The sequence below is a fragment of the Saccopteryx leptura genome, chromosome 9 (assembly GCF_036850995.1).
Source record: "Saccopteryx leptura isolate mSacLep1 chromosome 9, mSacLep1_pri_phased_curated, whole genome shotgun sequence".
NCBI lineage: Eukaryota > Metazoa > Chordata > Mammalia > Chiroptera > Emballonuridae > Saccopteryx > Saccopteryx leptura.
Window position 1 is genome coordinate 91,430,498 of NC_089511.1, and position 144,179 is coordinate 91,574,676.

A 144,179-nucleotide genomic window follows, 5' to 3' on the forward strand; every position below is an offset into this window, starting at 1 on the left:
TTTGTTATGTTTATTCCTAGATATTTTATTTTTTGTTGTTGCAATCGTGAAGGAGATTATTCTTTTGAGTTCGTTCTCAAATGTTTCATTGTTGGCATATAGAAAGGCTAAGGACTTCTGTATGTTAATTTTGTATCCTGAGAACTTAATATATTGGCTTATTGTTTCTAGTAGTCTTTTTGTGGATTCTTTGGGGTTTTCGATGTAGAGGATCATATCATCTGCAAAAAGTGATACCTTTACTTCTTCTTTTCTGATATGGATGCCTTTTATTTCTTTGTCTTGTCTGATTGCTCTGGCTAGAACCTCTAGTACCACATTAAATAAGAGTGGAGAGAGTGGACAACCCTGTCTTGTTCCTGATCTAAGGGGGAAAGCCTTCAGTTTTGTGCCATTTAATATGATGTTAGCTGATAGCTTATCATATATAGCCTTTATAATGTTGAGATATTTTCCTTCTATACCCATTTTGTTGAGAGTCTTAACATAAAATTGTGTTATATTTTATCAAAAGCCTTTTCTGCATCTATTGATAAGATCATGTGTTTTTTGTTCTTTGTTTTGTTGATATGGTGTATTACGTTAACCGTTTTACATATGTTGAACCATCCTTGAGATACTGGGATGAATCCCACTTGATCATGATGTATTATTTTTTTAATATGTTGTTGTATTCAATTTGCTAGTATTTTGTTTAGTATTTTAGCATCTGTATTCATTAGAGATATTGGTCTGTAGTTTTCTTTTTTTGTGCCATCCTTGCCTGGTTTTGGTATGAGGGTTATGTTGGCCTCATAAAATGTGTTTGGAAGTATTGCTTCTTCTTCAATTTTTTTGGAAGACTTTCAGTAGAATGGGAACCAAGTCTTCTTTGAATGTTTGATAAAATTCACTGGTATAGCCATCTTGGCCTGGACTTTTATTTTTGGGGAAGTTTTTAATGGTTTTTTCTATTTCTTCTCTACTAATAGGTCTGTTTAGGCTTTCTGCTTCTCCTTGACTCAGTCTAGGAAGGTTGTATTGTTCTAGGAATTTATCCATTTCTTCTAGGTTGTTGAATTTAGTGGCATAAAGTTTTTCATAGTATTCTACAATAATTCTTTGTATATCTATGGTGTCCATGGTGATTTCTCCTCTTTCATTTTGAATTTTGTTTATATGAGTTCTTTCTCTTTTTTCCCTGGTAAGTCTTGCCAAGGGTTTGTCAATTTTGTTGATCTTTTCAAAGAACCAGCTCCTTGTTCTATTAATTTTTTCTATAGTTTTTCTGTTCTCTATTTCATTTATTTCTGCTCTGATTTTTATTATCTCCTTACTTCGGCTGGTTTTGGGTTGTCTTTGTTCTTCTTTTTCTAGTTCCTTAAGGTGTGAAGTTAAGTGGTTCACTTGGGCTCTCTCTTGTTTGTTCATATATGCCTGAAATGGTATGAACTTCCCTCTTATCACTGCTTTTGCTGCATCCCATAGATTCTGATATGTCGTATTCTCATTTTCATTTGTCTGTATATATCTTTTGATCTCTGCACTTATTTCTTCTTTGACCCATTCATTTTTTAAATGTATGTTGTTTAGTTTGCACATTTTTGTGGGATTTTTTTCCTCTTTTTTGCAGTTGAATTCTAGTTTCAAGGCTTTATGATCAGAAAATATGCTTGGTACAACTTCGATTTTTCTGAATTTGCTGATGTTGTTTTGTGGCCCAACATATGGTCAATTCTCGAGAATGACCATGTACACTGGAGAAAAAAGTATACTCAGTCACTTTGGGATGAAATGTCCTGTAGATGTCTATCATATCCAGGTGCTCTAGTGTTTTGTTTAAGGCCGCTATATCTTTGTTGATTCTCTGTTTGGATGACCAATCTAGAGCCGTCAGCGGTGTATTGAGGTCTCCAAGTATGATTGTATTTTTGTCAGTTTTTGTTTTAAGGTCAATAAGTAGCTGTCTTATATATTTTGGTGCTCCTTGGTTTGGTGTATATATTAAGAATTGTTATGTCTTCTTGATTAGGTGTCTCCTTAGCCATTATGAAATGGCCATTTTTGTCTCTCAGTACTTTTGCTGTCTTGTAGTCAGCATTATCAGATATGAGTATTGCTACGCCTGCTTTTTTTTGGATGTTATTTGCTTGGAGTATTGTTTTCCAGCCTTTCACTTTGAATTTGTTTTTATCCTTGTTACTTAGATGAGTTTCCTGTAGGCAGCATACACTTGCATTTTCTTTTTTAATCCATTCTGCTACTCTGTGCCTTTTTATTGGTGAGTTTAATCTGTTTATATTTAGTGTAATTATTGACACTTGTGAGTTCCCTATTGCCATTTTATAGATTGCTTTCTGTTAGTTTTGTGTCTTGTTTGATCTTTCTCTTTCGTTTTTCTATCTTTTGTTTTTATTTGGTTGTATTCCATACATCTTTCCTCTGTTGCTATTTTTTTAAATCATGTGCTTCTGTGGTGGTTTTTTCAATGGTGGTTACCATTAAGTAATGAAAAGGGTTCCTACCCTGTTCATTGTAGTGCACTCTTTTGTGAGTACTTTTGCACTCCATCGTCCTTTACTACTGTTAATCTCCATCGTCTCCCCCCTTTCTTTTTGTTGTTGTCACAGTTTAAATTTGGTTTTGTTGTGTTCTTCTTGGAGCTTTTACTTGTGGCTTTGTTTTTTTCTTTGTTCTTTGTATCTGATTGAAGAACCCCCTTTAGAAATTCCTGGAGTGGGGGTTTTCTGATGATAAATTTCCTCATCTTTTCTGTATCTGTGAATGTTTTTTATTTCTCCTTCATATTTGAAGGATAGCTTTGATGGGTATAGTATTCATGGCTGAAAGTTCCTCTCTTTCAGGACTTTAAATATTGGGGTCCACTCTCTTCTAGCTTGTAGAGTTTCTGCTGAGAAATCTGATGATAATCTAATGGGCCTTCCTTTATATGTTGTATTCTTCTTTTCCCTGGCTGACTTGAGAATTTTTTCTTTGCTGTTGGTTTGTGCCAGTTTCATTATGATGTGCCTTGGAGTAGGTTTGTTGGGGTTAAGAATCCTCAGAGTTCTGTTTGCTTCTTGAATTTGAGGCTTTAGTTCTTTACACAGGCTTTGGAAGTTCTCATCTATTATTTATTTGAATATGTTCTCCATTCCATTTTCTCTCTCTTCTCCCTCTGATATACCTATTATTCTTATGTTATTCTTTTTGATGGAGTCAGATAATTCCTGTAGGGCTACCTCATTTTTTTTAATTTTTGAGTCTCTTTCTTCTTCTCTCTGTTGTGTCTCAAGTTGCTTGTCTTCTATTTCACTAATCCTACCTTCTATCTGGCTTGTTCTATTAGCTAAGCTTGTTACCTCGTTTTTCAGCTCGTGAATTGAGTTTTTCATCTCTGTTTGATTTGTTTTTATAGTTTCAATTTCCTTGGAAATATATTCTTTGTGTCATTGAGTTGTTTTCTGAGCTCCCTAAATTGCCTTTCTGTGTTTTCTTGTATATCTCTGAGTATTTTTAGGATTTCTATTTTAAATTCTCTGTCGTTCAACTCCAAGGTTTCCAATATATTAAATTTTTTCTCCATAGATTTTTCCTCATCTATCTGTGTTATCTCTCTTTCTTTTGTATCTATGATATTTAATTTTCTCTTCCTTAATGGTATCTGAGAGTGGTTTTGTTGATAGTATTAATGAGATTTAATAAAGAATAAACAGTTAAAAAAAATAAAAATAAAAAATTGAAGAGTTTTTTAAAATTAATAATTAAATAAAGAAAATAAAATAAAAATTTTTTAAAAAGGAAATTATTCCCCCCCCCTCCTTTTTTCCCCTCCTCTCCTCTACCCTCTTTCTTGAGAAAATCTTGTGGTGAACTGTGAATTATATTGTACTAAATAGAACAAACAATGCCTGTAATGAAGGGCCTGAATTGGGGAGAAGTAATAAAAAATCAAAAAAGGGGGGTATGAACCCACAAAAAGCAAATAAGGAAGAAATTTGGGTCAAGAATAAAATGATTTGCTTTTAGGTGTTGGTTGACTAAGAGATATGATGAGAGGAATAAGAGGGAAACAGGAAAATGGGGGGACAAATTAAAAAATTACTATTGTATTTAGTGGAACAAGAACTAGATAAAATGGAGAGCCAGGGATGGGAGCACTGCTAGTGAGTTAAAAAGGTGAAGTAAAAACCCGCCAAAATGCCACAAACATGAGTTTGATTCTCAGATAAGATAATTTGTTCGTTATTGAGGTTTGAATGAGAGGAGACGTAAAGGAGAAAGGAAGAAACTAATATAGAGGGAGAAAAGAAAGAGAGAGAGAAAAAAAGAGGGACCCACTAAATGAAGAAAAAAGAAAAAAGAGGAGAGAGAGAGAGAGTTAAGGGTTTTGGAGTGCAACCCTCATAGAGAGAAAGGAAGAGGAAGTAGAAGATAATGGGAGATGTAACACTTATGGGTAGTGTAGTTCAAGGAGAGGAGAGAATATGACTGGCAAAGAGTTAAATGACCAAATTGGAGGAGGAAAAAAAAAATCAAGAATGAAGATAAGAGAAACAAATGAACAAATATAATAAAATGGGATAGGTTATAAAGTCTGTGGATTATTCTTGATTTTGAGAGGTTATTTTCTTGCTTTTTCTTTTCTCTCCCTCTTCCTGCTCAGTGACTCTGTATCCTGGGTTCTGCCCCTGTGGCATGCTCAGATAGAGGTTTGCAGTTGATAAGTCTCTATGGCAATGTCATGTATTGGGCTTCAGTCTTGTTGGCAGTCGAGGCTCAATAGCATTTATAGGCTCTGACTGTGAGAGAGTCCGTGTTCCTGGAGCCTCTCTCCTGGTCTTTCCTTCCTCATTTAGTAGCCTGACAATCCAGCTACGGGGTTGCTGCTGCCTCTGCCTGGATAGTAAGAGGCTCAAAGAGCTGGCAACTCCCCACTCTATTCCCACTCAGCACAGGGCTCTGGGTCAGGCTCAGTCAGTCAGAGCTGCTAGCATAATCAGGCGGGGCTTCCGCCCACTCAAAGACCTCTGACTCTGCCACTTGTCCGGTAACACGGGCGGGTGCCCACTCCCAGGGCGCTTGGAGGAAATTCTCGCTCACTCTCCGTGCGCACAGACCTGGATATTAGGCCAGCCGCCTCACCCTCTGAGTGAAAACCTCGCCCACACAGAAAAGTTACAGCATTGGAATTGGCTCTCGCTCCCTCCCCGTGCGCAGCTTTATCAGGGCTCTGGGGCGGCCCAGAGATTCTGCTTTCGGCCCACACAAAGGCCTCTGACTCTGCCCCTCTGTGGGATAACACGGGCACCCACTCCCGGGGCTTTTGAAGGAATCTCACACCCACTATCTGCACACGCCGACCAGGAGATTGGGGCGAATGGCTGCCCTACTTGTCTTTCTTTGTCTGGGTTTGGCGCAAGTGTTAGCTTGTATTGCCTGGGTTGCCACAGTCAGAGTTTTTCCTCGGCTTGGATCTCCGTGCCAAAGCCTGGTTCGGCCGTTTGTGCCGCGGCCTGGATCTATTAACAGCCTTTGCCTGCCTTAGTTTCTATACTCTCAGTTCTCAGTGAAAGCAGCCCTATTTAGGTTAGTGAGGAAGGCAGAGCATTTCTTACTCCCTATTTCCCTCGGGGTTTGATTATATATTTAGCCAATTTTTCGCTCGACCATGTCTTTGGGTGTATTGTGAAACATCTGGAGGCTCCAAGGATAGGTTTTTCTGTTTCTGGTTGAAGATCTTGTTGAGTTTTGGGGAAGATTTATTGGTATCGCTTCCTACCGCACCATTACTCTGTGTCCAGACTTTTTTCACAGACCTCAGTAGGGTGTGGCCCCAGAAGTCCAGTGAGTCTGGCCTCTGAGACCCAGAGGTGTGGTTTGCCTGCAGTCTGGACTATTTCCACTGAGTCTCTCATGAGGTGGAAGCACCAGTCTTAGACTCAGGAGTGTGGTGGAAAGCTTTGGCCTCAAAACCAGAAAACTGAGTCACTAACATGCCCCCTGCTTCCTGGCCTCTCAGAAATGACCCTTTGTCATGACTGGGGCAGGAGAGACTCCCAAGGATGAAGTAGTTGCTTTTCCCCAGGCTGGTGCTGCTCAGGAGAGGACTGCTCCATCCACCCACGAAAGATGGCGATTGCAGTATTGGGGGAGTACTCAGCACAGGGGTTCTGGTGGCCATCCTTCACAATGTCTCTCCCTGAGCCTCCAACTTACCACTATCCTTATGCAACTCTAGTTCTCTCAGCTCTCCCTCCACTGGAGCCTGGGGTAAGTGGCTATGAATGAGATTTTCTATGTGGGCCCTTTAAAATAGAGCCCATGTCTTCAAGAGCTCCGTCTCTTTCTTGCAGAGAGAAATCTGGCTCTTTTCACCACCAAATGCTGTCTGGACTCCTCTTCTAGACCCTGGTGCTCTAGGCTGGGGCTCTGGACTGGGGCTGAGCACCCATAATTCTCAGGGCAACACTCCCCCCCCCACAGTGAGAGTCCCTTCAGACCCTCAGCCACTGCTAGCTCCTGGGAGCAGGGCAGCCCTTTCCATGTCTCTGCCCTTCCTACCAGTCTCAATGTGGCTTCTTCTATGATCCCGGATTATAGACTCCTCTCCGTTTAGTCCAAAGTTGGTTTTCCACAATGATTGTTCTTGAATTAAGTTGTAATCCAATTTGGTCCCGGGAGGTGGCAGTTGGAACATCCACCTACTCTGTCACCATCTTGGAATTTTCACAACAGAGACATTTTTTAACTTAAAGGGTTTTGTGTGCTGACCTGGATCCTCTGCTTTTGTCATCATCAAAAGAGTGGAATAAAGGTGGGGCTGACATCCATTCTGCAGCCCAGCACCTGAGTGCGGTGTCCTGGGGCTCCTGAGCCTGACATGCTCCCTGGGAACTGACACCAGGGAATCTGGGTTTTCAGGTTGGGGAAGGCCATGGAGACTTATCTGAGACCATGTCTGACACACAGTGGGCGCTGAACAACCTGGCTTTCTCACTCTACAGCCCCACCAGCTGGGAGAATTGAGCCCCTTCTCTTGGACCACCTGGATGACAACAAATACCAAACCAATTTTGTAGGTCAGAAGCAGGTCCTTGCTGAGAGAACAGTCCTCCATTCTGTGTCTGGGGTGTATCCCAGGACCTCACGCACTTCCACCATGAGACATGGCAATCTGCAGTGAGCTGAGCCCTCATCCTCAAAACAGAAGGGGAAAGCAGCACATGACACTGTGAAGAAATAAGACCCAGATGCTGAGAAATGCCATCATGTAGGCCCCTATGTCAGCCAGGGAGCTGGCCTTGCCCTTCTGGGGAAGTTTGAGGGATGCTGACCTGGGAGTCCTTTCAGGAAACAGATTCAGAGAGTAGAGAGAAGACCTGCTTTCACGGATGGTCCACAAGTATCATTTATAACGGAAAAACCAGGAAGCTATGTCAAGTTATTGTGACATATCTGCATGATACTATGTTATATGACCAAAAGAATTCTCCACATAGGCATGACTGGTGTAAGACACTAATGAAAAAAAAAAAATATATATATATATATATATATATATATATATATATATATATATATATATGTAAAATAGACTCTATTATGGAAAAACATTCAGAAGAAAGACTGGAAGGAAATACACCTGGAAGTTAATTATAGTTGTTCATGAGTAGTACGATTATTGATATTTTAATCAGTTCTCTATACTTTATGTAATTTCCAAATTTCCTTCAGGGAGACTGTGCTGTGTCTCTTTATTACCTCTGAAGTAAAATCTAGCTCCTTACCTGTCACTCCAGGCCTTGCGGGATGATCTCCAACCCACCAGCACCTTGTTCCAGCATGGCCTTCCCTGTTCTCTTCCCGGCATCCCTTCCTCCTCTGCCTGGCATGGTCCAGGCAACTCTCAGGAATGGCCTGGATAGCAGGAACCTTCCTGGGGACACTGCTTGGCCTGCAGTGGTGCCCCTCAGATAACCGTGGAATGGATCTGAGTAATGCCACCTTCCATGCCAGCATTCCTTGGATCCCTGTGAGAATCCCTCTGTCTGTCTCTTGCAATGTGTACCAGAGTGTGGGTTCATCCTGACCCTTGAGAGCTTATTGAGAGCCTGTCTCCTCAGGACTGGGTCTCCTTTGCCTGCTTGACCCTTAGAGAATGAATTAATGGTATAAGAAATATGACCCAAATGAAAGAGGGAGTGGGAAGGAGAGGAGGAGAAACAGGGAAGGAAAGGAAAGGATGAATTTGGGTAGGGACTTGCTAAATTCTCTCCAGAAACACAAAGTGATCTTCCTGTGCCACTTCAGTGCCTGCTGCTGGACACCCACCTGGTCTCCTTCAGAAGGAAGCCCCTGCGGCACAGGCGCCATCTCCCATCCCAGTCTCCGCACAGCCCCCAGGTCCCTTGGGAGAAAGCACTCCTGCCAGAAACCTTGGTGCAGCTGCCCCGACACCCACCAGCTGTGTGTGGTGAGGTAAGAGCTTGGGGAAGATACATATGAATGGGCCAAAGCCGGCTGTCCCTTCCCAGACACTCTCCCTGTGTCTTGACTGGAACCAGTGCAGACCAGCGAGCAGCCTCCCTCAGGCCCTGCTCACCCTGTGGACATGGGGGGCCCTGTTGTGAGCAGGGTGCTAGTGTGGATGGAGGAACTTGAACACATGGAGCTCAGCTCTTCAAAGCGTCCCGTGTTTGCCCACTGAGGACACGTTGAAGAGAAAGTGGGACTGGTCTACATACACTGCCAAAGACCTGGAAGAGCGGGATGCGGGCAGCATCCACGCCCCCTTGTCTCACCCTGGCACAGGGTTTGGGGACAGGAAGGGTAAGGCAGAGGGGCTGGGTCAGTGGAGGAGAAGTGACAGGTTCAGGGCTGGTATTCAGTGCCCGGAAAGTGGAGATTCTGGCCTCACTCTTCACTCCCCTTCCCCTTCTTCGGTTCTCCTCTTTCACCCCACTCACCCTCTACCTCCAGGCCTTCCCTGCAGGTTCCCGCCACCCCACTGGTAACCCCAGCCCCAGCCCCGAAGCAGTCCGGCTCACCCCTCCAGAAGCACTGCACCGTGTTGCCCATGAGGGCATGGGGTCCTTGGTCATCCCACTGGGTTTGGCCCCCTTCTGGAAAGGGTCCAACATGAAGCCAGGTGGACTTCAGCTAAGCTCCTCCATAGTGAACAAATATTCCTCCTACACCAGCTTCTACTTCTTCTGGACGGGGTCCAGGCCCAACAGCAGCAGGGCACAGATGGCCCAGTGCCCCTTGGTGAGCAGCTTCAAGGCAGCCTCTCCCTCGGCCCTGGAAAAGGGGGCCTGGGTCCTCCCCAGGGAGATGGTATCATAGAGACGGAGGGTGGTGATCAAGGGGTGAGGAGGGATCAGCAAAAGCCCCCTGGGAGGAAGGCCTCCTGAAGGGACACAGAGAGCATGCTCTGTGGCCTTGGGCTGCCTTGTATGTGGGCCTCAGTTTCCCCATCTGCAGGGAGCTCCTAGAACTCTTAAGGGTCCCAATGGATAGTCTGAGGCTGTGATTGGGGCACCAGAAAAGCACGGGCACCAGACATGAACTAGTTTGAAGGGATTCACATTGGACACCTCAGAAAGAAATCTAAGTATACAGGAAGCAAACCAGTACTTGGTGGGGCCTCTCCACATTTCAGATTAGTATTGGGGTATTTGAAATTAATGAGAAAGGAGCATTATAAGATATTCAGTTGGGGGTTCTAAAGGTCATTATGAACCCTGCCAACAAGCCACCACCTGTCTCCCTTCTTTCACTGGGCAGAGGTGGGGCTCCCACAGGACCCACCCCCAGATGTTCACTCCCAAAATGCTGCTGGGTGCCTTTCAGCTCAGGCTCAAGGCTGGACACCTGGCCCACCAGATCACCACAGTGTTCCCTGCCTTGGTTTCTCCATGAGCAACCAGAGATTCATACTCCTGTTGCTGACCTGCAAGGAGCAATAAACAAAGCGAGGGTGTGAGCCCACCTAGCCCGCCTGCTAGACAAGACGCAGCTATGACCAGCCCATGGTTCCCCTTTCAGAGTTCTGCCTGAACAAAATCAGAGATCGGTAAACCTGGTTGGCCCCTAATATTTTTAAAACCAGGAGCCTGAGGAAACTATTTTAGGGAAAACAGGTGAGCAAGGCTATGACCGAATCCTGTACTCGTTTGGTTTAGAACTTGATTAGGATTCAGAGAAACCTAACAACATGTTCTGTCCCTTGTGCAAACAGGTGCATTTTTTTATTTCAACTTTTTCATCTACCACAAGGAAAGATAACGTCCCCTCCCACGGCTTGCCTGTGGGATCAGTGATCAAAATCACTACATTCAACAGCTCGATGGGAGGACTAGTGCTGGGTGCCTCCTATCTAAGCTCATCACCTTCGGTGGGAAATCCCAGAATGGATGGTAGGCTCTGAGAGCTCCTCCCAACAGCCACCCCAGAGCCAGGAGGCCCCTGGAGGCCCCGATGGCTGAACTGACAATGCAGCCTCCTTCCTTTGGGATTCAACAGGAAAAGCCATTCTATGAAGTAATCAAGTCCAGTGGTTCAAAGATTTCATCATGGTGACAACCCTGTGGTCCTTTTTTTTAAATATTGAACTCATTCCACCTATTTCTCCCACTGGAGCTTAAGGGGCTGATGGGAGAGGGGCCTGTGGGGCCTCCTTCTGCAACTCAGCCCTCTGCTTTCATTGCCCGGGGCCGTCCCCACTTCTAGCAGGTGACTTTATCCAACCCTAGCTGATTAGAGTCCTCCTTCTCCCTGTCACTGCTCTTTATGCTGAGGAGTGATCCTCCCCAGACAGTCCTTCTCCTGGGCTCCAAGGATGCTGTGAAAATGCCTTGACATGTGTTGGGGTATCCCGGGACTGTCTCCCACCTTGAAACAGGTTCCCCTGGCATGACAGCTGTATGTGTTTGCAATTTTTCTTCAGCAGTAAATATCCACCGCATTTTAAATGTGCACTTAGTCTAGAAAAAAATGCAGCACACGATAGTGCCACCAAACCATTATTGGACCTTCCTTGCTCAGATACACAGTCAGTGGCAACAATTTTAAGACAAATGCCTGTATAGGTGCTTTCTGTGCACATAATTGTGAAGAATAGAAACCTAAACTTTGATTGCTGGGCCAAAGGGTGTGTTTGCTTTTCATTTAAATGGACACAGAAAACTTCTATTCAAAGAGCCACATCGGCTTACACTTTTCTCCACAGATGGTTAGTGTCCCCTTCCCACCTGGGGGACATTGTTCATTTTTTGTTATTTTTTTGCATGTCAGAGTTAACACGTGCAGATCCTTGGTGACTGTTGTGCCCTTTTGGTTCTGATCACTCCTGAGACTATATTTTTCATGATGCCTCCTAGCCGTGTGATCTGCACCATAAATTGCCTGCTAATCGATGTATTCCACTCCTCCATTGTCCTTTCTTTCCTTAGGGCTTTGTAAACAAATCTGTGTGTTCTAGATGTTGCGATATGTCCTCCAAGCTTGGTTTTTACCTTTGCTTATCATGTCTGTTGTGGCTCAAAAGTTTTCAATTGTTGAAGGAATCAAATTTATCAACCAGCCTGGCCGGTTGGTTCAGTGGTAGAGTGTCAGCCCTGTGTGTGGAAGTCCCGGGTTCAATTCCCAGTCAGGGCACACAGGAGAAGAGACCATCTGCTTCTCCCCACTCCTCCTGCCCCTTCTCTTTCTCTCTCTCTTCCTTTCCCAGCAAGTTGGCCCCAGGTCCTGAGGATGGCTCTGTGGGTTCTCAGCCTCAGGCACTAAAAATAGCTCAGTTGTGAGCATGGCCCTAGATGTGCAGAACATCAGCCCCAGACAAGGGTTGCCTCATGGATCCCTGTCAGGAAGCATGCAGGAGTCTGTCTATTTCCCTTCCTCTTACTTGAAACAGAAGAAAAAAATCCAAATTTTAGAATGAAGAAAATGATAAAATCATGTCCATTTGGGGAAATAAATAAAATTAAACCTTTACCTCACACCATGCATAAAAATCAATTCCATTGCATTAAGTACTTAAACAGCAAAAGTAACATTTTTAGTAAAAAATATAAGTAAATATTTTTCTGAATTTACAGTAGGAAAATATTTTTCAAACAGGACATAGTAGGCACTAACATTAAAATAAAAGATTGATAAATTTGACTATAAGAATTCGTGTTCATCAACAAACACCTCAAAGAAAGAGCAAAAACAAGCTGCAAACTGGGAGAAAATATTTGTAAAATGCATAACCCACACCATACCGGTATTAAGAATATGAAAAGGACAAAACAAACAAACTAAAAATGAACAGGGAAAAGACATGAAGAGGAAAGGAAACATATATGAAGAAATGTTTCAAGTCATGAGTGAATAAGACAAATCAAATTAAGATCAGGATGAGATTTTATACTCATATGATCTATAAGAATTAAGAAGCCAGTCAGCATCAGTATTGATATGAATCAGCAGACTTTCTTAAAGTATAAACAAAGTATGTTTGAAGAGGTAACTGATATTTGGTACAACTGGTACAATGCCATTTCTGGTTATATGCCCTATAAAAATAGTCTTACCACCGTATACCAGGATACATATATCAGACTGTTGATAGCTACTACCAAGTTTATAATATAAAGACTGAATGTCTTTTGTTGACTTCAAGAAGAATACACCTGCCAAAAAGGGCTACTCGTGGTTAATTGGATTCAAATCAATAACCAGAGACCAGCTCCCCTTGTTTGCAGAGGACCCTCACCAAAGCTGCATTCAGGGGAAGTCACAGGCTGGGCTGCCAAGCTTCCGGCACTGTGCCGCTACCCTTTGAGTCAACCCTTATAAAAGATGGCAAATCATCCAATGGGCTGAAGACCTACCCCAGCCAACTCACTCTGCTATATTCTTATTTGCATCTTCACCAACCAACCAGAATGACTGCATTTCAACCAACCAGAACAGTGCTCTTTAGACCAAACTGTGAGGATTTGGAGCTCGTATATGCATAAGAATCGACCAATCAGAAACCAGGGGTGGGAACTCTTCTATATAAGTCAGCCTCACTCCTCTCTCCACGGAGCATACTCTCAGTTTCCGTGGAAGACTGTGTTTCCCCAGCTGAAGCAGCTACATCAGAGCTAGAGCCATCTAGCTAGACAGCCAGAGTGGAGCAGAGCTGGAGCACAAAGGCTGGTTGGCAACCTGGCTGGGCTGCCTGGGCTGCCTAGCCAGGGCTGCCTCACAGCCACGACGCTCCACAACTGAGCTGTGTCACAACTGAGCTATTCCACAGCTGGGCTGTTTGCACTGAATAAAGTCTGTTTCCCTCTTCACCGCACTCCAGACTGGGATTCCAGTGGGCATGGAACTGATGGCAGTGACCTTCAGTTGACACCTTCAATAGTAGAACAGATAAACTGTGAATATTCACAAAATGGAGTATCATTCCACAGTGAAAGATAAAATACAGCTATGTGCAGTAGTATGGATGAAACACAGCAGTATCATATCAACTCTAAAGAACAAGTCCTAGAATATAATGTACTGCAAGATGCCCTTTTTATTAAGAACAGCTCAAAATAAGCGGTGTACTTTTATAAATACACAGAAACACAAGCAAGAGGATGAAAAGCTCAGGAACCAGTATAGTGGTTACTCAGTTGGGAAAGCAGGAAAGGGAGTAAGGGGCGAAATAATTAGGGAGACGTAAGCTATTGGAGGTGTCCTTTCTCTCATGTCGAGCAGGGCTCCCGTATGCTTATTCCTATATACAGTACATAGACATAACACAACAGGTCAGGACAAGATAATGATGGGCATCCTGAGCCAAGAATTCTCACTTATTCAATTCTGAGCACCTGAGACCCATTAGAAAGTTAATAACATAGTAATCAAAGAAATAATAGAGAGAATGACAAAATCTAAATGCTTTCTTTGAAAAGGTTCTTTGAATGGACTAATGAAAGAGACAACCCCCTAGCATGATATGAAGATAAAGAGGAAAGGCACAAAAACAACCTTAAAAATATTAAGGAACAATTACAGATACAATCAAAATTTAAATCACCATTTCAGAATAAGATAAATAACTTTATGCCAATAAATGTGAAAACCTGAATACAGTTAAACATCTACAGAAACAGAACTTAATAAAAGTAATAGGAGAAGGTATAAAGATGCAGAATAAATCATATCTATTTAAGTTGAATCAGTAGTTAAAATTCTTCCCACATATATAAACATAGTAATACAGGTGCATTTTTCCAAAATTTCAGGGAAAAAATAATCTTATGCAAATTTCTTCAAAGAGTTGAAAAGCAGGGTAGCTCTCTCTCCCAACATAACATATGTTTTATTTATTTATTTATTTATTTATTTATTTATTTATTTATTTATTTATTTATTTTATTCATTTTAGAGAGGAGAAAGAGAGAGACAGAGAGAGAGATGGGGGAGGAGCTGGAAGCATCAACTCCCATATGTGCCTTGACCAGGCAAGTCCAGGGTTTTGAACCGGCGACCTCAGCATTTCCAGGTTGACGCTTTATCCACTGCGCCACCACAGGTCAGGCAACATATGTTTTAAATGAGAAAAGTACACAAAAGGAAAACCATACACCAGGTTTACTTATGAGCACAGGTGCAATGACCCTACATCAAACAGTGGCAAATAGAATCTAACAGTGTATTTTAAAAAGTGACAGTAGAATTTATCACGGGAACTCAATGATAGCTCCACCTTAGACAACAGAGCAGTGTGTTCCATCATGTTAGAAGATTAAAGAAAGACATACAACCACAATCCCCTCAGTAGGCGTAGGGAGAGCATTTGATAACTTTCAACACCCATTCCTAGTAAAATCAGAGAAGTCTGATTTTAGTCTGATAAAGGCCAGCTATCAGAACCAAAAACAAACATCATACATAATAGTGAAATTTAGAAATCATCACCTTTAAAAAAAGGAATAGGAATTTTTTACAAAGGACACCTGGCCTGTGGTGGCACAGTAGATAGAGCGTCAACTTGGAATGCTAAGGTCACTGGTTTGAAACCCTGCACTTGCCCAGTCAGGGCACATACAACAAGCAATTAAAGAACTAAAGTGAAGCAACTATGAGTTGGTATTTCTTGCTCCCCTGTCCTCTCTCTGTAAAATCAATAAACAAAATCTTTAAAAAGAAAAAAAGAGCCTGACCAGGTGGTGGTGCAGTGGATAGAGCGTCGGACTGGGATGCAGAAGGACCCAGGTTTGAGACCCTGAGGTTGCCAGCTTGAGCGCAGGCTCATCTGGTTTGAGCAGAAAGCTCACCAGCTTGGACCCAAGGTTGCTGACTTGAGCAAGGGGTTACTCGGTCTGCAGAAGGCTCACGGTCAAGGCACATATGAGAAAGCAATCAATGAACAACTAAGGTGTCACAACGAAAAACTGATGATTGATGTTTCTCATCTCTCTCCGTTCCTGTCTGTCTGTCCCTATCTATCCCTCTCTCTGACTCTCTCTCTGTCCCTGAAAAAAAAAGAAAAAAAATGAATTTTTTACAAAGGAAAAGGCAAAAGAATCTATAGCTAAAACTAATGAATAGATTTCATAGAGGATTCAATCACCAATTGATAAATACACCATAAACCATTAGGAAATGTAATTTTTAGAAGGTATTAATCACAATAGGAATAAAATCTATAGCTATCATTGAATATATATATTATTAAAAATAATAATATAAAATATATATATATATTAATATGAGTGGAGGGGAGGCAGAGACAGACTCTCACTAGTGCCTGACTGGGATCTACCCAGCAAGCTCCCTACAGGGCAGTGCTCTGCGTATCTGGGTCATTGCTCCATTGCTCAGCAACTGGGCTATTCTTAGTGCCTGAGGCAGAGGCCATGGAGCCATACTCAGTGCCTGGGGCCAACGCACTCCAATCCAGCCATGGCTGAGGAAAGGGAAGAGAGAGAGAGAGAGAGAGAGAAGCGAGAGGGGGAGGGTAGGAGCAGATGGTTGCTTCTCTTGTGTGCCCTGACTGGGAATCGAACCCAGGACATCCATACACTGGGCTGATGTTCTACCACTGAGATAACCAGCCAGGGCCACAGAACTCCATAGCTTTTCATAGCTGATTAGTATTTCATTGTTTGGATATACTACATTGTTTTATCCATTCATCAGTAGATATTTCAGTTGCAGCCATCTTTTGGCTATTTTGAGTAGTGCTGCTATGAACATGGATGTACAAATATCTCTTTGAGACCTGGTTTCAGTTCTCATGGACATATATCCCAAAGTGGAATTGCTAAATCACAAGGTAATTTTATTTTTCTCACCAACAATGCCAAAGGTTTCAATTTTTCCACACCCTTGGTGACTAGAGCTTGATACTAGCTCTTCTAATGGGTGTGAGGTGATACTTCATTGTAATTTTGATTTGCATTTCCATAGTAATGTTAAGTATCTTTTCATGTGCTTATTGGTCATTTGTATATCCTCTTTGTGGAAAAATGTCTACTCAAGCTCTTCACCCATTTTTTAAAATTTTATTAAAGTTAATGCAGTGACATTGATAAATCAGGGTACATATGTTGAGAGAAAACATCTCTAGATTATTTTGACATTTGATTGTGCTGTATACCCCTCCCCTAAAGTTAAATTGTCCTCTGTCACCTTCTATCTGTTTTTTTTGTTTGTTTGGGGTTTTTTTTGTATTTTTCTGAAGCTAGAAACCGGGAGAGACAGTCAGACAGACTCCCACATGCGCCCGACCGGGATCCACCCAGCAAGCCCACCAGGGGGCAATGCTCTGCCCACCAGGGGGCGATGCTCTGCCCCTCCAGGGCATTGCTCTGCCGCAACCAGAGCCACTCTAGCGCCTGGGGCAGAGGCCAAGGAGCCATCCCCAGCGCCCTGGCCATCTTTGCTCCAATGGAGCTTCGGCTGCAGGAGGGTAAGAGAGAGACAGAGAGGAAGGAGAGGGGGAGGGGTGGAGAAGCAAACGGGCGCTTCTCCTGTGTGCCCTGGCTGGGAATCGAACCCAGGACTTCTGCACGCCAGGCCGACGCTCTACCACTGAGCCATCCGGCCAGGGCCTCTATCTGGTTTTCCTTGTGCCCCTCCCCTCCCCCAACCCCTCATTCCTTCTTCGCCCCATCCCCCCTCCCTTCACCCCCTACTCCTGTTGCCATCACATTCTTGTTCATGTCTCTTGTTAGATTCAGGGAGTACTGACATGCTGGGGCTGCCAAGAGTGTACAAGGTCCCTGTGACGCTGAGAACAAAGAGTTCAGCAACATCCTGCATTGAGTCAAAGACCCTTATCAGAAGTTTATGTTTGAAATTCTCCACTGAGTAATACCCCCCCCCCCCCGTAACTGCGCACGACCTCCCTAGCCAATGACTAACAGCCACATCAGCTTCTGTATGATGCTTGCTCATCCTAGATAGCCACCCTATAAAAAGGAGCCATTTTAGAAGCTCGGAGCTGCAGTCCCTGTGCAGGTTTGGGGGGCTGCAGTCCCTGCGCAATTTGTTGGCTGCGCAGGTTTGGTTGGCTGCAGTGCTCCAGTCTCTTTGGAGGCGTGGGTTGCCTGCAGTCCCTGTGCAGGTTTGGGGGGCTGCAGTGTTCCTCTGTGTGGGTTACCTGCATCCCCTGCGCAGGTTTGGGGGGCTGCAGTGCTCCCTTGCATGGGTTGCCTGCAGTCCCTGTGCAGGTCTGCAATAAAACTTATAAAATTTACTTTGCGTCTGTTGTAGCCTGTCTCCTAGGATGTAACAGATGGAGGCCCCCAGCGAGATAGACCGTGTAAGATCCCTCCTCACAGAGTGGGCTGCAGCAGACTTTGGTAGCTGGCCAGCCTCCGGCAGTTGCCGTTTGGAAACTGAATTTGGCTGATTTGAAACATTTGGAGTCTTGAGACTGTTTGGTAAATAAGCTTCCTCTTTGAATATTTGGAAACAGAGCTCTGGTTAGAAAAGGGTGTAGTGGAGCAGGCAGGACGCCACCTGATTTCTCCCCACCTGGTCAGTAGGAGAACGCAGGACGCTGCCTTCTCCCTTTGGTTTTGGTTTAGAAGTTTTGTTTGTTTTGTGTGCATATTTGGTTTGTTTGTCTGCTACTAGAATGGCCAAATTAAGAGCAGACTGGCCAAGCCAAGGATTGCTAGACCCATGGAAAACATAGAGAGTCTAGCGTACTATCACCAGCACCCACCTGCAGGCAGGTGGCACGGTCAGTATGCAGCCAGTATGGCAGCAGAGGTAGAGAAAGAAAAGGCAGCCAGGCTGCAGCTGGCTGCAGGAGAAGCGGCAGGCTCCCCTCACAGTTTCAGGCACTTGCCCCTCCCCCTTGGGCACTGGCTCAAGGGCTGAGCCACTGCTTAGTCAGGCAAAAGATAACAGTGCAGTAAGCTAGAGGTTATCTGTTGTTGTATTCCCAATTTTGCTCTCTTAGTCAAGCCCCTCAGTGAGATCTTCTGAGCACGGCTTTTAAGGTCTATAATGACCAAGGAAGTAACAGAAAAGGCAAATAAGGCCCAAAAGAAGTCAGGAAATACCAACTTTTGGCTCCAGCGCCCTAAGGGGCTTCATAGCTTTCATCAAGGCCCTGCTCCAGAGTGGAAAGAAAGGTCATTGAACTGAAGCCTGCCAGGCTTCCCGGTCCCACCGGTTGACACACCTGTGCTGTGGAAAGAGGGACATGAGAAGGTTACTCAGCAAACTGTTCAAAGACTGTCCAAGAGGCACTTCTAGCAGTACACCACCCAAGGACTGACTCCCACGTAGACGGGTCCAGACACCATGATCCTGACAACTCCCACTGCTGCCAAGGTAGAAGGCATACCCGCCTGGGTCCACCGCAGCCGGCTGAAGCTTGCAGTCCCAGCAGAAACACCTTTGTGGACAGCGAAGACTGACCCTGCCAACCCTTGTAAGCTGACCCTGAAAAGGACAGCATGCCCTGCTTCAGCCACAAACCAGAATTTAACTGGTCCACGCATGGAGACTTTGGGGAGGGAGGGAAACTAAGTTAAAGGAAAGCCAAGTAAGTCATCTTAAGGTTTGATGCATGCACTGCTATGAGTCATACAGAAAGGGAGTGTAAGTCCTTTGGCTGAGAGAGAAGCTATAAGGTAAATGAAAATTATATATATGCTCATAGTTACCACTATAGAATAACCTGTGAATATTGGTCATGTGTCCAATAGGCTACTTATGAAAAGGACACCTCCAAAAAGCAATCTTTAAAAGAGGATTACTTAGTACTAACTTAGTCTTTGCTGAAGGTTAAGGTTTTTAGGAATTAAGAGTTCTGATAAATTAGAAAGGAATTGTATGGTTTTGATAATAGAAGGTATAAGGTGTAGAGGTACTTTTGAAAAGGAAAGGAAAAAATAAGTTGTTATAAAGGCCAGTTATTCCTGAATAAGAAAGTGCATAAAAGTTGAAGGTTTATATAAATTGCAGAAGGTTTGTGTAAGTTGCAGAAGGTTTGTGTAAGTTGCAGAAGGTTTGTGTAAGTTGCAGAAGGTTTGTGCAAGTTGTAAGAAGTTAGTACAAAGAAGAAAAATGCAAGCAAAAAGGAAATTAGTCCGTAAAGCTTGTAGTAACTAAGGGCACTCTATCACGCGTGCCAGCACATACTAGGGAGGACCCCTGACCCCAATTAGCTTATAGCTACGCTAAAGTAGAAAATTCTCATGAGCCCCATCCCTTATCCCATTCTCCCACTGATGAAGAATCAAGGATTTGATTTATGTCCAAAAGAGATGGGGGATGTTAGATTCAGGGAAGTACTGACATGCTGGGGCTGCCAAGAGTGTACAAGGTCCCTGTGACGCTGAGAACAAGAGTTCAGCAACATCCCTGCATTGAGTCAGAGACCCTTATCAGAAGTTTAATGTTTGAAATTCTCCACTGAGTAATACCCCCCCCCCCCGTAACTGCGCACGACCTCCTAGCCAATGACTAACAGCACATCAGCTTCTGTATGATGCTTGCTCATCCTAGATAGCCACCCTATAAAAAGGAGCCATTTTAGAAGCTCGGAGCTGCAGTCCCTTGTGCAGGTTGGGGGGGCCTGCAGTCCCTGCGCAATTTGTTGGCTGCGCAGGTTTGGTTGGGCTGCAGTGCTCCAGTCTCTTAGGAGGCGTGGGTTGCCTGCTGTTCCCTGTGCAGGTTTGGGGGGGCGCAGTGTTCCTCTGTGTGGGTTACCTGCATCCCTGCGCAGGTTTGGGGGGCTGCAGTGCTCCCTTGCATGGGTTGCCTGCAGTCCCTGTGCAGGTCTGCAATAAAACTTATAAAATTTACTTTGCGTCTGCTGTGGCCTCTCTCGCTGGGATGTAACATCTATGAGTCTCATTTTTATGTCCTTTCTATGTATGGATTCATATAGTTCTTAGTTTTTTTTCTGATTTACTTATTTCACTCCGTATATTGTTATCAAGGTTATTGTAAATGATCCGATGTCATCATTTCTTATGGCTGAGTAGTATTCCATATTATATATGTACCAAAGCTTTTTAATCCACTCGTCCTCTGACGGACACTTGGGCTGTTTCCAGATCTTCGCTATTGTGAACAATGCTGCCACAAACATGGGGGTGCATTTCTCCTTTTGGAGCTGTTCTATGGTGTCCTTGGGGTATATTCCTAAAAGTGGGATAGCTGGGTCAAAAGGCAGTTCGATTTTCAGTTTTTTTGAGGAATCTCTATACTGTTTTCCACAGTGGCTGCACCAGTCTGCATTCCCACCAGCAGTGCAGGAGGGTTCCCTTTTCTCCACATCCTCGCCAGCACTTATTCTGTGTTGTTTTGTTGATGAGCGCTATTCTGGCTGGTGTGAGGTAATATCTCATTGTGGTTTTAATTTGCATTTCTCTAATGATTAGTGTTTTTGAGCATTTTTTCATATGCCTATTGGCCATCTGTATGTCCTCTTTGGAGAAGTGTCTATTCATCTCTTTTGCCCATTTTTGGATTGGATTGTTTGTCTTCCTGGTGTTGAGATTTACAAGTTCTTTATAAATTTTGGTTATTAACCCCTTATCAGACGTATTGTCAAATATGTTCTCCCATTGTGTAGTTTGTCTTTTTATTGTTCTTGTTGTCTTTAGCTGTGCAAAAGCTTTTTAGTTTGATATAGTCCCATTTGTTTATCCTGTCTTTTATTTCACATCCCCGTAGAGATAAATCAGCAAATATATTGCTCCAAGAGATGTCAGAGAGCTTACTGCCTATGTTTTCTTCTAAGATGCTTATGGTTTCATGGCCTACATTTAAGTCTTTTATCCATTTTGAGTTTATTTTTGTGAGTGGTGTAAGCTGGTGATCTAGTTTCATTTTTTTGCAGGTAGCTGCCCAATTTTCCCAACACCATTTGTTAAAGAGGCTGTCTTTACTCCATTGTATTTCCTTACCTCCTTTGTCAAATATCAGTTGTCCATAGAACTGTGGGTTTATTTCTGGGTTCTCCGTTCTGTTCCATTGATCTATATGCCTGTTCTTATGCCAGTACCATGCTGTTTTGAGTACAATGGCCTTGTAGTATAACTTGATATCAGGAAGTGTGATACCTCCCACTTTATTCTTCTTTTTTAAGATTGCTGAGGCTATTTCTGTTCTTTTTTGGTTCCATATAAATTTTTGGAATATGTGGTCTATATCTTTGAAGTATGTCATTGGTATTTTAATTGGTATTGCATTGAATTTATAAATTGCTTTGGGTAATATAGACATTTTAATGATGTTTATTCCTCCTAACCATGAGCACAGTATATGCTTCCACTTGTTTGTATCTTCCTTGATTTCTTTAATCAATGCTTTGTAATTTTCCGAGTACAAGTCTTTAGTCCCCTTGGTTAAGTTTACTCCTAGGTACTTTATTTTTTTGGTTGTAATTGTGAAGGGGATTGTTTCCTTAATTTCTTTTTCTGACTGTTCATTGTTGGTGTATAAAAATGTCTCTGATTTCTGAGTATTGATTTTATATCTTGCCACTTTGCTGAATTTATCAGGTCCAGTAGTTTTTTGACTGAGACTTTAGGGTTTTCTATATACAATATCATATCATCTGCAAATAATGATAGTTTTACTTCTTCTTTTCCAACTTGAATGCCTTTTATTTCTTCTTCTTGTCTGATTGCTGTGGCTAGGACTTCCAGGACTATGTTAAATAAGAGTGGGCTCTTCACCCATTTTTAAATTGTTTGGAGAGGGGTTTTTTTTCTCCCACTCTGTGTGTTGCTTTTTTACTGTTGGTAGCGTCCTTAAAGTATTTTTGAAATTTTCATGATATAATTTGTCCATTTTTTTTGTTGTTGCCTGTGCCTTTGGTGTTATATCCAGAAATCATTGCTAAATCCAATGTCATGAAACTTCAGTCCTGTCTTCCTCTGAGTTCTTTTTTATTTTTAGGTTATGCTTCTCTCCTTCTACATTAATAAGGTTTGTTTTACAGCCTAGTACACAGTCTATTGTGAAGAACGTTCCATGTGAACTGAGAAGGCATATTCTGTAATTGTTGGGTGGGGTGCTCTATAGGATGCCAGGCTCAGCTGGCTCATAGGTTGGTCAGATCTTCTGTTTCACTGTTTACCTTCCACCTGGTTGCTCTCTGCATTAATGAAGGTGGGGTACTGAGGTCTGTGACTATTGTTACTTTCTTCATTTCTGCCATTTTTGCTTCATGTGTTTTGGTGCTGTTATTTGGTGCATCTGTTTATAATCGTTCTATGTTCTCACTGGGTTGACCCTTTTTCCATTATAAAATTTCCCTGTTTATCTCTAGTAACTATTTTTAAGGTTTTGCAGTCTATTTTGTCTTATGTTAGTATAAGTGCTTCAGCCTTCCTATGGTTGCTACATGAAAACCCTTTTCCACTCTTCTTGAGTCTCTGACTTTAAAGTGTGTCCTCCTGCAGACAAGATCTTGTATACTTTTTTATTTTTAAATCCAATTTGACTTATGATTGCTTTGTTCATTCATTCACATTTACTACTGGTATAGTCGGGTTTCCATGTGCCCCTTTATTTTTGTTCTCCACATGTCTTTTTTTGTTCCTCGTTTCCTGTTTTCTTTTGTACTTAAGTTTCTAATGTAGTATTTTTACTAATAATTTTTTCACAATTTTTTGTTAGCTTTATACTAATTTAGCTAATAATGTATAGACACATTACTACTATATAGCGTTTTTGCCTTTTCCGTTCTCTGTAGCAGCATTGTGATACATATTGTGACAAACCCGATATTACATTGTTAGAATTATTACGTTACCATCTGTCACCATTTCATTAGCCTATTACAGGGTTGCTTGTGTCAACTCACTTCCTTGGTGCTGTTACGTTTCTGTATGTGATAGGCCCAGCAATGCTTATTTTTAAAATTGTTTTTTGAATCAGTGTAGAGAAAAACATGCATTTAGTGTTGTTTATATTGATATTTTTACTATAAAATCTTTTATTATAGTTTTTTATGTGGATTTGCATTACTATCTGAAGTCACCGGCTTTCAGCCTGAAGAACTTCCTTTAGTATTTGTTAGGCAGGTCTGCTAGTAACAAATTTTGTTTTTCTCTCAGAAAATGTATTTCACTTTAATTTTTGAATACCTTTGCTGGATACAGAATTGTTGGTTTATGGTTTCTTTCTTTGAGCACTTGAGTTTTATCCTTACCTTCTGGCCTCCATTTCTCTTCTGAGACATTAACTGTTAATCTTAATGTTCCCTTGTAAATGGTGCATAATTTTTCACCTTTTACTTTCAAGATTTTCTTTTTATCTTTGATCTCAGCATAATGATGATGTAGCTGTGGGTCACTTTGCATTTTTCCTGTTTGAAGTTAAGCTTCATGGATGTTTTTCAATAAACGTGGGCTGTTTTCAGCCATTATTTGAGGGGTTTTTTCTTCTCCTTTCTCAATTCTTCTGGCATCCCATTATGTGTACATTGGGGCACTAAGTGGTACAGGATATTTCTCTTGAGGTTTTGTATTTTTAAAAATTATTTTCCACTGTGCCCTTTGCATAACATCTTTGTTAACCTACCTACAAGTTGGCTGAATACCCTGCCATTTTAAATCTACTGCTGAGCCTGTCTAGTGGATTTTTAACTTGTTATACTTTTTAACTCCATGAATTTGGCCCCTGAACCTTGAAGCTGAAGAGGGTGAGATATGTGGGCAGGATGCTCCTTCCATTAAGATACCGTACCCCTTGATTGGGAACTGAGGGAGGAAACACAGCTTCTGTCATTACACTGAGATGCAGAGTGACAGGAGAAATAAATTGTGGCTCAAAATGACGGGCTCTTACTGTAGATTTCTTGATCAAGTGTTTGTTTGCAGTGTTCCCCTAGGACTGTTTCTGAAAACATTATTTGGGGGGGGGGGATGGCAGTGGTGTTTGTCTTCTGGAATTTTGTCCAAGTATAGCTGCTTTCTGGATAGTAATTCAATTTGGGTCCCTCACAATGCCATTCTCAAAGTGGCATTCTAAAAGATGCTTTAATGTTGGAAAATTTAAGTGTGTACTTTATGATACTAAGAGAGATTTTTTTTTTCTTTTTTTTTTTTTCTGACAGTCAGACAGACACCCGCATGCGCCCGACCGGGATCCACCCGGCACGCCCACCAGGGGCGACACTCTGCCCACCAGGGGGCGATGCTCCGCCCCTCCGGGGCATCACTCTGCCGCGACCAGAGCCACTCCAGCGCCCGGGGCAGAGGCCAAGGAGCCATCCTCAGTGCCCGGGCCATCCTTGCTCCAATGGAGCCCCGGCTGCAGGAGGGGAAGAGAGAGACAGAGAGGAAGGAGGGGGTGGGGGTGGAGAAGCAAATGGGCGCTTCCCCTATGTGCCCTGGCCGGGAATCGAACCCGGGTCCCCCACACGCCAGGCCGTCGCTCTACCGCTGAGCCAACCGGCCAGGGCCCTAAGAGATATTTTAAAGAGAAAATTTACACAATTAAATGAACAGATGTGGACAAATTATTTAATACATTCATTACTAGATTCTGGACCAGAAAGAGCACTTCCTTAACCTGATTAAGACAATCTTCTAAAAAACAACAGCAACTGTGTGTCAAATAGTAAAACATTAGATGCTTATTGTCAATCTCAGGCACAAGACAAGGATGCTAATCATTGTCATTCACATTCATTATCATATTGGAAATATATAAGTATTGGACTAGAAGAAATACAATTGTCATTATTTGCAGCTGACATAATTGTCACATACAGGACAATTTTTAGACTATTAGAATTAATAAAAGAGTTCATAAAGATGGGTAAATACCAATATGTCAAAGTCAACAGTAAAACTAGAAGACAATTTTTAAAATGTCACTTATTGCAGCAACCAAAACTATAGGATGATTAGGAATTAAGTGTAAGATGTGTACAACCTTATAAAAAAAATCAGTGAAAGACATGAGATTTGTCTTAATAAGTATGCATTATAAATGGAGTTATATCCTTATTTATAGGTGAGAAACTCACTATTGTTAAGCCTAATCCGGAGGGACCCGAAACATTGAAGACACGAACAAAGTCCGTCAATTACACACCAAAGTTTTATTGTCTAGCTTGGCCAAGCGGCAGCTCCTCCAAAAGTGGTCTGAGGGCGCGGCGTGCGCGCGGCCCTTTGTTCTACTTGGTTTTTATAGTTTTGTAAGTGGGAAGTACAGAAGCAAAAATTGTAATTAGGAGCCTTTTACCACTATTTGTTATAGTCATATGTCCTTTAACATGATAGGACCATGTTCCATTTGCAAGCCATACATCCTTTTGGAGAAAACAAAATTTACAAGTCAACAAAATGGCAGAAAGATATCTTTTTACATATTAAAAGGCATTCCCATATTATCTAGTGTTTATCTGCCATCTCTCTGTCCAAAGTCACACGTGTTAACTACACGCATTTACATAGGAGAGGTAGTTTCCGTGGGGACAAAGGCCCGCAAATGGCTCATAGTTATAAGAAAAGGTTTATTTTGGCTTTTCTCTCCCTGCACCTGGCTAGCCATTCACTCCTTTCCCCACAGGTGTGGTGGAATGTCTGGGGATCCATGTTTTCCTCCCCTTTGCATTTACAATACGATGCCAAGGGCCATCCTGGTTATGCCAATCACACAGTACAGAGACTACTCTCACAATTTCTCTGCACACCTTACCCAAATTAATAAAATGTTCTCCAAGCCTCTTAAAATATTAATATTAATTCTGTAGTTTTTGGTACCTTATAACACCTGCGGATGTAGTGGCTCAGTGGCTCCTCAACTATTACAAAACAATTTTCCCCAAGCAATCTGTACAGTTATTATAATTTCAAAAACAACAAAATCCAAATACAAGGCAGTCCCAAAGTCTATATGGAACAAACATCCAAGAATTAAGGCATTTTTAGAAGATGGCAGGAATCATTCTATCATATATGAGAGCCGATTATAAAGCTACAAGATTAAAATAGCAGGTTATTGGCAAAGTTAGATAAGTGGACCAATTAAACAGAACACAGAGCCCAGAAACATTTCTGTAATTACATGGAAATTAAATATAATGTAGAGGTGGCTTTATGAATTAGAAAGGATGAACTATTCTTTTAAGGGTATAGCAAAAATAACTATCCATATAGAGTTTACAAGAGAAATTATAAGAATGTAATTGTGACCTTAAGTTATTAAAAGGGTTCTTAGATAAGTAAACAAAACATGGAAAGACTGAATTTTACTATAAATTAAAATTTTCTGTATAATAAAAGACATCATGAACAAAGTGCATATATAGATGTTCCAATTCCTCACGTTTCTGTTAAACTAAAAAACTTCTCAGCCAAAACAAAAATACTATAATATACCTAGAAATAAATTTAATACAAAATGTGTAAGGCTTTCATGAATAAAGTTATTAAAATTTTATCCATGAATATAAAATATTTTAATAAAGAGGTCTATCATGATACTAATGGGAAAAAAATATATATTAATTATAAAAAAGTTTGTTATCCTCAAATTAATGCATAAACTAATGCAATTCCAATAAAAAGAGCAATCCAATTTTAGAAGAACTTCATACATTGATTCTAAGACCCCTAGAACAGAAATGCACCCAAAGTCGAACAAGTGAGGAGTGTGGCTGGTGGAATAAACAGCCAGATCCACAGTCCAGAAAAAGGTCACTTACCATATAATAAACTTGACCTTTCAAACAAGTGAAGAATATTCAATAATAGTTGGGACAATTGCCTTTTCATTTTTGCTGGGGGAGGGGGGGGGGAGGATGAGGAGGAACCCCAGAAGATAAATAACCAATAGTAAAACTAGACAAATATGACATGAACAGGCAACATAAAATTGCGTATATATAAAAAAAATTGAGTATCTATCTATAAATGACCAAAAGTAATCAGAGAAATTCAAGTTAAAGCAAGATTATTTTCAACCACAAGACTTAACAAACAAAAACAAAAACAAAAAAAACACCTCTGGAGACACCATTTTCTACTATTAGCAAGGGTGTAGATATGGGTCCTGTGAATTGAAGAACAGTTTTATTACAGTCATTAAAATTAAAAATATAAACAAATTTTAACCCAGCAATTCTATGAAAGTAGAACTGTAATTAAAGGGATGAAATGATGTCTTGCATACAATATTAAATGAAAAGTTAACTGTAAAAGAATAAGGATGGTATAATCCCATTTATGGAAATCACAATATAAAACAAAACTAGCTGCTATAATAAAGACTCCGAAGGACAGTCGTTTAAACAGGCGTTTATTTCGCTCCTAAGCAGCAGGTGGAAGGATACAGCTGAGACCAGCAGTCCTGTCTCCTCACCCTCAACACGTGACTCCTGTCGATCACCCGAGGTTCACTGTCCCACTGGCACCTCGGTCAGCAAGAACAGAGTGACAAGAGGAGTGCACACCCATTCCTTAAGTTCTGCTCATGTCCACCGCCTGGTCATGTGGCCACAATCACCTTCACAAGAGGCCAGGACAGTCCTTACCTGAGCAGACACACGTCAAGACAAAATGCGGGTACTTTACCAGTAAGAGAAGGAGGAAATGGACGTTACCGCAGTAGTCCCCACCATGCGTCTGTGAACAGTGTGAGAAAGTGCACACACCACACATAGTGCTCATCTTTGGAACAGGGACAAGAGTTGGGGGAGGCAGAGCAATTGCCTGAAAATTTTAAAACAGTATATTTACAGACTAAGGAATTTTTAAAATTTCACATTTTACAATCTTTCATTTGTACCTTGATACTGATCTAATATGTTAAAAGCATATAATCTATCTACAATGTACAAAGCTTTTAAAGTTCCCAAAATTAGATTTTATCTACACGAGTCAAGTTACTCTCTCATTAGAACCATTACATTTAAGAGCACATCCCACAAGCCTCTCACTCCAGGAAACATGACCAGACTTACAGGTCAGGGACACTGAGACATCCACCAGGCAGTGACCTACCCACGGTCCCCACACACCAGTGGTTGAGACAAGAGCTGCAGTGAGGACCGCCTTGCTCTCACTGCATCATCACTTCTGAAAGCATTTTCTACATGTTATGAAGGCTGCAACTTCTCCAACACAGTGTAGTTTAGATTTCAGATATGATGCCCAAACACTTCACACATTAACTGCAAACAGGAGTCTCAGAACAAGCCTATAATTCTCTTATAGGCTAACTGTTAGTGCCGGTGGCTGAGGGCAAGCAGGTTCACACTGGATTCGGATAGATGGAAAAGAACTGTGGAGCCAGAAAGTGTTAGGCCATTCCATTTAATAAAGTCTCACAACAGCGGACAAGCACACAAGCAGGGGAAACCGCCTCTCAGGCAAACAAACAGCAAAACGGCCCCTCACAGTGGCGGGCAGGCCACCCGCCATCAACAGTCCCCCATCTCTCATCTCTCTTGAGCGCAAGCACCCATATCTTTATGTAAGCTATGCACATGGGCCTCTGCCACGTGCTCACGCACTAATCAAGCAAAGAGCTTACAGCTGGTAAACCAGCTGCCCCACACTAATGATTACAAAAATAAAAATAAAAAAAGGACTTCTCAGAAAACAAATAGTGATGAGTCTGACTCCCTTCTGAGCCAAGTACTCAAGTTTAGGATTTATGGAGCTGTTGAAAAGTCTTTTCTATGGCTCCTAGGTAATGATGGCAAATAAGGAAAATGACAGAATCTTTCTTCTCTAATGCCTTCACTGGAAAGGCAGGAAAAAAGTGAACAAGTCAGAATTCCCCCTCCCCCTCAAAAAACCCAGCAGAAAATCCTCATAGTAATCAAATTTCTATAACATCTCCCCTCAAAGAGGAGGGGTTCTTGGCACCAGCTTTTTAAACAAAATCTCAGAATAGGAAAGTAAAACCAAAGTCTTCCAACTCAAGCTGCATGCCGCCTGCAGAGGCTCCCTCGACCCCCACTCCCAAAGCCCTCTGCCTGAAGGGCAGGGAGGGACACACAGAAGTCATGGACACAGCTGCTCACCTCCAGCAGGAGTATGAAGTAACAAAGTAGAATGGGAGGAAGGCAAGCGCACTATGGAAAGATCAGAGGACAAAGCGAGCCTGAGAAACAGACCCAAGAAACACGGAAGATGCACTTTTAACAGCTCTAGAAAAAAATTAAGGAATGCAACGAATTGAGAAAACAAGACTTCAGAGCTGAGATCATAACATAACAATGAGAGGAAATAAAGAAAAACAAAGCTAAGGAAACAAAATGAGGGTCAAAACGACACCGTCATAGAACTACAAACACATAAACAACATCTAGACACAGGCGCAACTGAAAATCAAGCCCCTTCAACAGGACAGTCATTGTGAACATGAAGGAGAAAGAGATGGGAACAACAGGACAGAAGGTGACTGTGGGGCAGCTGTGTGAGGCTTGCTCACGGGGTTACCAGCTGCAAGCCCCTTGCTTGATTAGCGTTGTGAGCACGTGGCAGAGGCACGTGTGCGTGGCTTACGTAAGAGAGGAGAGACTGGGGATTGCAGATGTCGGATGGCCTGCCCACCACTGTGAGGAGCCATTTTGCTGTCTGTTTGCCTTGAGAGACGGTTTCCCCTGCCTGTGTACTTGTCCGCTGTGGAGAGACTTTATCAAACGGAATGGCCCTAATGCTTTCTGGCTCTGCAGTTTCTCTACTGTCTGCCTGAATCCAATGTGAACCTGCCTGGCCTTGGAGACCAGCATTATAGTGACACACCAGAACCAAGCTGCTGCAGAGAAAGCAATTAGCACCATTAGCAAAACAGACAATGAATAATATAAAAACGTTCATCACCTCTCATCACGAAAGCAGAGACAGGGCGGGAATGGTCACTACCTGGTAGCAGCGGCCCACCTGGCTGTGGTCTGGAGTGATGTTTGTGTGCGTGTTGGTTGTGTTATCTGTACTTTTCACTCTACCTGTTTTTTTGTTTTTTAAGATAACATTTCATTTTTCTAAAACCAACAGTCATTGTAGGGACGATGCTTAAAGTCAAGCCAGCATAAAACTGAGTGTACTACAACCTCCTACAAACACGTCTTATTACCAAGCTATTTTATGCTTGACTAACAAAAACACCTGACAATTTAACACACCTTAAAACAAAGATTGTTTAAAGGCAATTAAAATGAATCAAAAGATAACAGATCTGATCTTTTGGGGAGTGGCAAATACTAAATTTAAACATTTAAAGAATCTAAGCAGCAAAAATAATGCTGTTACCAGATACTGATAAATTAATTTATTGAATAGGTCTGACTGAATATAGGTTTTTAGCACCAATAAAAAAAATTTGAGATTTCTCATTTACAGACTTATAAATAAGCAGTGACGTGCCCCTGAGAGCATCTTTTGGGGGGTAAATAACAAACATTTCCAAGGACTGTTAGGCTCTGATTTTACAGTCTGATTCATACTACTAACAAAAAATTAATCCAAGTATTCTTAAAACTTTTAAGTTTCAAAGAATTTCTTCTTCCTTAAAGTTTTAATTACGAGGTAGCTACCATTCAAAGTAAACATCAAATGCAGACAACCTCTGTTGATAAACATGATTACTAATCGTAATAGTTGGAAATTTCCATTTAAAAAGTCAATTATAAGTTTAGAAATTAATGTTAATTAGCAGTATTCTGGCTTTAGTTTCCAAATTCCTTCACCACCGGAAGTTCTATGAAAAGTGCAGAGGTTTCTCAGTAGTTCTCGGAAGACACAAGACTGTGAGACAGACAGCCTGGACTCGAACTCCTGCAGGATCTCCTGAGTGCTGGCCTGCCCGTCCACACGGGCCTGGAAGGCAATGAAGTTTCTCACGTCTACCAGAAGGTCATCATGCTCCGTGGCAGGGGGTGGGGCGGCGGCCTCTGGCAGGTGCAAGCTGTCACTTCCGAGGCGCTCGGGCAAAATCAGGTGGTTTCTAGCTCTCATTTTCGCCAGCAGTGAGGATGACGTGGGGACCCCGGCGGAGGGCTCTCCATCTTCTCCTTTTCCACTGAAATGCTCAGCAACATGGTCTTTTCCATCCTTTCTCATGATGCCACCCTGAAGAAAGAGACTACTGCATTAATACACTGAATTTCTAACTTATGGTTCCACCAATCTCCCCAGAGCCTCTGAGGGCCATAAATAACACCTGTGCCCAGGCAAGGGTGGTCAAGTTAGTTGAGAGAGTGAAACACCATCAACCACAGAGGGAGATGAGGTCAAACATCTGAATCCACCCACTAGTGTATTTCCTAAAAAACAAGCACCCCCGCAAACTACACTATTCACATCATCACCATCCTGAGTGACAAGAACGAAGGGAAGAGCAGAGCCTGAGGATGGGCTTTAGGAGACCGCCTTTAGGGAGGCACAAGACCCGTGGGATCCTCCTTACGCTTCCTGCCAAGTTTACCCTGATCTGACAACGAAGGATAAACAACAATATCACAGCCTCACTTCTTTTTCTTTGCTTTTACAGCAAGTTATTCTTTACTACTTCATGCCTCTTGTTCTTTGCTACTTATATATACTTTGTTTCCTTAAAACAACAAAAGTTCTCTATTCTTAACTGTGCTCATGTTAATCCAAAGTAAAAGTCTGAACCTGGGAGCTTCCAAATGTTACAGTAACATATCCCTTCACCAGAAAAGACCAGAGAGTGCTGAACAGCCTGGTCATTACTCTCAGCTAAGCACTCAGGGCATAAGGGAGCTACAAGACGGGATGAGACCCACATGGTGCTCGAGCAGCCAGGAAACTGCAGACAGTTCAAGGCAGCTTTCTAGAGCTTTACTCCAAAGGGTAAGTAAGGATCCGTGGAACGGGGACTGAGCCTCTGGGTGGGGCCGGCATATGGGCAGAACATTAACTCTCTCCCCCACGCCAAACTTATACCAACTTTCTAAGGAAAAAATAGATTGTGCCACAGATTCAGGGTTCAAGCCTTTCTATTTAGGAAGTCAGCTGTCACTTTTGGATTCAGGTGAAAGTGCTTCATAAGTCAGAGCACACAGCACAAATATTGAATATAAGGTGTCATGCTAGCGTTTTTTTCACAAAGGAATTGGGTTAAATTCTCCTGGCAATTCAATCAAGTATTTTCACACACGAAATGCAAACAGGCTGTCACATTACCTGGCACTTTTCCTTTGCAGATGCTGAAGAAGGACGCTGTATAGAGAAGCTTGAATTCCTTTTCTGACCAAATCTACTCCTAAATAAGGAAAAGAATCTTAGTAGATAAAATGCCTGCCTTTGTGGCTTATGAAAATGCCTTTTCAACAAGTAAACTCTTCTTGGGAAAATTTTCTTCTGTAGGACTCTCCTTTCATAGTCATGATTCTGATTCCTCTACTTTATTCTCCTGGGAAGTCACTGCTGCATCTCAAGTAAGAACCAATCAACATCCCTATTAACATGTAATTGAGACCACGTTCAATCCTACTTAGGAAAATCCTTCCAGGAGAGTACACTGAACAGCACAGCAACTGCTGACTACTGACAACTGGCTAATCATCTTAATAAGGTTTAATCATGACTCAGCATCTCGTACTATACTGCTCACAAAAATTAGGGGATATTTCAAAATGAATATGAAGTGATAAAAAAGATGCATTTGATTTTTTTTATTAAACAAGAACATCAGGAAAGCAAAAGACAAGTCAAAGAAAGTTGTTTGATTATGCAAATGAGATGCAAAAACAACTTTTATTTCATTGGTGAAAATGCACTATAGGAAAGGCTGAAAGTACTGGAGTATCTGCACATTCCCGGATCCCCTAATTTTTTTGTTTTTGTTTTTTACAGAGACAGAGAGAGAGTCAGAGAGAGGGATAGACAGGGACAGACAGACAGGAATGGAGAGAGATGAGAAGCATCAATCATTAGTTTTTCGTTGCAACACCTTAAGTTGTTCACTGATTGCTTTCTCATATGTGCCTTGACCATGGGGCTATAGCAGAATGAGTGACCCCTTGCTCGAGCCAGCAACCTCAGGTCCAAGCTGGTGAGCTTTGACTCAAACCAGATGAGCCCATGCTCAAGCTGACGACCTCGGGGTTGAACCTGGGTCCTCCGCATCCCAGTCCGAGGCTCTATCCACTGTGCCACCGCCTGGTCAGGTTTGGATCCCCTAATTTTTGTGAGCAGTATATTTTTATCAACATCATCCCTTAAACAGAGATTATTTCTCATCCCCAGAAAAACTCGCTTTGGAAAGCAGGAGAGGAGAGCGAGAAGAAGGTAAGACTATCAATGTGCTTCCCAAGTCACAAAAGTGGCTGACCCCGTCCCTCCCTGTGGGATCTCCACTCCTACAAATAAACAGGGCAGGGTCCACCCCGCCCTGACTATATCCAGAGCCTGGACAGATGGACCTGCTCACAGCATGGCGGCATTAAGCTCTTACTTCATTCCTGCTGGAGTACTGGAAGTGCCCCTGCATCCAGTCCAGGCGGGAACCCCAGACCCTGCTCCTAGACACCACCGGCGAGAGAGCCGCAGCGCTTTCAGGGCATCCTGTGCCACGCGGGTGGCCTCCGCCTCCACAAGCACATAGTCGGGGCTGGCTCCATCCACGATGGCATCGTGTTTCATGACACTGTGCACGCCAACTAACAAGCACAAAGGATACAGCAGCGTGTTATTTCAGGTTGTGAACAGTCCTAGCTCTTCCTCTGTACAGTCTAGCATGTTCTGGTGGAGAAAAACAATGAACGTTTTCAGTTGCTGTTTCCCAAGACCAGGAGCTGCACACGGCCGTGGCTGTCTGTCTGAACCTTCCCTGCCCTGTGAGGTGGAGACTACGACTAACCCTGCATTACAGGGAGCATAATGTTTGATCACAACTTCAACATATTCTCTTCCCACATACCGAGACAATTTGTAAATCTTCTATTAATAAATTCTTTATTAAAAGGAGCAATATAAATCAGAATTGTAGAATTTCTAAATGTAATGACCATGAAAACACTACATATCAGAATAATTCAAGGGTGTTATCAGTGGAAAATTCATAGCCTTAAATACTTACACATCAATAATAATAGAATAAAAAAAATTTTCTAAGTCAAATGATTTTATAAAAATTAAGTCAAGAAATACACCAAATCACAACAAAAACAAAAACACAAGAAAGAAATGAAAATAAAAGCAAAAATTAATGAGGTAGAGAATAATCATGGATCTAATTAAAAAAATCAAAATCTTGGTTTACTGAAAAAAAAAATATAGACAAACCACTACCTTAATGTAAGAAAAAAAATGGGGTGGGGGGAATATACAAAATTAGAAGTGACAAGGTGGGAATTATCTTGAAACACAAGCAATTTAAGAAATATCACAAGAGTCTTTTCTATGTCTCTATGCAGATGAACTTGAAAGCGAGACAAAACAGCAAACTTCCTAGGAAAGCAGACCAGTCTCTGCAGAAAAGTGTTAACAAGTTATAAGAGAGCACCAGGCCCAGGCAGTTTCCCTCTAGAATGCCACATGTGAACCTGCCTTCTTGAACAGAGAACTCTAACAGCAATCTTCACAGTCCAAGTTCACATCACACTGAACACAGTGACTGCCAAGGCCTGAGCACGATGACACCCCCAGGGATGGCTGTGCTGCGCAGAGCAGCCAACCCTCCAGGGCTCTGAGCAATCGCGGACTCTGCTCCCTGACTCTTCTTCCCTGCGGTTAGCTGTCAGCTTCTTGCTTCCAGAGCGCCTGCCTCTCGCCACACCCCACCCTCTCTGCCCCATGGAATCACTGACATCTGTGGGAAAATCAGATAAACACCGCATACAGAGACATCTCCTCTTAATGCTCAGTGAGAACAAAGCCACTGGAAGCACTGCACCGTCCCATGAGGCTATAAATACCACTGTTCTCCCAAGTGTCAAATTCTTCTTGGGCTTCATAAAAAAAGGTGAATATGATTTTCAAAAATGTTAAAATTCAAATCTCAATTTTAGAAGAAAAAACATTTCCAGTGGAGAGGCCACTGCACTTTTAGTGAGCGCTGCTCCTGCTGGAAACGGCCTTCTCACGGTCTATTCCCAGCAGCTGCGGCAAATGCAACAAAACGGGTTACCTGATTTTCGAAAGAGCTTCTCTAAAACGTAATCATCACTGCTCTGCTCCTGGGGCGCACTCCCACGCTCACTGCTATGCCTCTGGTACTGCCTCTTCTTCACCAGGTGTGGGACTCGAATGCCTTCGAACTTGGCGTCTCTTCGACACCTAGACTTCCTGGACTTTTCTTCCAGCCTCAGAAGTTTCTCCTGGGTCTCTTCTGCCACACTATGTTTTGTTTTTGACTTACACTTAAAAAAGATATTTTCCATTTGTTCACACTCCCAACGTGGTTCTGTTTCAACCTGGCAGTTCTGTCTTTTATCAGAAAGACCTTGCTTTTCATCGATGCTCTCCTCAGCAGATGTCTGGTACATTTTACTGGTTCTTAGAGAATGTGAACACTCCCCATTCCCACTCAACACAAATGAGTCCTGCAGTCTAGACACCACGCCTGTCTCCTCTCTAACCCCATCACTGCCAGTCACTTCCCCAGCTGTTTGAGGAGCTTCTCTCAGAGGAGCGTCTTCACTAGATGTCACTGCGTTTACATCAGCCTCTCTAGCTGCAGACTTCTCTTCACATGACGTGCCGTCATTAGCAGATGCACTAGAATCAGGAAACTTTTTGCATATTGGAACATGCTGGTCTGTCCCATACGCTAGTCCAGGTTTTCTTGTTAAATGGCGTTTGGTTGTCTGAACATCTGAACCAGTTCCTGTAAAAGGAAAAAACACACTAATATTACATTTCATAATTCTCACATAATTCACTCGTTTAAGTGAAGTGACTTTGTGTAATACCTGCGAAAATGGCACTGGTCTCAGTGCCCTGGGCCGCGTCGGGACTGGTCAGCGTGAACAGCTCATAAAGATCGTTGGACTTGAAAAAGCGCTGCTGCTTTGGGTCTTTGAGCACTCTGTTTGTCAGAAACTGCTTGAAGATTTGTCTAAAAGAGAAACATTAAACTGGTATATGACAATATTTAGCTCTACCTCAAAGTTCTGATTACAAAACAATATGAGATATGATTGTATGGATATCTTAAAAATCCCCAAAACTTTTTAGTTTAAAAAATTACAATCCAGCAAGTACATAACACATCAGGCAGCCTCCCATGTTTCACAGAATTTAAGAAATAAGAGCTTATTATTATTCATACCCAATGGGTGTTTGCAACTTCCAAGATTCATCATATTTTAAGCAATACCTTTTCCTACACATTTAGGTGACTCTCAGCCTCCCTAAGCTGAAAAGAGTCAGCCTCCTGACTTCTGGACTGAGGTTCTCCTGCCCTACCCTACGCAAGACCCTCCTGTGATGGGGCTCCGTAAGCTCTCAGATGAGCCTTACAAGGTCTCACTTAAGAGCTCTCTCAGCAGCTTCCACCCACCAGCCCACACTTGACGCTAGAGCACCACACTACTGTCACTCCTGCCCAGACATCTCCACAGAGCAGCCCCTCCTCGTCCCTTATTCTGAGGCTCAGGCATGCACTTCTAACAGAAAGCTCTCTCTCTCTCAAGACTCAACTCTCACATTTAGGCCCGGAATAACACAAACCACCCATGAGTGGCCCAACGCACAGGGGGAGCAGGGGCCTCCCTTTATGAGCTGGGATGTGGCTCAACAAAGTCTGCAGGAGGGGTGGGGGAGAAACTGGCAACATTTCCTCTCTACTGTAACAGTTACCCTTGCTTAATCCCCTACCCACTAGAGAGAGAAAGGTGGAGGGTGAAACAGGTGTCCTGGTCAACTTTTCTCGGTGGGTACCTGAACCAAGGCCACCAGAACCCCCACACTAATCACACCTACATGCTATGTGTCAATACCAGTATGTGAGCATTTTAGTTCTGCCACTTCTATAAAAAGAAGAAAAGAAATGATTAAAAAAATACCTTTTTTTGGGAAAAAAGATGGCACACTATAGTAGTAAGTAGGGACATTTCTCTTAAATAACAATATAAAATTTAAACATAAGCAGTCCTTGAAGTTTAATAAGTAGAAAAATGGACATGTTCAAAGACATTTTTTTAGAAACTCACAATAACTCATTTGGGTTTATTTTAATAAAAAATATATAAAAACAAAACAAAACTTTTAAATAAACCACATTATTCCTCAAGTTATAGCAACTATTGCTCCAAGATGGAAAGACTTGTTAAAACAATGCTTTTATTAAAAAAAAAAATTTCTGCTTGAAAGCTTGCCGGGGTCCTGGTACACCCTGCACAGGTTGCAGCCAGAGAGCAGATGCCAGTCAAGGCAGACGTCCGTACTGACCGGTGGTAAATCTTCTCCTCAATGGTGCCCGCAGTCAGGAGGCGGTACACTGTCACCTGCCTCTTCTGGCCGATCCGCCAGGCACGCTCACGGGCCTGCAACAGAGAAGAGACATGTCTCAGCAAGGCCCCAGGGACAAGCACTGACTAAAAGAAAGAAAGATCACTGGCTGCTTCCTTCTACTCACAAAGTTAAGAATTTTGCCTAATGAGACTAAATATACCTAAGGCCTATTAAGAAGATCAACAGGCAAGTGACAAAGGAAGACGGGTATCTCTACCTGAAAAATAATGAGTGTGTCTAATATCACATCCTCACATCTAATATTTCAGCTCAACCCTGGTGATGGATGCTGTGAACAAACTGCCGGAAGGCTTCCTTCAGTGGCTGGAGGGTGTCTTCCTTGTACTGATGTGAGGGAGAAGCTAACACGAACACTAGAGACACAGCCAAGTGCTAGCACTAAACTACAGTTGGCCTTGAGCCACATGCTGATCCCAGCATAAACATGTGCGTATAACTTCTGACTCAACCCCAAATTAACTAACAGCCTACTCTTGATGGGAAGCTTACTTACAACATAAATGGTTGATAAACACATAATCTGTACATTATATGTATTATATACTATATTCATACAATAAAGTAAGCTAGAAGAAATGTTACTAAGAAAATCATAAAGACATACATTTACTGTATTTATTGAAAGAAATTCACATATAAGTGTACCCACGCAGTTCAAACCTATGGTGTTCAAGGTTCAACTCTACGTCACCAATACACTCCTTTTAAAAAGAGACAGACCTGTGTGTCTGTGCTTGGGTTCCAGTCAGGGTCGTAGATGATGACTCTGTTGGCCCCCGTTAGGTTGACTCCAAGGCCACCCACTCGCGTGGTCAGAAGAAACACAAATACAGATGTGTCCTAGAGTAAGACATGCGACACTCAGTATGTACATGAGACCAGTCGGAACTCTCCACCTGCTTTCCCACATTCTACATATGGAACACATTCCTGATACCAGGAATGGGTTACTTCCTAAAGACCTTCGGCTGTCAAGGTGCCACCTCTCAACTCCTACTTTTAATATAAATATTAGTAATATGTAAAATTACATTTTCAAGAAAAAGTATACACATATTAATAATTTTAAATATACACATCAATACTCCAGAAATGCACAGAGTTAAAAGCAAAAGCATGCCTGTACCTGCTCCCCCACCCAGGAATCAGCACTGCTCAGGCAGGAGCTCGTCCTGCCCTCGACACACAGCAGCACTCTCTGACTTGACTGTCAAGAGTTACCTTATACCTCATTGTATCTCGTGATCAGTGGCTGTCGTGAAGCTATTGCAGTAGTTCCATCCATTTTGAGATAGGAATATTTCTGGGCTCTAAGGAATACTTCAATTATGTCCAACATCTGTTAGGGAGAGACAGTGGAAGATGAGTTTAAAAATCAAACACCCCCCCCAGCGAGTACTCCAACATTTGTACAAACAGTCACACCTTTCCACATGTCTTAAATTAAAAGGGTTTCTTGCTTTGAGGTAGACAAATGATTGCTACAAGGGTATTTCTGGTACTTTTCTGCTATTAATTCTTACAGGTTTTGTAAATAGCTGGGCATTTATTTGAAGTAGGCCCCAAACTTGCCCACACCCCAGAATCACATTGGTAACTAAGTCTTTTTAAAATACCAATTCTGGGCACCAAATCTAGAGGAAGACCTAAGCTCCCAGAGAGATCTGCAGGCTAACAGTATCGGAGGTAGGCCTGCATTTTGTAATTATTTTTGTGGACTGTATCCCATATTTTGAATCCTTGGTGATAAGCTATGAAGAACCACCGTGTTTCCCATAGAAGACAGGTGTGCTCACCTGTCTGGACTGAGAAAACAGCAGCACCCGCTGGCCCTGCTTGTGCCATATCTTCAGCAAGGACTCAACCACGATCATCTTCCCAGAACGTTTCCAGTATCCAAACTGGTCTTCCTCTCGCTCATCATGTGAAATGCCTCTGAGACTCTTTGGGCCTCCAGAAAAGAGATCAGGGTGGTTGCAGATTTTTCTCAGAGCAGTAAGTCCAGCAAAAATCTGTGACACAAAAGAATTATGTGCACCCAAGATTATTTCATGTAAACTCATATTCACTCAGGAAGAAAGGGGAGGAGGCTCCTCACTATGTAATGCAGACTAAGAAGTAATTCTTCACTAGTTTCTTAACTTCCTCCCTAATCAGAGCATCTCAGGAGCTGGAAGAAATCAACCTTCACTCTTCCTCTCCTGATAGGACAAGTTCTCTAGACAAAAAAAAATTCTATTGGGCCAGACATGTCTATAGGGGTCATAGTCAATTACTGGTGATTTATTTTCCCTCAAGAAAAAAAGGTATGCAGCTCACAGCATTAGAAAACCTTGATATAAAAAACTGATTCATCTTTTAAATATAAATAAAAAAGGTCATGCCCATCTAAATTTGAAATCAGTTATGTGACTTAGCAAATGCATTACAGTCCTAATTACCTCATTAAAAGTTCTATAACTTGACTCAGAGGTTGAAGTTTATTTTTTTTATTTTTTTAAATTTTTATTTATTTATTCATTTTAGAGAAGAGGGGCAGAGAGAGAGAGAGACAGAGAGAGACAGACAGAGAGGGGGGGAGGAGCAGGAAGCATCAACTCCCATATGTGCCTTGACCAGGCAAGCCCAGGGTTTTGAACCAGCGACCTCAGCATTTCCAGGTCGACGCTTTATCCACTGCGCCACCACAGGTCAGGCCACAGAGGTTGAAGTTTAGCTTACCTTTACGTTAGTATTATATCAGAAAATATATCTGCATGGAAAGTACAGAAACGGAAGATATGAAAGAGAGTTCGCTAGAAGGACCCAGACACAGGTGAGTGCCTGCCTGCCCCCCCAGCAGGGGGGGGTCTCTCACAGCTTCCGGAGTGACTCACATCAAACTTACCAGTGCAAGAGCCCAAGCAGAAAAAGATAAATCATAAATTAAGCCAGTAATTGGAGAGTATGAAGAGTTTGACCAGTAAATAACAGTTAAATAAAGACTCTATAAGAGATCTGAAATAATCAGGAACATTGCCAAAACTCCCCCAAAGAGACATCTTAACCCATATCCCTTCCATTGGCCTATGCTACCCAGAACAGCAGTCATAGATCCACGTCTGCTCTGCACATGCAGTGCAGCTTCTCTAAACTTAGATGTGCCACAAATGTAAGATACAGGTGACCCTTGAACAACACTGGTTTGCACTGAGCGGGTTTCTTATATGTGAACGTGTTTCAATACTTGTAGTCGGCCCTTGTACCCAGGGCTTTAACATCTGTGAATTAAACCAACCATGGACTGAACACGGTATTTTGATTTGAGGCTGGGAATCCACTTATGGGGAGGGCTGACTGTAAGCTCTGTTCTATGCCATTTTATATGAGGGACTTGGGCATTCTTGAATTCTGGTATCTGTGGGTAAAAATCTCCCTCAAATACTGAGAGACAACTATAGTTAAGTTTCTGAGGAATCAAAAGTTAAAAGCAGATTCTTTTTTTTTTTTTTTTTTTTTGTATTTTTCTGAAGCTGGAAATGGGGAGAGACAGTCAGACAGACTCCCGCATGCGTCCAACTGGGATCCACCCGGCACGCCCACCAGGGGCGATGCTCTGCCCCTCCAGGGCGTCGCTCTGCCGCGACCAGAGCCACTCTAGTGCCTGGGGCAGAGGCCAAGGAGCCATCCCCAGCGCCCGGGCCATCTTTGCTCCAATGGAGCCTTGGCTGCGGGAGGGGAAGAGAGAGACAGAGAGGAAGGGGGGGGGTGGAGAAGCAAATGGGCGCTTCTCCTATGTGCCCTGGCCAGGAATCGAACCCGGGTCCCCTGCATGCCAGGCCGATGCTCTACCGCTGAGCCAACCGGCCAGGGCCTAAAAGCAGATTTTTGACTGTGTGGGGTGCCAGTGCCCCAACCCACGCAGTTTTGAGAATTTACTACAAAATAAAAAAAAAAATACAGGCAGTCCCTGGGTTATGAATGAGATAAGTTCTGTCGGTTTGAAAATGTTTATTTCCAGGCACAGAAAGGTAAACATAAATACTATGTTAAGACAAACATCTAAGTTGTATTTAATAGGCAAATGTACCTGTTCCAACTTACATACAAATTCAACTTAAGAACAAACCCACAGAACCTGTCTTGTTCATTACCCAGGCACTGCCTGTACCTCAATAACTATTTTAAAATTTTGATTACCTATAAAAATGGATTTCACCATTTTTCTTTACCTTTTTTAATGTGACTACCAATTTTACATCACACGTATGGCTTGGGTTCTGTTTCTACTGAATAGTGCTGATCTATACCATCAAAGGCTTCATATCTTGGAAGCATATGAAGATAAGGGGAAATTTAGGAAAAATAAATAGATGCAAATAATTTTAAAACTTCCAATTAAAGACAAAATAATAAATTATAAACAATAGTTAAAAGAACTGCCAGGACTTAATCTGGAGGAAAAAGCATGTGGATGTTAGGGAACATAGGTAGCCATGCCACATGCATTCATCTCTGTTTCTTTTTCTAGAGAGAGATAGGGACAGACAGACAGGAGAGGAGAGAGATGAGAATCATTACCTCATAATCGTGGCATCTTAGTTGTTCACTGATAACTTTCTCATACGTCTTTGATCGGGGGGCTGCAGCCAAGCCAGTGACCCCTTGCTTAAGCCGGCGACCTTGGGATCATGTAGATTAGTGGTCGGCAAACTGTGGATCGCGAGCCACATGCGCCTCTTTGACCCCTTGAGTGTGGCTCAAAGGCTAGCTTAGGAGTACCCTAATTAAGTTAATAACAATGTACCTACCTATATAGTTTAAGGTTAAAAAATCTGGCTCTCAAAAGAAATTTCAATCGTTATACTGTTGATACTTGGCTCTGTTGATGAGTTTGCCGACCACTGAGATGATCCCAGCACAGGATCAGCAGTCCACTACAGATGCTGTCAGCCAGTGCTCCTCTTCCACTAGACCACACAGTGTTGGCCTCAAGTGAAATGTAACACTACTTCAGTGCAGACAGGAAGGAAGTGGGCTGGAATTTAACTGTGTGGTCTCCTACTTCTGTAAGGCTTCCAAATTAAGTGAAGGCTTACACCAAAATGCTCTCAAGAGAGTAATCATAAGCCCTGACCAGAGCTAGTTTCCTTCCTCCAATTTCTCTAACCCTGTCATGTGACTGACCTGCATCTCTCCATTGAGAATTCTGTAGACTTCTTTGGAGTCAATGAAATTCTGGTAGACTTTCTGCTGCTCATCGGTGAGACGGCAAAATAAGACCTATGGGGGGGGGGGGGGGGAGGCGGACAGAAACTATAATTTCCAAAAAATTTTAACAGGATAAAATAATTAAAATATCAACAACATTTCCTAATCAAAACAGCACAATGTATGCATTTTTAACAATGTATCTCTTGTTTAAAAAACAAAACAAAATAAAATAAAGGCACATCTCAGGAGCTAAAAAACAAGTACAGTTCTACAGTTCCCTCCTCTCACCAACCCCCATTTCTGTCATCTGTCCACATCTTGGTCCCCACCCCACTGCCCCGTAGGTCCCTGAAGACTGGCTTGCTGCTCACAGGAACGTCTGGGACTAGGTGCACAAGCCTCCCTCCACCTAGCCAACAGCTGCTCGACCGGCTCACCTGTGTCCCTCACCTGTACTCGCCAGGAAGCCTAGCCAGGGACTGAACCTCACCTGGAGTCCCCAGAGCAGGGCCCCAGGTTCACCCTGCCCTCCCAGCCCCACTGTGCCAACCACTCCAAGTCATCATGCTCCCTTGACTTGGCTTCTCACCCTTCTTTTCTACCTTCAAGTCCACCACCACCACCTCATAGCTGGACTTAATTCCTTGGCTGGTCATGTTCCCAGGGAATCTTCCTTAGTCACCCCTCAGCCACCTGCTGCATCCTCCCAGTAAACTCCCAATTCTCCTGCTTCTCTACTCCTTTCTCCTAAGTGCTGAGCACTGTGAGAGAATGCCCTCACCAGGGCAGCATCCTGCTGCTGTCGGCCCTGGTCCCCTGGGATCCTCTGTGCATTCTCTGCCCAACACCTTCTGCAAACCCAAAATGGCTGTGACAACACTCGCCACTCTCCCCAAGCCACCCATCTACCTTTGTCCTAACCTCTACTTAAAAACTAGTTTTCACGCCCTAAAATGTATCCACTTCTTCATTCACCTCAGTCTTTTCCCTTTATTCTCAGAGCAATAGGCTCCTGTTTGAAATCAAGAGCAACCCTTCAATCTTCTACCAGACCTAAACCTTCATCTTCCTCAGGAAAGAGTCCCACCCCTGAGCCTCTCCAAAAATTGAGGGGGAAACTCCTTCAAAGTGTCACGTACAATCACCATCTCCATGTCCTTGCTTTCTAGTCTCTCATGGACCCACACAACCCCAGAGGGCACTTCTGCTGACACCACTGAACCTATTATGGACGAGGTCGCTAATAACTTCCTAGTTGCCAAACACTCCAGGGTCCGTGACTCTGCTTTCCCTGGCCCGCCCCTTGCCTTTACATAGGCCTCCAGTCTTCCCAGTCTGCACATGACCGGTTGGCCCTGGTGAGCGGGTCAGCAATCTGACTACTTCCTCTGAGCCCTCTCCTTGCTCCTGCCCTCCAGCCACATCGGCCTCCTTGAACGTACTGACACTGCCCTACTTTCCATCCACCTAGAATGCTCTTCCTCCACAGTCTCCTATAACTCCCTCCTTCACCTTCTTTAGGCCCTGCTCACAGGGCAGTTTATCAGAGAAGTCTGCTCTGACCACCCTTAGAACCGTCTGCTTCCCCAGTCCTCGCCCTCATCAGCCCATCCCCCACACCCCACTCCATCTTCACCTCCACACTTACTACCACCAGCCATCTGATATACTTATTTATGACTGTCTCTCCTCAAGAAGGAATGTGAGTTCCGTGCGGGCGAGTGTTTGCTTCATTCACTGCCATCTCTCAGGCATGTGTGTCACCTAGCACACTCTGAAACGTGAATGAACTGGGGACTTGAGGAAAACAGAGAAGCTTAGAAAGAGTACTGTGGGATGTTAGTGAGAGACCTAAGCCTGTGGACAGAGAAGGAGCTCTGCCAGGGCAGGGCCGCAGCAGACGCACCTGCTGCACGCTGGTCTACACAGTGTATAAGCCTGCCCCACAGCTCCTGCTCCTCACCAACTCCGCACGTGGAAGGTGGGACGGAGGGACGGGTACTTTAGCAATGTTTTGGTGACCCCTGGATTTACAGACCTGTTCGTTTTTATCTGGTAAAGAGAGGCTCATTTTGACATCTGACTTCATTCTCCGCAGTAGGTATGGATTTATGGTGTCTCTTAAGACACACGCACACTTATAAGCAGTTTTAACCTTTAGTAAGATAGAAGAAGAAACAATTACTGCATGGTTAAAGGATGCATTTCTTCTTACCTCTCAATTGATTCCAACACTCAAAAAAAGAATTTTCAAAAGAATGAGCAATGATTATACAAAACTGATTGGAAATGACTGGAAAATGGTTTAGAAAAATCAGGATAAGTTAAACACGCTTCAGGAGGTGGGAAGCTTTCATAATAATATCAGTAAAAAAGAACTTAATAACCAAAATACACAAACAAAAGAACAATTAGCAATCTTTCACCCCATTCTTCTTCTATACTTTGCTTTAATTATTGTTGTAGAGTTAAACCCTAAAGTAGAGATTTATTTGGTTCTCAGCTACCCTTTAGGGATCAAACTGCTTTCAAACAAATCTGCACGTATAAGCCTGTACTCTGCAAAAACTAGAAGGGAGCTGCTACTCTGTGAGCTGAAATCAAACACTGCTACGAGGGAGCATGGCAGTATGAGCCGTCGATGCTCAGCAAAGACCACTGCCGCTGGAGACCCCAGAGAGTATGTGCAATAAAGCCCTGTGAGCCCAGAAATGAAAGGTCCCCACAGTCTGAAGGGAGCACCCGTTCTGTAATGCAGTGTGGCCACAGAAGGTGGGACTAACTGTGTTAGAAAACAGACCCTCACACAGAAAACTCTCTACAGTCCACTGCAAGGCAGACAAAGATTTCAGTAAATTACTGATATTAAAAAACAATCTAAATAGGTTTAACAACCTAGTAAATTACTCTTTAATGGAACAAGAAAAATTCCAACCAAAGTTTAAATTTAAGAAGAGTAGCTGCAAAATGAATGAGAGGTTGATCATAATAAATACAGAAGAACTCATGTTACATGGTAAGAAATAAAACATTTTAAAAGACAGTAAGAATACCTCAAGTGTATAAACGTGCACATGCATGCGTGTTTCTCTTAGGTGTGTATGAGTGTTAAACATAAACAATAGGTTTTACAAGGACTTGCAGACAACCATAAAGCTCAGTATCATTTAGACATTGATTAAAATTACCTTTAAGATGATGATCAGGTACCTAGTACTTATTATGGGTTGTAACACAGAGATAGTTAAATTTCAGAATTTAACATTACAATCCAACCAAGGAGGCAAGTACTTGTTCAAATTCTTCCTAAAATACACATATTGTGTGTTAAGACTACACCACCTTCACCCCTCACCTCAACTCACTTTGCTCTCCCCTCCCCAGGGGACTGAGTGAGCTCATGGGTGACGCTTGAGAACCAGGGCTGGGCTACTGAGTGGCCCTGTCACTCATTCTATGCACCTTGTCCCGCCTATTCACCCTTCTGGAGAGTCCCACAGCTCTGGACCACTGCAGTGAACCAACAAGGTCAGAGTCCAGAGTGGCTGGGGACAGATCTGGTCTGCCTGTCACACCCACTTATCCCTAGAGGAAGATCTTGTACTCCAGCCTGGGGTGAGGACGGGAGGGCAGGGAAGGCTGAGAGAACCAGTTTAGCCTTGATGTCAGCTGCATTCTCCAGACTGGTTTGAGGGAGCCTGAAGTTCAGGCAGTAAAGCTGACTGTACCTAACTCCCACCTGCCTCTTGTGTCTTTTCCTTTGTGAATGAGAACACAGGGAGGGGATCCACCTGTACCTCCCTGCCTCTCCCACTTCCCCAGCACTGCGGGAACACAACACGCTACTCTGACAGGGTGGAGTGATAATTATTACCCAGCTCTGCCTCTTCCAGAGCGAGGGGACCTCAAGTCAGTCACCAAGATGCTGAGCCTCAATAACCTTGAGCATGAAATGAGAGGTTCGACTAGATGATTCTGGGTTCTTTTCATTTCTAAAATCCTTTGCACAAGTTAAGAGTCCAATGCAAGAACAGTCCCTAGTTTTGGCAATTACTCTTCTTCCCCTCACTTTACCAGCCTTTTAGGTATCAGCAGTCACCTACCCCCAGAAAGCCTTTCTTGATTCCCACAAGCTTTGACACTGGATTCTCCTCTGATCACAGACCTATCACCCTGTACTATGATCCGTTTACCACATTCCTCCCTGCACCTCCACAATGGACTGGAAATGCTATTCAGAGGCAGGTCTTGGTTGCCAGCCACCTCACGTAATTTTAGCCCCAGCCAGACACAGTAAGTATCTTCCTGGGATTCCACAATACATGGACCTAAACAGAAATAGGCAAGTGAAAACAAACAAGAATGGTCAGTGCACAGACCTCTGAAACTAGACCTTCAAGGAGGACACAGACAATATAACATGGTCTCTAACTGCTCCCCCACAAATGACTTGTTAATTCCAAAGGAGAAGTGGTAACTTCAGAGTTTAGAAATCTGGCTAATACTACCTCACCCAAGTAATCAGACCACCACCTACTAATATCAGCAACAAAGGGACAGACCAGCAGCATGTGCCTCCAGACAGGCAGCACCGTGAAAGGCACGGGCACTTCTGTGATGTTCCTGCCAACACTGCACCACCTAACTCCAATTTGAATGAAAGAAAAGCCCAAAGTGATATTCTATAGAATACAGGCCTGTGGTCTTCTAAAATGTCAAGGACATCAAAAGGCCTAAGAAAAATTAGAGAAGCTGTACCAGGTTAAAGGAGACTAAAGAGGCCCTGCCCAGTTGGCTCAGCAGTAGAGCATCGGTCCAGAGTGTGGAGGTCCTGGGTTCAATTCCCAGTCAGGGCACACAGGAGAAGTACCCATCTGCTTCTCCACCCCTCCCACTTCTCACCCCCCCCCCCCCCAGGCATGGCTAGAATGGTTCCAGCAAAGTTGGCCCTAGACACTGAGGATAGCTCCATGGCCTCGCCTCAGGTACTAAAATAGCTCTGTTGTTGAGCAATGGAGCAGTAGCTCTAGATGGGCAGATAATTGCCCCCTAGTGGGCTTGCCACTGGAGGTGCATGCAGGAGTCTGTCTCTCTGTTTCCCCACCTCTCACGGAATGAATGAATGAATGGATGAATGAACGAATGAATAAAGGAGACTCAAAAGACACAGCTACTACCAGAAAAACTGGCAAAATGTGGATGACACATACTTTCAATAAAAAAAAAGAGACTGGAGACGGGAAACTCGGCATGGGGGAGACTGTTGGGGGGCCCGGTGACTCAGGTTCTGGTACGGCTGCTGTCGGTCCAGTCATCTCAGAGGCAGGGACGCGGCGGCTCAGCGAATTGCGGGTGATCGATCTGCGGGCGGAGCTGAAGAAGTGGAATCTGGACATAGGCGGCAACAAGAGTGTCCTAATGGAGCGACTCAAAAAGGCAGTTAAGGAAGAAGGACAGGATCCTGGTGAAATTGGTATCACATTGGACACCACAAACAAGAGGACAGTGAAGAGATGTGTTAAAGGACAGAAAACGGAAGAAGAAAACACAGAAGACAATGGGCTGGAAGAGGATTCCAGAGACAGGCAGGACGATGTGGAAGCAAGTTTTGAGTTTGCAGAATATTGATATGATGGATGTTAGTATGCTAGAAGAAGCTGAAGTCGAGAACAGCAGTGCCCCAGACTTTGGGGAGGATGGCACAGACAGCATTCTCAATTCCTTTTGTGATAGCAAAGAGTATGTGGCCACACAGCTGAGAGAGCTCCCAGCTCAGCTCACAGAACATGCTGTAGATGGGGAAGGCTTCGAGAGCACTTTGGATGCTTCATCATTGGACTTCAAAGTACCTTCAGATATTGAAGAACCACTTTTAGAGCCAGAAAATGAGAAAATACTCGACATTTTGGGGGAAACTTGTAAATCTGAGCCAGTAAAAGAAGAAGGTTCCGAGCTGGAGAAGCCATTTGCACAGGATACAAGTAGCGTGGGGCCAGACAGAAAGCTTGCGGAAGAAGAGAACCTTTTTGGCAGCGGCCATCCAGAGGAGGGTGATTTAGATGTGGCCAGTGAGTCAACAGCACAAGTTCAGTGGAGCAAGGCAGACACCCTGTTAGCAGTAGTGAAAAGGGAGCCCGTGGAGCAGACAGGCGGTGATGAGAGGACGGACTGTGAGCCTGTAGGGCTAGAGGAGCCAGTTGAGCAGAGTAGTAAAGCCTCAGAGTGCGCAGAAGCCTCTAGCAAGAAGGTCGTGGAAGCACCCCGGGAAGCCTCAAGCCCAGACTCCAGAGATAGCAAAGAAGACGTGAAGAAGTTTGCTTTTGAAGCTTGAATGAAGTCCCTCCGGCTCCTAAAGAGTCCTCAGCCAGTGAGGGCGCTGATTAGAAAATGAGTTCTTTTAAGGAAGAAAAAGATATAAAGCCAGTCATTAAAGATGAAAAAGGTCGTGTCAGCAGCAGTTCTGGTAGGAATCTGTGGGTCAGTGGGCTGTCCTCCACAACTCGAGCAACAGATCTGAAGAATCTTTTCAGCAAGTATGGCAAGGTTGTCGGAGCCAAAGTGGTGACCAATGCTCGCAGTCCTGGGGCTCCGTGCTATGGCTTTGTCACCATGTCGACATCCGATGAGGCCACAAAGTGTATTAGCCATCTCCACAGAACTGAACTGCATGGAAAAATGATCTCCGTAGAGAAGGCCAAAAATGAACCTGCTGGGAAAAAGCTCTCTAACAGAAAGGAGTGTGAAGTGAAGAAGGAAAAAGTATCCAGTGTTGACAGACATCATTCTGTGGAGATCAAAACTGAAAGAACCGTAATTAAGAAGGAAGTGAAGGTTAAGAGAAAGGAGGGGAAAAAGCCTGAAGACATTTAAAAGGAAGAAAAAGATGAAGACGAATTGAAACCAGGAACCACAAATCGGTCCAGAGTCAACAAATCAGGAAGCAGAGGAATGGAACGGACGGTCATGATGGATAAATCAAAAGGAGAGCCTGTCATTACTGTGAAAACCACAAGCAGATCAAAAGAAAGAAGCTCCAAGAGTCAGGATCGCAAATCAGAAAGCAAAGAGAAGAGAGACATTTTGTCGTTTGACAAAATCAAGGAGCAAAGAGAGCAAGAGCGCCAGAGGCAGTGGGAACGGGAAATCCGAGTCAGAAAGGCTGCGAGAGCGGGAGCAGCGGGAGCAGCGCCTGGAAGCCTGGAAGGAGAAGGCAGGGCTGCAGCGGGAGCGCACGGAACTTGAGTGTCAGCGGCATCTCCTGGAGCACGAGCGCATGGAGCGGGAACGCAGGAAGGAGCAGAAGCGCATCCACCGCGAGCAGGAGGAGCTGCGCTGCCAGCAGGAGCAGCTACGCTATGAGCAGGAGCGGCGGCAGGGGTTCCGGAGGCCCCATGATGATGGGCGGTGAGATGATGCCTATTGGCCAGAAGGAAAACGTGTGGCCCTAGAGGGCAGGTACCGCCCAGACTTCCCTCGGTATGATCACCGCTTCCATGATGTTGACCATCGAGACCGAGGCCAGTACCAAGACCATGCAGTCGAAAGGAGGGAAGGCTCAATCAAGGTCAGTGATGGGAGAACGAGATGGGCAGCACTACTCAGATGATCGCCATGGCCATGGAGGCCCACCAGAGCGCCACAGCCAGGACGGACTCTCGAGATGGCTGGGGGAGCTACAGCTCGGACAAGAGAATTAGCGAGGGCCGGGGACCACCACCTCCACCTAGGGGTGGACATGACTGGACGGAGCACAGTCAGAGGCTAGAAGAACACCAGGAGCGTGTATGGCCGGGCATGGTCAACACAGGCACGGCCGACCGGGAGCACGCCAGGTGGCTAGGCGAGGCGGCTTTGCACAAGGTGGGCATTCCCAGGGCCATGTGGTGCCCAGTGGAGGACTGGAAGGTGGAGGACTGCCCGGCCAGGACCCGGGCAGCAGAGTCCCACCCCCTCATACCCCCACTTCACTCGCTGCTACTAAACCCCACTCCTTCCACGTGTTCAGGTAGGCAGATGCACTGTTGAATCTCTTAGCCAGTTACCTTGAACTTGTGGAATCTTTTAAGAAACAAAAAACAAATCCTGCCACCATGTTGTAGCTCTGTAATATGTGAACTCACTTTTTAAAAAAAATAAATAAGCGTGTTCTTGTTCTGCCATTTTTGAAACAAGGTTTCTGTAACGAGGCATTCCATTTTCCATTAATAAAAGTTTACGGTTCAAAAAAAAAAAAAAAGAAATATACACACACACACACACATATATCTCAACATGAAATTTCCTCCTCATTCTGATGTGGCAAAATGTTAGCAAAATGCTAAGAATTGGTGAATCTGAGTGAAGAATACATAGGAGTTCTTTTTATGATTCATGCAATTTTCTGTTCAATTTGAAATTATTTTAAAATAAGAAGTGTAAAAGACAAAAAAAAAAAAAGCCTGACTAGGCGGTGGCACAGTGGATACAGCGTCAGACTGGGACACAGAGGACCCAGGTTTGAAACTCAGAGGTCGCCAGCTTGAGCATGGGCTCACCAGCTTTGAGCACGGGGTCACTGGCTTGAGCGTTGGATCATAGACATGACTCGATGGTCATTGGCTTGAACCCAAAGGTCACACTGGCTTGAAGCCCAAGGTTGCTAGTCTGAGCAAGGGGTCACTTGCTCTGCTATAGCCCCCACCTGAGTCAAGGCACATATGAGAAAGCAACCAATGAACAACTAAGGAGCCACAACAAAGAATTGATGTTTCTCATCCCTCTCCCTTCTAGTCTGTCTGTCCTTATCTGTCCCTCTCTCTGTCTCTGTCACACATACACACATATACTCACACACACAGAAGTGTAAAAGAGAACACCATAAATGAAGAACAACAGGGAGTCAGTAGAGGAAGAGAGCCCTTACAAGAGTTAATTAAAATCATTCAGTCTCAAATGCACAAGTTATTAATGTTGTTGACAATCCTCTCATTTCAAAGGTTTAAGATACTTTAACTGAGAATTTAAAACATGTGAACCTGTCTTCTGGTGAAAGGCTTTCCTGTGGCTGTGGTTCAGTCCATCCAGGCTGTGAGGGCCCTGCCCTCCCCTAGGCTGGGCCTGCCTTCTGGTCAGCACCTCGCCCTGGTGTTCCTGCCTGTGACAGCTCCAGTCTATGAGCCACCCAGGCCGACAATCTCTGGGGTCAGCTGCAATAACCTCACTACCACCCACCCTACTTCCTCTATCTTACCAGCCTCTACATCTTGTCATTCCGCCTGAAAAGTTGCCTCTGGAGGCCCCTTCTCTCCACCTTCTTCCTTAGGGCTACCACGCAGATCCTAGACATCACCATCCTCACCCTTAGTGACTCCTGCAGGTCCCTCAGTGCCAGCTTCCTGTCCTAAACCTGCAGCCAGAGCAGCCTCTGAGAACAGCCTTCCTGCAGCCTCCTCCGAAGACAGCCTCAGGGCTCTGTCCACTCTCTAGGCTCCCATTCCAGAGCCCAGTTTCCTGCTCCTTCCCACCAGCATCTCCAGTCGGATCAAGTAAGTCTCCTCACTGCCATGGACACATATTGTGTCGGCTGCCTTTATCTCTAACACCCTTGCTCTTCTTGGCCTGCTTCCCCTCATTAGGATGAGGGATGCCCATCTCAGTAAGTCTACCCTGAACAATTCTCTCCGGTTTCTCCCTTTCTAAGACTTTATACCACTACCCCAATTTGCAATAAATTATATGCTGTCCAGAATGGATTCACTCATTTCATTAATTTCTGACTGCTCTTGAATATTTCACATGATTTTTAACTCACCTGGAGAAATATGAGCAATCGAGCAAAAATAATTTTGTGATTTTTAAAAGATACCAATTTACAAGCTTGGCCATTTCTCTTATATTCTAAATGACTTGGCTACAAAGCATAATATTAAAGCGTTACCTGTACTGGGGAGGCATTTGAATACCCCCCCATAGTGATGGGGACTGAGAACTGCTCCATGAACACGGGCAACGTGCCCAACTTTCCTGGGAAGACGAAGTCAAAGAGCGACCACAGCTCCCGGAGGTTATTCTGCATCGGGGAGCCAGACAGGATGATGCGGTGAGGGGTGCGGAACTGCGGAGAGAACATGTGCTTAGCAAAGTCACCTTCTAAAAGACAATCGCCCCACCCCAAAACACACCCACTCAATCAAGGGGGTTACTTAACCCCTTTAGGTATCATTTTGGTTTTCTCCAAAACATAGAAGACATTTTATGTAATTTAATTCTTTGATTACATAAGGGAAAATTTTTTCTTATTGTTCAAGCTGAATACTATGGATTTGAGTTGGATTTGGTTTCATTCTAACTGATCCCTACAAGAGACATTAAGTAATATTAGGTAATATGAACAATTAGAATTTTAAAAAACATGAGTCAGAGCAAAAATAAAGAATTTCCTGCATTAAGGCAAAAATGTATATTTCAAATTCCTTATGCAAAAGCACACAGAAAGATTCAGTAAATGTGCCACTAAGATCAGGGAGTTTATTCTCAGTTAGATACTGTTTCCCGCCTGGAAACCATGTGTTCTAAAATGTCCTACCTGTTTGCAGGCAAGGGTGATCGCAGCATTCGGATTGCGGATTTTGTGTCCTTCGTCCAAGATCACGTAGTGCCAGTCGTGCCTACTAATACCATCTTGCATCAGCCGAATGTAGGAGTAGGAAGTGATCAAAATTCCGTGACAATGAGCAATATCTCGAATTAATTTCTCCTACAAGGATGATACAATGGTAAAGCCAGTTTTAAATAAGACATTAAATTAAATAAGCATGACTCTTAAAATGACAATCTTCTAACCATGATGTAATCTAAAGCACTTTATAAATATGTATACCAACATAATACATACAATTGTAACTATACATTATCAGCAATGGAAGATTACTGTATGTTTCATTCACTTGTATGCAGTAAATACTAACATAGCCACTGTTGGAGGGGGAAGCTCCGAAGAAGACCACAAAACACTATAACATACTAATGCTTACTCAATTTTTCTTTCTTTTTTTAAAATTATTTTTAGAATTTAATAATGTATCATTTTTGTTTTCTTGAATATTCAGAACATAGCTGCACATGTTTCATTTAAGACAAATTTGAAAAATGTTATGTATTGCATTGTACATGACAGTTTCATGGGGTGAACAAAATAGATATCATTACATATGATTTTTCAACCCAATAAATAAAAATTAAGAGAATACAACTATTTCAACCACGCTAAGTAAAAAACACCCTCTGTGTCAATCCTTGTTAAACTTAAAACAAGGTACATAAAAAGTGACTGATTTTAAAACAAAAGCAAGAAGATGAGAGAAAAGCCAAGGAGATAAGAAAAACAAATCCAGGAGCTCTATCACATGAATTCCAGAAAGATGGGGTAGAATGATATCAAACAAGTATTTTTAAAATGGCAGAAAAAAATTCTGAGGAGACACTTGGGTCTATAGAGCAAAATATCCCAGAAACACTGAAAAAAAGACTCAGACTTAGGCATATCCCTACGAGATGCCTGAATTCCAAAATTAAAGAATGAGTAGCTTCTACTAGAGAAAACAAGAAGATTCTCTTCAGAGGAAAGACTCTACCTGTGTTGAAAATCTCTGCAACATTAAAATTTCAGAACACAGAGGGAAAATCGTTCCATACTTCCAGGGGAAGCAGTGACTGGAATTCTGCACAGATCCAAATGAACGTCATGCACAAGGAAAAACGAATCCCAGCTTCAGGCAGGCCAGGAGGGAAAGCACACCAGCAAGTGCAGGGCTGGTCCAGCACTGCGTGCATCTGAGCAGGGCGGCAGCCCTGGGGGACACACGGGCCTGCAGACAGCAGCGTTCCCACCCGGCACAGCCACTACACATGTGCACTCAGTCCATACTGACAGGGCAGCTCTGTCACTAAACTCCATCTGAGAGGGCACGGTGGCTCGAGACAGTGAGTGACGTGTCAGGTCGCACAGCTGCTAAGTGGTGGAGTCAGGATTTAAATACAGGAAAGAAGCCAACTCTAAAGATAGTGTTAACTAAGTATTAGGAAACGCTGCTTCCTAATTTACTATAAAAGAAAAAATTTAAGGGAAAATTACATGTAATAGGCATACCAATTCTTAAAATAAATTATTAAAACAATAAATACATATTAAAACTTTTAAATACTAATGAAACTTATAAAATGACCTAAAATATAAAAAGGAATATATTTTTAAGCATTGTTACAATTCTGGTTTAGTTTAACAAAACCTAGAGTAAGAGTAGGGGAAAATAAAAGAGTACTAAAAATCCCACCTATTCCAAGGGTAGACAGGGGGGCATAGGTCACAGATGCTGTATAAGTCTTAAATGCAAGAGAAAAATAGGTTGACACACATTTGTAAACCCTTTATGACCACTTACTGATTAATAGTTGCTACTTCAGCATGAGTATGAAAAAAAGAAATAAATTATAGAACTAGCAAACCACTACTGGGAAGAAAGAACGAAACATGCCAGGGGTCACATGCACAGTGGGCTATTAGCAGCTGGATTTTCCACTGGGTAAGTGTTGCAAAAACACAGTCTTGTGTTTAAAAGACCCAAATGAGACTTGACTGAAAGATGAAATTATGGCAATTGTCAAAGATAGATCAAGGAAATGCAAACAAAAACAGGGCAGGATAAGAAATATAAATATCAGACAAAAAGAACCAAACAGGCCCTGGCCGGTTGGCTCAGCGGTAGAGCGTCGGCCTAGCGTGCAGAGGACCCGGGTTCGATTCCCGGCCAGGGCACACAGGAGAGGCGCCCATTTGCTTCTCCACCCCTCCACCGCGCCTTCCTCTCTGTCTCTCTCTTCCCCTCCCGCAGCCAAGGCTCCATTGGAGAAAAGATGGCCCGGGCGCTGGGGATGGCTCTGTGGCCTCTGCCTCAGGCGCTAGAGTGGCTCTGGTTGCAACATGGCGACGCCCAGGATGGGCAGAGCATCGCCCCTGGTGGGCGTGCCGGGTGGATCCCGGTTGGGCGCATGCGGGAGTCTGTCCGACTGTCTCTCCCTGTTTCCAGCTTCAGAAAAAAAAAAAAAAAAAAACCCAAACAGAAAAAAGAAGGATGTTTTATATTTTAAAGGAGACAACATAAAGAAGAGCCATGAACCTCTCACTAGGATAAAACTTGAAAGCATAGCCCTTCGAGCTCCCATGACAAAGCGCACATCCACAGCCTGCAAGGGACCCAACCACAGCCTCTCAGAGCTCCAGAGGCCAGAAGAGAGAAGATATCAAACAAAAACCTAGGTACAAAGGATCTGAGCACCATCATCAGTGAGCTCCTGTGCTTGGTACCAGCAGAGCTGCTGGCCACACACAGAATGCACCTTATTTACACTGTCAGAGGGCTGAAATCAAACTCAGCAGTCAACAGTCTGCTAAAGGAGGATACTGGGAGGATAAATAAGACAAAAACAAAAATTAGTGACTCTTAAAGAAAAAACCTGGTAGAAGTGATAAAGCAAAAACTAAACGATTCTTTGAAAAGACCAAAGAGAACTGACAAACCTCTACAGATTCAGCTGGAACACAGACTCAGCCACGCAGCCTGAGAAGTATGGAAGGCGTCTACAGCCATACCCTGAACTTGCCAATCTCGACTGATCTCGGAAGCTAAGCAGGATCGGGCCTGGTTAGTACTTAAATGGGAGAACTATGGCAGGAGTGACTGCAGAAACAGTGCAAACGTCAGCCATTCTGTGTGTATCTAATGCCAAAATCCCTGAACACCTGACAGAGGACAACTGTTAAAAAATAAACCACCAAAATGTACCCAAGAACAATGAGACAAAGCAACGCTACCAATACTGAAGAACTTGAAAAAGATGTTAAGTCCTTCTCACCAAAAGTTTTCAATAGTAAAGTAGGAATCAACTGTTATTTAAACTGTTCCAAAATACAGGAAAAAACAGAACACATTCCAAATCATTAATACAAAGCTAGCAAAATGCTGTTTTCAAAACTGAAAGATATAACACATTAGAGATTCATTACTTTATAAATAAAATTTAGCAATATATTAACATAATAAGGCTTATTACAGGAATAGATGAATAGGTAAATATCAGGAAACCTAATACAATAATTCATGTAATCACAATCATATAAATTTTATAAAATTCAACATCTTCAAAAATGATATCACAATAAACCAGGATCATAACATTTTTAAATTACATAGAGTACAACAGGGTTTAACAAGGGCTAACAAAATTTTGAAAGATGTAAGTCAACAGGAAGACTTGTCTTCTCACATGTCACAATACACCTCAGACCCCAGAGCTAGTGACTGCTCTAAAGAGTAACCACAGGGCCCGAGGCCCATGGAAGGTTCCGTGGAGGAGAGTCACATCACTGCTCTTTTCCCACCTTCCTACTCGCAGGTCTCAGGGCCTGCACAACACTGCATTACAGCCACACCAGATGTAACCATTTCCCGACTTTCCACCTCATGATGAAGGTATCAGTGAAGACTTTGGGACCCACAGCCTCACAACACACGTGCCAGCTCTCAGGACCTGCCTGACCCATTCCTCCCTGACCACTGTTTCCATGGCCACCGACTGCTATGGCTGTCAAAGCAGGCTGTCCAGAGGCACTGCTCCACCTCGAGCACCACACCCCACCCGTCCTGTCTAAATGTTCCACAGAGATTCTGGGTAGACAGCTGTCCCAACCCCACCCCATTTTCCCTGCTGCTAGAAGTCATGAAGCAGGTAGAGCAGAAGACAGACAACTGCAAACTGAAACCCAGAATGCTCCATGCCCCTTCACTGCAGGCACAGAGCTGTGTGTGCACAGCGCGAAAAGGGAGAGGGAAAACAACCACCTGGGGCCTGAAACACAGCAGAAGTTAAATGACCACTCTCATTTATAAAACTTCCACTGGATCACAGCCAGACCCTTCAAATGTGGACCTTTGCAAATGTCCCCATTGTAAAGATAATCTCTACTTAATTAATGCCTCTAGGTAAAAACACATCTAAGACTATTCGTTTTCACTCGATTCAATCACAGAACTCTGTAACTGCTTGCAGACTGGAGTTTCAATAATGGCGAATTGTTGAATATTATAGACGTCTCTATCCAAATACTTAAGACAAATTATCTCGGGTGGTTTCAAATTAAAAGCTTGTAAAATATGTAACCTCTCTCCTAGTTTTTGCAATTAATAGGGTATGTCTGCAATTAGCCTGACTCACTGAATGCAGTGCTGTTGTCATTAGAAGATGTGTGTGAAAGTGCTGCTGTTATTATGAAGGCTCAGGAGACCAATCGCTCCTAGAGAGCAAACAGTGAACTGGTAGGAAACAACAGCCATAAATCACACTGTCAGCAGTGGGGAGAGCGAAGGGGAGCACACAGGCACATGAAGGCCATTCATGGGAAACACGGCATGGCAGCTTTCCGGGCAGGACTGACTGCACCTGTAATTAATTAAAATTTCCTTCCAGCTAAATCTTTAATAAACAAGGATTTGTGCTGACAACAAAGGAAAAGGGGCTCCAGCGACATAATTTTACAATATACCTCACAAAACAAGCATAACATCTATCATTTTTTGTATCAGGTGAATATACTGTCTCTAAAGTTAATAGGAATTACATCACTTTGTGTAATAATTTGTGTACTTGGAATGGGTCTGAGATAGTTAGGATGCTTGAGGGACTGTGTGGCCCTTTTATTTATGTTTTTACGCCCTTCTAGCTTTTTACAAGGCCAAATCTTTTCCCTCTAGTGTTTCAGAAAACAGAAATGATAGTTTCATCAGATGCCCATGTTTTTGTGTGGTTTCTTCTTCAATCACTCCCAGTAGGTACCAAAAAGAATTTAACATTCTATTTCATTGTTTCCATCTGGGGCTCAGTGTGTCTGCACTTGAGGAAAAATGGTGTGTATGTGAATGACCATGAACATTTTTGTTATTTATATGGAATCAATCAAAAATGTCAGAGCATCTTTTCATTCTCAACTACTAATCTTCTTTTGTTTCTAACAGTAAAAATTACCTGAGCAAATTTAAGCTTTTCACACACAGATACTAATCCAACAAATCCTCATAAAATTACTAAAAATTCCCATGTTACAGAGCTAAAACTGGGTTCACAGAAGCTGAGTGACTTTTCCAGGGTCACACAGCTGTAACCTGACAGACTTGACTCAAACCCTGGTCTCGCACAAAACCTGGGCTCCAAACCTTTGTGCTGTCACGCATTTCTCTCTCTCAAGCCTCTAAGTGCCATTAATTGATCAAAATGAGATAAAACCCTCTGAATTATGTAAAATATTCCACAAATTTACTACATCCTACATATGAGAATAAGGTGGGAGAGACAAAGTGACAGTTGTTTCAAAAAATCAGCAAGAAACTTCTCATTACACATCTTCCAACAAATGGAAACTTAATAATTATATCAACTTCACAACAGAGTGGTAAGGACCCTGCCACCCATATAGCGTAAGTATCACAAAACTGTCTTATTATCTTTCATATATATATTTCCTCTCCCCAAGAAAATGGTTAGCTTTTCAGTCAGTTAAAACCAACACATTCATTTGTGGAGGCCAAACAGCCTGGAATATGATGTTTATTCAACAAATATTAATTGACTAACATTAAGTGTCTTTATATTAGAAAAATGGGATCATAAAACCTAATGAGAAAGGGAAAACCTTTGACTCCTGTTACATAAGATTTCAACTAACCATTAAAAAAGATTCAAAAGACTAAAAAGTCTTTACCTGACTGGGTCATTTGGTTGAAAATATTAGACAAATATTTTTTTGCATGGTCGGGTGTTTATTTAATAATTCTCAATTATGCTGTCAAAGAAAATATTAACAAAGATAAAGATAAGGTAAGACAAAATGGTGAGAAGGGGGGAAGCTAAGAGGGAAGCTATTTAGGGAAGAAGAATGATAGATGTGTCCCATTCAGAAATTGATCATTTAATATGTTCTCTAAAGGCAAAAATTTCAAAATGTTGCCATACTAGCTACAACAAATCATAAGAAAAATAATCTATTTGAATGATAAACAGACCAATTCTGGCATTATTACTCTTTTTAAGTCTTTTTTTTTTTTTTGACAGAGACAAAGAGAGGGACAGACAGAGACAGACAGACAGGAAGGGAGAGAGATGAAAAGCATCAATTCTTTTTTGCAGCACCTTAGTTGTTCATTGATTGCTTTCTCATATGTGCCTTGACTGGGGGGCTCCAGCTGCACCAGTGACCCCTTGCTTAAGCCAGTGATCTTGAGCTTCAAGCTAGCAAGCATGGGGTCATGTCTGAGCTCACCAGCTCAGGCTGGTGAGCCCATGATCTCAGAGTTTTGAACCTGGGTTCTCTGCATCCCAGTCCAATGCTCTATCCACTGTGCCACCGCCTGGTCAGGCCTTTTAAGTATTTTTTTTTTAAAAATCTCTTTTCTATTTTCCCCAGCACTGAATGTCCCTATGGCCAAATACCAATAGTTCATTTAGAAAGGACAGCCGATGGTGCACACAGAAAGCTTCCCCATGGACGGAAAGGTCAGACAACAGAGGCCAGGTTAAAGCCCAGGCTGGCACTGACAGAATATTTGAAATGTGATTAAGAAACATGAACTCTACTGCCATCTAACATACCTGTAAGATAACAGGTATGCATGAGGCAGCAAAGGCCATGCATACAAGTGTAAAAGAACGGGACAGGGGTCAACGCCACTTGGGTGCTGGCATCCAGAAGCCAGAGTTCTGATCTCGGAAGTGTTACCAACAAGGCCTGTGCAAGGAATTAACATATTTTTGACGTGCTGTCATCACAAAGAGTAAAATGATACTTGCATTAATAATAAATAATAAACTGATGGTGTTTCTAAGTCAAGAGTTTGGTTTGAAAGATGCAAAAAAAAAAAATCATTTTGATCTTTTGCTTGACAGCTCGTATCTTTAGAGATCTGATATATTTTGCAACGAAAAAGAAACAGGTGAAAGAGTTAAGGGTCAGAGTGAAAACAGAAGTCCACTGCTTTTCCTTAAAAGTTAAGTTAGAAACGTCAAGTCCTTGGTGAACTGTGAAACCCTGAAAAGTCATGCGCAACCACATGCATGCGTGTGTCTATGTCTGCAAAACAATCTCAGAAAAGGGAATCCCTGTAAACAGAATTGAAATATCTGTTCTTTAAGGTTTGCCTCTGAACAAGTTAAGGAAGCAAGCATTACCAAGAAACACTGACCAATGTCAATGCTATTTCCATTAATGAACCAAAGTATTTCATTTACATGAAGGTAGTTCTTCAGGTTATAATTACAGAGAAAATTCAGGGGAGCCATGATCTAGGTGAAGGTGTGAAATATATATACTTCACAAGCCCAAAAAATATAAAAAGATAAAGGAGAACTTATGAAAAAATTGTCTTTTAAAGAAAAACATCAACTAATGAATCCTTCCATTGAATTTTGCAATACAAAACTTAAGAATGTTTAAATAGACAATAGAAGTGAAAAAAGAAAAATGTTTCCAAGGGTGATGACAAGATGGTTACAATTTATTTTGAGTAGGAAAAAAAAAAAATCTGTTGTTTCCACGCTGCTAAAAAAAATAAAAATCACTTTTTTTATCACAGCATTATATTTTAATTCAGTTTGTTTTTCATTTACCATTTAAAATTCAAGACAAAGTCAGTTGGTTTTAACAACAGCTAGCATAAGGAAGATCCTGTCTCCCCAAACTTGACCTACCAAACTCTAGATAATCCCAATTCACTTGTATCAAAAGTTCTGCTTACTCATAATCACAAACAAGAAGGGAATTTGGAAGAAAGGGGTATTGACAAAATTGCAGAAGCACTGGTGTTTAGTGGCTCCCACGTGTCTCACTCAGCAAGGCCAACATTCACTAGCTCTTTATGGGGTACAAGAGCTCACTCAAGAGCTCTGAAGACTCGGGAAAGAAAAAACTCAATGAACTACTATTTCATGTCAATAAGACAACCTGCGCACCCCAGTGAAAATGTGCAATTATTACTTATCCAGCAAGGGAATAAGGAATAGGGAATTTGGAGTACAAAAATGAGGAGGACACGGTTCCTACTCTACAGAGCTTACCAACTAGATGATGAGAAAGACTAGAAAAAAAGCATAATACAACATATCTATGCTACCCACAGGAGCGCAAATAAACCTCCCTTTAAATAATGTGGCTAAAATTATGAATAAGTGAGAAAAATACAACTATTAAAGTACAGTGCTTATATTTATATGATGATCAAGGATTCAAAGAACAGCCTGACTAGGCTGTAGTAGATAAAGTGTCGGACTGAGATGCAGAGGACCCAGGTTCAAAACCCCAAGGTTGCCAGCTTGAGCGTGGGCTCATTTGGCTTAAGTGTGGGGTTGCTGGCTTGTAGCCCAAGGTCACTGACTTGAGCAAGGGGTCATTCGCTCTGCTGTAGCCCCTGGAGGCACATATGAGAAAGCAATTAATTAATGAATTGATGCTTCTCATCTCTCTCCCTTCCTGTCTGAAAAAAAAGAGGAAGGATTGAAAGAACTACAAAAAAAATAAACTAAAAAGCAACAATACAAATTGTAAAATTCTCAAAATGGCAGATTGCTCTTTCATTCATTAAAACCATGTTTTAAAAGCATATTAACAAATGTATTTACACCAATTAAGAGTTATTATATTACATTTTGTACCCACCTTCCTAAAACTGTTTCAAGTTAAGAGTGCTCCTCATCAGCTAGGTAACTGTCCCAGAGGCCCTGAGCCTTGGTCCCACTTGTGCTGCCCACCCTGTGCCCTGTCTGTGCCCAGCTGTTTCCCTGGATAACAACGTCTCAACACCACTAGGGACTATGAATGGGAAAGCCTACATTCGTAATTGTTTATAAATTACAGAGCTCTAAATTAAAAGTAACAAGTTTAAATGCATGAAGAGAAACAAACGTATTTCAGAAATACACAGATCAAAGAAAAAACAAGAATGAAAAACAGAGAGCTTTAAGACAAGACAAAAAGAAAAGTACAAAGTGCTGTCATGTTACCTTTTTGCGGGTATAGGAGCCGGTTTCATGCAGAATTGCTACTCTGAAGGGAGGCCACCACGTGTGAAATTCCTTCACCCACTGATGCATCACTGTCGTTGGACAGACAATAACAGTTGGACCCAAACCCTCAAACCTATACCCAAAAGGGCCAAGAAGAAAATACAACCATAAATGACAGCATATGGATGACAAACTGCCAAAAGCAAAAAGAAACAAAAGTTAACACTTCAGAAAAGAAAATCCTAGCTCAGTAAATTAATTGATATTCTTTTTAAAGAAAAAGCTATTGTGGTTAAAAGCCAGTAAATGAACTCTCTACAACCCCATTCAAGTAGTGAATGCAGGTATTTAAACACCAGCTAATACAGTAAAAAAAAAAAAAAAAAAAAAAAAAAAAAAAACATCTAAAGTAAAAGAAAATCCAACAAAAATTATACAATAAAAATACTTCACTTTCCTCCCCGATTCCAGACTAATGAAGGTATTATACGTCACATCTTAAACTAAGTGAACGTCAGAACATCTTCCGTTTACATGACTCTCTGTAGTCTACCAAAACTTTTCACCCACAGAATTTCAACCAATCTCAAAGCCCTGGAGAATAAGGGCAGAAATGCTCTGGCATTTGGAGGCTCTGAAGGTTGTTGTGTCCAAGGCAGTGTGGTTACCAGATGAGGCAGTGCCTACAGATCAGTCTTTTGAATGTTGAACCTGTTCTTTTACAACACGCTGCTGCTCGCTTCCCGTCATACAACACCAGAGGAGGAGCACCACAGTGACCGTCTCTAGTGGCAAGCCCACGTCCATCAGCTGTAACCTTCTCCATCCTCGTAGAAAACATAGCAAGAGCTTTAACAATAGCCCACGTTTGCCAGCAATCCCAAAGAGACATTTATGTACCAGAATATGCACTGCAGCATAATTATATTGTGGGAAAAGTAGGTCTTTTCCCTATATATTTCCTATTTCAACTTAAAACATCCACAAATAAGAGAAGCGTTGGCCCTTATTACAGAAAACGGCCAAGTATTATTAAAAAGCATTAAAAACTCCTGAAATAAATAGGTATACAATGTTCACTGTCAATTATTCCTGAGTACTTTATACTTTTTGTAGCTATTATGAATGGGATATTCCCATATGTTTTCCAACTGGTTACTGTGAGTACCTATACAGTAGTGCTATTGATTCTTGTATGCTCATCTTGAGAAGAAAGCTTTTAACATCAACTTGCAATATTTATCAAGAAATTTTTATTAAAGAAATATATTTGATATTCATTCTTGAGAGAGAGAGAGAGAGAGAGAGAGAGAGAAGGGTTGACCAGACCACCCCAGTCTTTAATACAGCAAACACTAGTTGTTAGCAGTGCCTGGTCTGAACCCCCAGCTCTGTACACACTAAGTCTGGGATCTTGGGCACAATTATTTAATCTTTCTGAAGCTCAGTTTCTCATCTGAAAGTAGGAATAATAAAACTGCTGTTCATACAGGGTTATATAAAGGTTAAATCAGTCAGTATCTGTGAAGTGCTTACAACAGTACTATGCAAAGGCCTAGTTAATTAAGACGGACCATCACATAACCATTACTGTTCTTTTTGAGGAATATTTTAAAACCTGGAAATATGTTCATAATAAGTCTTTTAGAAAAACAAAACTATGTATGGATTCACCCCAATTCAGTTCTACTATCTCAACATGACTTTCTCCTATCCCTCCTTCTTTGGAGAACCATGACTTTGTGCAGGCACCCACTCTTCCTTTCCAGACGTGGGCCGGAGGAGACTTTGACCTGTTGGGCTACAGTGAAGGGGGAGGAGCAGGAGTCCTGGCTCCTACAGCCCAGCACACAGCCTTCCCCTGGCAGCACTCACCAGAGAGCTGGGGCCCGAGAAGACCGTTTCGCTCAGAGTGAGGGAGGACGTCAAGGAGCCCTTACTCACCTGCAGTTTTGCTTTCCATGCTTTCAGTCTGAAAATACTAAATGCAAAATTCCAGAAATAAAAAATTTGTTGTTTTAAATTGCATGTTGTTCTGAATAGCATGAAGAACTCTCACAGGCTGACGTCATCCATGAGTCACCTCTTTTCCCAGCATGTCCATGCTGCATACACCCCTCACCCATCAGTCACTCGGTAGCTGCGGGGGGGGGGGGGGGGGGGCTACTGATCGACTGCCGTGGTATCACAGTCACCTTTATGTAGCCTGACGCCTCATCACAACACCCATATCACCTCATTCCATCTCATCATGTAGGCACTGCCCCACCTCACACCATCACAAGAAAAAGAAGGGTGAGTCCAATATAATCAGATATTTTAAGAAAGCAATCACATTCATATAACTTTTCTTATAGTATGTTACAATTATTTTATTAGTAGTTATTATTTTTCATTGTTTCTGTGCCTGATTTATAAATTAAACTTTATCATAGGCATATATGTATAGGAAAGCAGAGTATAAAGGGTTCGATGCTATCCAAGTTTCTGGCATCCACTAGAGGTCTTGCAACATCTCCTCCTCAGATAAGGAGAGGCGACTGCACCTTTTAGGGTGGAGGAGAGCTTTCTCTGTTGGGTCTCTCCTGCTGCATGTGAACAAGGGAACAGCTCAGTGGTCACCAAGCAGCTGGGCTACAGCACAAGGAGACCTTATGATGGACCACAAGGAGAACTGGTCTTAGGAGAAGACGCTTCCTATACCTGGTTCCTTGATGACTTCCCTAATCACTCTGTGTCCATACCCTACTCCTGTGGTTTCTAGGTATATCACACATGTTGTGAATGTTTAATCCAATTTGAGATAAGGTTTTATATACTTACAGTCAAAATGTCCTAATGCGTTTATATACCATCAGTACCTCACAGTCTACACATCCCGAGTGTCCCTTCTCTTGTCTGAGACCATCCCTGCTTTGCCTTGCTGGGAGCCCATGTCCCATCACAGCAACACTCTCATGACTGTAGCTGATTCATCAGCAGTCTTGGGTGCTAGTTAAGTGCATAAGATGAATATTAAGCAAGTCAAACTAACTATGGGAACCTCTTCAACACTATACTCACTCAGTTCATGCTATAAGAGGAAGGTATCTGGGAGCCTAGACTGGCTGAGGACACTACAGACCCCAACGGCCCACCTCTCCCTCATGGGGAGCAGTCACTGGCACTTTTTAAACTGTCTTTCTTCCCCTCACCTCATTTTTCTGCCCAACACGTGTTGAATAAGTTAGATGCACACTGCACTATTTTCCCTGCGTTATCTCATTAATTCCCATAGTTTCAATTACTTCCTCTACACTGAGATGCCAAGCCAAGGTCTCCAGCCCAGATCTCTTTCCTGAACTCCAAAGTACCACATGCTTGGAGGTCTAATTGCTGGCCTATATCTCCACTTAGACATCCCCATAGTGTAAGCCTCCCCTACATTTCCTAATCCAAAAGAAAGAACTGTCACCTATTCCCCAGCTGCTCAAATCAGAAATCCAGGCCTCTCTTTTTCTCCATATCCAACCCACAGAGTTCACATCACAAGTGCCTCCTAAATCCCTCTCAGAGTCACCCTGTCTCTCCATCTACAGTACTGCTGATACTCCAGTGATGGCCATTAATATCTCTTACCTGGGCAACTCTACTTTCTAGCATGATCATTTCTTTTTCTTTTTTCTTTTTTTTTATTCATTTGAGAGAGGAGAGGGAGAGACAGAAGAGAGACAGAGAGAAGGGGAGAGGAGCTGGAAGCATCAACTCCCATATGTGCCTTGACCAGGCAAGCCCAGGGTTTCGAACCGGCGACCTCAGCATTTCCAGGTTGACACTTTATCCACTGCGCCACCACAGGTCAGGCCTAGCATGATCATTTCAATAAAGCAAAATATGAATGCTTCATCCCTTTGCTTTAAAAGCCTTTTAATGTTTGTCCATTGTTCTTGGGAAAGTTTAAACACCTCCACGTGGCTTGTGAAACCACAAGGATCTGCAACATGCTCACCTCTGCAGCCTCACCTCTCCTGGCCTCCACCCCAACACCTGCCTCTGAGGCTCACCCTTCACCTGCCAGCACTGTCTTCAGTTCCTATAAAGAGCCTAACCCTGACCTCTCACCCTGTGCCTTGTCCCTTTTTACCCTTTTAGCCTAGCTACTGCCTACTACTGGTCCTTCAGACCTCAGCCTCTTCTACGCGTCTTCCTTATGTCCTTTTCTCTCCAGAAGGACTAAGGACCCTTCCAAGGTGCATCCACACTGATGAGAACCCCATACTAAATCCTGTCATGTCACCTATTGTAACCATGCATTAGAGCCTTCCTAAGTTCCCTAAAGGTACAGATAGCCTTTCTTCAAATGATCTCAATGCCCAAACCATAGGAGGTATAATTAATGAATATTGTCTTTATTAAAACATTTTTTTCAGGGTTAGGAAAAAATATATTGAAATGTTAAAAAAGGTAATTTCTGAGTTGGGGAATCATGGGTGATTTTTATGTTCTTACTACATACAGCTCAATAAATGATACCAAACCTTAAAAAAACTAAATTAGCATAAATCACACAGTGCTTGAAATAGTAAAAGCAATCTTCTACAAAACTGAAAAATACCTGTAGTTCTAAGACAATAATAAATAACAAGCCGTAACTTAACTGAGGCTTGCTCTCACTCCCAGGTGACAAAGCGTCTCCCTCTACTTCCCAGTCCTTTCTCCCTCCAGCTGCAGGCCAGTGGCAGCAAACCACTCATACACCCTGTGCAAGTCCCAAGAACCTCTGCTTCTCACGGGGACAGGGTCCCCGCAGGCTCCCTGGGGAGAGTGTAGCTCTGCCCTGGCCCCTTCCAAGACAACAGCCCTTTCTAAAAGGAGTAAATGCACCAGCTTATATCCTCCAAGAGTTTTGGAACAAAAGAGTTATCGTCAATATGTACTTAGCAGGGATCAGGAAACAACACATCAAAGCCTGTCTAAAGTAGTTAAAAACAAACTCACTTTTATATAAGCTTAAATACACACATATGCTTTTTAATTTTTTAAGGTTCTACATTTTTTCTCTGTTTATAACATTTTCTGTAAACTGCTACAATGACTCACATTTTGTCATTTAAGGCCAATACTTTATTCTGGCTAAACATCCACCTGGCACTCTTATGCCCTTTAATTTCTGCCATTCTCCCCTTACTAGAAGACTCCATTTTCAGGCTGAGTGGACAGCTAGGAGCAGACCTACACTGTCCTTGAACCACGGAAAGGGCAATCAATCCGTTAACAGTCACAGCAGCTATACCACCCTTTTCCAGCCCTCAATACTGGGGAAATGACCACTAAAAATGGCTGAATGTACTCAAGTGATTATCATCAATTACCAAACTGGCTACAGTTCCTTTCATCTTTGATTTTCATTGATGATCTAATGAATTTAGGACAAGCCAATAGTTCCAGGGTCAAATATTTCCACCTACAGGATGGAAATTGTTATTAATAGCTTAAAACTTACCAGAAATTACAAAGTAAAATATCAACCTTTGAAAGTTTATTAACTTTTTCAGGCCATTTATTTGTAATTGGAAATTTACTAAATGATACCCAAGACGTTAAAGTATTAACTGAAGTTTGAAAGATAAATTATATATCTCCTCTCCATCACAAAATCTGGAGGGGGTGTGTGTGTGGGGGGGTCTATCAGAATAGCAAAGTGAAATAAGATAGCATGTATATTATAAACTAGGAACACGAGACCAACCAGTACAAATTTAATATGCTTCTTTCTTCTTCTTCTTCTTCTTTTTTTTTTTTTTTAGGTGAGAGAAGGGGAAATAGTGAGGCAGATTGCTTCTCAAAAACAAACACACATACAAAATACATTTGGAAAAAAACCCCAAAACTTCTTTTACCATTACACATTTCTTCTTTCTATCCCAGAAACTTTTTAACAATCATGGACCTTAAAACTGACACACTAAGACCATCTCAAATTAGAGCCCAAAAATCTACAGCCTATAGGAATTGAGAGGAAACACACAACAAATGAAACAATGCCCACTTACAGCACTTGACAATTCAGTTTCATTTAAACTTATTTGACTATTCATCTGACTCTTTCTTTAGGACACAAACACAGAGGAAACTCTAACTTTACTCAGCTGCATAAGAGAATGTATTATAAACTGTCATACAATCTGCTCTGGCACACAGAAGTGGCGGGGTCCCTCGTACACTTCTATTCATGAAGAGCCAGCTGTTTTGATGATATACAACCACATTCTGGGGAGCTACATCTACTGATACTAAAATAATGAAGATGATCTGGGCTATAGTCCAACATGCCACACTATATCATTATGGAAAAATGGATATGAGCATCAATAGTTAACTGATTACAGCCGTTGTTCATTATTAGCCCTGACTTCACTCTAGTACCGTGATGGCGAACTTTATTATAAAAACCGCCCACTTTTGCAGTGCTGGTCAACCTGGTCCCTCCCGCCCACTAGTGGGCGGTCCAGCTTTCATGGTGGGCCAATCATGGAGCCGTTCCGTTGCTCCGCTACTGCCCACCATGAGAGCTGGGCCGCCCACTAGTGGGCGGGAGGGACCAGGTTGACCAGCACTGCAAAAGTGGGCGGTTTTTATAATAAAGTTCACTGTCACGGCTCTAGTAGAACTGTCACTACTCAAGAGAGCATGTTTTAATTTTTAGATCAAAATTACACTGCAGGGGCCCTGGCCGGTTGGCTCAGTGGTAGAGCGTCGGCCTGGCATGCGGGAGTCCCGGGTTCGATTCCCGGCCAGGGCACATAGGAGAAGCACCCATCTGCTTCTCCACCCCCTCCTCCTTCCTCTCTGTCTCTCTCTTCCCCTCCTGCAGCCGAGGCTCCATTGGAGCAAAAGATGGCCCGGGCGCTGGGGATGGCTCCTTGGCCTCTGCCCCAGGCGCTAGAGTGGCTCTGGTAGCGACAGAGCAACGCCCAGGATGGGCAGAGCATTGCCCCCTGGTGGGCATGCCGGGTGGATCCCAGTCGGGCGCATGCGGGCGTCTGTCTGCCTGCCTCCCGGTTTCCAGCTTCAGAAAAATACCAAAAAAAAAAAAAAAAAATTACACTGCAGGGATGACTTCAAATTTCCTAGACCTTGAGTACTAGATTCTACACAAGTTTCATGATAATAGGAAAGGAAGAAAAGACATAGGAAATAAGAAAATCCCAGAAATCATTTAAGGAAAGAAAGACAGTCCTAGAAAACTTTGGGGCTGCTAAGGGTATTCTAGTTATCAAAACAAAAGAACACAGCCCAACCAGAACTACAAAGCCAAACCATCCAAGTGCTTATCTATGTAGAACACAGAAAGCATTCATACAAATGCTAAACTAATGGCAGTCATAGAAAAGAAAACATTAATGTGCATCTCTTTAACTTTGACTTTTTACTTGGGTGGGAATGACTTCAGTTTTTCCAGGCAAAATGTAATAGAATTCTATTAAAGAAAAATCTCTGCTTCAGTGCAACTTTCTTATAATAACAAAATATTTAGTATTTTAAAATCTCCAAATGTTTTTTCCCTTTCCCACATTTATATGAAATTTATAAAATATTCTAAAACTTGACTCCTCATGACACGTGCTGATCAGCTAAATTAATAAAAGAGTTAAATACAAAGCACTAAACTCTAAAGACCAAAAATAAAGTTCTTCATTCAGTAGTTTACGGTTTGTATTCGGCTCTCTCCTGAACATTTATCTGCTGATGACCCAGAGAACAGCACAGGAACTTTCTGCAGTTGCTGATGTTGGGCAGACTGACACAATTTTAAAGGGATCTCCAAGCATATCTAGAGAGTGCCTAAGGTTTCTACAAAAAAACCATCTAGTCAATATCTTGTTGTTAACTCCTTAGACAAGTCTATTGGAATCTAAGAAGCTCTCAGACTAACTGGGTTCAAGATTAAATAACCCACATAACTTACTTAGCATTATTTTTACCAATACTAAGTTATATAAAGCAAATATACAGCTTAGATATCAAACAGCTATTGTACTGATTTCAAGATAAAGTACTGCAGTGCTATCACACCAAACAGTTTGAAATGCTTATTCTTTCAGGATACTAAAGCTTTCTCAGTTTATTTCAATTCCTAAAGGGAATAAAAACTAAAATCTGAACACAGTTTTCTAGCATTTTAGCATTTTAGATAGTCATTTAGGCTTTGGCCCTAGAATTTATATGAACTTCTGAAAGATGTAGACAGGAAGTAGAAAGCACAGAGAGGAGACAAGTAATGTCATTATAAAGTCACTTTCTCTACATGCTCTCATCCACACTGATGATTATAAAAGAAATTTCGGAGGATGGCTTCTCCAGAGCTCCAACTTTCCCCCTGAATAGACTTTGTACTTACAGTAATGCTCACCTGGTTTCCTGCCAAAACAGATATTTTAATATAAAGTTTAATAAATGGAACTAAAAGTACTGTCTCATTTAAAATTCCATATTGTGTAAACTATTGATATTAACATAATTGAGTTTGTAAACAATCCATTTGTAGAAGCTAACCTTAGACAACTGTATTGACCCAAAATATCTAGTGGGGCTCATCTGCAAAATGAAGCCTCAATGCCTGGAATTCATTAAAAGTGTTACATGTTTAATTTCTCCTGCCCTACAGCTCCACTGTCTCGTAAAAATTTTCCTTTGATGTCCCCCACTAAAAGAATTAAAGGAATATTGTAATTGAAATGTCATCAATAATTCACAAGACCCTCCTCCACAGCACATTCCATAAAATATTAATTGAGCTCCACAGACTGACAGTCTGCAGAGGAGCACTTGCCTGTAATTTGAGCCACGAGTCCTGATCTTGCTGTAGCTCAGACCTGCCAAGAAGGCAATTATCTGGATGGTCTTGCCCAATCCCATTTCGTCTCCCAGAATTCCTCCTGCCTGCTGGCAGTGCAATTCCCACAGCCACCTAACACCTGTCTGCTGGTACCTACAACAACAAACATCAATAAGAAAAAGAAAACAGCAAATGGTGGGTAATACAGACTGTTAACAGAAAGTACTCATGAATTAATCATTTCACTAAGTTCCAGCACCAGAGAAACATACTGGACGTGTGTTTTATATGAATGTTGTATTTAAAAGGTCATACATTTTGATTACCTAGGCATAAAATCACAAATTCTTCTCTACAGAACATTAACACATTTCTAATTAAACTGATGGGGTAATTAGAAACTATTTTATTTCTTTAACAACATTAAAAATAGCTTGGTAAACATAAATAAACTTAGTACCTTTTATTCAATATCATTTCTGAAAAAGAATCTCAAACATTTTTAATTTTTTTAAGTTGCAGTATTTTTTCTATTAAAAAAATAGGCATAAGCAGCATTAAAAAGCAGGACAGAGAATACAACACAGCTTATACTGTTGAAAAGTCACTTGGTAATCATATTCTTTTTATAAAAAAAATTAAATTATATTTTAAGGCCATAAATAAGTCTGAAGATTCCTCACAAAATAAATACATAACAGATAATTGTCATATTCTAGCAGATGCAAAAAAGAACAGTTGAAAGCCTCAAAAATACAAAAAGGCTTTTTAATATTTTAAAGTAGAACTTGATTCAGGGGCTTTTTCATATATACAAAACATCAGAGCTATTAAAATTTTAAATAAGGAATAGAGGTCAAAGAGTGCCATCTACATAGTCCCATCTACAAAGAAAGAAAAATAAAAAAGTTCGTATTTTCCTCTCTCAATGGAACGTTTAACCTATAATCTAAAAATGAAGTTTAAAAAATAATGCAGAAACAATTTTTGAGTAAAAGATTTAACATTGGAATGGTGTAAAGATTATATGCCAAGTTAAAAAAAAAACAAAACCTAAAGCAAAAAACACAAGTTAAAAGACAATGAAATCCAAAGAATTTTCTTTTCAAGGAAAATACGAAGACTAACAAGCCTCCCACTTTAAAAAAAATTTCATTGTTTTACTGTCAAGATGTCTGCTATATATTTGGTCCATGGTGCGTCTACTTAAAATCTCAATATGAACTTCAGTCCTTGTTGAACTAGTTCTATTTCACCTTCTCTCAGTATATGTGTCATAGTTAATTTTCCCCCAGTATTGCAAATCAATTCTAGAAGTCTGACTCTAGCTTCTGCCATTATCTATAAGGAAAGCTTTGAATGAGAATTGTGCTGCTTACTAAGTTTACTAATTATAATATACACTTTAAATATGCACCCTGGAATACAGAATTAAAAATCAAAACATAGTAAGTGCAGTATGAATAAAAGATCATTTAATTTGGCAAGAAGGACAAGTTCTACTAACATGTGGTATACAATCAGAAAATAATGGCAAGTACTTAAGGAGCCCAGAGCCTGCTGCAAGGAAGGCACCAGCCCAGGGCATTTGGAGATAGCCTCAAAACCATCCTGTCAGGAGATAGCAGTCCATTTTATAGTGAGGTAACGAAGACACAGAGAGGGTAAGCAACTTGCCAAAGGTCACACTGCTAGGGATAAAATGAGCAAGCCTGAACTGAAATTCAAAACCTCTGATTCCAAACCACTTTAGAGATCATTGTGACCAGTGGTTCTCAAAAGGCGGTTATTTTGCTCCCTCGGGGACATCTAGCACTACCTATAGACATTATTGGTTATTACAACTGTGGAAGTGCCGTTTGTTACCTAGTGGTAGATGCCAGAGATGCTGGTCAATGTCCTACAATGCAAAGAAATAGCCCAAAACACCAGCTGTGCTGGAGAGGCAAAGCCCAGCTCTAGAATAAAAGCTGGCTGTAAAGTGACTACAATGCACAAATCCCAGCTTCAGAAAAGATGTACTCCAAAACTCTCTGAACAACTGACAGGCAGTAGTCCCCCTTTAACCGTGGTGTCGCTTTCCATAGTTTCAATTACTTGCAGTCAATCACAGTCCCAAAATATCAAGTGGAAAATTCCAGAAATAAACAAACCATAGCTTAAATTTGCACACCATTCTGAGAAACATGATGAAACCTTGAGCCTTCTCCGTCCTGCCCAGGACATAAATTCATCCCTCTGCCCAGTGTATCAATGCGGTATATACGCTCCCCATGTATATACGCTCCCCATATATATATAGTCACTTAATAGCCTTCTGGGTTATCACACCACCTGTTGAGATATCACAGTGCTTCTGTTCAAGTAACCCTTATTTTACTCTATAATGGCCCTTAAGGACAAGAGTAGTGATGCTGCCAATTCAAACAGGCCTAGGAGAAGTGAAAAGGGAAATCTGGTACTATCCACTGTTTCAAGCATCCACTGGGGTTCTTTAGGGAAAAACTCCAACAAACTATTGTACAGCAGTAAAGAAATTACTATACTCTGCTTATCCCGTGAGATTAAAACATCACAAAATAATCACATATAATTGGTATATTCTGGCATTGTAGCATTTACTAGTGTAGCCAGAAGGTCAAGAGTGAAGTTTGTCATTCCATGCTAAATTATACAGATGAATGCATTTGCTGGGCAAACTTTCAAAACAGAACTTTAAAAATTGAACACTATCTTGCAGAAAATAGCACTTAAATGGATAAATGTACCTTCGGACTCCCTTGTGTGCAATACCCTGTTAATGTAATTCCACAGAGTGCAGTAAATACAGTAAAAATATATATCCACAGTTTAAAATTAAATTGGCCGACCTAAAATTCAATCATAAAGGAAAAACAAAGACTATCAATCCTATCACTTTTTTTCATATAGCAGAAGAAAAGGAACAGAAGTTTTATAACATTCATGAAATATTTAAAATTTTGTTTTTGAAAGATGGAAGACAGAAACAAAAGACCTTCCAGGGATGTGTAATTAAGATAATTCAACAAACAAATGTGCTACATTAACTACAATAAGGTTAATCGTCAATACACTGAATCCTATATACTCTTAGTAAGCAAAGTTGGGTTGTATTAACTATAAAAATTTTTTTCTAGAAAATCTCACATTTATAAAAACAATGCACATTCAATTCAAGTCTTGAGGATATTTGCCTGCCAAACCGCTTCCTATACATGTAGAATCATCTTGTCTTTGAGAAATCAGTTTAATCTGTAATTTGGGTATTCCATTTGCTAGTACAACACTGATATTGTTCGGCCTGTTACTTAATAAGCAGTCACTTGAGAGAAGATGAAAAGAGCTGACAATAAATGCTTTTATTTACATTCCCATAGTTAATTTTCACTTTGGAAAAATAGCAAAGTAGCCATCTCTCCAGGCTATAAAATACGTAAAAAAATTACTAGAGAGACTTGAATTTTAATTTCCTTACAGCCTTTCTGTTCAGTTATTGCAACTCAACCAACGTACTTCACCCCTTCAGGATTCTGATTTCCTGCATGTTTCATGGCATAAAATAACTCTCCCTGCCCTTGTTTTCTTCCCCACACTCCAAGAAAAATTAAAACTATAAATGAAAGCTCTTTGAGATGAAATATAAAAAGCATAATATTTTAAAATAGACATCTGGCAGAAATTTAAAGCATGGCTGACCGATAAATCTATGAGGATGAAACATAACCCTGAAGAAAGAAGTTCCATCCTGTACTCAACTACTCAGTGATGATACAAGACACACAAAGAAGACATTTAATGGTTTAACTTCCTATATGCATCTAAGAAGCCTTCCTGAAGTACCTTGTTAAGCAAGTCCCAAGAGTAATGAGATGGAAAATGTGCCCCGGAATGTACATGAGCCATGGGAGCCCTGCCCTGCCCTGCCCTGCCCTGCCGGTGCGTAGACTTTGGCGTCGCCTATCACACAGCATCCGGCTGTACGTAACCTGGGGCCACTCCACATACAAACCACGGTCAGTTTCAAACAGCAACTCATCCGGAAGGTGTTCATTTTTGTCATTAGAAAAACATCTAAATAAACTATTTAGACGCACATTTGGTCAGCTCAAAAAAATTACGCCCTTAGGTACAATATAGGGCACTCATAAAATAAACAGTTTTTATTTGCACACAGGAGTAAAAAACCTCCTCAATATTGATTTTAATATACAACTCTTCTTAATTAATCTGATTTAAGAAATTAGAGGTTTGGTTCCTTAAAATTCCTAAGAACAAGAAAATAATGTAGATGGCTTTTAAATGTGCTGCTTTTAGTGTGCTAAGACAGGTCCATATAGATTCATCAGTTTATAAACAGACCCAATACACACTTCAGCCAATTTATTATCATCTAATTTTAATGAACAGCATGTGCCTAAAATTTCATTTGAAAGTATCTGCACTTGCAATAAATTGCTACAAGTACCTAAGGGCCCGAGGTAACGACTGTGCAATTCCTAAAATATTAATCTGCACACCGGCCTGATGACAGACACAAAGGAAAGAACTAGGGCACATACTTAAAAAGCTTTCTGAACAGAAAACCTGGCACTTTAAAGCCTTCATCAAATTCGGCATCACTTTCCTCAGAACCATCTTCGGGCTTCGGACACTTCTCCTTGTCCTGTAGTCTCAGTTTGTTCCATCTCCTACCATGAAAATAAAAACCATGTTTCCATTATTTTGATTGTAAAACAGATTAAAATAGATCTAGATAATGCACAGGAAACACAGGCAAATTAGAATTATCTCTTAGCTTTTTGTTGCCATCATTACCCAACACATCAATATTTAAAGAAGAAAAACAACTAATTCTCTTCCTTCCCAATTCAATTCTTATTTGAATTATTACGGCTGCACTAGAAATGTTTTCATGAGGTCCCATTTCATTATCAAAACTACATGTTTCTCTTCTGGCACACCCTATGGGAAAATTTCTCTGCTAGTTCCTAAGATATATGAACTTAACTCTAGAAAAGATTCAATATAACTATCTCCAAAAATTTTGATGTAACTACCTCCAAAACAACAATATAACAAAAAAGATTTTATTTAAAATTCCTATTTCTGTGCTAAAAATATGCTAGTAATAGTATAAAACATCACAGGATCTTGATAAAGCAAATTTTTGGTCAAAATTATTATATATCAAGTTTAAATGTTGATTACTTAATTAGGGAGGCATCAGCAATATGAAAGCACCATTAATTACACCACTGAGAAGTATGTCCACTAAACAAGTTGTAAATTTAGTAATATGATGTTTCTCAAATATAAAGTAAAATAAGCATTTGTATTTCAGAAGGGTAACTAGTGGGTGATCAGAAGCTGCTCTCCAGGCACTAAAAGACCTATAAGTAAATCCTGTTACTGATTCCCATACAACAGTGAATGGGAGAGGCAGTATGTAGCTTCATATAAGGTTTAAAATGTGATGGGTCTCTTTACGTAAAAATTAATATCTTTTTGTGCTTAACTTCTAAAGGCAATCTCTTCCTCTCTTTTATTTGTGTTTTTTTTTTCCATAATAATCATTTCCACGCAATTGACAAAATGAAATACCATTAGGTGGCTCTAACAGTCTTTGCTCTTCTGAGTTCCACATTATTTATAAATTTAGTTACATGCAATGGCATACAGCAGTGGTTTTCAACCAGAGATAAATGACCATCTTCCATCACCCCCTTTGTCACCAGGGTAATCTGACAATGCCTGGAGATATATCTGGTTGTTACAACTGCTGGGGGAAGGCAGACACACTACTAGCATCTAGCTGGCTGAGGCCAGGGACGCTAAGCATCGTACAGTGTAGACAGGACAGTCCGCTACAACAAAATGTCATCTGGTCTCAAATGTCAACAGTGACAAGGCTGAGGAACCCTGGTATATAGGTATTCCTTATCAGTGGAACTTAAATGTTATACATTTTCCTGACATATATATGAATTCTTGTTGCTCACTACCTAAAATTTAGCAAGCAAGCAAACTCAGATGAGATATTCCACAGTACCCAAACTCTTACTATCAGAGCTCAGAACCAAACATCAGCATAACAAAATATATTTGTATTGAGCAAATTTGTGGATAATACAAAATTCGTGAGGGGAAAAGGTCACAAAAACTATCACAGCCACTTAAAAGAACTTCATTTTGCAAATGCTCTAAGATAATTTTATAAAAAGAAAAACACCAGAAGTTAGTGGCTTTAGAAGTTTAGCATAACAGGTCATTAAAGAGGATCACATATTAAACTTCATTGACAGATGATCACTATCACCTTTCCCACCACATCACTCTGTATTAATGGGTTCCAGCTTCTTCCTTCTGTCTCCCTCCCTCCTAAAATACAGGCATCATGTCACCACAAAACACACAGCCCTTAGAAACCACATAAGCCACTACAGAAATGACTGCATTCAACTTCACAGAGAAAGATAAGAAACATTTGTTCAGCGTGGCTAAAGGATGAGTCAAGGTGGTGGGGAAAATCATTACCACCTACCAACATTTGTGCCATTGTGAAGACAAATCACCACAGTAACATCATATACACATTATTAACAACAGGAAATCCAGTTATAAAACCACTTGCATGTGTGGCTCAGCAGTTCCTCATGTGGCTTGTAGCAAAAAAAAAGACCTAACCAACTAACTGGTGCCCACTGAAGCAGAACAGCACCAGGGTCTAGTTGACAAGAAGGACAAGGCATGCTAGAGGTGGAAGAGAGCGAGATTCTTCTGAATTCTGCAAGACACAAGTGCTTTTCCCATCCTAGAAGGCACCAACGGTCTTATGCTCTTTTTAGCGTGCTTAACCTGCTTCTCCTACAGCCTGGAAGGCTGAGTGACCTGTCTGGCCAGCAGATGTCAAAGAGAATTCTGTGCTATGAAAAAATTGGGTCAGACACATGCAGTAAGCACAGACCAAAAAACATAAAATCTAGACGCAGGCAGTCTAGAATCAAGTCCTGACTACCATGTATTAGCTCCTTAGGCCACAGGAGTCAGTGAGCCTCTGCAGCGTCCAAATTTCCCCCACAGTGAGATGAGGACAGTGGCATGCAGTTCACTGGGTGCGGAGAGGGTTAAGTGAGGTTTCACAGGTAAAGCACTTATTAGCATAAGTCTAAAATAAAATAAGTGCTAAATAAATTAATACACTATTACATGTAATGCTACCTATATGTGCAAAACCCTCACACCCTGAGACAGGAACTACTACTGTGCTCATTTACAGGGGAAACAAAGGCGACATACAGCACAACTCAATCACGTGTGAAAAGGCCAAAGCCCCACCAAGTTTGAGAGAACTCTCAGAACAAGTATATTTGAACTAAACAAAATGGTTTACCAAACGGATGCTATGTAAGTTATGAATAACATGACCACCATGAACAAATACGCCTATCAGAGGGTACCTGCTAAAATACTGCAATTTAAAATTCTGTAACAGATGTGTAAAGACTAAACTGTCATGAAGTATGGCCGTCTTTTAGATGACACAACAACAGAAAAGGCACAGGATGACTTAAAATTAGTTGGCATCAGGAAAGTAAGACCCAGGCCCACGTAATCTGAAATCTTAAAATTAGAAATGGCTCCAAAATGTCCAAATTCTGTTACATCAATAAGTACGCTAGATAACTGATTTAAAAGTGGAAGGATGTAGTAAGTAGTCTAATATTTACATTTTTGGAAAAGAAATAACTTTTTCCTGTTTTCTAGCCTCTCATTTTAAAAACTCCACACAAGCAATCGTCACAGCTGCAGCCACATAAAGCCACATAGGCATGGGGCTCCTTGGCAGCATCCTCCCTCCTCACATGCTGCCTGTCACCCGCTGCTTACTCCACTGGCACCCGCTTAGGAGAGAACCTGGTAATAAACATAAACTTCCATTCCAATCAGATGCAGGCAGAGAGAGCACTCCCCGCTTCCCTGTGTTCATGCAGGAATGAGAACCTGGCCCAAGCTGTGGGGCCTGTGGCTGATACTACAATAACACTCTATCAAAAGCAACTCGGACTCAGGGCCAGTCTGCTGGCAACAGCAGCAGCACATAACCAGTTGAACTGCACAAGAAATAATACCTCCTCCAGTCCTATCCTATGGGGGGCACCTTGTCAATGCAACCCTAACAATATACCTGAGAGCTAGCTGCCACCATTTAAAGTAAATTTACTTTCAAAAGAGAATTTTCAGCATGTTGAGGATGTTCAATACACACAAGCAGAAACACAGCCAGCTGGCACTGCTATACCTTGTGACTTCCTCATCTCTGGGTATCTGCATTCCCGTACTGCCCCAATCCCCCTCCCTCCTATACACACATTCACACACTCTGTGGGGCCTTTCGAACTCCGCTCAAGCAGTGCCTCCAGAGAAAACCTCCCCTGACCCAGCAGTCAGCACACTGTCCCCCGGGTGCTCTCCTAACCCCACAGAACCTTGGGAACCCTCAGTGTACCTACTACAATGCTCACCGGTTAGCATCTTCAGAAATCCATTATCTGTCTCCCCCTAAGACTGGAAGCCACTTGAGATTAGAGACTGTCTTAATCATTTTTATATCCCTCCTAGACACTAGTATAAGTGCCCACCTCACCACAGATCCTCAACGAATGCTGAATGAATGAATGAATGAATGAGGTTCAGAACTGGTATAAGGAGAAGGAAAACAGTAGGACTGAGAAATATGGCTTAAACATGGTCTATTTCCATTAGTAGAAAGTAACTCATGTTTTTGATGTGCCCACCTTCACCTTTTTCTTTACTCCATATGGGTAATAGTCACAGCTGCAAGCAAACAAAATGCATACATTATTCACCAAGGGAAGGCGGGTTCTAGTTGCCACGGCTCGCAGGCTCCAGGGGCAGCCACTAGAGGAGAACCCGGAACAAACACAGACCTAAAGGATCTGTCGAGTGAGCACCAGGTGTAACGGAGAGCTGCTTTATAGGGCTAGACTTTTGAAACATCAGGTAACAATCACTGCACTTGTCTCCTTGGCCACAAAATGAGCCAAATATTAGGTTCTTAAAGAACTAAATGAGATTACATATGTATTATACCCTTTGGAAACTTTTACATGCAACACCCATGTTACATGATGCTCTTATAACTACTGGCAGGAGATTACACACAAAAAAGGCAAAACTGAGAAATTTCAGTTAATTGTAGGTCAAATGCAAGTAAAAAATAAATGTCCAACACATACTGCAGTCTTGGGCAGGCAGGATAGTTAAGTGAAGCCCCCAAGTCTAAAGGCCACCATGCTATCGCATCCCTACCGTCAGCCAAGATCAAGATTATTACAATCCACTCTGGCATAACGACCTATACACATCTGAACAGCAAGAGCATGAAAACCAAGCCTTACAAGGCACAACAGAAAGACCTAGAACACTGACCTCAGAACAGAGAACTGTGAGGACCCAAAGCATAATATTGACCCATGGGCACTGAGAACCAATGAAGCTTGACTACTCCCTGGACAGATGTCTAGTGCACCCTAGTATGTTCAAAAGAGAAATAATTTTTTATTTTTCCCCAAACAACTGTTGATAATATAGTTATATTTGTAGATACTTTACCACTAAGTGGAGTCTTTATTATTTAATAAAAATGTATAAAAGGTAAGAAAAGCCTAACATCAGCAAAACTAAGTGTATAAAAGCTAATGGTTTGGCTATTAATAGTAACAGCAATTGTAAAAATGCCTTTTACTTTAGAAAGAAGTCACCTGTTCATATATCTCAATATTTATGATTCTCGTGGAGCCTCTTACAGGCTTGATGGGGTCTTTGCAGTAAATGTCTTACCTGGTAGGCATGCAAACAACAAGAAGGGCTAATATTTATGGAGTGCTCGACTTCGGCCAAATATCTTAGATGTATTATCATTTGTAATCCTTGTAATGAAGAAGGTACTGCTCTGATTCTTGGCTTATGGATGAGGAGATGCACAAAATCTCAGAGCTACTAGCTGAGACTTGGATTCTGATGTCATGGCCATGATATCTAACTCTCTGCCAAACATTACTCAACTTAATATCAGCTCATATTGTGTTTTTAAATTATATGTACGTACATACATATACATATTTATGCATAATATTTTTTAAATTTACAAATACTAATAACAATGACTTATAATACTAATGCTCACTGTGTGCTGAGCACTGTTTTAAGTATTTTACATGTACTAACTCATTTAATCCTTAAGCCCTATGAGGCAGATACTATTATTGATCTCTTATTCACAGTTAAAGAAAAGTAGGCAGGAAGAGATACAGTAGCCTGCCCAAGATCACCAACGTGAAGATTCAAACCCAGAACATGGAACTCCAGAATCTGTACTCTTAACTGTTATATAATCTGCCTCTCAAAGAGTATTCTTCAAAATTCCTAAAATCACCTCTTTTCTCATATTACCAGCCAAAGAGTCAATTACCACTTCTTTAATTGCTATACAATGAAAACAACTATACAAGAGCAGGCCAAATTCTAAAACTTCAAATTTGTCTCAAAAAATGTCAGTGCTTAAAAAAAACACCTTTTTTTAGGTGAAAGGAGGGGCGATAGTGATGCAGATTCCTGCATGAGCCTGACCGGGATCTACCTAGCAACACGTCTGAGGCCGATGCCCAATCAATAGAGCTATTTTTAGTGCCTGAGGCTGACACCCTCATACCAACCCAGCTATCTTCAGTGCCCGAGGCTACACTTGAACCAATCGAGCCACTGGCTGTGGGAAGGGAAGAGGGGGAAAAGGGGGAAATAGGGAGAGAAGCAGATGGTCGCTTCTCATGTGTGCCCTGACCGATAAAACCGGGATGGCCACACACCAAGCCAAGCCTCTATTCACTGAGCCACAGGCCAGGGTCTAAAAATTAAAGGAGGGGAAAATGGTCTTTATTTTTGTACAATAACATGATTTCTTCCCTACCTTGATCTGTGCAGTGAATGCAAACTCACTTTTCACTGCACACCTGTTACCTTTTCCAAGGAACAGTAAAATCAGTTTAGTTCTTTTAACTACAGATAATCTGTGATGAACAAATACATAAAATACATTTAAAGCAGACAAAACAATATACTCAACTGCCTATCCAGTGGTCAGCAAACTCAGTAGTCAACAGAGCCAAATATCACAGTACAACGACTGAAATTTCTTTTGAGAGCCAAATTTTTTAAACTTAAACTATATAGGTAGGTACACTGTTATTAACCTGCGTGCCACATGTGATATTTTGTGGAAGAGCCATACACAAGGGGCCAAAGAAGCTGCATGTGGCTCGCGAGCCATGGTTTGCCAACCACTGGCCCATACCAACCCACAAAAATATGCAAAATATACCTATTAATAGGAATTGTCAAGTATCAGTATTGATATTGAGCTAACATATTATTTAAAAGAACATGCCCTCTCCAAAATTTCAAGGAAGTCACATGTTGAGCTTCTTGATTCAAAACTTATCTGACTGCTCTCTCTTTCTATATTGCAAGTGCTGTCACACCTGGAGCAGATCTGTGCTGGCTGTGAGGAGAAGGCTCCTGTCACACAGTTAAAGCACTGCTAACACAGGGTGAGATTTCAGTCTGAGGAGCATTCCCCACTCACTGCAATGTCCATGAAAGAAAGTCTACAACAGAAGCACCATTTGATTTTTAAAAATATATTCGAGGCACCAACCAGGTTGGGTACCGAACACCTGCACTTCTGCAGTGCACCTGGTTTTCTATTTCGGGCAGCTAAGAGTCCCTCACAGATCACTCTAATTTGCTCAACTGAGATACTCGATGTTATACTTTCTTTACCTCCCTTTTATGGTCTACCTGGGCAGACTTAATTGGCACATCTCAGCAGATGAAACGCCCTCCGTGAGGAGTCCAGGTCACACTGAGTAAATTAAGACTGATGCAGATAATTATGCACAGAGCAGAGAAGGAGAGGTGTGTGCAGAGCACAGAGCAAAATTAGCCTTCACTTGTGTCCTAGCTTTGTCATTTACAGGAAGCCAAGACACACTCTTAAGAGAATTCCTCAAGGGAGTAACTTCTTCTTCCCTTTAAAACACAAATTCTTAGAAGAAAGCAAAGAAAGGAGAGTTTTGTTTCTTGAGAAAGAAATTAACTCTCAGAGACTTATTATATTTAGGTTTCTGGAACAAGTCCACCTAAAACTTTTTCTAAATTCAGATTTTTAGGAATCAAATGAGGTAGGTTTGTTTGTTTGTTTGAAGGTATATGCAAATCAAGCATTTACCATGTGCATAATGTGGCCTTTGTCTCCCTGCCACCTGCAGGTGCTGCCCAGGGCACACAGAGACCCAACTGAAAGACCAGCGTAATACCAACGCAGAGTGAGGGCTCTCTAGGCAAAAAAGAAAAAAGAAAAAAAGAAAGAGGCCCCTGAAAACAATAAAATGAAGACAGAGCCCCTGAGAGCAGGGTCCTAGGGACACGGCCTTCAGCAGCATTTCAGGTGAGGATGGGGCCTGCACAAAGTGTGCAGCTTGTCTACATCGAGGGACAGGAGAACCAGCTGCGGAAACAATGATTTCCTGTGTCCATCACTCAGATCACGCTGACAAATTGCTTCACCCGACCTAAACCAGTCAGACTCAAAATTATTCTAGCTTTTTAGGGCTAAGGTCCCCTATGGGGCTGTGAGGATTACACCAACGAACCACATGACATGAAGCTCTGCACAGCAATAAACATGCAACAAGGCCAGCTGTCACTGCTGTTACCGTACAACCTCCTCCCACCCCCCACTGATGCGACCCTTGCCCAGGTCAATGGGGCCTCCACATCTCCAAATCCATGACTTTTTCAACATTCATCCTTAATTTGACCCCTCTCAGCATCTGACAATGCGGAGTCTTCCACTTCTAGAATTATGCGTGTACACAGCCAAACCCTCTATACCAGAATCCAACTCACCCCTGGTCATAAAGCCCCAACGCTCAAGAGGGAGGACAGTGAAGACAGTGTTTTCCCAAATGACTACTAGATATTCTGTAAGATTTACATAATGAATGGAGTCATCGGTCCTTTTTAATTAAGTTATTCGTGTAAAATAAAGTAAAACAGGGCAAAAGAAAAGGAAAACCTTTAGATCAAAAATGTATTAAAAACTAGTTACATCAACAGGCATCATGACTATGGGTTCAGGTTATACGAGACCATGAGGTCAATTCTTTCTGTGTCCACCCCATGCTTGTCAGGTATACTTCCCTAGCAGTCTCCCCAAAATCCCTCTGAACTGGCTCTTTTGGCTCGGTTTCTGGTCAGGGAAATGTAGGCAGCTGTGTGCTGACTCTTGGCACCACCTTTTGGTCACATCTAGATATTGCACATCCCAAATAATTCACAAGAGGAAGGAAATCAGTGTTTACACAACACTGTGTCCTGCTTCCTAATCCCAGTTCTACCTCTTACCAGTGAGATCATGGGCAAGCTGATTAACTTAAAAGGGCCAAGAAAAAAGTGTTTGTACTGCCGATAACAATTACAGCAACTGAAAGACATGTATACATCAATTCAAAGACTGGAAAAAATGTAAAAAAGTTACAACAACAAGGTGTAGGCTGTCAGAATGGCTATCATCAATAAATCAACAAACGAGAACCATTGGCAGAAATGTGGAGAAAAGGGAACCCTCCTGCAGTGCTGGTGGGAATGCAGACTGGTACAGCCTCTGTGGAAAACAGTATGAAGATTCCTCAAAAGATTAAAAATGGAGCTGCCTTATGACCCAGTCATAAAAATTCTGAACATATATCCTAAGAATCCCAAAACACTAATTCGAAAGAATATATGCACCCGTGTCACTGCAGGATTATTTATACTAGTCAAGATCTGAAAAACAGCCTGACCAGGCAGTGGCACAGTGGATAGAGCGTCGGACTGGGATGCGGAGGACCCAGGTTCGAGACCCTGAGGTTGCCAGCTTGAGCGAGAGCTCATCTGGTTTGAGCAAAGCTCACCAGCTTGGACCCAAGGTCGCTGGCTCGAGCAAGGGGTTACTTAGTCTGCTGAAGGCCCGCGGTCAAGGCACATATGAGAAAGCAATCAATGAACAACTAAGGTGTCGCAACAAAAAACTGATGATTGATGCTTCTCATTTCTCTCCGTTCCTGTCTGTCTGTCCCTATCACTCTTTGACTCTGTCTCTGTAAAAAAAAAAAAAAAAAAAAAAAAGAACTGAGACTTCAAGTGAAGGCAGAATATGAACACAACCCAGAACCCCAGACAGAATGCAAGCAGGTTTTAAGAGAATAGGTGTGGACAAAGTAATTCCTGTGAACAAATTAATAAAGTTTCAGGACAATTTTGAATTTGTTCTGTGGTTCAAGAAGTTTTTTGATGCAAACTATGCTGGAAATGACTGACCTTTAGCTGACACACAAAGTCAAAGAACTGCAGTAGCTCTGTCCCTCACTGTTCCATCTCTGAACCACTGGCAGAAACCTCTCGCTCCAGCCGTGCAGCCTCACAGAGGCCCACTTCCACACACAGAAGCACTGCCACCCCCATGCTGACCCAGGCATGGTGACAAAGAATGTGGGCCTGGGGCGATGAAGCAGGGGACCTGATGCCACCAACCACCTCAACACAGTGAAACTGACTGTGGAACTTGGAGAGAGAGCAATTTCTACTCTGGAAAGCTAAAACACTGAAGTGACTTGCCAGGAGAACAAGGGGTAGAACAACCCTTAACTGTAGAGGACTAGGGACATACTCCGTGGCACAGAGGAAGGCTCTGTGACACCTGACGAAGGGCCACAAGGGGAAAAAGGAACAAGAAGAGTATTAATGGCCTGGATTCCCCCCCCCCCCCCAGCAACATCCGAAATCTTCACTCCAAGTCTGCACTGAACTGTAAAACCCTCTTTTAGTATTCTTAGAGGCCTTGTGCTTTCTCTCCAGCCCTGAGATGTTGAGTTGAATAGTCTGACTTCCACTGAGCATTTCTTAACAATTTTCCTAATTACGTATAACTGAAACTTCTAGTTCTTGTTTTTTGTTTCTTTTTTTTTTTAACTCTTGGATCTAAACAGGGGTTGTAGCCCATTTTATTGTCTTTTAAGTTTTCATTTAACACGTTTCTCTGCTTCCTCACCCACTGGGGACTCCTCTTTGGCTCTGCTGCTAGAGTAGAAGTTCAGCAGGCAGGTGACCATGCTACAAGTACATTCTGGATCGCTGATAAAGGGAGTGAGAATGAAGCCATTGCTACTTCAGGGTCTGCAAGGCTGGGCGTTTTGTACCTGCTGTCCACAGCTCTCCACTGTTACCAGAACACTCTGCCGGTGCACTAGTCTCTTTGGAGATAAAACTCATTAGCATGTTACTAATGTTAATTTTCCTTTGCAGAAAATATAGTACCATGTCTGAATTAACTATTAATATTTAAACTATTCCAACCCTAACACCCCTCATTTGCTTTGCCCACAGCCAGTTCAGTTCCTTGGTCAGGCAGATTCTGCAAAATGTGTGCCACCCACTGCTAAGACTATTCAGCCCCTGAAGTGTTTGTATGGATTAGTTTCTGGAAGTAGCTAGTCCTAAACTGTATGCAGAAAACAGGTACTTTATGATAAATAGTGCATGATTGGTGTGGAATTCAGAGAAAAACCCAGATTCAGTAATTAACAATGAAAAAAATGCAAGTCACTAGCCATTGTTCAAATAACAGTGGCACTATTTCTCTTTTACAGCCTTTCAGAGTTCTGTTGTACTAAAATTCCATTTCACTGGGATCCCATTTTCCACCTGGTCTCTCATGACAGGATTTTTTTTCTACATTAAGTAGTTTCCAAATAAAATTCTGTATTTCAAAAAATGGTCTAGCTTGGGTACATAGTACTAAATTCTAAGTGTTTAAAAAAACTCACTTTATATGTTGTAACTATATGGGGCTTTACTCTGATCATCCATCTTCCAAATATTGCTAAAATAAGATCCCTCTACTGGGAATATACCCCCAAAACTCGAAAACATTGGTACGTAAAGACACGTGCACCCCCATGTTCATCACAGCATTGTTCACAGTGGCCAAGACATGGAAACAACCAAAATGCCCTTCATTAGAGGATTGGATAAAGAAGATGTGGTACATATGTACTATGGAATACTACTCAGCCATAGGAAATGATGACATCGGATCATTTACAACAACATGGATGGACCTTGATGACATACTGACTTGATAAGGGAACACGTTCATCCTCCCTTTTATCTTGTATCTTACTTGCATCATATACCAACAAAGTTATGGGAATAAAAGTCAAAGTAAGTCTCTAGCAGAAAAAAATGTCAGTGAACAGGAAAGGTACGCTGTGCACACAAAGTACATCTCTGACACGACAGTGGTTCATGACTCTGTAGATAGTTTTTCAAGATAAGAAGGGAAGATTTAAGAAACCAAGTTTATTCTTTCACATGCTGAAGTTTAAATTGCAGCTCTTGATTGAAAGGCAAGTCCTCTAAAATTACTTTCCTGCTTCAAAAGAAAAACCAAACCATCCGGCAGCATATGCTGTGTCAGTGAACCTTTTCCTCCCTGACCCTGTCCCAGGGAACCACTTATGGTATGAAGGTATACAGCTCATGCTTCAGGCCTCCACGCCTCCTCCTGCCTACGTCTCCCCTAGGCTCATTTGCTTAGACTGAAGACCCAGAAGCAGAAGCATTGTGGATCATCTCCATCAAGGACTCAGGGGCTCTGATGGTTCTAGCAGGCTAACGAAGTCCAAACTTTGGATAAACGGGGGTCTAATATATTAAGCTGCATCTAGACCTCTCATTTATAAATAAACCTGCTGCCTAATATAAAGCAAACAGTACAACCTGTTTATAATACTCTCTGCAGACTGACCTTAGCCGCTGTTTATAATACTCTTCATCTCCATCGTCTCGACATCTCACTACTTTCCGAACTCCTCCTTTGGCGACTTCAGCTTCTTCCCCAACACTTGGGAAAGAGTCATCATCATCATCGGTCTCCTGCACTGTGACTCTCTTCTGCCATCTCAGGCGCTTGATCCCAGGCCCCACTTCCGAGTCAGTGTCTCCTGTGGAGGGGTCCCCTGCCGTCTCCTCTGGCTCCTCCTTTTCCTCCATGGGCAAATACTCAGACCCACCACCCTCAGAGTCTCCCTCAGCCTCTGGCCTCTCGTCAGACTCCCGGCGTTTCCCGCCCTTCAGCAACCCTACTTTCCCCTGCAACTGAAGAGCTCTCTTCTGGAGTTTCCTGATGTGCTTTTCCAAGCGCTTGTCTGTTTTCGAGAGCACTTTGTTTCTCCTGTTTGGTTTGTTTTCACTGAGCGCTGGGCTCAGCTCAGAAGTGACCGAGGCAGGCGTTTCTCTAGCTGCCCTTTTATTACAAGCATGCTTCTTCCTTTCAAAAGACAGTTTTGCTTGATCTGCCAAATACTTTTCAAAACCTGATGCTTCATTGAGCATTAGTTTCCTAGGCTTTTTCTCCTGTTTCTGAGGGATCTGGGTTCCGAAAGGTGTCATCTGGCCAGTGCGGATGAGCTCTTCCCAAGCAGTCTCCTGAACAGGCATAAGCATGCTGCCGAGACAGGATGGCCCCGCTTCTGAAAGAGGGACGACAGTGCAGTGGGCACTAGTGTAAACTTCCCAGGAGTACAAGAAATAGATTCACTTATTCAATAAATAGTAGGCACCTCCAAATAATGCATATTAAAAAATATATCATTAATGTACTCAAGCATATTATCTATGAATACAGTAAAATTCTTCATGCCAGTTTTAATACACTCCTGTTCAAAAAGTGATTTCTCAATAAGTTTTTCCAAAATATAGCGTTCTAAATATACTCTTGTGCATCCAAACACAGACCTAGGCATGTGTAACATAAAGATAGATAAATTTAGCTATGTATCCTTATCAGTTAAAGAGTAACCTGGCCCTGGCCGGTTGGCTCAGTGGTAGAGCATCGGCCCAGCCTGTGGAAGTCCCAGGTTCGATTCCCAGCCAGGGCACACAGGAGAAGTGCCCATCTGCTTCTCCACCCCTCCCCCTCTCCTTCCTCTCTGTCTCTCTCTTCCCCTCCCGCAGCCAAGGCTCCACTGGAGCAAAGTTGGCCCGGGCGCTGAGGATGGCTCCATGGCCTCTGCCTCAGGCGCTAGAATGGCTCTGGTGGCAACGGAGCAATGCCCCAGATGAGCAGAGCATCATCTTCTAGTGGGCTTGCTGAGTGGATCCTGGTTGGGTGCATGCAGGAGTCTGTCCTCTGCCTCCCTGCTTCTCACTTCAGAAAAATATGAAAAAAAAAGAGAGTAACCTGGGAGAAAGCAATCTCCCAAGTTTCCATGTCACTGCTATCATCAGCACTCAGGCAGACTTGATTTCAAGAGACAGTAAAACTAAGAACAGACATCTAAAGAATTATCGTGCTCCTAGAGAGGTAAAATATAAATATTAGATCTGCACTGCCCAATAGAAGAGTTAGCATGTGGCTATTATGCTAAGTGAAATGAGCCAGTCAGAGAAAGACAAGTACCTTATAACTCATATGTAGAATCTAAAGAACAAAATGAACTAACAAGCAAAATAGAGACAAACTCATATAGAGAGAACAGTTGACAGCTGTTGAAAGAGAGGGTTGGGTGAAGAGGTAGAGAGATTGAGCAAAAAAGGACAAAAAGAAAACGAAAGAAAAAACTCGTAGACACAGACAACAGCCTGGAGATTGCTACAGTTTAGGGGAGAGGTGGAGGGGAGTATAGGGAGTAAAGTGATGGACGAAGACTTGACTTGTGAACACACAACAATACTAGGTACAGAGATGTGATGTGTGGAGTACTGGGCAACTGAAACCTGTATTATTATGCTAACCAGAGTCATCCTAATAAATCCAATTTAAAAATAAATAGATTTAAGTTGAAAACTAAGTTTTTTCCTTAGTTGCACCTGCCATATTTCAAGTGTTCAACAACCACATGTGGCTCAACAGCACAGACAGACACTTCCATCACTGCAAAAGGACTACTGGACAGCACTGTGCTAGGTGTGTGAAGTTCACATTTCCATCACTGCAAAAGGAGTACTGGACAGCACTGTGCTAGGTGTGTGAAGTTCACATTTCCATCACTGCAAAGGGACTGCTGGACAGCACTGTGCTAGGTGTGTGAAGTTCACATTTCCATCACTGCAAAAGAACTACTGGACAGCACTGTGCTAGGTGTGTGAAGTTCACATTTCCATCACTGCAAAGGGACTACTGGACAGCACTGTGCTAGGTGTGTGAAGTTCACATTTCCATCACTGCAAAAGGACTACTGGACAGCACTGTGCTAGGTGTGTGAAGTTCACATTTCCATCACTGCAAAGGGACTACTGGACAGCACTGTGCTAGGTGTGTGAAGTTCACATTTCCATCACTGCAAAGGGACTACTGGACAGCACTGTGCTAGGTGTGTGAAGTTCACATTTCCATCACTGCAAAAGGACTACTGGACAGCACTGTGCTAGGTGTGTGAAGTTCACATTTCCATCACTGCAAAGGGACTACTGGACAGCACTGTGCTAGGTGTGTGAAGTTCACATTTCCATCACTGCAAAAGGACTACTGGACAGCACTGTGCTAGGTGTGTGAGGTTCACATTTCCATCACTGCAAAAGGACTACTGGACAGCACTGTGCTAGGTGTGTGAGGTTCACATTTCCATCACTGCAAAAGGACTGCTGGACAGCACTGTGCTAGGTGTGTGAGGTTCACATTTCCATCACTGCAAAAGGACTACTGGACAGCACTGTGCTAGGTGTGTGAAGTTCACATTTCCATCACTGCAAAAGGACTGCTGGACAGCACTGTGCTAGGTGTGTGAGGTTCACATTTCCATCACTGCAAAAGGACTACTGGACAGCACTGTGCTAGGTGTGTGAGGTTCACATTTCCATCACTGCAAAGGGACTGCTGGACAGCACTGTGCTAGGTGTGTGAAGTTCACATTTCTATCACTGCAAAGGGACTGCTGGACAGCACTGTGCTAGGTGTGTGAAGTTCACATTTCCATCACTGCAAAAGGAGTACTGGACAGCACTGTGCTAGGTGTGTGAGGTTCACATTTCCATCACTGCAAAAGGACTGCTGGACAGCACTGTGCTAGGTGTGTGAAGTTCACATTTCCATCACTGCAAAAGGACTACTGGACAGCACTGTGCTAGGTGTGTGAGGTTCACATTTCCATCACTGCAAAGGGACTGCTGGACAGCACTGTGCTAGGTGTGTGAGGTTCACTGGCTGAAGGGATGGACTGAAACTGGAAGCTATGCTATAACCCAGAAACATCTTTCTTTCATTGGTTGAAATTAATAATCTCTGGCAAGATTACTTCACCCATCATCACCAAAATACCAAAAGAAGTAAGGCTTAACAGGAAGAAATCCATATTTTAAACTATTTCTTGTACACTAATAATAACAGGGCCAGTTTCTCATTAAACCTGCACTAAAAAAGAAAAAAAAATCGCAAAAAGCATAAATCCTAAATGTACAACTCAATGAATTTTCAGAAAAAATATTCCCATATATCAGAATCCAGATCAAGAATTAGAAGTTACTGACACCCTAAGCCTCTACTCCACCCCGAGATAACGACCTAACTTATCAACAGTAAAGACAAGTTGTACCTGACTTTGAATTTTATGTAAATGGAAATGTTCATACTCGTGTCTGGCTGCTTCTGCTCAACATTACACTTGCAAGATTCACACTTGTTGCATACAGTTGCAGTTTGTTGATTCTCATCACTGTGAGTATTCAATTAACTATACAACAATCTTTCCATTCCACAATTAATGGACATTTGGGTAGCTTCCAGGTCTGGCTACTAGGAATGTTGCTATGACTACTCTGACACACATCCTTCGGTAACACTTCTTTATTCTTTGGGTATGTAAAGCTTTAGTAGACACTGCTAGTTTTCCAAAATGGCCTTCAATTTTAAGTTCCACCAACAGCTTTTGACAGTTTCAATTGGTTCACATTCTTGCCATTCTACTGTAGCTACTCTGTTAGGTAATAGTTTTACTTTACGGTATAATTTTTATTTCCCTGATAACTAATGAACTATGGTACCTTTTCATAGATTTACTGACCTTTTGAATAGCCTTTTTTAAAGAAAATGTTCCAGTCTTTTACACATTTTTCTCATACTTGGTCTGCCTTTAAAAAAAAAAAAAATTTCTAGTTCTTTATACATTCTGGATCCAAGTTCTCTGGTTGACACCCAGATCACAGTGTCTTCCCCTGTCCTGTCGCTTCTCAATCAATGCTGCCTTTACCATACAGAAATTCTCATTGTACTATAGTTCCTTCATCAGAACTTTTCCTTCACAGTGGGCATTTCTATCTCATTAAATCTCTGCCCCAAGGACATGAAAATGTTCTCCCACATTATACTGTGAAAGCTCTGTTTCACCACTCACAGTCAGAGCTACAATCCATTTGGAATTTATTTTTGTATATGGTGTAATAGGCCAAGATTCATTTTGCCTTCATACAGATTAACTCAGGACACTTTCTGAAAACATGACTCCTCTATAGCACTACACTTCCCCATCTATCATAATCAAGTGACCGTTGTGGCTGGGTCTGTCTGCTGGACCCTCTATTCTGTCTCATTTGTCTATCTATCTATCCTAGTGCCACCACTGCAGGGACTTAGTTTACTATTGCTTGATAACAGGTCTAGATATTTGGTTCTTTTTCAAGATGGTCTTAACTATTCTTGACCCAACAAATTTTTATATAAATTTTAGAGTCAGTTTGTCAATTCCTCCCACCCTGGTCCTATACTTCCCACCCCACTCCCCTCCTCAACCCCCGAGAACCACACTGGGGCTGCACTGAAGCTACGGGCAGCAGAACTGGCACCAATGCAATGCCAGTCGCCCAACCCATCCCCGCGGAGTGCCGCCCCACTGAGGTCTTCTCCAATCTCAGTAACATGTTCTAGCTTTTTACGTAGAAAGCACTGTAGGAAACTACATTTTTTTGTTAAGATTTATTTCTAGGTATTTGATTCTTCTTGCAATTAGCATCTTTATTAAATTTTATTTTTTGTTTTTGCTGGTATATAGAAATGACTGATTTTTATATATTGTCCTTATAGTCAATGATATTGCTAAGTTCACATATTAATTGCAATAGATTATCCATTCTTTTGGATTTTCTACATAAATAATATTTCTTCACTTCAATCCTTATGCTTTTTATTCCTTTTTTCCCATTACTACACTGTCCAGCACAACATTGAACAGACAGGAGACAGTGAGTGCCTCATCTCACCCAGAGAGGAGCAGAGCCTACCGCAGGAGAGGTTCTTTTATCAGGGAATCCTCACAACAACCTGAAATGGATTGCTATACAGAGAATGGGAAAGAACCCTCAGGGGAGTATGTGAGCAGAGAAATGAAGGCCTGCCATACTCACACCTGTCTGGTAAGCGCAGAACATGCTAGGGTGGGTGAGGAGCACAGCCACGGTCTCTGTTCAGGCAACGCAGAGCTGGGCACACGCCTCAGGTCCCAGACACTGTTTTACTGCCTCTCCACACTGAGCACAGGGCTCTAGGGATGGAGAAAGGGTAGAGGAGGGAAAGACTGAAGTGCTGGCTGGCGCCCAATGGAAAGGTAACAGAAACCAAGAGCTCAGAAAAAAGGCAAGGCCACAGGTCTATAAATTTTAAGATACTAGAACCTAGGTACCCACAAAAGCTGTGCAGAGTGGATGAGGTTATTTGAGGAGAGGTCCAACACGAAAACTCTGCAAAAAATCCTGAGAACAATCAACATTTAAGATAAGGCCAGAAAAGCTGGCCAAAAAGAACTAAACAGAAACGGTTAGAGGGCCAAAAGGAAACCGAGAAGAAAGACAGGGACCCAGAGGCAAAGTGCAAGTTGCTGAAACAGGCCAGTGGGGCAAAACTGAGAGAGGCTTTTGCGTTTGAGGAAGTAACTATTCATCTGGGGTAGTTTTACCAAAGAAACAAGGGAGGTGAAATAGCAGCGAGTTTTAGGCAGCCAGAGAAGAACAAAAATTTGATACTAATGAGAAATATGGTACCTCAGCAGCAAGAAGCATGAGCTTTAAAGGTACATCTCTCTAATATTTTTTCTATTGCCTCAATTAATTCTTCATAATTCTCTTGTCTTATTGAATAAATTTCTGGAGCTAGTAGAAAATATTTGCTTCAGGAGCTTAAATGCTAAGACGCCTTAATCTTTATTTCAAGTAATGAATGAACAGCTACCAACAATTTCTAAACACATACTGACTAAAGATATTTCATTTCAGAGCTAATACATTTTCTCAAAAGGTTTTCCAAAAGACACTCACCCAAGGCAGCAAGTGAACAAACAAGATCATGGCCATGGTATGACTGGAGTAAAGGTATCTTTCTTTAAACAACAGAACTGATGTTTGGAAAACCTGAAAACCTGTCAAATATATCTCAAAAAGATGCATGAAAGCAATTCTATGAATGCTGAATGATGATGTTGGGCTTACAAATGTAATTCATCAAGATGTTAGCTGTCTTTATTAAATTAACTATATAAGAATGTTAAATTTTCTAATTAACTATAAACATAATACTAATGATGTACATCAGCAGCAAACTGAGTTAAAATATTATTTTCATTCTCTAACTTAAAAGAGATTTGGTTCTGCAGCTTTAACAAATCAAATTTTCCCAAATCAGTTTTGACACAAGGCAAAGAAATCTATTTTTCTCAAAACCTAGGCCAGGAGTGACCGCAGGCATCAGGCATCAGTAACACAGTAGAACACAGAGGCACTGTCCTCAGAACCCTCACCTGCATCCTCCTCCTTCAGACTGGCATGATCCATTTCAATTTTTACCTCTACTCCTCCAAGGATGGCCTGAAGACGTTTTTGTTTTGCTGTGATCTTCTTTAGCTGTTGTTCCTTAAATGGTAAATACAGAATACAGAAAACAGCAATGAAGTGATTTATTGTCAAACACAAAAGACAATATCACAGAATTTAAAAACATTAATCAAGAGCAAAATAAAAATAAAACAGAAACTCCATATATTGTTATTACTTTAGGAAACCTCATTTGAGCCCCTGCCCCCTTTGTAGCAGAAAGTAGGCCTCGAAGCATGCCCACCAGGCAGGCATCCTTCCCCCACCCCCATCACTCTCCTGACATGGTTTTCTATGTACCGAGTACAGTGCTACATGTACTGACTCTCCGCTGACTTGGGAGGTAGGACTGCTCTATTTGGTTCCCCCATTATGACTGGGTAAATTGCCAAACTTCTGTTTCAGACCTTAACCACCCATGGGTTACGAGGTCAAATAGGCTAAAGGAGTAAGAAATACAAACATGACTGTTCAAAATTTGAAAAAGCCAGTCCCCTTTGATAACCTGTCATATTTATGATTGTCCTTTATAATATTCTACTCAATTACAAAATTTTAGAAGAAAAATATATTTTGATATACTTTCACCCTACTCACCCCAGATTCCTCTGTCTTGTCACCCTTTACATCACCGAAGCTCAGATATGGGGACATTCCTAAGGCCTCCTCAGTTAACTAGGCCTGTCTTCCCAATATCACCAATATCTAGATACCAAGTATGAGGTTCCGGCAAGCAGAAATGCTGAATATAAAGGCCAAGTTAAAATGTATTGTAATTTCTTTCCTCTTGCAGGTTTTCACAGCAAAATCTTATTTAAAACAGCCTTTCTCTTTAAGAGTCTATCTCTAAACATCAGAGAGCTGCTAAAGAAAGACAGGAATATATAACTGAGTTGGACTATTACCTAAAACAGCCTCAAGTTTGATCCTCTCCTCTCACTGAAACTCCAGCCCACCAGAAGCCCCAGGTCAGAGAAGGTCTCTGCACATTAATAGACATGCTCCCACAAGAGGCCAGATGCTCCCTCTCTGATTTGGGAAGGCCAAGAGCTGCAAGTCACTGCTAGCTGTGACTTTTGGGCTGCTAATTTGGGGAGAGAAGATGAGGTAAAGATAATGGACTGGTGAATGGAAAGCAAGGGAGGAACTGAATCTATACACTAGCAGAACTTAAAGAAAAGATGCACAGAATCTACTCATTGCAATGAATCAACTGCAAGCACAAGGATGTGTTAATCATTCTAGATGGCAGAAATAAAGTAATCAAAATGAGTTGTTCCTATCTTCTGCAATGTATTTTCATAAAGTGTAAAGAAATTCTAGCAAGTGCTTTGAATCTCATATAAACAATGTCACATGTAGGAGATACTCCCTACCCTTAGGTTCTACACTCTAAAGGCAGACCCAGTGTGGCCAGGGGATGACTGCGCCACCTCAGGCCAGCCTCTCAGAACAGTGAGCACAGTGTGTGAAGGAGGACGACCACACCAGCAGGAAATAATGTCAACAAGCAGGGCAAGCAGGAGCTGAGCAGAAAGAGAAAGTTCACAAACAACTAGGGCAGTGGTCCCTTTTTTGGGCCACGGACCAGTTTAATGTCAGAAAATATTTTCATGGACCGGCCTTTAGGGTGGGATGGATAAATGTATCACGTGACCGAGACAAGCGTCAAGAGTGAGTCTTAGACGGATGTAACAGAGGGAATCTGGTCATTTTTTAAAAATAAAACATCGTTCAGACTTAAATGTAAATAAAAACGGAGATAATGTAAGTTATTTATTCTTTCTCTGCAGACCGGTACCGGTCCGCGGCCCGGGGGTTGAGGACCACTGGACTAGGGGACTGGGCAGAGGCCGGCACACCAGACAGGAGCTGAGGCTGGGTGAGAGGTACTGTACAGTAAGGAAGTCTGAAAGTACACGAGTGAGGAGGCATGCAAGGCCTAGAAAAGAGCTTTCTCTCAAGTACGTATGTATACGTGTGAGTGTGTCTGTGTATTTTTAAAACTACTCTTTAACAGAGGATATTAAAGAGAAACATGCAGAAAAAAAATTAAACATGCAGAAAAAAAATCTCAAAATTTTCTGTTAAAATATTTGTTTCACAACTTAAAAGTACTATTCAGGCTATTTCCTAAATATTAAATAAGCCTAAATGATGACTTTTCCAAGTCTTATTTGAAATCACCTTATTATACTTTTGTCGTTTAACAGAATCTAGTTTCCTGTTGATGTCTCTGTTGGTGGCAGCTTGAGGGCTAAGTTGTTCAATAATTTTATTGATTTGCCTTAGGGATGTCGTGCATGACCTGAAAAATAAGATAAAATGTCTATTTTCCACCCTGGTAACATTTTTAATAGTATAATATAAAGAGAAAAATACTAAAATCATGTCCCTTTTACTTCTTATTAACTAAGATAAAAGAAATTAAACCAGAATGCATTCTTGTTGGTCACAGAGAGAATGTGGAGGACTATTAGAAGTTTAAGATGACCACTAGTGTTTTCTCTTATCTGGCTTATTTAAATTAGCTCATTCCGCTTTGTAAGCAGATTAATTTATTCTACAGGCATTTTAAATGTCTTTTTATTCAAGAGACTGTGCTAAAACAATATGCAATAAGTTGTCCTTTTATATGAAAAAATGCATACATGATTTCTTAAGACTATTTTAATAGCAGTGTTAGGTTCACAGCAAAACTGAAAGTTCACAGATTTCCCATATACCCTTGCCTCAAGCATGTGCAGCCTCCCACCATGATCAACAACTCCTATATGGGATTTAGAAGCCCATTATGGAAGTCTTCCAACATTTGGAAAAGTACTAAAAATGCTTAAAACACTTTCTTACATAAGTCAGATATCTGTGACAATATTTTCCTTTCATATAACTATATAGAAAATCTGTACTGCTCATAAAAATTAAGGGATATTTTATTGCTTCATATTCATTTTTAAATATCCCCTAATTTTTGTGAGCAGTATATTTGCTATAGTATTACCCTTTGTAGGGTGAAGGAAAAAAAATCAACTTATAATACACTGCTTCTAAAATAGACACCATAGAATTATAGCTCCCAATTTTCAAAACACAAATTCAATCTTGATGCTTATGTAATTTGCTGTTATATATATCCTTTATGGATTTCAGCATAAAAAGATGTTATCAATGCCAGTTACTGGCAGGCTAAGCACCACATGCCACCATCCACCTAGTGTTAACCTACCTCGTGACTGCAGCACTATGCTGTCACCTCTGTAAGCAGTGGACATATTTCTAAGATCAAACGTAAAAGGTGTGTTCATTACAAAAAGTTGAGGTCCTCATACCTGAAGGTCAGGCTACAACTATTTGAAAACACCTGTTAATCACAAGGCCAAAAAAGCACACCGGGAAACTTAATAGAAAACATGTCCTTAAGTGCCAACAGCCACCTGTATGACAGCCTTCCCCAGTGGGCAGCCAACAGCTCTGTGTTTCTCCTTCCCTTCCCCCAACAACCCCTATCTAAGACTGTTCCATCCCTCCACCCCATCCCCATTTCTTGCTTGCCTGACACTGCCTAGAACAGTGGAGGGAGAGTGAGCTCAACCCTCCAATGCCCCTCCTCCAGCCCAGGTGCAGTCTCCCCCTTCTCTACCAATGTGCTATGCTCAACAGAGCCCAAGCCTGTTTCTCCTCTAAAACACAAAACCTCCATGGGACTTCATCTTCGCCTACAATCAAAAGTAGGACTGAAGAAAGGAAAAGTAGAGAGATGTTTCTCATTATTTCTAGAAACGCAAAATCTGAAAAATTACCAAAAGACTGATACTCGGTTTAGGGACAGGAAACTGGAGAGAAACTGTAAGCCAGAGAAAAATGTGAGGGACAAGTGTGTTCTAGCATCTTGAGCAGGACACATCAGACCTGCAGGTGCACTTCTCCTCAGAACCATCTTGTACACATGCTTGTGAGCTCTGGGTCACTTACTTTGCTCCGTGACATCGTGCAAACACAGGCTGTTGTGAGCTGGACTGAGACCCTAACCGCCACGGACAGTGCTGTGCCGAGGGAGAGGGCTGAGGTTCCAACACAAGGTCCATGACGGCCCCTAGTGACTCTGTCTTCCAAATTAGAAATTCTGTAATTTTCAATTTCTGGAATACTTCAGCTATTACCAGAATTTCTCCATTATATGTAAACACAAACTCTACAATTAGAGAAGATGGTCTACACTCACGTGAGGTCATCCAGGACTGACTGGTACTCCTTCTCTGCATCAGCGAGCTGGCCGGCCTGACTGGCCTCTTGGATGGCACTGTCCACCTGCTGCAGCACACCTTGCTCCAGCACATCCTGGTCATAGACATCCACACCCAACCCCTGTAGTTCAAGAGCCTGCTTACTCGGCTCCACTGCCCGGATCTGATGTCTGTCGACGTGCAGCAGGGCAGGCCTTCTCCTCAGAACCTCCGATGGACTGTGCAAGGCGGACATGGACGGCCCATTAGCAAAGGAGCAGGAGGGGAGGCTCCCCTCCATCTCTGTATCACCATCACTTTCTTGCGTGGTTGTCATTTCTTCTGTATCACTGACATCCTGACTCTGTAAACAGTCTTGCTCCTGAGTTTGACTTGAGTGGGGGATTCCCTCATTTGGCATCTTCTACAGACTACCTAAAAGGAAAAAAAAAAAATTAATAAGCCCTTTGGTTTTATAGAATTGATAGTTATGTAATTTCTTAAAAATTTTATGAAGCAGACTGATTTCTCAAAAGATCAAGTAATAATCCTCCAATTATATATAAATTCAAGTTTCCAAGTATTATTTTTCTTATAAGCTATGTATGTCCTTCAGTTTTGATAACAAATAAAAAAAATGACCAGAAGAAAATAAAAAAGAAAAAATGGAGTATCATCAAAGGACATTTGGGTAGCCAGCTAAAAAAGCTGGCAACCAAAACCTTGATCAACTCTTACAGTCTTCTCCAAATCAACTGAAGTGATTTGACTGATGCTTCCCCAGTTAGCACCTTCACTGCATTATGGCATAAATGACTTACACTATAGTGGCATGATCACTTATATAGATTTAGATTTAGTGATGTAAGCAGAAACCTTCTATATGAATAAGACACTAGAAACTTTTAGATTGAACATTTATTCCAATAAACAGAAACTCTGAACAAGAGATCATTACAGCACCAATCAAATCAGAATCTGAGAAAAATTAAAATATTCTCAAAAATAACTCCATTTCAATGTGTGATATAATTTCTTGCCCATCAAGTTGGCAAAAACATAAAGCCAAATAATATCCAGTATAGACAAGAAAGATACACTGGTGCACAATGCTGGTGAGAATATAAATTAGTGAAGCTCCTTTGGAAGGCAATTTAACAATATCTTTTAAGGTTTAAAATATATACGACATGCTCGCTTCAGCAGCACATATACTAAAATTAGAATGATACAGAGAAGATTAGCATGGCCCCTGAGCAAGGATGACACGCAAATTCATGAAGCGTTCCATATTATTTTTAAGCCAAATAAAGTTTTTAACCTGGGAAAAAATAAAAAATAAAATAAAATAAAATATATACGACTAGGTACAAGCATATTTATTATAGCATGTTTTAATAGTTTAATGTAGGCATTAAGCATATTCAGTGGTACTAATACCAGTCTTGTAAAGTGAAAATAGCCACAAATATAAACATGCTATGTTGAGGATAACATGTATCTGCATCTGTGTATATGGAATGAATTCAAAGTGATCTGGATACACACTAAACCTGCAATAGTTGGGAGGGAAAAGATGGAGAGGGAGGAATAAAGAGGAACTTTTACACTTTCAAGTCGTCAGGAACTCCTTGAATGAAAATACCTTCACTATATATACTGTAGTACCTTGAGATACAAGTTTAATTCGTTCTGTAACCGAGCTCGCAAGTCAGTCAACTCATATATCAAACAAATTTCTCCCATTTAAAATAACTGATTAGATTTAATCAGTTCCAGCCCTGTGAAACATCCCCAAGCCATCCTAAAATATGAAAAAAGACATGTTTTTAATTAAGTTACACACATGTATACTTTACCAATGCATAGCGAAATATATGAAATAAAAGAAAAAAGTGTCATTTAGTACTGTATTCTTACCTTGGAGACAGACAAGTGCAGCTAATGGAGGTGAATGGAGGAGGAGGGAGGGAGGAAGGGATGCAGGCACTGTAGACACATAAACTAAAACTGCACTTTCTTAACACTAAATGTAAACTAAAACTGCATTTTCTTTACTTTAAACGAAACTAAAACTGCGGCAGCTTCCCAAATCACGATTCGTATCTCGGAATTTCGCTCAGATCTCGAACAAAAATATGGACTGAGTCACAGCCTGTATCTTAAAAAATTCGTATGTTGGTCTGTTCGTATCTCAAGGTACCACTGTAATGCCTGCATAACTCTAATAGATTATAAAGCAATACAATGACCAAGAGACAGCAGTACTTTTAACTGTGAATAAACAAAGAGTTCTTCCAACTCTGAAACTTTACTTCTATGAAATGACAAGTTCCCCCAATAAGCCCAATTCACTCCTCATTAAATAAAGACATCCCAGAAGCCAAGCCCTATATAATACAGAGTTGCCAAGAACTTAGCGTCACCCTGCCCTGAGTGGCTCATTCTCTAGTGGAGAAGAAAGTCAAAAATGACACAGCAGTGTGAATCTGTAGCACAGACATGGAGAAGAGGCCACGTGGACACAGAGGAAGGGACAATGTACTGGATGTGGAGTTCAAAAAACATATACAAGCTAAAATTTAAACACCTGGCCCAGGGTCTGATACACAGAAGGTGTTCAATATATGCTGAAAAAAAATCAGGCTCAGATACGAGTCTTAAATAACAAGTCTGGTCTGGACAACTGAGTCACTGGTGAATTGAGCCACAAAAGGACAATCTCAGAAAGAAAGCAGATGGAAGAAGGGAGATGGGCTGGTGAGAGCTTATAAACTGCCGGTAACATGTTCACAATACAGTCACAAGTGCAAACCTGGGCTCAAGAGAGAGATGCGGTGTGGATGTATCACTAGACAGAACATCCAGGGACCCCCAAGGCTATGACAAGAGAGGTCCTTTCAGAGGCTAAGAAGAGGCTAACAGTGAAAGGGTTAAAAGTGAACAACAAAGCAAGAAAGGCCCTCCCTTTTTTGGCCTTCTAATCATTTCCAGGAGAAAGAATTAGCTTAGTGCTCCATCATTAACTAGGCTACACTTTCAACGGAGAAGGCAGGAATCTGCCTCAGATCCTTCATACTAGCTAGAATTTAACAATTTTTTTTCATTTTTCTTATTGTATGTATGCAAGTATTTTCTTTTTCAGTTAAAAAAGACATTATTCAACCAAAATTAAGTAATAATATTGTAGACTAAAGACAAGGTTAAAACAGTGTTTGTAGAAAACTTCTAATAATAGAAAAGGAAGAAGAGGGAATAGTTACAAGTAGAAAGATATGGCAAGTTCACACTAGAAAACTTGAAAGAGTCCACTAGATTCAGAAATTAGCATATCACCGATTACCTTAGTAAAAAAGTTTCAGTAAAGCAATGGGGAAGAAACCTGACTACAGTGAGTTAAGAAGTGAGTAGGTTAGGAAAGAGGCCACAAGTGAGTAGCCTACCCTCCAGGGAGCTTGCCTACGGAAGGCCAGAACAATAAATAATGAGTTGAGAGAGGAAAACTAGGTTGAGAAAAACTATCAAATGTAACAGCTGGAGAGGGAGTAGGGAGATGACCTACACAGAACGTTCTATTAGACAAGCAGGAAAAGATAAAGAGTCGACAGAAGGCACAACAATCTTCCTCTGATTCTGGCAGGATGAATTCTGATGTACTTAAATCTATCGGTACAGAGGAGGGAAGCTGAGGTGGACCACAAGGCAAATATCCTATCAGGTAGAGATGGGGCATTTCATGAGCCTAGAGACAAACTTGGGGCGGGCACTGGAGCATAAGAATATGGGATAAATGCCCTGTACAACAGGAAAGCTGATTGGGAACACTCATTGATTAGAGGTGTGGAAGGCCTACCTGAAGTTGGACACCCAAAACCATAGATTGCCAACAATCCCCAAAGCCATAAAATTTCCTTCTTCAGTAATTAACAATGCCAGGGGAAATGTCACTGTTGGGGGTTTTCAGAGCAGAAATAGCAGAAGGACAAATGAACATGGGGTAAAGACGCTGAGAAGAATAGTTCAAGTTACTGACCTTGGGGTCCAAGCTAGGTGGATTTAAAAAGAAAAAAACAAACAAAAAAACAAGCTAGAACAGACTAGAGATGGGCAGAATGGGCAGGAAGCAGGGAGACAGGGAGGGAGGGAGAATGGAAGATGAAAGCAAGACATCAAGAAGCCACTTGGAGGGAAGTCTGTAGACCAAAGAACACATTTCCTGGGGTCAGAGTTGAAAAATAAGGTTGTCATTAGAAGGTAATGAGATTCAGAGTTGAAATAAATCATCCATTCAATACAAATATTTATTGAGAGTCATTACACCAAGCAATGTGCTAGGTTAATTAAGACACATTTTAAGAATTATATATACATACACAGACACACACACTTGTCGTTGTGGGAACTACTGTAAGAGGAAAGTACCAGATTCTTCATGATAAAATTGTAGAGAAACTTAAGTGACACTGTGGAGATAGACGTGAGGTCAGAAAGGCATCTCTGATAAAGTGGTATTTAAACCAGTCTCTGAAAAAAGAATAGGAGATAATCAGGCCAAAAGTAGAGTGAACTTTTTTGCAAAGAAACATAAATACTAAGGCTGGTAAGAGCTGGTTCATTTGCGAAAACGGAAAAAGGGAGCATAGTTGAGTTTATTTTACATAAATAACTGAATTAAAGAACTTGATAAGGGCTCCACTCATCGTGCAAATCTTCTAATGCTTCGCAAGGTTTAAATCATCTGGAAAAAGGTCTTCCTCGCCCTCCCCTCGGGGCACGGGTGTCGGGTTTGGGGGCTGGGTTGCACGCACACAAAGCGGAGGGCGGGCCTTGAAGAGCAAGGTGAGCAGGACCCGAGACCCGAGCGCCTGGAGTAAAGGCGAGCTCGGTTTTTACTTCCGGTGAGATGTTAAGTTTTAAACACGACGATGACAGCATGACCCAATTGATGACTGCGGGCTACTGTATCGATAATGGGTTGGACTGGAAACAGTGCAACAAGACGACAGGGGGCAAACGGGTGGAAAGTGACAGCAGCGTGTCACGGGAGGCCAGAGGCGACGACAGACATTGAGTGGGCAGCACTGGGCCGGCATTCATAGGACACAACATGACTGTGCCAACGCCCGAGGTGCCTGGCTCGCACTCAACCCGGTTCTCAAGTAATAAACAAGCCTGGGACTGAATCGAGACCAAACCGGGCCTCGCTGGCCGTGCGCGCGGGGCTGCCCCGCCGGCTTCCCGCTGGCTCCCCGCCCGGGGCAGAGTCTGGGCCCCGCCGCCAGGAGAGCGCGCGCCGCACGGGATTTGGGCCCGCAGGTGGGCGGGCAGGGAAGGCGAACCGGGCTGCCCGGAAACACGAGCGAGGCCCACCCTGCGCTCCACCCGGTCGCGCCAGCACTCACCTCAGGGCCGCGAGGGCGCGGCACGGAAACGTGGATGTCGCCAACTGCAGCCGAAGATTCAGACTGGCAAAGGCCACGACAGGCGTCCCGCGCTGGTCGTAAGCACTGCCCCCAACAGTGACCCCCGCGGGCTGGCGTGGGTGGGGCCGACGGCGGAAGGCAGGCGAGGCCACGTGGTTGGAGGGAGGCGCGGGGCCCCGCCTTTCCACCTTTGATCCGGAAGTGAATGGGGCTCGGCTTCCGGCGGGACGTGGGATTGAGCAATCTTCAAGGTTTACCGCGGGGAGCCCGCAGGGAGGGTCTTCCTGGGAAAGGAGAGGCCCTGCGGGAGGCTCTGGGGCTGCTGGGGATCCACCGCACCGAGCGCGGCGAGGACGAGAAAGCAGGGAAAGGACGTGCTGGTCTCTGCGCTCTCCGCCGCACACTCCCGGGCTGCGTGGTGCGCGCCGGCAGGCAGCCTCCCTCTCTGTTCCGCTTGCGCTAGGGCAGGGGTCCCCAAACTTTTTACACAGGGGGCCAGTTCACTGTCCCTCAGACCGTTGGAGGGCCGGACTATAAAAAAAAAAACTATGAACAAATCCCTATGCACATTGCACATATCTTATTTTAAAGTTAAAAAAAAAAAAAAAAACAGGAACAAATACAATATTTAAAATAAAGAACAAGTAAATTTAAATCAACAAGCTGACCAGTATTTCAATGGGAACTATGGGCCTGCTTTTAGCTAATGAGATGGTCAATATCCGGTTCCATATTTGTCACTGCTAGCTGTAACAAGTGATATGTGCTCCTTTCACTGACCACCAATGAAAAAAGTGCCCCTCTGGAAGTGCAGCGGGGGCCGGATAAATGGCCTCAGGGGGCCGCATGTGGCCCGTGGGCCGTAGTTTGGGGACCCCTGCTCTAGGGAATCGGCCCCCAAAGTAGAGGTGAGGAGGATGGTGAGCCAGGTGGGGATTCGAGCTTGAAGCGTGTGGAGACAGAATGTGTCTGGACAGAATGTGTCAGACGGAGGACACGGAGATTGACTTGAGGAGGGAGGAGCCCTGGGAAGTGGGAGCTGCCCGCCGGGATTCCGCGCAGGACAAGGGTGGGTGTCCCGGAGGCCAGAACCAGGAAGTCCTCCGGGAGGGACAGGGCAGTGGACAGGCTCCCCGGGGCTTGGGTGTGCAGTGCCTTACACACTTGGAAGAGTGAGGTCGAACCAGAGGAAACGGGATGGGAAGGCGGACTTGGTGCCTAGTGATACCGCCCCATCCCTCCTGTCTGCCGTGCTGGTGCACCTGTACCTCCCTCCGCTCATCCCACATACACTGCTCACAAAAATTAGGGCATCGGGGAACGTGTAGATACTCCAGTACTTTCAGCCTTTTGTATATAGTGCATTTTCACCAATGAAATAAAAGTTGTTTTTGCATCTCATTTGCATAATTGGGCAACTTTCTTTGACTTGTTTGCTTTTCCGATCCTGTTTAATAAAAAAAGTTAAATGCTTTTTTTTTTTATTGCTTCATACTCATTTTGAAATATCCCCTAGGAAGGGAAGCAAGAGGGAAGGGCAATCCAGAAGGTCCTGACAGGCACCCCTCCTGGTTTTTGGCACCAAAATATAAGGTTGGCCGCCGAATGAGGACACCGAAGTTGAGGTAAGAAAAGTTTATTAGAGGGTCGTCTGCGGGGCTGACTCCTAAGATGGAAATCAGCCACCAGTTCTCTAACAGGTAGGGTTTGGGAATTCGAGGGTGGGGCTGGTAGTCGTTAAGGGGAAAAAGGAAAAATGTAGTTTTCAGTGATTTATGTAAGATTAAGCATAAGTAAACCCGAGTGAGTCAGTCTGGATGCCTGGGGGAGAGGTGATCTGGAATGTCCAGTTTTTTAATGTCCCTTCATCCACTTAAGGGAGTAAGGTGTCATGGCCCCCGCCTGCAACCCTATCAGGTCAACCATCAGGAGCACTTGAACCTGGACTGAGGAAGGAAGGTTCCACGAGGTTAAGTAGAAAGCACAGGGCTTGGGGCACACCCTGCCATGCTGGGGTTCCAGGGTTCTGGAAATCAGCCTCTAGCACACCTCCTGTTTACTAAGTGCTTTCCACATGCAGGCATGCCCTGACCCTTTCATGCTTAATTGTATTCAGCCCTCACTTCCACCTGCAAGGTGAGCTGGACAGAAACTGCAGCTCAGAGAGGAGCCACACAGATTGAGAGCAGCAAAGCCGAGGTCCCAGCTCAGGCTCCCAGTCACAGTTCACCACCACATGCCCCTGTCCCCTGTTTTTGTAAGAGTGCCTGTGCCACACCAGTCATTAGAAGATGGAAAGTTTTATTTTGATGGTTGCCAGATGGGAGGGTGGTTGGGGAGCTGGGAGAAAAATGTGAAGGGATTGAAAAGTACAAATTAGAGGTTATAAAAATATAAAAATAGGAATGTAAGTACAGCATAGGGAATATAGCCAATAATGTTGCAATAACTATATATGGTGCCAGGTAGATACTAGATTTATCGGGGTGATCACTTTGTTAGTTATATAGCCTGGCCTGTGGTGGTGCAGTGGATAGAGCATTGACCTAGAATGCTGAGGTGACCAGTTCAAAACCCTGGGCTTGCCCAGTCAAGGCACATATGACAAGCAATCAATGAACAACTAAAGTGAAGCAACTATGAGTTGATACTTCTCATTACCCACTGCCCTCTCCTCCTCTGTAAGTTATATGAATGTCTGATCAGTCGGTTGTATACCTAATATTGTATGCCAACTATAATTGAAAATAAATTATTTTTAAAATAAATGCAAGAATGTGGAAGGTTCTAGAAGGACTGGAAGAAATCTGACTTCCCCACAAACCTGCAGAGGCAGCAGGTTGGCTCACCTTATGGAGTCACTACCCACTGGAAGACTGCTGCAGCTTATATGCAGGTAAATATGGTAATTCCTTTCCCAGCTTCTCCAGGCAGCAGTGACAGCGATGTGACTTGATTGTTAGAAGCTGTTTAAGGGCCTGTGATTGAAGAGATGATATAAACTGCTCCAGTGAAGTAAAGGCCAACAGCTGCCTGCTTCCATGTCACCTGCCAATCTTTTCTACAAGGCAGCTTTGTACTTGTTGGCACCCACTCCCACCCTCCCCCAGGGGGCGGGGGAGCTCTGCATGCTTTGGGAGGAGAAAGATTCTATTAAGTAAGGTGACCAATCATCCTCCTTTAGGGAGGACAGTCCTTCCTTTGTAAGTTCTGTCCTCCCTCGAAATGTGTCCTCCTACATGTTCTCCTTTTTGCTATTGGAAGACTAATCTGTAAATGTCCGTATTTGATTGATGCAGAGTCAGTCCATCGTGTGTGATGTGACTGATGTATTTATATCTAAAGGAGTACTTTTTTCTTACAATTATTATTAAAAATTAACAGCATGTAAGCATAATTACAAAAAAAAAAATATCTCCTAGTTTTTGTGAGCAGTATAAAAATGTAACTCATTTGTTAAGACAGAGTAGACTTGTACTGGTTCCTTGAATAAAATGTGGGGAATAGAAAGGCATTTGGTGAGATAATTTTTATGCTTGAATCGGAAAGCAGAATTTCCCCAAAATATATAGTGATTCCCAACCATTTGGAGAATGAGACCCCCTTCTTAAACATGCTCTGTTTCGGAGAATCCCCATGGATCTGTCAGAATTGGAACAGGAAGCAGGTGGTACATCACACTGGGTAGTTGAGAATAACTTTTCAAAGATGTGGGCAGGGCTTAGGGAAACAACTCAGGATGGCACAGCACCTCTGGGGCTAGCAAGACTCCAGGAGATGTTCCCATCTATTATGGGCTAGATTGTATTCCCCAAAATTCAGCTGAAGACTGTATTTGGAGATAGGGTCTTTAAAGACATTAAGGACTTTTAATTAAAATGTTATCATTAAGCCCTGGCTGGTTGGCTCAGTGGTAGAGCATCGGCCTGGTGTGCAGGAGTCCCAGGTTCGATTCCCGGCCAAGGCACAGAGGAGAAGCACCATCTGCTTCTCCACCCCTCCCCCTCTCCTTCCTCTCTGTCTCTCTCTTCCCCTCCGGCAGCCAAGGCTCCATTGGAGCAAAGTTGGCCCGGGCGCTGAGGATGGCTCTGTGGCCTCTGCCTCAGGCACTAGAATGGCTCTGGTTGCAACAGAGCGATGCCCCAGATGGGCAGAGCATCGCTCCCTGGTGGGCGTGCTGGGTGGATCCCGGGCAGGTGCATGTGGGAGTCTGTCTGACTGCCTCCCCATTTCCAACTTCAGAAAAATACCAAAAAAGTAAATAAATAAAATGTTATCATTAGGGTGGACCTTAATCCAATATCACTAATGCCTCACAAGAAAATGATGTATGAGGACACAGAGGCACCCAAAGGGAAGACCATGTGAAAGCACAGTGAGAAAATAGCTATCTACAAGCCAAAGAGAGAAGCCTCAGAAGAAACCAATCCTGCTAATACCTGATCTCAGATTTCTAGCCTCCAGAGCTGCAAGAAAATAACTTTGATTGTTGAAGCCCCAGTCTTTGTTACATTGTTGTAAGGTGCCAAAAGCTACAGAATTAATATTAATATTTTAGGAAATTTAAAGAACATTTTATTAATTTGGGCTAGGCATGCAGAAAGATTTTGTAGGTGTGATTTCTATGCTTGTGTGATTAGCATCAAAACTATGATGGCCAGTGGCATTGTGTTGTAAATACAGAAGAAGAAGGAGACTTGGATTCTCTGACCTTCCCCCATACCTATGGGAGGAGGGATGAATAGCTAGCCAGGCACAGGAAGAAAAAGATTAAATTAAAATATTTTCTTATACTGATGAACCATTTACAGGCATCTATCCCTATGAAAACTACCCCTCCCCTCCTGAAAGCATGTAGTTAATGTATGTATGTATCTCTAAACAAAAGATATAAACTTATGCTGTGATGTCAGGTTTTTTTCCCCTCCCATGTATAATTAAGAGTATATAAACAGCCCCTGAACTGTTTTGGGGGTTGCACAATTTGGGTCTGTTGCCCTATGTCAGCCATATGTAGCTGGCATATTTAATAAATTTCCTCCTTTAATAAAACTTTTCAAAAACCTATTTGGACTACGTGCCTCTATGAACACCCACGGAATTATGGATTTAGTTATACTTTACAACAGTGGTAGTCAACCTGGTCCCTACCGCCCACTAGTGGGCGTTCCAGCTTTCATAGTGGGCTAGGTAGCAGAGCAACCAAACTATAAATAAAAAGATTTAACTATAGTAAGTTGTTTTATAAATATTTATTCTGCCAAACTTAGTAAAAATCCAACATAAAGTACTTGGTAAGTAATTATTATTATATGCTTTAACTTGCTGTAACTCTGCTTTATAAATTTTATAAAGTAAAGTTATGTCCCTACTTTATAAATCACCATTACTGTGGAACCGGTGGGTGGTTAAAAAATTTTAGTACTAACAGAGATACAAAAGTGGGCAGTAGGTATAAAAAGGTTGATTACCCCTGCTTTACAACAAGATGACTTTGTTATGGCAGCCCTAGCAAACTAATATACCATCTCTGGGCCTGAAGGGGTAATGGAAAGACACAGGTTCAGAAGAGAACAGCTGAATGGAGAACCCTTGACTGGAGAAGTACATCAACCAGTGTCACTTAACAGGAAGGAGCTGGGCAAACCTACATCCTGACCTCACTATTCCACATTATTTATTTATTTATTGTATTTTTCTGAAGCTAGAAACGGGGAGAGACAGTCAGACAGACTCCCGCATGCACCCGAGCGGGATCCACCTGGCCCGCCCACCAAGGGGCGATGCTCTGCCCACCAGGGGGCGATGCTCTGCCCCTCCGGGGTGTCGCTCTGCTGCGACCAGAGCCACTCCAGCACCTGGGGCAGAGGCCAAGGAGCCATCCCCAGCACCCGGGCCATCTTTGCTCCAATGGAGCCTCGGCTACAGGAGGGGAAGAGAGAGACAGAGAGGAAGGAGAGGGGGAGGGGTGGAGAAGCAGATGGGCGCTTCTCCTGTGTGCCCTGGCCGGGAATCGAACCCGGGATTTCTACACGCCAGGCCGACGCTCTACCACTGAGCCAACCAGCCAGGGCTATTCCACATTATTTAATTCTTCTAGTGCCGCCCATTAGTCAAAACCAACTGGAGCCAGAGGGCAAAGAACCCTGTTGATGCCCACATAGATCAGTCTCGTAGGGCACAGGGTGGGTAGAGAGATGGAGGTTGAGTCTGGAGCATCAAACAAAATATGTGTCATACCCCACACAGTTGTAATTATCCTTTTAGTGTCCCTTTAATTTATAAAAGCCATGATGATACAGGGTCACTATTAATTCAGTAAAGTTTTTAAGGTGTATCTGTGTTTAATTAAAGGATCTACATACTTTCTCTAAGCCAAATTTCTTCTGGTTTCTCTAGCCTCAGAGAAGTAATAAGATCACATTAGCAGCAATAACTCAGGTTTTGATATCTGTGCCTATATGAATACTCAGGATCCTTCTTTTACCTTATACCCTATGAATGCTCTCATAAAAGAGACCCCTTACCCTTCCATCCTGTGAGGAGAGTGAAAAGATGAGCATCTATGAACCTGGATGTGGACTCTCACCAGACACTGAATCTGCCGGTGCCTGGATCTTGGGCTTCCCAGCCTCTGGACTGTGAGAAGCAAATTTCTGTTTATAAGCCATCTGGTTTATGTTATTTTGTTATCAGACAATATAAGTAATGGAATTTCTAGTAACTTTGTAACACTCACAAACTTAGATTTCTGCATGTCAACTAAGACCTCTCCTTTTTTCCCTATATCCCCAAGTTCCGTCAGTTTTGCCCCATCACTTACACACCCATCCCATCTTCTCCGGCCCCTCAGTTCAGTTTCCTTGACTATTGCAGCCAGTCCCCTAGCTCTACTCCTTCCCTTACCTATGCATTTTCATTCAGTTGCCAAAGGGATTTAAGACATCATATCATGTTTCTCTTCTGCCTCAGCCACACCCCTGCAGGATAAAATCTTAAGCTATTTAACATATTATTCAAGCCATTATATTATCCTGCCTAATCTGATTTTTCTGCATCACTTCTGTCCTCGCACATATAGCACCTGCTCCCGTCAGTGCACTGTAGCTTATCTCTTTCAATGTGATTCCACATACAGGGTACAAGCCTCTTTCTATTCATTTTATCCCTGCCCAAGCATGTACCTGTTGAAATGAATACTTTTTCATTATGAATTATTTCCCCTTTATTCAGCTAGGGCATTACAATGATTTCAAAATATTCCATATATGTGCAGGGGGTGTTAAGAAATATTTGTCAACAGAAATGGATGCATTGAATTAGATGTGTTCTAGGACTACTGTTTATGCCGACTCATGACTAAAAATTGGTGAGAGCATTTTGGAAAATGAGCTCTCCCGCTGTTCTTTCTATTTCCTCTCCTCACCATCTTGCCAACTCTGATTCAAGTTCCAGGTGACTTCCAGAAGCCATTTATGGGCTCCTGGAGCTGCTCTTCCTTTGCTTACACAGGTTTCTTTGGCCTGGGCAAGCTGTCCTGGGTCTCAGTCCTCTGTCCAGCTGGCTGCCATGCTTGTTTTTTTCTCTAGCTCTCTTCCCCCACACATTCCACACCCACCCCAGCTCCTGTAAGTGTTGAGGAAGCCCAAGAGTTTTCCTTGCTTTTCCACTCACTATTATGTCCAGAGGTTAGGCCCCTGAGGAGAGCTTTGGCCTAGTCTAGACACTGAGGTACTGTGGTAGGCAGAATTGCAAAATGATTCCCCTGATTCCCCACAGCTAGACGTGTCCTGCATAGTCCCTGGGGCTGTATGATGGATTTTGCCCCATGATCAGGTTATATTATACGGTAGAGTTGACATTAAAGTAGGGAGGTTTGTTATATGGACCTGACTGAATCCTCCAAACCCTTCAAAAGCTGAGAGTTTTCTCTGGATAGTAGCAGAAGGGGAAGGCTGAGATTCCCAATGGATCACTGCTTCATTGAAAATGGATGGGGCCATGAAACAAGGAATGCAGGCAGCCTCTAGGAGCTGAGAGCTGCCCCTAGCTGACTTTCAGCAGGGAAACTACACTACTGTTCTACAAGGCACTGCATTCTGTCAACAATAAGAATGTGTTTGGAAGCAGATATTTCTCCCAGAACATCTGGATGAGAAGCCAGTGTTTCTGACCCCTTGCTTTTAGCCAGTTATACACTAAACAGAGACACACTCTCCTCCAGTCATGCTATGCCAGTCTTTTGATCTACAGAACTGGGATCAAATAAATGGGTAATGTTAAAACTGCTAGGTTTGTGACAATTTCTTGGGCAGCAATAGAAAATCAATACAGCTTGTCACTATTTTCCTGAGGACAACAGGGTGAGGTATTTAGAGTTATCTGAGAAGTAGTACCTGTGAGGAGTTGAAGCCAAGACCTGAAAGAGGGACAAGTGCAGCACAGGGACAGATGGAGGCCCAGCAGGGAAGAGTCAGCTAGTGTCCTCAGCATTGATACGATGGCTAGTTCCCTTGAAAATGGTTCGTTGTTTTTATTTTTTCTCTATATAAACTTAAACCAGTCATGCACTGGAATGGGACAGTAGTAGAAAGATATTACAGGTGTAATATCTCAGGTTTCTGAGAAACTCGAAATAATGATCATAAAGACAATAAAAATCAGTTGGCTCTTACTGAGTGCCATTGATGCTCAATGAAAGAAAGACAATTTAAGGCTGAGGGTGATTAATTATCAATTAAAGGCATAGTGTGAAAGTCAGAGCCTTCCTGGCAATATTGAAAGAGATTCTTTTACAGAAAGAGCTGAGACCAGGCCCAGGAATAACTATAATGGTAGTGGAGCTCCAAGGAAGATTAAATTCTCAACCCCAGCAAGTCTGCTATGCTAGTTAGAGTCAGGGATGAGAAGGGTGGTACCCTTAGAGGAGATAGGGACATGTGGGCCGATCTGTTTGAGAACTTTGAAACTCCACATCCTCCTGAACTTTTGAGTCTTCAGAAGTGCCTGTCCTTATTAAAAGCCAAGACATTCCCTCTTCTCCTGCTTAAAGACAGAGGGATGTCTCTGCTTTGTAAGACAATACATACCTCCTAAAGGTCTACCCCACCCCTTCACTAATCCCCAGACCCATAGCTAGTATCAGTTACAACACAACCCAGCCTCAGTGCCAGTCTGATTGAGGGAGGAAAGGAACCCAGGACCTAGCCAACACTGACCAATAAGACCTAGGGTAAGAGTTGACAAGAGCCTGGCCTGTAGGAAGGCATGGAGATGAGACAGCAGAACATGGGATTCCTAAGAACGAGAGGTGGACAGTCAGCGAGGACTTTGCTTTATCTGTACATTTAAAAGGAAATCAAGTGGGATGAGCAGAAGGCTGAGGACAGCTACTCCAGTAAACACTCAAAATCTGTCTCAGTTCAGGCTGCCCTCACAAAACACCACGGACTGGGTGGCTTAACAAAACAAATTTATCTCTCACATTTATGGAGGTTGGGAAATTCAAGATAAAAGCAAAATTCTCTTCCCTTAGCTTCTGTCTGGCTGCCATTTCACTGCTCACATGACCTCTTCTCTGCACACATGTGGGAAGGAAGAGGGAGCAAGCTCCTGGTATCTCTTCTTACAGCAGCATTATTCCCATCATAAGGGCCCCCTCTCATGGCTTCATCTATAATAATCACCTCCCAATGTCCTCCTCTTTGAATACCTTCACTCTGGAGGTTAAGGCAATATGAATTGGGTGAAGATACAAACATTCAGCTCAAAACAATCCTTTGCTCAGTTCCTGGGCTTGAGCCAACTTGGTCATCTGAAGCCCGCTGAGTGCAGGAGAGCCTGGGTCCCTGCAGGATAGCCCTGCAGTCCAAGGACGGTTTCCCAGCCCCAGGGGAACATGTCCTTGGGTTCTCTCTCTGATCCCAGCAGAAGTGACTGTTCCTCGTATCTGCTAGTCCTGTATTCCTTAAAGTGATCTTTTTTGTTGTTGTTGTTATGTAATCCTTTATTACTTCATTTCCCTGTTAATGTTAACAATTCTTTATTTTAAACTCTCTGTATTCAATTAATATGTGATTTCTCATTCCTGCTTGAACCCTAGACTGATACACAGCTGGTACCAGGAATGATTTTATCTTACACCTACTGATATATTTCATATTTTTTTAATAACTCACTAATGCACCTAAAAAACTGGTTACTTCATGCTCATCAGATCTGATCAGCATGATCTTGTCAATGTGGTAGACCACTGATGTTTTCTCAAATGTCTACATGATCAAAATCTCTGTGGACAATAATATGCTAGAGAGCAGGAGACTGGCATAGCTTTGAGGCAAGGATGTGAAGGCATTCGACTTACTGTGCAAGATAAAAGCAAACAAATGCAGGTGCTCTTTATAAAATGACATGGAGGAAAAGTACTAGCTAGGGCAGGGGTCGGGAACCTTTTGGGCTGAGAGAGCCATGAACACCACATATTTTAAATAGTAATTCTGTGAGACCCATACAACGACCCGTGTACATTCAGCATTATCCAATAAAATTTGGTGTTGTCCCGGAGGACAGCTGTAATTGGCTCCAGCCACCCACAACCATGAACATGAGCAGTAGGATATGAATGGATTGTAATACATGAGAATGTTTTATATTTTTAACGTTATTATTTTTTTTATTAAAGATTTGTCTGCGAGCCATAGGTTCCTGACCCCTGAGCTAGGTCAACAGCTGCACACCAGTGCTAAGAGCTGTGTTTACTTTTTCTAGTAAAGTTACCTGGGACAGCAGATGAAACTGAAGTCACCATTTAAGTTTATAATTGTCCACACTCTTTCACCAAGATCCTTCTAACTTTTGCACAGACGAAACTGGTGAGTTACCTGGGGATATAATAATCATCATCACCCCTATTCTTTTCAAGTCTTTTTTTATTTATTCATTTTATTTGATTAATTTTAATCTATTGTGTTAACATGGATTCAAGTATCCCACTCAATATAACACCCTCACCCACAAACCACATGCCCCCCTTAAACTCCCTTTGTCTTTCTACCCCCCTCCCTCTTGGATTTGCTGTCCTGTTATCTGTATCTCTGTGTTATGTATATATAGTTTCACTAACCCCTTCACCTTCTTTGATCCCATCCCCTCAGCCCCCCTTCCTTCTGACAGCTGTCCCTCTGGTCCCTGTGACCCTGCCTCTGCCTCTAATTCTGTTCCTCAGTTCACTGTGTTCATTAGATTCCACATATAAGTGAGAGCATATGATATTTTTCTTTCTCTGCCTGGCTTATTTCACTTAGCATAACAGTCTCCAAGTCCATCCATGCCATCACAAAAGGTAAGATTTATTTTTTCACAGCTTCATAGTATTCCATTGTGTGTTTACACCACAGCTTTTTAATCCACTCGTCCACTGATGGACACTTGGGCTGCTTCCAGATCTTGGCTATTGTAAACAATGCTGCCATAAACATGGGAGTGCATTTCTTCTTTTGAATCAGTGTCTTGGGATTCATTCCTAAAAGTGGGATAGCTGGGTCAAAATGCAGTTAGTTCTGCTTTTAATTTTTTCAGGAAATGCCATACTGTTCTCCACAGTGGCTGCACAAGTCTGCATTCCCACCAGCAGTGCAGGAGGGTTCCCTATTCTCGCCAGCACTTATTCTGTGTTGTTTTGTTAATGAAAGCCATTCTGACAGGTGTGAGGTGATATCTCACTGTGATTTTAATTTGCATTGCTCTGATGACTAGTGAGGTTGAACATTTTTTCACATGCCTACTGGCCATCTGTATGTCCTCTTTGGAGAAGTGTCTATTCAGTTCCTCAGTTCCTTCACCCATTGTGTGTGTGAGAGAGAGAGAGAGAGAAAGAGAGAGACAGACAGACAGACAGAGGGACAGATAGGGACAGACAGAAAGGAAGGGAAAGAGATAAGAAGCATCAATTCTTTGTTGCAGCACTTTAGTTGTGCATTGAGTGCTTTCTCATATGTGCCTTGACCCAGGGGGTTACAGCAGAGCAAGTGACCCCTTGCTCAAGCCAGCGACCTTGGGCTCAAGCCAGTGACTTTGGGCTTCAAGCCAGCGCTACCTCTGGGCTCAGGCCAGTGACCCAGGGGTCATATCTATCATTCCACACTCAAGCCAGTTAGCCCACACTCAAACTGGCGAGCATCCACTCAAGCTGGATGAGCCAGCACTCAAGCCTGTGACCTCAGGGTTTCGAACCTGGGTCCTCTCCCATCCCAGTACGATGCTCTATCCACTGTGCCACCACCTGGTCAGGCCCTTTGCCCATATTAAATTGAATTGTTTACCTTCTGGTGTTGAGTTTTAGAAGTTCTTTATAAATTTTGGTTATTAAGATGTATTGGTGGGGAGGGGCACAAAGAAAACCAGATAGAAGGTGATGGAAGACAATTTGACTTTGGGTGATGGGTATGCAACATAATCAAATGTCAAAATAACCTGGAGATGTTTTCTCTGAACCTGTGTACCCTGATTGATCAATGTCACCCATTAAAATTAATAAAGAATTAAAAAAATAAAAAGATGTATTGGCAAATATGTTCTCTCATTGTTTGGGTTGTTGTCTTTGTTGTTAATAGTGTCTTTTACTGTGCAAAAGCTTTTTAGTTTGATATAGTCCTATTGTTTATTTTGTCCTTTATTTCACTTGCCCATGGAGATGTATCTGCAAAAATATTGCTACAAGAGATATTGCAGAGATTACTGCCTATGTTTTCTTCCAAGATGTTTATGGTTTCATGACTTACATTTAACCCTTTTATCCATTTTGACTTTATTTTTTGTGAATGGTATAAGTTGGTCTAGTTTCATTTTTTTTTTTTTTTTTGCATGTACCTGTCCGATTTTCCCAACACCATTTGTTAGACTGTCTTTACTCCATTGTATATTCTTACTGCCTTTGTCAAATATCAATTGATTGTAAAGGCGTAGGTTTATTTATGGGTTCTCTGTTCTGTTCCATTGATCTGTATACCTGTTCTTATGCCACTACCAAGCTGTTTTGATTATAATGGCCTTGTAGGATAATTTAACATCATGAAGTGTGATACCTCCCAGTTTATTCTTCATTTTCAAGATTGTTGAGGCTATTTGGATTCTTTTTTGGTTGCATATACATTTTTGGAATATTTGTTCTGTATCTTTGAAGTATGCCATTGGTATTTTAATAGGAATTGCACCGAACCTATAAATTGCTTTGGGAAGTATAGACATTTTAATAAGATATTTCCTATCCATAAACATGGTATATGCTTCTACTTGTTGTATCTTCCTTGATTTCTTTTTTCAATGTCTTGTAATTTTCCTAGTACAAGTCTTTTACCTCCTTGTTTAAATTTATTCCTAGGTACTTTATTTTGTTGTTATTGTTGCAATAGTGAAGGGGATAGTTTCCTTAATTTTTTTTTCTGACAGTTTATTGTTGGTGTATAAAAATGCCACTGATTTCTGAATATTAATTTTATATCCTGCCACCTTGCCAAATTCATTTACCATGTCTAGTAGCTTTTTAGCCGAGACTTTAGGGTTTTCTATGTACAGTATCATGTCATCAGCAAATAATAATAGTTTTACTTCTTTTCTAATTTAGATGCCTTTTATTTCTTCTTCTTGTCTGATTGCTGTGGCTAGGGCTTCTATAATTATGTTGAGTAAGAGTGGTGAAAGGGGGTACCCTTGCTGTGTTCCTGATCTTAAGGGGATTACTTTTCATTTTTGCCCTTTGAGTATGATGTTGGCTGTGGGTTTGTCATAGACAGCTTTTTTTTATGTTGAGGTATTTTCCCTGAATTTCCACTTTGCTGAGAGTTTTGATCATAAATGGGTGCTAGATTTTATCAAATGCATTTTCTGCATCTATTGATACAATCATGTAATTTTTCTTCTTTTTGCTTATGTGATGAATCTCATTGATTGATTTGCAAATATTGAACCATTCTTGCCTCCCTGGAGTAAATCCCACTTGATCATGATGTATGACTTTTTTAACATGTTGCTGGATCTGGTTTGCTAATATTTTGTTGAGAATTTTAGCACCTATGTTCATCAGGGATATTGGCCTATAATTTTCTTTTTTTGTAGTGTCTTTACCTGGTTTTGGAATCAGAATTATGCTTGCCTCATAAAATGAGCTTGGAAGTCTTCCCTCCTCTTGCATTTTTTGAAATAGCTTGAGAAGAATAGGTGTTAGTTCTTCTTTGAACGTTTGGTAAAATTCACTTGTGAAGCCATCTGGTCCAGGACTTTTGCTTGCTGGGAGTTTTTTGATAACTGTTTCCATTTTATTTGTTGTAATTACTCTGTTTAGGTTTTCTGATTCTTCCAGATTGAGTTTTGGAAGACTATATGTTTCTGGGAATTTACCCATTTCGCCTAGGTTGTCCAATTTTTTGGCACACAGATCTTAATAGTATTTTCTTACAATCCTCTGTATTTCTGTGGTGTCAGTTGTTACTTCTGCACTTTCATTTCTAATTTTATTTATTTGAGTCCTCTCTCTTTTTTTCTTGAGTCTGATTAAAGATTCATCAATTTTGTTTACCTTTTCAAAGAACCAGCTCTTGCTTTTATTGATCTTTTGTATTTTCTTTTCAGCCTATATGTTGTTTGTTTTTGCTCTGATCTTTATTATTTCCTTCCTTCTACTTCTGCTGAGCTTTATTTGTAGTTCTTTTTTTAGTTCTTTTAGGTACAGGGTTAGGTTGTTTATTTGAGCTTTTTCTTGTTTCTTAAGATATGCCTGTAGTGCTATGAACTTCCCTCTCAGGACTGCTTTTGCTGTGTCCCATAGATTTTGGGTTGTTGAATATTTATTTTCATTTGTTTCAAGGAAATTTTTTATTTCTTCCATGATGTCATTGTTAACCCATTAGTTATTTAATAACATGTAATATACCCTTCAAGTGTTTGAATATTTTTTAGTTTTTCTACTGTAGTTGATTTCTAGTTTCATACCATTGAGGTCAGAGAAGATGCAAAACAAGATATGATTTTAATGTTCATAAATTTAAGATTTGTTTTATGTCTAACATATGATCCATCTTAGAAAATATACTGTGAGCACTTGAAAGAATGTATATTCTGCTGCGTTGGGGTGAAAGGTTCTAAAGATATAATTAAATCTAGTTGATCAAGTGTGTCATTTAAGGCCACTGTTTCTTTATTAATTTTCTCTCTGGAGGATCTATCTATCGATATTAGTGTGGTATTAAAATCACCTACTATTATATTATTTCTGTCAATCTCGCCCTTTATGTCCATCAAAATCTGCTTTATATATTTAGGTGCTCCTATATTAGGCACATAAATATTTACAATGTTTATATCCTGCTGTTGAATTGCTTTCTTTATTATTAGATCATGATCTTCATTATCCCTTATATAGCCTTTGTTTTAAAAGCTGTTTTGTCAAATATAAGTATGCTACCCAGCTTTTTTTTTCATTTCTATTTGCATGAAATATTTTTTTGCATTCCTTCATTTTCAGCCTATGTGTATCTTTTGTTCTGAGGTGGGTCTCTTATAGACAGCATATGTACGGGTCCTGTTTTCTTATCCATGCAGCTACCGTGTGTCTTTAGATTTGAGCATTTAATTCATTTAAATTTAAGGTTATTAGTGATATATACTTATTTATTGCCATTTTATTCTTTATATCTACAATCCTCTTTCTCTCAATCTTTTTTCTTTGCTCTTTTTGTTTATTTTATTTTTTTATAATTTTTTTTTTTTTACAGGGACAGAGAGAAAGTCAGATAGAGGGATAGATATAGACAGACAGACAGGAACGGAGAGAGATGAGAAGCATCAATCATCAGTTTTTCATTGCAACATCATAGTTGTTCATTGATTGCTTTCTCATATGTGCCTTGACCGCGAGAGCCTTCAGCAGACTGAGTAACCCCCCGCTCGAGCCAGTAACCTTGGGTCCAAGCTAGTGAGCTTTTTGTTCAAACCAGATGAACCCGCGCTCAAGCTGGCAACCCGGGGTCTCGAACCTGGGTTCTTCCACATCCCAGTCCGATGCTCTATCCACTGTGCCATCGCCTAGTCAGGCTCTTTGCTCTTTTTATAGCATGTCCCTTAACATTTCTTGCAGTACTGGCTTGGCTGTAATGAATTCCTTGAATCTTTTTTGTTTGTTTGTTTTGTTTTGTTTTGTCTAGGAAGCTTTTTATTTCTCCATCAATTTTAAATGATAACCTTGCTGAATTGTAGGTTCTTGCTTGGTTATAGGTTCTTGTTTGGTTGTAGGTTCTTGTTTTGCATCACTGAATATTTCTTGCCAAATCCTTCTGGCCTCAAGTGTTTCTGTTGAGAAGTCAGATATCATCCTTATGGGTGTTCCTCTGTAGGTAATTAACTTCTTTTCTCTTGCAGCTTTTTGTATTCTTTGTCTCTAAACTTTGGCATTTTAATTATGATCTGTCTTGGTGTGGGCCTCCTTGGGTTCCTCTTTAACGGGAGTCTCTGTGTTTCCTGACTTGTATGACTCTCTCCTTCATCAATTTAGGGAAAATTTCAGCTATGATTTCTTCAAACAGGTTCTCTATCTATTGTCTGGTCTCCTTCCAGAACCCCTATGATGTGGATATTGTTTCTCTTCATGTTGTCATGGAGGTTTCTCAGAGTTTCCTCAGTATTTTTGAGGTTTTTTTCTTTTTGCAGCTCTGCTACTCTGCTTTTATATATCTTGTCTCCTAAATCGCTGATTTGATTCTCTGCTTAATCCACCCTGCTATTGATTCCTTCCAGTGCAATCTTTCTTTCTGATGTTGTATTTGTTGTTTTATACTGGTTCTTTTTTATTACATTATTGTTCTTTATGATGCTTGATATATCTTTAAGTTCTGATTGTTACCATCCATTGTTGCTCTAAGATCCTTGAGCATCCTGAAAATCATTACTTTTAACTCTGCATCTGGTAGTTTGGTTACTTACATTTCAGTTAGTTCTTTTTCTGGAGATTTCTCTTGTTGATTTATTTGGGTCATATTTCTTTGTCCATTTTTTTTTCTGTGTATTAGGTAGTGCTGTCTGACTTTAAAATTTGTTGTGGTGTCTTTATGAGGAAGATGGTCTCAGTAGTACCAACCTCCAGGCCACCTGATTTCCTTGTTCTGGGAATGCTTCTTGAGGGTAGTACATTCCCTCCTGTTGTATGTCAGCATTGAATGCAGTTGGACTTTACATTGGTGTAGTTATCCCTTCAGGCTGGCTGGCTCTAAGGGTCATCCTTGATCATGTGTATTAGACACTGTGCAGTGTCTGTCCTATTGGATGTATTTATTCTTCACAGTGTCTGGTGCCTGCTAGACTCCTCCTTTGGGTGTGCTGCTTGTATAGTTAGTTGAGTCTAGGGTTAATGCTGCCTGCCACCCATTACTGACTGTGTTGGTTTTAGATCTTCTTGGGTTAGCATCAGCCATTGTTTGTAACCTGCTATGCACTACCTGTCTGGAGCTACTTTTCTGTTCACTGTTTGTGTCTGCATTTCCTGTGCCTGGGTGTGTGTGGGAGTAGCCAACCTGTTTGTAAGGATCAGCTTCCTCCTGCTTAGAGAGAATAGCAGCTCTGTAAAAGCTCCAGGCTCCATAAGATTTGTCTCCACTTTTCAGCTGCTCCACCTCCTCTTGCAGCTGCCTGGTCTTCCCACAGAGTCTTCTACAGAAAGACTGTAGTGTGGGCTCAGACTGGCCTCACCAAACCAATCCCTCTACAGGTTGCAAGCTTGGTGGGTTAGGGCAGCTGAGGTTGGGAATACAATATTAGTGGGACCCCCTACTTCAGGGGGTCTCTTGATCAGGAATTTAATATGAGGAATGTAGCCCCTACTCCAGAACCTAATCCTTCAGCCAGTGCTGGATACTCAAATTTTATTTCTCCCCAGCAAGGTTAACAGCAGGTTCAGGTTGGATGGGGTCAACATCCCCCTCTGCAGAAGTTCTTCCAACTGGTGACACACTGTCCTCAGGAAAACTGAGAAAGTCCTCTCCTGGGGCTGACTCACAGTGCCTCCCAGAAAGTGGCTAAGCCCCTTGACCAGACTCAAAAATAGGCTTGCGGGGACCCACACTTTAAATGTCCATGCTCTAAGCCTCTCTACCTTTCCTCTGTCGAACCTAGCCCAGCAGGGTAGGATATCCAGCACCTGGGCCGGCTGACTGTCAAGTTCCACCCTGTCCAATATACATGAGCTGCTATGCTGGTGCTGATCACAGAAGCCAAGCTCACCTCATCTGAGCCATGTGTGAGGAAGCCTTCCTTAGGACACACCACTAGCTAGCAAGGGTCATTAAGTCCTGAACCATTGCTCTCTACAGCTGGTCACTGGATGTGCTGGCCCTGGACCTCCCTGGAGGGAACCTGGTGCAGATCATTGGGGGACACTGCCCATGACTGGCCCTCAGCAACCTGGTTAGAGCTACAAGCAGTCCAGAGTTTGTGGCTGACTCTGCTGGGCCCAGGTGCACCTGGAAAAGCTAAGCCACACACTTAGGCTGGCTTTTACCCACACTTGGTCTGGGTGAAGGTCCACAAAAGACCGAGGTTCCCTGAGTCCCCTCTCCTGCAGCCTCTCTCTGCTGGCTGCTTGTTGGGCTCAGCCACTAAAAAAACCTCTGGTAGGGTCTAGAGCCTGGAGCAATTCAGAGATTAGGAAGAGTGGTGGGTGTGGCTTGGCCCCAAGTGTCAATCTGTCCATATTTTTTTCACAGACCTCAGTAGGGTGTGAACCCAAGAGTGTGGTGGGTGTGGCCTCTGAGACCCAGAGGTGTGATCTGCCTGCAGTCAGGACAGTTTCTACTGAGTTTCCCGTGAGGCAGAAGCACCACTCATAGACTTGAAAGAGTGCAGGGAAAAGCTCCTGCCTCAATGCCAGGAAACTGAGTCACTGATGCACCCCTTGCTTCCTGGCTGACTTCTCAGAACAGCCCAGTCTTCCTAGGGTGGGGCAGGAGAGATTCCTCAGGGTGGGACAGTTGCTTTTCCCCAGGCTGATGCCGCTCAGAGGCAATTGCTCCACCCAAAAAAGATGGCGACTGCAGTATTGGGGAAGGACTCAGTACAGGGGTTCCAGTGGCCGTCCCCCACGGTGTCTCTCCTTGGGCCACCAACTTCATACTCTCCTCAAGCAACTTTAGTCCTCTCGGCCCTCCCTCTGCTGGAGTTCTGGATAAGTGGCTGTGAATGAGATTTTCTGTGTTGGCCCTTAAAGATGAAATCTCCTTCTCCTATAGCTCCATCTCTTTCTCACAAACAGAAACCTTGGCTCTTTTCACCACCAAATGCTGTGTGGGCACCTCTTCTAGGCTCTGGTGCTCTAGGCTGGAGTGCTAGGCCTGGGGCTTAGGACCTACACCTCTCAGGGCAACCCCCCCTCCATAAGAGTCCCTCCGGACCCTCAGCTGCTGCTCACTTCTGGGAGCAAGGAAGCCCTTTCCGTGTCTCCGCCCTTCCTACCAGTCTCGGTGTGGCTTCTTCTGTGATCCTAGGTTATAGACTCCTCTTCGTTTAGTCCAAAGTTGTTTTTTCAAGATGATTGTTATTAAATTAAGTTGTAATCCAATTTGGTCCTGGGAGGTAGCATTTGAAATGTCTGCCTACTCCATTGCCATCCCCTTTCAAGTTTTTTATGGTGAAATTAATCTCTGTCATTCTCTTATGGATGTAGCACTGCTTCTGGTTTACTATCTTGGAGAAAGTAGAATTTAATCCTTACCCATTCCTCTCATAATGCTTCTCATCTCATAGGTCAGAAAGAACATGTAGGTATCCCACCAGTTGCTAAGTGTTTCTAATCCAATTATAAATTCAAAAACTTGAAAAATAACCCCAGAGTTGATCCATGGGCCAAGAGGACCCACTGTAAGTCAGACTTCTTCTAAAATTCCATCTGTCACCTGACCATTAACTTCTATGTTGACTGGTGGGCCACTGTAGCACTTTGGGTCCCCAGAGTCAGTAGTTACAGTATTTTCCCATTTATAAGATGCACCTTTTTTGAAAAAATTGGGGTCTAAAAAGTGGGTGCGTCTTATACAGTGGTTGTAGACATTTACTTGCATTTCTCGCTTTTTCGCGCTTGTTTTTGTGCTTATTGTTGAAGACTGATTCGTCATCAGACACAGATGAGGACGAGCTAATGGATGGGAATTTTGACAGTGATGAGGAGTTGTATGAATTTTATTATGAATAAAACTTGAGTTCAATAATTTTATGTAATACATTTTTTTTCAAGTTTCAGGCCCCAAAATTAAGGTGCTTCTTATACATAGGGATACAGTAGTAGTCTTGAAGAGATACAGCAATTTCCTTTTCCCCAATGCACATTCACCCTAGTAAACAGCTACAGATATCCTTGAAGAAGCCTTAGGTACTATTTAGTATTTACTATGGAAAGGATGCTGGGTTTATCTCAAGTGACTTCTTCATTCCAGGGGATCTGAGTGCATGAATTACCTTAGATCTAAAAACAATTTGGCAAGCCATGACCCAAGTCAGGTTTTAGTTACTAGACTGAGAATATTTCCTGTTATATAGATAAGTTATGCTGTAGTAGACTGTTCATGTATTGCATTCTTTTTTCTTTCTTTTTTTATTTTATTTTTCTTAAGTGAGAAGCAGGGAGGCCGAGTGACAGACTCCCACATGCACCCGACCAAGATCCACCCAGCATGCCCACCAGGGGGCGATGCTCTGCCCATCTGGGCTGTTGTTCCATTGCAACTGGAGCCATTCTAGAGCCTGAGGTGGAAGCCATGGAGCCATCCTCAGTGCCCAGGCCAACTCATTCTAATAGAGCCTTGGCTGCAAGAGGGGAAGAGAGAGATAAAGAGAAAAGAGAGGGGGAAGGGTGGAGAAGCAGATAGGCGCTTCTCCTGTGTGCCCTGGCTGGGAATTGAACCTGGGACTTCCACACGCCAGGCCAACACTCTACCAGTGAGCCAACCAGTCAGGCCCATGTATTGCATTCTTAAGAACACCATATCTAATTGGCCACTGCCAAAGAGCTCTGTATGTAAAGGCATTCTGATCACCTCTGCATGCTTGCTGCTCTTTATAGTAGATGCGTCTTTGGTGTTAAAGTGTTGCCTCTTGGCCTCTACTATTCTGAAATCTCATCCTTATTGAAACCAGAGGTTCACATCAATATCAGCAGCCCCTACAGTCATAGATGACCTTTTGTAAAAGGAGGCAACCACAGGGCTGTTTAAGGGCACAGGTGTTCTGATCACTAATGTATTTCTCAATGCCTTAGGGAAGGGAGCGTCTCCTCAGCCTTTTCCAGGAACATGTGTGAGGTAGAGGTACAGGTTGTACATGGTACATGCAGACCAACATTCCTATCTGTCCAACCTTTAAAGCCCATTCTTTGTATTATGGCAGGGGAGCTCTAGCATCCCAACCTCATTAAGTGTAGGCCAGCATTGAGTCCAAGTGTCAGTCAACCAACCAAGTTAGCTGTTAGAATCACCTCCATGTGCAGGAGCTCACACATTAAATAGAGATGTATGTACAACTATATCTGCATTTATCTTACACAAATAATTCATAGCAAAATAAAGAAGGAAATGCACATGAAAATTATATTCCTCATACTAAGAGACACCTAAAAAAGATCTACGTTCCAGGTATACTTTTCCTTACCTCCATTGTGGTAGTAGTCCAATTTCCCCTTGGTCATGATCAATCACCCCGGCCAACACCATAGCTACTTGATTCAGGGCATGAGCCCAAGTGGCCAGATGAAAATCTCAACTTCCAGTTCAATGGAATTAGTACTGTGTCTCCTGGTGGAGGTTTTCCTTCCTCTGGAACAAAGACCTCTAGACCAGCAGAACGTAAGTCACAGGAACAGGAATAAAAAAATTGCCCACGGGTCACAGGATAAAGATAAGTAATGCTGCTTTCATTTTCATTCATGATTCCTGTACCAGTAAAGTCTAGCTGTCACAGAAACAATAGCATCCACTGGGTGCTGATTCAGAGCATATACAGTCTTCTGAGGGACCTTACTCCAGCCCTGCAAAGTACTGTCACCTAGCTGGCACTGTAACCTAGTCTTCAAAAGACCATTCCACCATTCTATCCGTTGCTTCAGGATGGTGGGGAACGTGAGAAGACCAGTGAATTCCATGAGCATGGCCTCATTTCCTTCACTGTAAAATGAGTTCCCTGGTCAGAAGCAATGATGTGTACAATAGCATGATAGTGAAGAAGGCACTGTGCAAAACCATGGGTGACAGTTTGAGCAGCAACATTGTATGTGGGAAAACAAATCCATATTCTGGTTGTTCGTTTCAGTAAGGACAAAATGCTGCTCCTTCCATGGCGGAAGTAGTAATCTTATACAATCAACCTGCCATTAGGTATCCAGCTGATCACCCCAGGAAGTGGTACCATATTGTGAACTCAGGATTGGTCTCTGCTGCTGGCTGATTGAGCACTCAGAGGGGGCCATAGCCAGGCCAGACTTGGTGAATGGAAGTTCATATTGCTGATCCCATATATAAACCATCCCTGCCACCATGGCCCATTTGTTCATGGGCCTATTAGGCAGGGGTAGGAGTGTCTGAGGAAAGAGGCTGAGTGGTATCCTGAGAATGGGGTAGTTTATTAAACTCCTCTACCAAGATCACCTTTTGGTAAGCATTTACATGGGACACAAGTATATTTGCATTTTTTGTCCATTCAGAGAGGTCTATCTGCATGCCTCTTCCCCAAATTTGTCACTTGTTATTTAAACATGTCCCTTCCAATTCCCTGACAGTGCAGTAAAACCATTAGCTACAGCTCATTCATTTGCATATAAATGCATGTTTGGCCATTTCTCCTTCCAAGCAAAGGGAAACAACCAGGCACAAAAAATTCTGACCACTAGAATGATTTCCCTTCATGAATATTCTTTAGAAATGTCCCAGAAAGAAGCTGTGTTGCAGCTCTCTACTTTTGGGTGGTGCCTACATATCATGCAAAGCGGTGAACCAGACCTCAGTCTTTTCTTCCTCTGTCAGCTGATCCTGAGGAAGTCCTTACGAGGTTACCGGTGCAGGTTGTCAGAAGCAAAGTAGGAGAGAAACCATGGGCATGTGAACCACTTCTCCATGAAACTTACTTGCATCTTCAGGGGCTACTCAGGCGCAGTCATGCAGATACCACTCCCATTTGATTTTGGAATGTGATCTGCATACCCAACTTCCTGGCTTGGTGAGTCAGTAATACCCAGTTCATTATGGGAAGTTTAGGTCAGATGGTAATTTGGTGGCCACAATTAAGTGTTCTGTCTCTACAAAGACCAAATAAGCCAAAAGGACTTTCTCAAAAGAGTTGTTATCTGTGAAAGATGGCAGAGCTTTGCTCCAAAATCCTATGGCCTACACTGAGATTCACCTAGAAATGCCTGCTGTAGTCTAAACCACACCCCTATCTGCCACTGATGCTTCCATTATTTTAAAGACTAATAATTTTAAGAAACAAAGTAGATAAGTATGGCACTTATTTTTCACTAGAGTAGTAGCTTCTGCCATGTTCCATATATAAGATTTTTAAAATACAGCATGAGGCTTTAGCGGTATGAGCAGGCATCACCCTGTGTGAAGCCTGAATATGTGTTCCATTCTTAACACAGCTCAAGGGCAGAGAAAAAAGTTCCTGTTGTACCTCTGTGACCCCCCTGCCTAGCACAACACCTCAGGTGTGATTCTGTTTGATATCTATGGGATGAATGAAAGGCCGGCACAGGAGGCCTTGGGAGGGTCTGCCAGAGAGTTTCCTTATACTTCCTGAGCCCTGAACACACTTCTGAGCTTCACATAGCAGTTCTCAAAGGGTGGTCCAAGGCGCACCCGCACCAGCATTATGGATGTACAGGTACTTTTAAACACAGATTCTATCCTCTCAGACAACCAGAACCAAATCCTCAAGAGTAGTCCAGGGACAGAATGGTCTCTCTACTTCCCTGGGGACCTGACACCTATTGAGAGGCGGCCTCTGGACCTCCAGGCCAGGGGAGGCATTTCTGACTCCTCCCTTCCTTGGGGCAGCCCCTCTCCTCCTTCCGTCTCATCCCCCGTGTGCCTCCTTGGGTTAGCCTTCCTTACATTTACCTCTAGACCTCCACCTTCTGCTCATTTTTCTTTCAACAGTTTGTCCTATCTTGTGCACCAGAATTAACAAATGTGGAGTCCAGTGGTAATATTTTTTCATAAAGTTACACTGCTTCACATTTCCCACTCGAGAAAGGTGGTATTTTATTTGTAGTGGCTGATCCAGCACAGTCAACACAGAAGTGCTACAGGTAGGAGTGAGAAGCAGCAACAGTCCCAGGAAGAATCCCAATTTAACAAAATAATATTCAAGAAAACAATGTACAATGCTCTTAAACAATTAATGCCTTAGCATTACAGCTTTAATTTTTTAAAAAAAAATAATTAAAATCCTTATTGGGCATGAGGGTTGGGATTCATAGCCAGTGTGGTAGGTGTTGTTTTCTGAGTGGTAAAAGAATTGAGACCATTGGTCCAGGGGAGGAAATGCCAGGCTCAGCAAGATTCTAAAATGGAAGCAATTTGGAAATGGTTTTGGAGATCTATTCCCTGCCCAAAAGGTCTGAACAAACCCAAACCAGAACTTTTTACACAAGTGATTAGAAATGAAAGCAAAAATTGTGTCAAAACAAAGGTGTGTGTGCCAATTATTAGCCCCTTGGTGTCATTTGAAGGAAATTAATGGGGAGGGCCAAAGTGATCGAGTCCATAACATGCAAGGCTCCAGAACCCAACATACTATTTTGCTCCTAGTGTAGCAGAAATAAATGCGCCCAGCAAACCCTCAGGGAGGAAGAAGACGTGTGTGTAAGGAAGATCAATCTGTGAAGCTGACATCAATCTAATGAGTCATCTTTTACATCATAGAACTCGGAAAACATGAAGTCATGGCCCATCAGACCTGTGCCCTCTCAGAAGAAGGAAATGCCCAGGTGCACTACTGGGGGCAACTCTTGAGTCCATGAGACCCAGCAGAGGGGAAATGACAGAAAAAGTTGCTGCTTTGGGGGCTTACTGACCCAGGCAGGTCTGTTTCTGGGAGACAACTTGGGATGAGTGCTGGGGTGAGGAGAACTGAAGGTTTGGGGCTCCTGCTTCTCCCCTGAGGAGTCTCCTTCCTTGTATTCACAAATGAAGCCCCAGGGAGGCTGTGCTGCCATCGAAACAGACCACCCACCTAGATTTCTGGGGATGTAGCACCAGCTTTTGGGAGACTGGGAAGAGGCAGGGTATGAAGCATGCCCAGGATAGGGCCTCATGGGGCAGGACCCACTGAAGGTTCCAGGCCTGGCAGAAGAGTGTGTGGAGTGGCTGGTGTCCAATGAGCTGCCAATTCTTTACCCACTCTTGTCTACCAGATCCTGTGGGCTGGCCTAAGCCACACTTAGCCCTTCCTTTCTATAATGAATCCACACCTACTCACACTCAGCCTTAACTTCTCTTGAACCTGAAATACTCTTCATCTCCCTCCTCTCCCAGCCTGGATTATCCCCAGACTCGATCAAGGAAAAGACAGGGGACATGGCGCTGTCCTTACAAAATCACAGTCCCTTCCAGAAGGTGGTCATTTTATTCAGTGCCTCAGATATCGCCAGGCCTGCCACCCTTTGCCATCAGATGCCAAACCTCTCCTTCAGGGAATTCTGGTTACCTGGCAAGCCAGACCTTGGCCTCCGCAGGCACTCCCTGGTTTTGAAAGATTTCTTTAAACATCTGGAAAGCTAAACCCACCTGTCCTCTGCTGACTGATTCTGTCTGGTAGTGCACAGCCCTCCCAAGATCCCTAGAGAATTCCTTCATGGTTAGAGCCTCCAGAAAGAACAGTCAGACCCCTTCACTGGCACAGCTGGGTGCTGTGGAGCAGTGTCCACCCCACAGACACCACCCACACCATGCCAGTGTTACACCCACCACACACCTAGAGCTCTCCAACTAATGCCGGCCCTGCTGCAGGATGCTGCCCATCTGGCTTGTTCTGCAAGACTCAGGTAGACCATCCAATCTCTGGGTGCACAGACCCTATCCCCCAGGTGGCTAATTCCCGAAGTCCTCAGCCAGAGCTTCCAATCTGGCCCTTTTCTGGGCTCCATCCTCCTCGTTCATGAGCACAACTAGAGGAGAGATTTCTGGGACTCTTCCTCATGGTAGCCACTGAGTGTATGAAAGGGTGTGAGCTTTGGAGCAAAGTAGCAGCACACCTAGTCTGGTGTCCTGGCTGAGCCACCAATGCCCATCCTGACAAGTGAGTGAATATCTCAGAGCCTTGCTTTCCTCGTCTTCCTTAAGTCAATGAATAATTACTATTCCTATTCTATGCCTGAGGATGGAGCAGCAAATATCAAAGATACAACCTCCACTCACCTAGAGCTTAGGTACGAATAGAGAAAAAAAATGCAACCAAGAGGAAACAAATAAATAAATGCACTAACACCACCCATTGGTGAATGCCATACAGAAAGTCCACCACATACATAACACAGGGGCTGTAGCTGGACACACAGGAGGGGACTTGGTCAGAGTGGTCAGGAGAGGCCTCTCTGAGGAGATGGGCTTTAAGATGAGGCCTGATAATCAGGAGGGAGCCAGCTGTGGGAAGATCTAGAGGAAGGTGATCAAAAGAAAAGCCTGCTGAGGTCAGGGTGAATTCCAGGTCAGCCAGTGGAGGAAGCAAAGGACAGTGAGGGTGACACCATTCCAAGAGGTGGGTGGGGGCGGGACCACATAGGCCTTGTGAGCTACAGGGTGCTCCCTACTTTCATTTTACTTGAATTGTAACAGAAAACCACTGGGTGGCTTTTGGTAAGCACAGAAGAGAGCCAGAGATCATCAAACGTGGGAGTAAATTAATCTTTTGAAAATCAGATTTCTACATAAAATACTGCTGTATCAGATGTCTTTCTCTCTCTCTCTCTCTCTCTCTCTCTCTCTCTCTCTCTCAATGCCACTCTACTTCTTCCTCTTTCTCAAAATACTATTGGTGATGATGTCAGAGTAATGGCGCGGTAGGAAGCGATACCGATAAATCTCCCGCAAAACTCAACAAGATCTTCAACCAGAAACAGAAAAACCTATCCTTGGAGCCTCCAGATGTTTCGCAATACACCCGAAGGTATGGTCGAGGGAAAAATTGGCTAAATATATAATCAAACCCCAAAGGAAACAGGGAATAAGAAATGATCCGCCTTCCTCACTAACCTAAATAGGGCTGCTTTCACTGGGAACTGAGAATATAGAAACTGAGGCGGGCAAAGAGGGTGAATAGATCCAGGCCGCGGCACAAACGGCCGGACCAGGCTGTGGAACGGAGATCCAAGCCAAGGAAAAACTGTGCCTGTGAAAACCCAGTCTATACAAGCTAACACTCGCGCCAAACCCAGATAAAGAAAGACAAGTGGGGCAGCCATTTTCCCCCGATCTTCTGGTCGGCACGCGCAGATAGTGGGCGAGAGATTCCTCTGAGTGCCTCAGCAGTGGGAGCCCGTGTTATCCCACAGAGAGGCAGAGTCAGGGGCCTTTGTGTGGGCCAAAAGCGGAATCTCAGGCCGCCCCAGCACCCTGAAAAAGCCATGCATGGGGAGGGAGCGAGAGCCAATTCCAACGCTGGAACATTTCCGTGCGGGCGGGGGTTTCACTCAGAGAGTGAGACTTCCGGACTGATATCCTGGTCTGCACACAGATAGTGAGCAAGAGTTTCCTCCAAGTGCCCCAGGAGTGGACGCCCGCCCGTGTTACCAGACAAGTGGCAGAGCCAGAGGTCTTTGAGCGGGCGGAAGCCCCGCCTGATTATGCTAGCAGCTCTGACTGACTGAGCCTTACCCAGAGCCCTGTGCTGAGTGGGAATAGAGTGGGGAGTTGTCAGCTCTTTGAACCTCTTACTATCCAGGAAGAGGCAGCAGCAACCCCATAGTTGGATTATCAGGCAACTAATTGAGGAAGGAAAGACTAGGAGAGAGGCTCCAGGAACACGGACTTTCTCACTGTCGGAGCCTATAAATGCTAATGAGCTTCAACTGAAGCACAATACATGACATCGCCATAGAGACTTATCAACTGCAAACCTCTACCTGAGCATGCCAAAGGGGCAGAACCTGGGTACAGAGTCACCGACCAGGAAGAGGGAGAGAAAAGAAAAAGCAAGAAGATAACCTCTCAAAATCAAGAATAATACGCAGACTTTATAACCTATCCCATTTTATTATATTTGTTCATTTGTTTCTCTTATCTTCATTCTTGATTTTTTTTCCCCTTCTCCAATTTGGTCATTTAACTCTCTGCCAGTCTTACTCTCTCCTCTCCTTGAACTACACTACCCATAAGTGTTACATCTCCCATTATCTTTTCTTTCCTCTTCCTTTCTCTCTATGAGGGTTGCACTTCAAAACCCTTAACTCTCTCTCTCTCTCTCCTCTTTTTTCTTTTTTCTTCTTTTAGTGGGTCCCTCTTTTATTCTCTCTCTCTCTTTCTTTTCTCCCTCTATATTAGTTTCTTCCTTTCTACTTTATGTCGCCTCTCATTCAAACCTCAATAACGAACAAATTATCTTATCTGGGACTCAAACTTATGTATGTAGCATTTTGGGGGGTTTTTACTTCACATTTTTAACTCACTAGCAGTGCTCCCATCCCTGGCTCTCCATTTTATCTAGTTCTTGTTCCACTAAATACAATAGTAATTTTTTAATTTGTCCCCCCATTTTCCTGTTTCCCTCCTATTCCTCTCATCATAACTCTTAGTCAACCAACACCTAAAAGCAAATCATTTTATTCTTGACCCAAATTTTTTCCTTATTTGCTTTTTGTGGCTCCACATCCCCTTTTTTCCTGGGTTTATTTTTTGCCCCTTTATTACTTCTCCCCAATTCAGGCCCTCCATTACAGGCATTGTTTGTTCTATTTAGTACAATATAATTCACAGTTCACCACAAGATTTTCTCAAGAAAGAGGGGAGAGGAGAGGAGAGAAAAAAAGGAGGGGGGGATAATTTTCTTTTATTTTAATTTAATTTAATTTTATTTTTCATTATTTAATTATTAATTTTTTTAAAAAAACTTTTTGATTTTTTATTTTTATTTTTTTAACTTTTTATTCTTTATTAACTCTCATTAATACTATCCACAAAACCACCCTCAGATGCCATTAAGGAAGAGAAAATTGAATATCATGGATACAAAAGAAAGAGAGGTAACACAGATAAATGAGGAAAAATCTATGGAGAAAAAGTTTAATATATTGGAAACCTTGGAGTTAAATGACAGAGAATTTAAAATAGAAATCCTAAAAATACTCAGAGATATACAATAAAACACAGAAAGGCAATTTAGGGAGCTCAGAAAACAACTCAATGAACACAAAAAATATATTTCCAAGGAAATTGAAACTATAAAAACAAATCAAACAGATGAAAAACACAATTCACAAGCTGAAAAATGAGGTAACAAGCTTAGCTAATAGAACAGGCCAGACAGAAGGTAGGATTAGTGAAATAGAAGACAAGCAACTTGAGGCACAACAAAGAGAAGAAGAAAGAGACTCAAAAATTAAAAAAAATGAGATAGCCCTACAGGAATTTTCTGACTCCATCAAAAAGAATAACATAAGAATAATAGGTATATCAGAGGGAGAAGAGAGAGAAAATGGAATGGAGAACATACTCAAACAAATAATAGATAAGAACTTCCCAAGCCTATGGAAAGAACTAAAGCCTCAAATTCAAGAAGCAAACAGAACTCCGAGTTTTCTTAACCCCAACAAACCTACTTCAAGGCACATCATAATGAAATTGGCACAAACCAACGGCAAAGAAAAAATTTTCAAGGCAGCCAGGGAAAAGAAGAACACAACATATAAAGGAAGGCCCATTAGATTATCATCCGATTTCTCAACAGAAACTGTACAAGCTAGAGGAGAGTGGACCCCAATATTTAAAGTCCTGAAAGAGAGGAACTTTCAGCCACAAATACTATATCTATCAAAGCTATCCTTCAAATATGAAGCAGAAATAAAAACATTCACAGATACAGAAAAGATGAGGGAATTTATCATCAGAAAACCCCCACTCCAGAAATTACTAAAGGGGGTTTTCCAATCAGATACAAAGAACAAAAAAAACCCAACAAAGCCACAAGTAAAAGCTCCAAGAAGAACAAGAAGAACACAATAAAACCAAATTTAAACTGTGACAACAACAAAAAGAAAGGTGGGGAGAGAATGGAGATTAACAGTAGTAAAGGACAATGGAGTGCAAAAGTACTCAGAAAATAGTGCACTACAATGAACAGGGTAGGAACCCTTTTCATTACTTAAAGGTAACCACCATTGAAAAAACCACCACAGAAGCACATGATTTAAAAAAGATAGCAACAGAGGAAAGATGTATGGAATACAACCAAATAAAAACAAAAGATAGAAAAACGAAAGAGAAAGATCAAACAAGACACAAAACTAACAGAAAGCAATCTATGAAATGGCAATAGGGAACTCACAAGTGTCAATAATTACACTAAATGTAAACAGATTAAACTCACCAATAAAAAGGCACAGAGTAGCAGAATGGATTAAAAAAGAAAATCCAACTGTATGCTGCCTACAGGAAACTCATCTAAGTAACAAGGATAAAAACAAATTCAAAGTGAAAGGCTAGAAAACAATACTCCAAGCAAATAACATCCAAAAAAACGCAGGCGTAGCAATACTCATATCGGATAATGCTGACTATAAGACAGCAAAAGTACTCAGAGACAAAAATGGCCATTTCATAATGGCTAAGGGGACACTGAATCAAGAAGACATAACAATTCTTAATATATATGCACCAAACCAAGGAGCACCAAAATATATAAGACAGCTACTTATTGACCTTAAAACAAAAACTGACAAAAATACAATCATACTTGGAGACCTCAATACACCGCTGACGGCTCTAGATTGGTCATCCAAACAGAGATTCAACAAAGATATAGTCGCCTTAAACAAAACACTAGAGCACCTGGATATGATACACATCTACAGGACATTTCATTCCAAAGTGACTGAGTATACATTTTTCTCCAGTGTACATGGATCATTCTCGAGAATTGACCATATGTTGGGCCACAAAAACAACATCAGCAAATTCAGAAAAATCGAAGTTGTACCAAGCATATTTTCTGATCATAAAGCCTTGAAACTAGAATTCAACTGCAAAAAAGAGGAAAAAAATCCCACAAAAATGTGCAAACTAAACAACATACATTTAAAAAATGAATGGGTCAAAGAAGAAATAAGTGCAGAGATCAAAAGATATATACAGACAAATGAAAATGACAGTACGACATATCAGAATCTATGGGATGCAGCAAAAGCAGTGATAAGAGGGAAGTTCATATCACTTCAGGCATATATGAACAAACAAGAGAGAGCCCAAGTGAACCACTTAACTTCACACCTTAAGGAACTAGAAAAAGAAGAACAAAGACAACCCAAAACCAGCCAAAGAAAGGAGATAATAAAAATCAGAGCAGAAATAAATGAAATAGAGAACAGAAAAACTATAGAAAAAATTAATAGAACAAGGAGCTGGTTCTTTGAAAAGATCAACAAAATTGACAAACCTTTGGCAAGACTTACCAAGGAAAAAAGAGAAAGAACTCACATAAACAAAACCCAAAATGGCTTCATAGGTGAGTTTTACCAAACATTCAAGGAAGAATTGATACTTATTCCAGAAAATTTAAGAGGAAGTATGACTCCTAAGCTCATTTTATGAGGCCAGCATTATCCTGATTCCAAAACCAGATAAGGACATTACAAAGAAAGAAAATTATAGGCCAATATCCCTGATGAACAAAGATGCTAAAATCCTCAACAAAATATTACAAAACTGGATCCAGCAATACATGAAAAAAATCATACATCATGATCAAGTGAGATTTATTCCAAGGATGCAAGGTTGGCACTATAGCTGCAAATCAAAAAACGTGATATACCACATAAACAAAATGAAAGATAAAAACCTATTGATCATATCAATAAATGCAGAAAAAGCATTTGATAAATCCAGCACACATATATAACTAAATGGGAAATGATATTTTCAAACAACAGCTCAGATCAGGGCCTAATATCCAAAATATACAAAGAACTCATAAAACTCAACAACAAACAAACAAACAATCCAATAAAAAAATGGGAAGAGGACGTGAACAGACACTTCTCCCAGGAAGAAATACAAATGGCCAACAGATATATGAAAAGATGCTTATCTTTTTTAGTTAGTAGAGAAATGCAAATCAAAACTGCAATGAGATACCACCTCACACCTGTTAGATTAGCTATTATTAACAAGACAGGTAATAGCAAATGTTGGAGAGGCTGTGGAGAAAAAGGAACCCTCATAAGCTGTTGGTGGGAATGTAAAGTAGTACAACCATTATGGAAGAAAGTATGGTGGTTCCTCAAAAAACTGAAAATAGAACTACCTTATGACCCAGCAATCCCTCTACTGGGTATATACCCCCAAAACTCAGAAACATTGATACGTAAAGACACATGCAGCCCCATGTTCATTGAAGCATTGTTCACAGTGGCCAGGACATGGAAACAACCAAAAAGCCCATCAATAGATGACTGGGTAAAGAAGATGTGGCACATATACACTATGGAATACTACTCAGCCATAAGAAATGATGACATTGGATCATTTACAGCAAAATGGTGGGATCTTGACAACATGATACGAAGCGAAATAAGTAAATCAGAAAAAAACAGGAACTGCATTATTCCATACGTAGGTGGGACATAAAAGTGAGACTAAGAGACATTGATAAGAGTGTGGTGGTTACGGGGGGGAGGGGGGAAAGGGAGAGGGAAAGCGGGAGGGGGAGGGGCACAAAGAAAACTAGATAGAAGGTGACAGAGGACAATCTGACTTTGGGTGATGGGTATGCAACATAATTGAATGACAAGATAACCTGGACTTGTTATCTTTGAATATATGTATCCTGATTTATTGATGTCACCCTATTAAAAAAATAAAATTATTTAAAAAAAAAGAAAAGAAAAAAAAAAAAGAAAGGCTGAGACTCCAACCTCTTCTGCATAAGAAAAGAGTAGCGAGCCAGCACCCGTCCAAGGTCTCAACCAGGTTGATTCTTCCCTTCTCCAGGGAACTTGGCAATGTCTGAAGACATCTTTGGTCATCACAATTGGGTGTGGGCTGCTCACTCTGGAATCTTCAGTAGAGGCCAGGGATGCTGCTAAACATTCTACAATGCTCAGGATGCCTCCTTCCTCCCACAACAGAGATTCATCCAGCTCTAAATGTTAAAAGTGTCAAGGTTGAGAGATCCTGGCCTGGGCCCAGGAAAGGGCTTGGGAATTGTCAGTCAAATAAGTTTGTAAATATGATATATATGTTTGCTCACTTATAGTTTGCATTGGGTGTGGGGGACAGGCCGTAAGCCAGCAGAGTCATTATAGCTTAAGGCTTAATTTTAAGACTAAGCCTTTCCCACCCTTTTCCCCACACCCTTGACTGTTGCATGATGTGGGGTGGTGCACTCTCATGAGGAATCCCATTTATGCCTCAGATAAGTAACTTTGTATCAGAGACTTCCTTGTTTGTATATTGGATTAAAGGTTTTGATTTCTGTGGGTCAAATAAGTTTGCAAATATGATGTATATATTTGCTCACTTATATTTGCATTGGGTGTGGGGGACAGGCTGTAAGCAGGCAGGGTCCTTAGAGCTTCTGTAAGGAAGAGATTTTTAAGATAAGATTAACATTTAAATCAGGAGACTTTGAGTAAAGCAGATCACCCTCCATAATGTGGAGGGGTTCATCCAACAGTTGAAGGCCTTTTGGGGAAAAAAAGAGACTAAAACTGAAATATCCCAGTGAAGAAGAAATTCTGCCTCCAACCTTCTGACTCAAGCTACAATATCAACTCTCCTTTGGCCTCCAGCCTGCTTGACAGTCTGCCCTGAAGATTTTGGACTTGTCTGCTGGCCTTCTGAAGGCAGAGGGCAGAGAAGCACAAGAGAGCCCTGACTAATCCATCCATCAAACATTTTGTCCTCTGAGGATTAGCTTTTGACCATCTCCCACAGAGTCAGACCTTCCCCAGGGCCTCAAAGCCTGCACTGGGAGTGGTCTATGAATTGTCATCAGTCAAAGCGGAAAAGGTCAGGTCCCCTTCAAGAACCCTCAGACCACAGAAGGGTGCCTAGGCAACCCTCCCTGAAGAGTCTGGGCTTTGCTGGCTGCTTCTATCCCCATGTTATTTTCTAACACCCAAGAGCTTCTCCAACACTTAGTCTTCTTGAGATGATCTTAAGAGAAGTAAAAACTGCTCAGTGGTCAAATAAGTTGGGAAGACAATAGGTAAGCTCATTCAAGGACTGAAGAAATTTTGTAGCAAAGAAAATGCAACAATAATAACACACACTCCTCCAAGGCCAAATCTGTGTAATGCAGTCCAAGACCCTGCCTTTCACTCCCAATGGGAAATATCTTCAGAAGGAAATGCACCCAATCCCAGATACTGAAGAACTTAAGGAACTAAAATCAGGCAAACAAACATCAAATTTCTATCATGACATAGTTTGGTGTTTAGGGTCAGTTAGCATTTCCCCAAGCCTGAATAAAATAATGCTTTTTGCTCTGAGAGAGCCCAGGAAAATGTTTTGGATGGGGCAGGTGCTGCCAAGCACGGCTGGGAAGTGATTCTTCCTCTCCTGGAGACAGATGCACAATGGACCATCACTTTGTCCTTCAGCAAAGTATACCGAGACCTCTGTGAGCCTTCCAGAATAATCTATGAGTCTTCTCAGAGAGGAGGACACGTATCTCATGTTTCAAGCAGACGTTGGAAAGCCCCTGGCTTTCAAAATCCTGCATGTTTTGCACTTGTGATATATTTCTTAAATACATTAAGGAAAACAAATTGTCTCTTTTTGACCCCAAAAGGACTAAAGAAATAGTTTATAGTTGTCACCATGAATACACAGATTTGTTCCAGAGAAGATGATGGAGGTTAGAACATTCTTAACCTTTTGCTTAAAATGCAACCTTAAGCTTAAAATGCTTAATGATAGTTGCCCAACCAACCATCCTCAGAGGGGCCTAACCGAGGCCACATGAAATGCACCAAGTCCCCTGCCCTGTTCCACTGCCAAGCAAGCCCACCAGCTCCACAGACCAAGGCCATATGGGTCATCTCTGTATCCCAGTTATCCCCGCAGATAATGCTGGGAGGTTGCACAGTACCATGTACAAGTGGCCATAAAGAGAGAATGAAGCCCTCAGATAGAGTTTGGTCTCTGGGTGGCCTGCTATGTTCATTTCAGGGAGAACAAAGTATCAGAATATATAGTCCAGCATGGAGAGACAACATAGCCCGGGTCTTTGCAGACCCTACTTTGCAGCCCTGAAGGCTTTACAGACATCATCTCACCGAATCCTCAAGAAACAGGAATCTCACCCAAGATCCCAGAAGCAAGTGACAGATCCTGATTAAAATCCAAGCTCTCCAATGCTGATGATTTCAGATTTCTTGGTTCTTCTTAGAGAGCAGTCTGTCCATAATCCTGAAGTGAACTAGACAAAGCAAGACACTATACTCACTCTGCCATTTTAGCCCCAGTGACACCTTGAACAAGTTGCTTGGAGGGAAGAAATTTGTTATAAGATAGTTAACACAAAATACAGTAGGGAAGACAGCATAGATAAAAATTTTAACTGACTAAAGAAATGGATGAATTAACAATGGTAATGACTCCTAAAGAAAACTCACAAACGGAGAAGTTATAGTGGCAAGATTTGATGACGTTTAAAACTCAATGGATAAAGTGAGTCTTTGCTGAGCAGTTTACAAAAAAAACCAAAAAAAACTTAATCCCAGTGAAGTTACTTTTAATGAAATAAAAATTAAAATGAAGAGCCAGATGAAATTGACACATCAGAGGGCAGCATGTCATTCTCCAGAATGACCAGGCAGTGGCAGCAGAGACCAGTAATGGGATCATCCAAGCCCATGGTCAGCAAAGTGTCCTCTCTGGATCAGCAAGCAGCCTGTTCTGGAAAGATGTGAGCTAATTTCAGGCAAGGGCAAGCATGATCCTATTGAAAGCTTATCAGAAATACAGCTCCAAAGCCACTGAATCAGAACGTGCTAGTAGTGGGGCCCTGTACTCTGCATTTTAACAAGCCCTGTGCCTACCCACTCAGTAAAGCCTAAAGCCAAACACAGGTCAGTTTTATTTGAAAGGAGTGGGCACTACTGTAGGGGTTGGTTATATGTTTCTTTATTTTGTCAAACAGCTTCTCCCTAGCCACGAAACTGCATTTTTGAAAGAAACAAAACACAGCCAACTCTGTCAGACAAGGGGCCTGCCATTGCAAACCTGTCTCTGGCTCTGACACAGGGGTGTGTGGGTCCAACTTCTGTGTCTGCAAGAACAGGTCCCAAGCTGGCCACCTCCTCCCTGTCATCCTGGTCCAGGTGCTATGGCTGCCCTGTCTCAGGCCTAACCTTCCCCTCTCACTTCAGTGCCTTTCACACTGATTACCAGGAGGTGGCATTGCTCCTGTTTGTTTTGGGTCTCCTCTTGGAAAGGAAACCCGTGATCAATCTGGGGAACAGGATCTGCCATCCTCAGACCTCACTTGTCCCCAGTCCTGGCCCTGGAGGTCAGACTTCACATACTGTGGATCTCCCTAGCTTGTAAGTTAGAGAGAATATCCAGACCCGCCCTCATATGCCACCAGTTCTGCCCTGGTTTCTCCCAGGAAAGCCTGGGTTGGGCCCACAGTCACTCTATGAGAGTATCTCTTTAGCAATGACTGGGGACAGGTGACTAGATAAAGATGCTGTTTCCTACCAAGCTTCCAAACAAGGTGAGGGTACATCCAGAAGAAGCCTGTCTACCCTTAGTTCAACCACTTCCACAGGGTTTGCACAAATCACCATGCCTTGCCATGCCTCAAAGTCTGTATCTGTAAGATGGAGCTAAAACTACATTTCTCACATGTTCACAGCCCTATCAAGCATGTCAGTGTCTGTCACAGTGCATAGTACCCAGTAGGTTTCCATGCCACGGAGGTACTCTTCCCTTCCTTTAGAAAGTAGTGAGCTTATGAATTACCTGATATAAAACCATACTACAAGGTCATTGTGATCAAAACAGCATGGTACTAGCATAAAAAAACAGACATATGGACATCAGAGTAATGGCAGCATGAGAGATACCCTTGATCTCTCCCCTTGAAAATTCAACAAATTGCATAGCTATAATGCAGCTGAAGAACCCCAGCTGGGCTTGCGGGCAGGCCTGAAAGATCTGCGCACAGGATTGAGTTAAAGTAGGAACAGCTGAGAAGGGGGAAAAGAGAAGATGCACTCATGGTTAGCTCCAGAGAGGGGAGAGACTCAGAGTGACTGGGTCTCCTTCTGCCAGGAGGAGCGGAGAGACTGAAGGGTGAGGGGGAAATAATAAACCAAAGCAGCAACAAAATGAGGGGTCACAGCCACTGTCCCCATGGTCTACCCGCAGCCCCCCACTCAGCACAGAGTCAGAGAAAAACAAAGTCCAGCCCCTCAGCCTCCCAGATCCTGCCTCATTCTCCTCGTGGGTATGAAAACGGGCAGAGACTTACCCCACAGCTAGCTCTCCAGAGCCACTCTCTCCCCTGAAGAACAGGGTGGTCTGTGTCCAGTCTCCTATTCTGTTGAGACATGAAGAGGAGTACCCGCAGGTCTAAGCCTGCCCTTGTTAAAGCCATAAGGCCCTCACGACACACCTTACCCATCATCACAACAACAGCCCTGCCTCCACCAGTGAAACAGCAGCTTCTCAACAGAAACCAGCCCAGGAATTTCACAGAGCTAACACAGTGCCACCTACTGGAAAAAAACAGGAAGCCTCTCAAAACTGAAATACTTTTTTCTTTTAAATTTCATTTTTAAAATTTTTATATTTTTTCTTCTTTTTTGTGGGTATTTTTTTTATTTTAGTTTTTGCTCTTTGGTTTTTGTGGTTTTCTTTTTTACTTTTCATTATTTTTATTTTTTTCTATCATTACTGTATATTTTTTATTTTTTAATTGCTTTTTTGTTAGATTTCTTAACAATACCACTCTCAAATGCCACCAAGGAAGAAGAAAACAAATACCATGACCACACAAAAAAGAGACATAATTCAGAACAAAAATGAAAATTCTCCTGAAAGCATTCTCAATCACATAGAAACCTTGGAGTTAAATGATAGAGAATTCAAAACTGAAGTTCTAAAAATACTCATTTTAGATGCAAGAAAACATCGGTAGGCAATTTAATGAGCTCAAAAAAATTAATGAACAAAATGAGTACTTCATCAAGGAGATTGAAATGTTAAAAACAAAGATGAAGAATTCAATATATGAATTAAAGACTGAAGTAGCAAGTTTAGCTAATAGAACAGGCCAGATAGAGGAGAGAATCAGTGACATA

General features: G+C 42.2%; 1 protein-coding gene, 1 long non-coding RNA gene, 1 other non-coding gene and 2 pseudogenes across 5 annotated transcripts; 4 read left to right on the forward strand and 1 right to left on the reverse strand.

The window, feature by feature from the left end:
- Positions 1 to 26,168: 26,168 nt before the first annotated feature.
- On the reverse strand, positions 26,169 to 105,747 carry ERCC6 (ERCC excision repair 6, chromatin remodeling factor). 3 transcript variants are annotated; one of them, XM_066350263.1, is made up of 21 exons: positions 105,617 to 105,747; positions 100,214 to 100,645; positions 98,179 to 98,299; positions 95,919 to 96,030; positions 88,946 to 89,669; positions 76,578 to 76,706; positions 71,992 to 72,150; positions 63,177 to 63,312; positions 53,662 to 53,832; positions 53,014 to 53,190; positions 45,136 to 45,252; positions 43,071 to 43,166; positions 39,701 to 39,916; positions 39,133 to 39,243; positions 38,625 to 38,744; positions 37,821 to 37,915; positions 36,341 to 36,486; positions 35,557 to 36,255; positions 33,883 to 34,087; positions 32,610 to 32,688; positions 26,169 to 31,532 (listed from the first exon to the last, which is right to left on the reverse strand). In XM_066350263.1, exons 2-21 carry the CDS (start codon positions 100,633 to 100,635, stop codon positions 31,113 to 31,115), a joined length of 4,455 nt encoding a protein of 1,484 aa, XP_066206360.1. In that variant the 5' UTR covers positions 100,636 to 100,645; positions 105,617 to 105,747; the 3' UTR covers positions 26,169 to 31,112. The 3 variants fall into 3 exon arrangements, with proteins under 3 accessions (XP_066206360.1, XP_066206359.1, XP_066206361.1); XM_066350262.1 differs by having other exon boundaries at positions 100,214 to 100,649; XM_066350264.1 differs by lacking the exons at positions 98,179 to 98,299; positions 105,617 to 105,747 and having other exon boundaries at positions 100,214 to 100,351.
- On the forward strand, positions 48,348 to 51,078 carry LOC136381196 (scaffold attachment factor B2 pseudogene; annotated as a pseudogene).
- On the forward strand, positions 86,322 to 86,943 carry LOC136381117 (microtubule-associated protein RP/EB family member 1 pseudogene; annotated as a pseudogene).
- LOC136381601 (U6 spliceosomal RNA) lies at positions 101,405 to 101,511 on the forward strand. The gene has a single exon (XR_010747094.1). It is a non-coding gene; the product is annotated as a U6 spliceosomal RNA (small nuclear RNA).
- A 768-nt stretch (positions 105,748 to 106,515) lies between the features above and the next one.
- Positions 106,516 to 112,566, forward strand: LOC136381549 (uncharacterized). The gene is made up of 3 exons (XR_010747072.1): positions 106,516 to 106,545; positions 107,154 to 107,262; positions 112,154 to 112,566. It is a non-coding gene; the product is annotated as an uncharacterized lncRNA (long non-coding RNA).
- The last annotated feature ends 31,613 nt before the right edge of the window (positions 112,567 to 144,179 follow it).

What these genes read in the sequence shown, in the direction of transcription:
- ERCC6 (XM_066350263.1), bottom strand. Translation starts at nt 100,635, where the DNA reads ATGCCAAATGAGGGAATCCCCCACTCAAGTCAAACTCAGGAGCAAGAC. An exon ending in CTGTTCAGAAAGCTTTTTAA is followed by an intron (nt 72,151 to 76,577) that starts GTATGTGCCCTA and finishes TTGTTGTTGTAG; the next exon opens with GTACCAGCAGACAGGTGTTA. An exon ending in CAAATGCCTCCCCAGTACAG is followed by an intron (nt 45,253 to 53,013) that starts GTAACGCTTTAA and finishes ATCTTACTAAAG; the next exon opens with GTTAAAACTGCTTATAAGTG.